This window comes from Astatotilapia calliptera, chromosome 6 (assembly GCF_900246225.1).
Source record: "Astatotilapia calliptera chromosome 6, fAstCal1.2, whole genome shotgun sequence".
Classification (NCBI taxonomy): domain Eukaryota; kingdom Metazoa; phylum Chordata; class Actinopteri; order Cichliformes; family Cichlidae; genus Astatotilapia; species Astatotilapia calliptera.
This window is the reverse complement of record NC_039307.1, coordinates 39,960,069-40,100,174: the sequence shown is the minus strand read 5'-3', so window position 1 is coordinate 40,100,174 and position 140,106 is coordinate 39,960,069. Positions and strand designations below refer to the sequence as shown.

General features: G+C 44.3%; 4 protein-coding genes and 1 long non-coding RNA gene across 12 annotated transcripts in view; 3 read left to right on the top strand and 2 right to left on the bottom strand.

Annotated features, from left to right (window-relative positions):
* The window catches only part of adisspa (adipose secreted signaling protein a), a 12,211-nt gene extending 7 nt beyond the window's left edge, over nucleotides 1-12,204 (top strand). Inside the window, exons 1-6 of one of the 3 annotated variants that reach the window (XM_026172132.1) lie at nucleotides 1-100; nucleotides 1,554-1,626; nucleotides 3,191-3,327; nucleotides 3,671-3,824; nucleotides 6,228-6,353; nucleotides 11,843-12,204. The exon at nucleotides 1-100 is cut by the window's left edge and continues 7 nt beyond it. In XM_026172132.1, coding sequence (XP_026027917.1) covers nucleotides 1,608-1,626; nucleotides 3,191-3,327; nucleotides 3,671-3,824; nucleotides 6,228-6,353; nucleotides 11,843-11,943 — 537 coding nt within the window. In that variant the 5' untranslated portion in view covers nucleotides 1-100; nucleotides 1,554-1,607 and the 3' untranslated portion in view covers nucleotides 11,944-12,204. The other 2 variants (XM_026172134.1, XM_026172133.1) reach the window with 2 other exon arrangements.
* A 13,823-nt stretch (nucleotides 12,205-26,027) lies between these two features.
* LOC113024793 (sialidase-like) lies at nucleotides 26,028-29,413 on the top strand. Of its 2 annotated transcripts, none has more exons than XR_003272710.1 (2): nucleotides 26,028-26,425; nucleotides 29,313-29,413. XR_003272710.1 is itself a non-coding variant. In XM_026172130.1 (2 exons), exons 1-2 carry the CDS (start codon nucleotides 26,286-26,288, stop codon nucleotides 29,087-29,089), a joined length of 639 nt encoding a protein of 212 aa, XP_026027915.1. In that variant the 5' UTR covers nucleotides 26,028-26,285; the 3' UTR covers nucleotides 29,090-29,187. The 2 variants fall into 2 exon arrangements, 1 of the variants encoding a protein (XP_026027915.1); XM_026172130.1 differs by lacking the exon at nucleotides 29,313-29,413 and adding an exon at nucleotides 28,591-29,187.
* A 22-nt stretch (nucleotides 29,414-29,435) lies between these two features.
* On the top strand, nucleotides 29,436-30,173 carry LOC113024792 (uncharacterized). The gene is made up of 2 exons (XR_003272709.1): nucleotides 29,436-29,524; nucleotides 29,612-30,173. It is a non-coding gene; the product is annotated as an uncharacterized LOC113024792 (long non-coding RNA).
* A 12,486-nt stretch (nucleotides 30,174-42,659) lies between these two features.
* btr01 (bloodthirsty-related gene family, member 1) lies at nucleotides 42,660-60,137 on the bottom strand. 2 transcript variants are annotated; one of them, XM_026172129.1, is made up of 11 exons: nucleotides 60,021-60,136; nucleotides 56,655-57,171; nucleotides 53,393-53,546; nucleotides 46,715-46,810; nucleotides 46,280-46,369; nucleotides 46,031-46,174; nucleotides 44,636-44,783; nucleotides 44,347-44,391; nucleotides 44,212-44,238; nucleotides 43,826-44,001; nucleotides 42,660-43,512 (listed from the first exon to the last, which is right to left on the bottom strand). In XM_026172129.1, the coding sequence occupies exons 2-11, from the start codon at nucleotides 57,158-57,160 to the stop codon at nucleotides 43,144-43,146; spliced, it is 1,755 nt and encodes a 584-aa protein (XP_026027914.1). In that variant the 5' UTR covers nucleotides 57,161-57,171; nucleotides 60,021-60,136; the 3' UTR covers nucleotides 42,660-43,143. The 2 variants fall into 2 exon arrangements, with proteins under 2 accessions (XP_026027914.1, XP_026027913.1); XM_026172128.1 differs by having other exon boundaries at nucleotides 43,826-44,238; nucleotides 60,021-60,137.
* Nucleotides 60,138-63,884: 3,747 nt separating this feature from the next.
* On the bottom strand, nucleotides 63,885-98,260 carry LOC113024789 (zinc finger protein 638-like). Of its 4 annotated transcripts, XM_026172126.1 has the most exons (26): nucleotides 98,021-98,258; nucleotides 89,348-89,443; nucleotides 87,542-89,231; nucleotides 85,431-85,492; nucleotides 84,447-84,476; nucleotides 83,656-83,846; nucleotides 81,153-81,260; nucleotides 79,751-79,929; nucleotides 74,679-74,894; nucleotides 74,407-74,505; nucleotides 74,119-74,153; nucleotides 73,635-73,681; nucleotides 72,571-72,608; nucleotides 72,337-72,456; nucleotides 71,473-71,604; nucleotides 71,299-71,340; nucleotides 70,381-70,515; nucleotides 69,875-70,039; nucleotides 69,347-69,739; nucleotides 68,762-69,262; nucleotides 68,533-68,673; nucleotides 65,536-65,710; nucleotides 65,225-65,455; nucleotides 64,913-65,038; nucleotides 64,630-64,751; nucleotides 63,885-64,327 (listed from the first exon to the last, which is right to left on the bottom strand). In XM_026172126.1, exons 3-26 carry the CDS (start codon nucleotides 88,871-88,873, stop codon nucleotides 64,271-64,273), a joined length of 4,677 nt encoding a protein of 1,558 aa, XP_026027911.1. In that variant the 5' UTR covers nucleotides 88,874-89,231; nucleotides 89,348-89,443; nucleotides 98,021-98,258; the 3' UTR covers nucleotides 63,885-64,270. The 4 variants fall into 4 exon arrangements, with proteins under 4 accessions (XP_026027911.1, XP_026027912.1, XP_026027909.1 ...); XM_026172127.1 differs by lacking the exon at nucleotides 89,348-89,443 and having other exon boundaries at nucleotides 65,225-65,392; nucleotides 98,021-98,260; XM_026172124.1 differs by lacking the exon at nucleotides 89,348-89,443.
* Between the last annotated feature and the right edge of the window lie 41,846 nt (nucleotides 98,261-140,106).

Below are 140,106 nucleotides of genomic sequence, written 5' to 3'. Positions count from 1 at the left end.
ACACGTGAGTGTGCATGTAGAGCACAGCAGCATCCTGCCAGCTGCCCAAAGACGGACGCCAGAGCGGGAAGCGCGCAGCTCGGATGATCTGAACTAAGCGGTACGTACTTCCTATGTGACTGCGTGCGTTTAGCTATACCAGCAGGTTGGTGCAGGATGCAGCCTGGATGGGTGTGGATCTGTGTTTGACGGGTTGACACAGTCCCTGTAAGTAGCACCCTGCTTTTATTATTATGCATCCCGAATGGTTATGTAGCGCATTATTGCCCAGTGTTACAAAGCCCTCAGGTGCCTGCGTCCCTCCGTACAGCTGAGCAGGATGGGTGTTGTCCTCTTTAAGCTCCCGTGACACTGAGACGTTTCAGCTCTCGATATTAAAGTGCTTCCAAAAGCTTTGTGACTTCTGGACACGCTGTGATAAAAACAGCACAGAGGATTTTCACCTTTTTGATTTCTGTGTGTAGCGCGGACACAGCAGCGCGCTGTACGGGATCCAGCTTCATTTGTAAAGCACTGCAGCAAAAAGCCATTTAAATGTATTGTAAGACAAATAATCGCTGGATTACTGTGTTGTAATTGTTACTGATAATCTTGGAATTAGAAGAAAGCCTCTAATAATTTAATGGGCAGGCTACAATATCGAGTAATCATCATTCAACTCATTTCAGTTGAATTTCTTGAATTTTACTAATTTTTTAAAAGAATATTTTCTCATTTATTTAATTTAAATAGGGAAGCTTTACATAGTAGAAGAGAGGAGATATCAGTGCTGGTAATCAGACCACACAACAGTGAAAACCTGTGGCAGCAAAGAGTTTTCATCATGTGCAATAAAAAACAAAAACTACCATAATAAAAACGCCTATGTGACAGTGAAATAGCAATAAATACATGGATCATATTTATTTTTTTACTAGCAGTGAAATAAGACAACCCATGACCTGTGATGCTGACAGCTCACCTGTCTGTGGGCCAGAACAGCACACAGTGTCATGTGCTGTGCATGTCTCCGTGTTGTGTGTTTATCTGACTCTGTAGAAAAACTACTGAAAGCAACAGCAAACTTTTGTGCGCGCTTGTTCTTGTTCCCCTCTCTGCCCATGGCTCCAGGGCTCGTCCTGTGGCTCTTTTCTGTCACCAGTTTTATCTCTGCACATACTTTTCCTTTACAAGGCTGTTGCTTTGTGCTGAAATTAGAAATTGATCAAAATGAACTTCGGCTCCTGCTCCTTAGTTCTCCAGATCAGACCAGCTGCAGGTCATAAAGGAGAGCCTGGTCAGTTTGCAGTGACTGAGCTTTAAAAATCAGAGTGGCAGTTGTACTCTATTCAAATAATCAATTTGTGGTCTCGGACTGATGAAAAAAAAATCAGTGACAGATTATATTTGACTGGTATTCATATCCAAGGGATATAATAGACTAAAGTAAAAATGGGACAACAGGACAAAGAAGGACGTGGAGGAAGAGACCATGTGATATCGGTCTGTACTGTCCATCTCCACCACAGAGCTGTGACACCGTGCTCTCTGTCTCCCTGTGCTCTCACACTCAGGTCAGTGATGACAGTACTCGGGTTTTGTCTAACCTAAATCCTAACCACATCACCATGGCAACAGGAAGAAAAGGTGAGTGTGATGCTGCTTGTGTGTTTATGAATGCTACTTGTGACTGGCCTTTATTTGAAACCACCAGGGGGCGCTGTATCCCGTTTCGTGATAAAGTGGCAAGTAGTACAGGTACAGGTGATTTGAATGAGCAGAGGGCCTGGCAAATGCAGAAAGCACATGATATTTTCTCACTGTGCTTTTAACGGCTCTGTTTGTGTTTGTTGTTTTTTTCCTGTATGTTTCTAAAAATATGTGTCTGCACTGAAAATGAGCACCAAAAACAATCCAGCTCATCAAAATGTTCTGACTGCGTTATGCCATGTAGTTTACATTCTCTCTGCTGTAACCCATCCAACACTGAAGTTTTGGCATCAGTGAATCACAATGACGGGGTCCTTTGGTCCGTCTGTCACTTGTGTTGTTTTGGTCACAGATTCTCATCAGCCTCGCACCTTCTGCTCGTCTTGCAATCTAAGAGCAGGAGAATCTAAATCACCTACCTTCTGATTTGTCGATGGTCTGCTGAGCCACAGCTGCTACCAGCTGTTCTCTGAGTGCTTAAGCAGAGTAGAAAAGTACCACATGACAATCGGTGTGTGTCCTACAACCAGTTTGGAAGCATTTTTCATATTGATTCACAAACTGTAGAGAAAGCTGTAATGTCTAACTGAGACACACATGGGAATATCACATTGTGTCTGTGCTGCATCGTTCTGCATCTGATGAGTTGCAGTTGGTGCTGTGCTGTAGGAAGCACTGGTCCAGCACATAGTCCATCCAGATGTTTCTTTGAAGCAGCTGTTGCTGTGAGTCGCCACTGTATAAAATGGAACTGAATTGTTTTACTACAATTTTTTAGGTTGTTTTGGCTCAACTGGCCCACAGCACAAAAGTCAGTAACACACCTCCTCACCCACATCAAACAATCTTATTGTCTTCACACACACCTTTGCTGTCTCTACACGTGCTTCACTACTAAAGATTTTCATTTGCTACTGTGTTGATGCACTTCTTACTTAAGCATTTTGTACTTTTGTCAGCCACAGCTCCAGATCGCTCACTTTCCTGAATACAGTCCAGCATTGCATTTATGCTTTCAATCAAATTCCTGCTCATCCAAATTTCCCTTTCATGCACATCCCAAGGATGCTGTGCTGGACTGAAATCTGGTGACTGTCGAGGCTGTTGGAGTCCGTCTCCTCTTGTCTAACCTTGGTGATAGCAGACATGATTATGCAGGATAAACCCAGCCCATCGACAATGTCTGAAATACTCACAGCAGCCCGCCTGACATCATGAACCATGCCACGTTCATCTTTCTTACTTTGATGCTCAGTTTGAGCTCCAGCAGGCCGTCCTGTCTAAATGCTTTAAATTCCTGCTGATGTCAAAGGCTGATTAGATGTTTGGATTGCTGTGATGAGCAGTGGAACAGGTGTACCTAATAATGTGACAGTACAGTAGTTGGTGTTATGCTCTCAGATTGTATCGGTTTGCTGTTCTCCATCTCAGCAAACACGTTGACAGCAGTTGTGTTCATTTCTACGGTTGCCGTGGTTTGATGTTACCTGTCTGTCCCCAGGCTCTACGTCCAAAGCAGGTGGGGTGCGTTTCCCTGACGATGACGAGCCCCCTGGCTCTCCAACACGGAGAGATGACCAGTCGAACGTCGCTACGCTCATTGCTGTCTCAGAGAAGGATGGCAGCTACTTGGTGAAGGTGTGTCTGCACACCGTCAAACGAACACAGTTGTTCGTCATGATTTCATCATTGTAAGCGATTTTTCAGGTGAAGTGTTGATAAAATGACCACAAGGTGTTTTCATGAATGAGCAGAGAAAGTCTCCTGGTTTACGATTTGATTGATTTCCATGTTCATGGATGTTTCATCCGGATACATTTGTAAAATGTAAAGTCCGGCTGAGGAATGGTGGAACAACAAAACAACATTAAACTGAGCCATGAAAATGTGACACCACGGGCTGTGTTAGCCCACATCCTCCTGAGCTATTTGATCCAATGTTTTCTACTCTTTGCCTCTAACACGTCGCTCCTCTGTCAAGGCTGGTTTCCTGAAGAGCCACCACTGTTATGAGATTGTCTTCACTGTCCCAGATGTCCCCACACTGGGCAAAGAGCTCTCATGTCTTCCCTCCTCTTCTCCATCTCGGAGGTCGCCCAGCCTGCGGGTCCAGCGTATTAACTCCACACTGGAGGGTAAGTATAGGTGTACAGGCATACTTCAGGACATGCTTGCACATATGTCTAACCTGCAGTGTTGTGGAGCAGACTGTTGCTGCACAGAGCAGGTGACCATGGTGGGTTAGGTTCTCTGCCCAGCAGTAAGTCTGTAGGTTCTCAGTAATCCAGGTCATGCTAGTCTAAGGAGCTCCTTAGACTCTGTCCACCAGCGTCCTCACTTGTGCTAAAGCATATAGTTAGGGCTGGACCAGGTGACCCTGAATCCTCCCTTAGTTATGCTGCAATAGACGTAGGCTGCCGGGGGATTCCCATGATGCATTGAGTTTTTCCTTTCCAGTCACCTTTCTCACTCACTATGTGTTAACAGACCTCTCTGCATTGAATCATATCTGTTATTAATCTCTGTCTCTCTTCCACAGCATGTCTTTATCCTGTCTTCCTTCTCTCACCCCAAACAGTCGCAGCAGATGGCCCCGCCCCTCCCTGAGCCTGGTTCTGCTGGAGGTTTCTTCCTGTTAAAAGGGAGTTTTTCCTTCCCACTGTCGCCAAAGTGCTTGCTCATAGGGGGTCATATGATTGTTGGGTTTTTCTCTGTATCTATGAAGCGCCTTGAGGCGACTTATGTTGTGATTTGGCGCTATATAAATAAAATAGAATTGAATTGAATTGAAGATTACTTTTTGGGACTAATGTTTCTGTGGAATCTTTTCACACGAGCACAACACAAGTCTGTAACCAAGAAATGTATTTTGAAATTCCAATTTATATATCACCAAATCATGACAGTCGCCTCAAGGTGCTTTATATTATAAGGTAAAGACCCCACAATAATCATATGACCCCCTATGAGCAAGCACTTTGGTGACAGTGGGAAGGAAAAACTCCCTTTTAACAGGAAGAAACCTCCGGCAGAACCAGGCTCAGGGAGGGGCGGGGCCATCTGCTGCGACTGATTGGGGTTAGGGGAGAAAGACATCCTAAGGAAAATGTATATGCATGGTCACATTTCCCAACACCAGGAAGTGAAAACCTAAAAACGAAACCAAAATATGGCGTTAGTGTCTACTGTCTGTGGCAGCGTCTGCGTCTCTGTGCTGAGAATATTGGTAACACCTTGCTATTTTTGAAAGTACGAACCTAAATTAAAACCCTGAGTAACTGAATGATTGTATTACATTACACTGATTAGCCCGTGTGAATAAACTGAGCATAAGCCATCTTGGGTTAAAAGCGATCCTGGAAGCCTACGTAGAACAAAACTCGAGTCTGCCTCGTGTCAGCAGGCCCAGTATTTGAGCTCTCGTCTGTAATAGTATGCCAAAGCTCAGCTCTCCATACAGCTGTGACACTGTCTCTGCCTGACCCAAGCATCTCAGTACCGCAATAACAGATCTCTGCTCTCGAGCAGGTTTGAGATCAAGAGTCAGCTGACTGCTGTTGCCAGTGTCTCAGCAGAAACAGCTGGATTCATCTCTCTAGCAGCTCAACACCTCCCAGGCTTGGTTTAGCACTAAGGAGCTAAACCAAACAAACCAGTCAGCGCTCCTTCATTGCAGCTGCATGGATCTAGTCTTCAAAGGAACAGCCACAAAAAAATAAATCAACCACATTCCTGAATTTCCCCGTCCAGGAACAGCTTCAATGTCCTGGATAAGCAAGAACTGGGTTGTAATTAGAGGGGAAGATACCAACACATGAGTTCACTGGAGTGTGGACGTTCAACCCACTGTCACAGCAAAGTGTGTAATAGACATGCCGGTCCACAGTGTCCAAAATGGCTACCCTGGATGAATAAAGACATTTTCAATCATAAAAGACAAGAGGGAGGGTAAGGAGAAGAGTGTTCAGCTACAATAACAAGAAATGAAAGCACTGATGGCTTTCAGTGAACAGACTGAGTCTCTGAGGACGAGCTTTAAAGATCTGTGGTGCAACGAAAACGTTCTTCAAGCTTTGGATGTCACTGTTTGTTTCTGCACTTACCAACTGTCTGTCCTCTGGCTGTGTCCCAGAATACTTCAGCTTTTGTGCAACCACACCTAAAAAAAACCAGACGGCCGTCGAGCTGAATACCAATCTCAAAGTTTCCTTTTATAGCAAAACGTTTGAAGAAGACTGTCTACAACTTATTTAAGCATTACATTAGAACATCGTCACTCAGGGTTAAGATGGCATCAGAGTTACTGAGTCTGTGCTTGTTAGAGTTAGGAGTGCTGAATGTTTTGTTCTTTGCTGCTTGAGGTAAATGCAGTCTTTGATACATTAGACATAGATATGCCGCAGCACAGGGTTGGTACACCTGGGGCTAAAGTATTCCTTTAACTGCATTGATGATGTTTCTAAAGTTCATTGGACTCAGCGTGGTGCAGACTGCGTATGAATAACTTGTCTCCTTCCTCACTCCCTCGTTCTCTTTAGGAGGTGTAAAGGTAACATGTGAATACAGAACTCACCAGGAGGGGGTGCAACAGGAGGAGATCACCATGGTAACCAGAGGGAGAAAAGACAGCAGTCTAAAGGTCAGACTCCAGGCCAGGGTCATTGGTAGGTGCTTGTGCACCGACAGATACACACACATACGCGCGCACAGACAGAGTAAACAGGTCCTAATCATACAGGACTGCATCTTTATTACCTTGTTGACTGTACACAGATCAAACACAGTTCAACAGGACACAGTGCAGCACAGTGAAACATTATAGTATGAGTATTATGCTTCAGTACATCTGGAACTGAGATTCTTGTTAAGGTGGAAGGAGTCCTGAAGAAAGGATATGTGGAGATTTTAACCCTTTAAAACCGGTCAGAGCAGCACGCTCCGTTTTGCATAACTATTTTTAAATCCCAGTAGCACTGCAACCACGTGAGCTAGCGCAAAAATTTTTTTTGCATATGAAACCGGAGGAGTTGTACTTACATCTTATGCCATCAGCTTGTCCTCGGTCACAGTTTCCTTCCACATAAAGCTTTGCAAAAACTGCATAAAAAGCACTTGCAGCAACAAAAACATAATATTCCAGAAACACGCTTTGCCGATCCGATCAGCTGTTCATAACACTTCCTCCGTCCATCAGCACGAACTATCGCATGTCCGCCATGTTCTGCCCGAAATTGGAAGTGACGTCATTTTCGCGGAAATGTAGTTTTTTACCACCAGTGACCGCTGCGAATGGGCAGCTGAGAATCAGGGAAAGACCAGATGACAGCCTGGAAAGACTGCTGACAGGAGGGAATAGACCCTAATGGGGCTGGTGTGGGTTAGTGCCTCATACCAGCAGGACCCAGCGTTTTTTAGCGTACCTGGGTACACCCATTATTGCTACAGAAGTCTCAAAAGAGAAGGGTCTGCGAGAGCAGGGGTGAAAGAAGACCCTTTCCGGACGGATTTAATGGCAACGAACCATGGAACGGTACCACCGATGAATAGATCAACCAGCATTGCAAATAATGGACCATCAATGATGGTAGGAAAGAAGCTGCAGGACTGCATTTGTGGCTGGCCAAAACTAACAACTGACATGGGCCTTGAAATATTAGATTCTAGCTCTAGCTTAATATCAGCCGCTAGCTTGGAGTTTAGCCACCAACAGCTAGCAACACATTTCCAAGCCAGCCACAATCAACACCATCAACCAGCCCAGAGCTCATTCAGAAACAGCTAACAGAGTCTTCCAACACTGAGTCTAGCCAACCACTACCAGCAAGGGAAAGGAAGATGGAAGGTAGGAAAGATCAGATTCTGTGGCCCAGATCCAGTGAGAAAAGAGAGTGGGTCTGGCTCTTATACTAGATCAACAAAAGGGTCCAGTTGAAAGGAAGCTGGAGAACCTGGGAACCATCATCTACAGCTATGGGGCTGAGCGATGTGGGGTAAAGAACAAGACTCAGAGCAGAAAGGCCATTTCAACCAGTTAAATTCCAGGAGACAGCAGGAAATTGATAGAGGCATGAACCAGTTATCATTCCGACTGATATGCCACCTATCCAGGCACCTGAACACCAAATGGACATAAGACCACCAACATGGAGTGAAGTGGAGAAGGTAGTGAAGCAGGCAAGAGCAGCATCGGCCCCAGGACCTAATGGCATCTCATATAGGCTCTACAAAAACACCCCACGAGTCCTCAAATACCTGTGGACGCTGATAAAGGTAGCGTGGCAGAAAGGAGTGATTCCAAAGGCTTGGAGAAGAGAAAGAGGTATTCTGATCCCTAAGGAGAAGAACTCCTCATCCATCAGACAGTTTCGCCAGATCAGCCTGCTGAACGTAGAGGGAAAAATCTCCTTCAGTGTCTTGGCCCAAAGACTATCTGCTTTCCTGCAAAGAAACAACTATATTGACACATCAGTGCAGAAGGCGGAGCTTCTCTGGATGTCTGGAGCATGCCAGCGTCGTCTGGCACCAGATTCAAACTGCTGAGAAAGAACAAAGAGACCATCACGTGGTCTTTTTAGACCTTGCCAACGCCTTTTGGTCAGTTCTGCATTAGATCTTGTGGATGGCCTTCAACTATTTCAGCGTACCAAACCACATCACAGGACTGGTCAAGACCCACTTTAAGGATTTACAGTTTTGTGTGACAGCTGAGAACACCACCACAGCCTGGCAACACCTGGGAATTGGAGTTATGGCAGGCTGCACGATTTCCCCTCTGGCATTTATCACGGCAATGGAGTTGGTCATGAGGGCATTCCAGTGGGTAGTGGGAGGTGAGAGACTCAAGAGTGGCCTTCGTCTTCCTCCCATTAGAGCCTACATGGATGGTCATCTAAATTACACCAGGGCCTGTGCTGCCGGCTTAGGCCATCCGCACCACACCAGTAACCCAAGAAACCCAAAGCAGGCTCGAGCACCAACAGAGAGGTCATTATTGGCTGCTTCTGTTTTTTTTTAAAGTTTATTATTGGTTGTTAATTTAAAAAGTGAGGTTAGAGGAACAGAAGACGCAGCCACACTATGACGAAAGAAGGAAAAACAGAAAGTAAGGCTGTAAACACGACTTCCTCCCGTCACCTAGCATTGGCTGATGGTTCGATTCCCCATCAAGTGTGGTGGCGTGGACCAAGAGAGAACACAGGATCACGAGGAGGTGGGGCTACCCGCATCAATGCTCCCAGTCGCCTGCTGCTACATCACCATCTCCCAGGAAACACAGGTGATCTGACTGTTCGTCACCACACCCAAGACCCCCGCCTTGTGCTGTGCCTCCTCAGTCAGTGGGGTCATCCCAGTGGGGCTGCTTATCAAAGAAGAAGCTGGACTACCAGGTGCTGCAGTCCTGGATGTGAGGGATGACTTCACCACATGAGCTGCTGCTGCACGTAGAGCTGATGCACCTTTGATAGTAGTTGGTGGCCGCCACGAGAGACCCTCCTGCTGGCAGCCCAACAATGGCAGCCATTGTTGGGCTGCTGGTCACTGCACACTGTGCTGATGGAACCCTTGTGTGGACCCAGACGTGCTTAATGTTCGGGAGTACTCACTTCGATCAGTTGGCGAGGCTGGGGGAGCGAACGTTAGGCAACGGGGCCCATTTGAAAAGAAGTTTTGGGTAAATGTGTGTCACAAAACAGCTGTGTGCAAGCAGGAGAAGGACCCAAACGCAAACTCACCAGAGCGGGAACTTAACTAAAAAATGCAGCTTTAATTGCTGAACAGAAATAAAGGTGATACAAAACCTTGCAAACTAAACTGGGAAAAACTAATACACGAGGAGACTCGGGGAGAATCACACACAGCTATGAGGGAGGACGTGACACTAACAAAGAGAAACACAAGGCTTAAATACACTGAAGGATAACGAGGGTAATGAGACACAGAAGGAGAGCACAGCTGGGAGTAATTAGGCTGAACTAGACAAGGGAAGCAAAACTAGAAACACTGACATGAGACACAGACCTTCAACGTGAAACAGGAAACACACTGACTGAACTCAAGACATGTAAACTTAACAGACTGGAGAGACAGAACATAGAGACCTGACACATGGGGCAGAAAGGCACAGTAGACACAACACGGAACATAGGGAAGCCATCACACAAAACCTAAGAACTAAACCCAAATTTCCCATGTGTGGGACTAATAAAGCTTATCTTATCTTATCTTATCTTATCTTATCTTATCTTATCTTATCTTGACAACCATAACTGAAACCTAGGGAAATGACAATAATCAAAACCGTACAACCAAGGACTTAGAACATAAACCATAATATAAAAATACAAGAACTCAAACTGGACCGTGACAATGTGACCCTCCAACGTTCGAGTGAGTTTCAGTGACGCTGTGGTATCTTTCTTTTTTCAGGCTGCACTCAACTTTATTTTGTTTGCAGTGAAGTGAGAGAGGTTAAGAAAAGCCAGTGGCAGCGCCACCTTCAGGCTTAATGGTGCAAACACGCATTACAAATGTTAAAAACATTGCTTCCTGGCGTTCACCTGATGTCAGCGGAGAATCCAGTGCTATTAGTTACCTGTCTGGTAGTTTCGGAAGGAGGACGTTACCAAGAAACTGATCAATTTTTTGATGGGTTTATCTGTGGAAAATACAGACTGTTTATTCTTTCAGGGTCATATATTATGTTCCCAGATAAATCTTTAACAGCACATATAGTTCTTTTTTCTTTCTTTCTTTTTTAACTGGTTAGCTAAGAATTGACCGGATTTGTTACCGTATTCAAAAGTTTGCAAGCCAAGTCTTTGTACTAAGATTTGAGTTTTTTTAATTAATAATTTCATTTAATTCTAGTTTTGTTTTGCGTATTTTGTTAATTATTTCCTGATCTTGCTGGGACACATAATCCTCTTATAAGGATTAGATTTTTTTTCCAAGTTCCTGAATATTTTTGTTTTCTTCTTCTACCCTCTGTGTCTATAACCATGTTGAGTACTATAAAATTAACATTTCTATGCGTTAAAATTGCTGCTCCCCTTTGTCTAGAGTTATAGCAGGCTGAGAACACGTGTGTGCAGCTGTGACCTTAGCGTGCCCATAGTCATGTGTGTATGGCTAATGTCGCTTACATGGGTGTGGAAATAGTTATGGCATCACCTTGAATCGACTAACTGATATTAATAAGTTAAACAGATGTTAACGCAAGAGGATGAGAAAGAAAAAAGGATTCTTATCTGGAGTGATGTTACAGTCCCGATCAAAAGTTTAAGACCACCTGAAAAATGACACAAAATCATATTTTTGCATGTTTGGATCTTAACAAGGTTCCCAGTAGCTTCAACATGGAACAAGGAGAAATGGGAGTGAGACAAAATCATTTTCTGATCATGCAGTTTAATGAAAACAACGTTTAAACTGAAACAGGCTGTTTTACAGCTGATCAAAAGTTTAAGACCACACCTCCAAAATAACCTGTAAACCCCAAAACAGAAATCAAAGTTCCAAACATGAACTCAGTGACGAACACCTCCACTGTTATTCTGCCTCTAAACATCATAATCCGTCCTTCATGCTGCTCAGTAACATTCAGTATTTATTATTTACTGTTACTGATGCTGATGTTGGCTGTTGCCGTGGTTTCCTGCTGTGTTGTTTTCTTTTGCTTGTTTTTTTTCAGCAGGTCTTTTCTCTCCGTCTCTCTTCTCATCTGTTTTTCTTTCCTTCTCCTTCTGTTGAGTCTCTTCACAACTTCTCTTGTCCTTGTCTTTCCCGTCCTGTGGTGCTGTCCGTTCTGATTGTAACAACTTAAAAATATAATAGATAAATAAGTAAAGATTGAATAAACCATCATAATCTATTGGACCCACATACCAAAAGCTCTAATGATCCATTTGGGAAAATAAATCTTTAGCATTGCTACAGCGCTGGACAGGACAGACAAAAAAAGAAAAAAGAAAGAGCTCATTAAGTTGTCATAAAGAAAAGAAACCATTTTTCTGCTACTAAGAGCTAAAGTTATTTCAGTAACTACAGCCTGCTTGGCTACGCTGTCTAAGCATTTCATGGAATGTCACATAGTTTTTCCCTGCCGGCATCTCTCCATCTACTCTGACATCTTCCCCTTTTTTCCTCTGTCCAGACCCACATCACGGCACCCCCATGCTGCTGGAGGGGGTGAGGTGTCTCGGTGCCAGGAAAGATGCCCACACAAAGCACAGCAGTGATCGTAAGAAGATATGAAGTGTGTAACTCCTGATCATACTCAGTGACTGGGTCAGGGTGCAGTAGAGAGAGAAACATGGATCCATACATAATAAGTAGAATTCATCTGAAGGACAAACAAACTGCCCTGAAAATCACATCACAGTCACAGTCATGCAATTACATTTACACGAGGCTGCCATAGAGCCATAATGCCTCTGCTGCTGGGGCCAGTCAAACCAGTGTTACAGCACACGCACACAGACACACACACACACACACACACACACACACACACACACACACACACACACACACACACACACAGACACACACACACACACACACACACAGACACACACACACAGACACACACACACACACACACAGACACACACACACACACACACACACACACACACACACACACACACACACACACACACACACACACACACGCACACACACAGACACACACACACACACACACACACACAGACACACACACACAGACACACACACACACACACACACACAGACACACACACACACACACACACACACACACACACACACACACACACACACAGGGTGTGAGTTTCACACTTGTGTAACAGTAATGACCACAGTAACCTTGCATGAGGTGTTGTGAGCTGTCACAAACACAAAGCCAGCTGGCCTGGTGTCACGTTCCCTGTATCTACTCTGAACCACCTGGAGGTAGAAAACCTGAAATTAGAGTGAAATTCCAAAATAGACGTTAAGTCTCTGAACGTTAATGCCACTAACAGGGTTTATGAAAGATAAGACAGACATTTTACCTGGTGACGCTGAGGTTGGACTCACCTGTTCCACACCGTTTACACTTTTACACCACATGTAGTTGCACAGCAGCTTAATTAACCGACTCACCTGTATACTCTTCTTGTATCATGACCAATGTTCCCTCTAATGTTTCATGTGTCTGAGCGAGCACACAAACTCCCTGAGCGTCCCTTGGACCACTGTGAGCAGCAGCAGACGTGTGCACTGTGGTCACGCCAGCATCCAATCCATCCAAGTTACATGTTTATTAAAATAATCAAATTACAGCATTTATGTTAGACGACTTTTAATTAACTGCTTTAGCCCACTTACAATGAAAATTTAAAAAATCCTGTTCATGACCTGCAGCATGTTAACACTATTGGAAAGAAAAATAACTTCAACTCGTCAAAGGAGCTTGCAAAGAAAAGCGTCTGGACTTCTTTAAGTTGCTTGAAGATGTTTCACCTTCATCCGAGAAGCTTCTTCAGTTCTAAGGTCAAATGGTGGAGAGTCCCAGATATAAACCTAGTGGGAGTTTCCCCCCACAGAGGGACAAAAGGACCCCCTGATGATCCTCTAATCAGCTGAGCCAAGGTGTGTAACTGGGTGTGAGTCCCAATCAGCCAGAGTTTCGGGTGTGTTCATTGTGAAACCTGGCCCCACCTTATCATGCGAATTCCTGAGGTCAGATGGCCCAGGATGTGAGTGGGCGTTAAGGCGTCTGGGGAGGATCTCCAAACTGGATTATAGATGGCAGAGAGTTGGTGTCGTAAACCCCGCCTCTGTCCCCTGCCCAGCAGCCACCTGTAGCACAGTTTCCAGTGTTTCCTGCTCAGCAGCCGCCTGTACCCCAGTCACCAACTCCACCACCACCACTTTCACCTCAAGTTCAGTCACCCATAGGGGAGAACCCAGCCAGCCTCAAGTTTTGTCAGCTGGAGGGTCCGAGGAGCTCGTCCAGGTTTCAAAGATGGTCGCTCACGATGACCTGGATGACTGAGAACCTTCACAGACATAACTTCAACTCCAATTTTGAAAACACAACTTTCTTTTTTTTTTTTATAAAGCTCTGACTTGTATTATGAGTCTGTGGTCTGGGAGAGAGTCTGTAACTCTGTCTGCAAAATACAGTAAATAATGACCAATGCTGGGCAGTTAATTATATACTTACTTCTTATATAAACAATAAACAATATAAACAACGACAGTATTCAGGAAGAAAACAAACATTGCAGATATTTTATCATAACTCTGGTTTTACGTGGCCGATCAACACAATTTAAAAACTGGTGTAAAGTCCACACTTTTCTCGTCAGTTGTTCCGTCTGTCCTGCTCACATCTCCAATGGTTGTACACGTTGTCATTAACGTGGCTTCACTCCACATCAGCAGCTTTGCTCGCTAAAACACCGGCACATAAGGACGCTGTCATAGCCTGTCAGCGACGTTGATTAGCTGCGTATATACGAATGTGAATCGCATCATTGGCTGGACTATGGGATAAGGTGGCATCGTTCTGATCCCATACAGGAGCAGCCAGTCACTGACTAACACTGCAAAACAGAATCGTTAAAGTATTAATTTTAATTTCAATTCAGGTTCAATTTTTTTTTGTGCGCAGAGATGTGCCAGCAGTGCGCAATTGCGCACGTGCACAGTTTAGAGGGAACATTGGTCATGACAGACTCTGAAGTTATCATGTAACCATACAGCTGTGTGTACTGTAGACCTTTTAAACCCCCAACATTACTGGCACCAAGCCTGACTCTGACATGTGTAATAGAAGTAGATCCTCACTGCCTTTTCCTTTGTGCTGACCTCTTTTTCTAATTGCTATAAACGTGTCTTGTGTAACCTTTTCCTGTGGCACTGTTGTGTTTTAATATGTTGAAAAAGTTCACTTGTGTGAAGCGATCCTGACCCCCAGTTTCAGTGTTTTTCTTTGTTGGATCAGTCAGCTTTCCTGCTGCGTTCCTGAAAAAGGGGAGACTGTGACTGCTGAGTGCCACAGACCACGCCCCTGCCACACTGTGAAATGTACTTTTTTCCCCAGTGGGCAGCGTGGGCACCCAAATTCCTGAACGCAGTAACTTGACAACAAGGCACCATAGAATTGTTAAAATGATGTAACGGAGCGGAAAGGCTGATTTTATTTCCAAGATGTTTTGTGTTTTTAAAAGGAAGGAAACCTTCCTAAAAACGGGCAGAGCAGTGGAGCCGCCAAGGGAAGCACACAATGTAAACTGTAAGATTAAAAATATAATTTATTATATTTAAATAGTTAAAAATGTAAAATGAATTAAAATAACCTTGGCCAAGGGATAACACAATAAAAATCAATAAAACACAACATTAAAAGTCCAGTGGGATCCACCACGGCATAAAAGTCACAAAAAAACTAAGAGGTCCAGCGTAGTAGTAAAAGAGGGAAACCCAGCGGAGTCCTCACCTTCCTCCCCGCATTCCACGTCCCGGTGCACTGAAGGAAGGGAGGGAGCGGCAGTCACTATTCCTTTCGACAGTTTTACTTTAATAAAAGGGATAAGTCAAAGACTTACCCCGGGTGGGCAGAGCTCTCAACTCCGCCCACCGCTTCTTTAAAACTGCAATCGGCACCAGCTGTCTCACTGCTTCTGCTCTCCCGCAGTGCACAAGCTGGCTCTTGTCGTTATTGCCGTCTGACTGCCCGCTGCGCGTCCCTAGTCGCTGGTGGTGGCGCGTCCCCAGTCGCTGGTCACCTCCTGTCAAACGCCAACTCCAACCCTCTTATGTGTCATTGAGCTCTCTGTAAATTACCTTGCCTTTCCTCTCAGGTGTGTCCAATTAGTAAAAACGGGGGAAAGGGCGGAGTCTCTCCAGGACAATTTGACGGTAACTAAAACATGCAACCTAAATAAAACACTGCACAAAATATAACCAATACATGCAATATAAAAAATAAATAAGTACACTTCACATTAAAATACAGCACAGCAAAACAACATCCGTCCTTCCCTGGATGACAATGACACCACAGCTGCATCTACTAAACATACTGAACAAGTTTGAATCTCAAGTTTGACGTTTTCTTCTCTGAACTCAAACGATCACAGAAAGAAATGAACAGTCTCTTCATTTTCATGGTAGTTTTATTTTAATGAAGAGTATCAACCAAAAATCCTTACATAAATGTTATAAATTGATTTGCATGTCATTGAGTGAAATAGTTTGATCCTTTGTAACCAAAGCACTAAGGTCCTAAATGAATGTTGTGCATACCGGCGGTCAAATGGGTGAATGATGCTTGTAGTGCTCAGCACGTGCTGTATAAAAAAGGCCATTTACCGTTTCATGGATTTCTCTGCTGAAGAAGCCATGTTTTTTAACGTTTCCAGTGAACAGTAATGATTCAGAGGTTTTTAGTTCAGATGAAACCAAACAACCCCACAGACACGGAGGTGGAAAATTTATTCTTTGGGCTGGTTTTCTGCTAAAGCAACTTCACCTGGACATTAAACCATCACATCTTGGGCAGGAGCCTCCTTCCATCAGCCTGAACACAGTTTGTGTTTGTGGGTGGATACTGTGACACAAAACATACCACCAAGGCCACAATCAAGTGGTTACAGAAGAAGCACATTGATGTCTTCAGGCCTCAGTATTCATACAGAACATTTGTGGCGTGAACTGGAGCTTCTAGTTTCCAGGTGGCAGCCAAGAAACCTGAAAGATTAAGAGAGTTTCTTTAAAGAGGAGAGCGATCTGTGCAAACCTGGGGACCAGCTACAGATGTCTAACTGCTGCTGTGTCAACAAGGTTTCTCCAGATATGCACTACGACATAATTTGCTCAAATACTTAATTCACGCAGTGACAAGCACGTCTATTTATAACTTTGATGTGATCTGTTTGTTTTGTTTGGGTGATATTCTGTCTCTCCATTTAATCATACTGTAAACTGAAATGCTGTGTTGAATGCTGGAGCAATGATTTATTAATGTAGGCTAACACTTGCTATTCCAGCTCAGTAATAATATGCTAATAATTGTGTAATAAGGTAGAAACAAGGTAATCATATGGAAGTGTGAGTTATTCCTACTCACAGAGTAACATTTCAATAACAGCCAAGTAATAAGCCTGTATGAACAGTGAATGTAGCTGCGTAACATTACACTGAAATTCATATAACTGAGTTCTAACAGACCAGAGATTGAGTGTAATAATGTGGAAATACATGTGACTGTGACACCAAGTGATGATAATATTATAGCAATATATTGGTTATATATTATAATTCAGTTCAATTCAATTCAGTTTTATTTTTATAGCATCAAATCACAACAACAGTGACGTCAAGGAGCTAATATTGTAAGGTAGACTCTACAAGTGAGAGAGGGCAACGTTCAATGCATCATGGGAATCCCCAGCAGCCTACACCTACTGCAGCATAACTAAGGGAGGATTCAGGGTCACCTGGTCCAGCCCTAACTATATGCTTTAGCAAAAAGGAAAGTTTGAAGCCTAATCTTGAAAGTAGAGATAGTGTCTGTCTCCTGAATCCAAACTGGAAGCTGGTTCCACAGAAGAGGGGCCTGAAAACTGAAGGCTCTGCCTCCCATTCTACTTTTAAATACTCTAGGAACAACAAGTAGGCCTGCAGAGCGAGAGCAAAGTGCTCTAATAGGGTGATATGGTACTACAAGGTCATTAAGATAAGATTGGGTCTGATTATTTAAGACCTTGTATGTGAGGAGCAGGATTTTGAATTCTGGATTTAACAGGAAGCCAAAACAGAAGAAATCTGCTCTCTCTTTCTAGTCCCTGTCAGGACTCTTGCTGCAGCATTTTGGATCAGCTGAAGGCTTTTCAGGGAGTTTTTAGGACTTCCTGATAATAATGAATTACAGTCGTCCAGCCTGGAAGTAATAAATGCATGAACTAGTTTTTCAGCGTCACTCTGAGACAGGATATTTCTAACTTTAGAGATGTTGCGCTAATGGAAGAAAGCAGTCTTACATATTTGTAACCTGTTAGCAAAAAAAAAATCTGTGCTGTGGACTTTTTTGTTTATTGACTTGTGGTGGTAACCTCATCATTATAAGGTCAATGCATTAACATTACTGTATTACAGTTACTGTATTTCAGTGCTGGAGCCCTGATTTGTGTCCCCAGGATTCTTCTTTGTGTGAAGGTAATAATCTAACTATTATGTTTAATGCTGTGGCTTATTAATTAAATTCAATTTCAATTCAATTCAATTTTATTTATATAGCGCCAAATCACAACAAAAGTCGCCTCAAGGCGCTTCACACGGGGTTCAAGGGAGCAACGGGGAGTTATTGTGTTTACAGCTTTTCACTGTAAATAAAGAGCACTGTTTGCATCGCTCGTCCTGGTCGCGGAACACTGGACCAGCTCTTTATCCTCTCGAGGATACTTGAGGGTGCATGGGAGTTTGCCCAACCAGTCTACATGTGTTTTGTGGACTTGGAGAAGGCATTCGACCGTGTCCCTCGGGGTGTCCTGTGGGAGGTGTTGCGGGAGTATGGGGTGTCTGGCCCATTGCTACGGGCCATTCGATCCCTATACAACTGTTGCAAGAGCTTGGTTCGCATTGCCGGCAATAAGTCGGACTCGTTCCCGGTGGGTGATGGGCTTCGCCAGGGCTGCCCTTTGTCTCCAGTTCTGTTCATCATTTTTATGGACAGGATTTCTAGTAGTGGCGGCCAAGTGGCGGAGGGTTTTCACTTTGGTGGCCTTAGAATCTCGTCTCTGATTTTTGCGGATGATGTGGTTCTGTTGGCTTCATCGGGTGAGGGCCTCCAGCTCGCACTGGAATGGTTCGCAGCCGAGTGTGAAGCAGCGGGAATGAGGATCAGCACCTCCAAATCTGAGGCCATGGTTCTCAGCCGGAAAAGGGTGGAGTGCCCACTCCGGGTCGGAGATGAGTTCCTGCCCCAAGTGGAGGAGTTCAAGTATCTCGGGGTCTTGTTCGCGAGTGATGGGAGAAGGGAGCCGGAGATCGACAGACGGATTGGGGCTGCAGCTGCAGTAATGCGGACGCTGCACCGGTCCGTCGTGGTGAAGAGGGAGCTGAGTGTAAAAGCAAAGCTCTCAATTTACCGGTCGATCTACGTCCCTACCCTCACCTATGGCCACGAGCTGTGGGTAGTGACCGAAAGAACGAGATCGTGGATACAAGCGGCAGAAATGAGCTTCCTCCGAAGGGTGGCTGGCCTCTCCCTTAGAGATAGGGTGAGTCAGCTCTTACTGGAACAGTGGCGCGGCTGCCCCTCTGTTGGTCTTCCATGGTCTCTTGTGTTCTGGGGGCCTCTGGATGTCTGGAGTTTTGATCTCCTCCATACCCGCTTCACACCCTGGAGGACGGGGCTGTGGCCCCCCCACACTCCCTAGCAGATCATTACATGGAGAAACCTTTGGAATGCAAGCATGCTGATCCACACAGGTATGCACACATGGGTATTCACAGACGCGGACTAAAGCTTTCTTGGCTGCTGCCTCAAAGCACACTGTGCGCTGTCTATCTTGCGTGCTGCACAATATCGTTTACTATTTAGTAAATATTGATATCTATGACTAGCTAGTTTATTGTGATGGTGCTTTGTTTTCTCTATTATTATGTTGCTCTTTGTTGTTTGCTGTCTCCTCTGTTTGTTTTTTTTGTTTGGTTTTTTTTTTTCTCCATACAGGTGACCCAGGAGTTCTTTTTTTTCTCTCTCTCTTCCCCCCCCCTTCTCACCGTCTCTTCTCCCCTTTGGTTTTCTTTCTTTCTCTCCCCCTCTTTCTCTCATTCATTCCCCCTGTCCTATTTATTAAAAAAAAAAAAAAAAAAAAGACAAAGGATGAACTGAAGCTCTGCCATCACGTAATGTCGCATACTGCTGTTTCTGATGTCATTTAAGAAAAAAAAAAAAAAAAAAAAAAAAAGAGATAGGGTGAGAAGTTCGGCCATCCGGGAGGGGCTCAGAGTAGAGCTGCTGCTGCTCCACATCGAAAGGAGCCAGCTGAGGTGGTTCGGGCATCTGACAAGGATGCCCCCTGGGCGCCTCCTGGGTGAGGTGTTCCAGGCATGTCCCACCGGGAGGAGACCCCGGGGCAGACCCAGGACACGGTGGAGAGATTACATCTCTCGGCTTGAGCTCCCCCTAACCCGCCCGTGCCGCCTGGCCCCCCACTCGGGTTACCCTATGTCCTCACATTGCAACAACTGAGAGGAAAAGAGGTCCAGTTCAGCCGATGCCCCTTACTGGGGACCCCTTTTCCTCTCAGTTGTTGCAATGTGAGGACATAGGGTGACCCGAGTGGGGGGCCAGGCGGCACGGGCGGGTTAGGGGGAGCTCAAGTTGGGAGGTTGGCCACCAAAGGTGGCCAAACTCCATGCACAGTCCATACCTGTTCCCATCCCGGGCCCCCACGTCACCCACAGATTGCTCTCCAGGAGGGAAGTGTCCTCTCTTATCCCAAATAAAGGGGTTTGAAAGTGGGCTTAGGGAACCCAGAGGTTAGGTTTAGGGCCGGAAGATAGGGGTTGAAGTTAGGGCCCAATGTTCAATCAGGGCTCTAGGCGGTTAGGTTTAGGTTCCCTGCATGGGGTTAAAAAAGGTTAAGGTTAGGGAAGGCTTCAGGGCCAGGAGTTTATAATGGGATGGCCATAAAAGGGCCTATACAAATAAAAAATGAAGAAACAAGGAGAAAAGTAAAGAGGAGGGGAAAATTCCCTTAAATGGAGTTACAGCACCCTCTAGTGGGTTATATTGGGGTTAAACTCTCACAAAATGGCATCTGAAGCCTCCCTCAAGCACAGAAGTACATAAAATCAGTCACTGAAATTGGTTTCATGGAGATGCTCCATTACCATGATCATTCCAATGATCCAACATGTGCTCTGCAGTCTTGTCCGTCCAGCGAAGATTGTCCGATTCTGTGCTGAACTTATCAGCAGGTAGAGCAGGTATGTGCTCCTTTAAACCTGCAATAAAATTGTTTATGTGTAATAATGTGTCTTGTTCTGTTTTGGGAAGGGCAGAAGAAAAGTTAATCACTGGAATATAAATGTCAGCTTGGGGGAATTTTTCTTGTGCCGACCTCAGCGTTCTTCTCAGCTCCCTTATTGGTACATTTTTATCCCTCTGACACCTGTTATTCAGGCTGAAGGAGAGAACCAGCTTCTCCACCGATGTGTCACTGTCTGCTTTATCCACAAGGATCTCTGCATGGCCCCATTTGGCTCCTGGGAAGCTGTCAATTTGGACTCCCTCCGCAACATTAGGAGGAATCAAGCTCACATTGGTGTCTCCAGTGATCACCGATGCTTCCTTTGTGTGCAGTCTCCACTCTCTGAGCTTTTTCTTTGTGCTTGGATGTCTCGTCGAGGTGCATACCTGTTGTCCAACTGAAGCTGTGTTGGTCTTCTTGGGGGTGGATTCCCCCTGTATGAGGTCCATCGCCTCCATGTTCTGTTGTAGCTGAATGGCGGGAGAAGATTTCCCCTCAGAAGAAGCCCCATGAAGTGCTGTAGGGATTCTCCTCACCCTCTGGTCTCTCGGTGCCACTTGATTGGGCCCTGGTTCCTGTAGATGCACAGGAGGAGTGGCAGGTCTCAGATCGCCGTCTCTTCCCTCCTCCGTCTTACTGGAGAGTGACAGTTCACCTCCAATCGGGTCAGACGTCGTAGCAGTCGTAGTTTTGGGTGCGGTGTTAGCTGTGGGTGGAGCCTGAACTTGTGCTGTGACAGAAACGATCCGGCCAGTAGTGGCCTGCAGTGCTGCGGGTTGTGTGTGCAGAGAAGCTGATTGTGATGCTTCAATCAGGGGTGCAATCATGTCCACCTCTCCATTTACTTGTGGCTGATGATCTGGTTCATTGATGGCGTTGCTCCGCTCCGTCGATCCAATAGTTGCCTACACGTCTGCCAGCTTCGCCACAATTACAGCCTCAGTTTGCTCCAAAGATTCAGGCTGAAGACGGCGGCCCAGATTCCTTTTGGCCCAGGATGCTGCTATCTCAAACGGGCCTCTCCAATCCTGTTCAGGAAACTCAAAAAGAGTCTTAACTGCCTCCTCCATGCATTCATTATAATGATCCCAAAGGATTATCATGGTTGTATGAGCCCAGTTCTTAGCATTGCCCTCAATTAGAGTCTGCACTTCTCTATTGGGGATAGCTGGCTTAATCACAGTCATTAGATTGTGAGCTATCTTGTTCAGAGAGGGAGGAGGAACGTCCCCCGAAACATTCTTTAAATGGTGCACTGTCTTAATGAGTTTATGAATGATGTGAACCTTTGCTGAGAAGTCAGGATCATCTGACTGTATTTTCTTCTGTTGTCACGGACCCGGCTCTGGAGGACTCGGGGGTCCTTGAGCAGTTTTGACTGTTGTTGTTGTTATTATTATTATTATTATTATTATTATTATCATTATTTGGTGATGTGTGTGTTTTTCTGCACAATGCTGTGTTAGTCTGTGTCCCACTCGTATGTATAGGCAGGGTGTGGGTGTGTACCTGTGTATGTCTGCGGGTGTGGCTGGAGGATGGAGTACAGCCACCTGCAGGCCTGATGGGTGTGGCCCTGCGGAAGGACTGGCCACACCTGAAGTTCCTGCCACACCTGTTGGTGATCTGGGCCCTATTTCAGGAAGCCAGTTTAGTGCAAAGTCTGACTAAGTATACCCTGAGTTAACGAAAACTCTGGGTTTTCGGTTTACACAAAGCGAGTTCAGCTGAAGCCTGAGTGAGTCACTATGACGACACACTCCGTGAAGCTAACCTGCCCCCTAGCAGGTTTACTACAACTAACCCTGACTGTCCCCGCCTCTTTGTCGGAAACCTGACAGTAGGAAGTTTCAGACATGGCGTGTCCCTTCCTTGAAGAGCCAGTAGATCTTGAAGCCCAAATACTCCGCAGAGCTCTCCGCCGGGAGAGAGTGATCAGAGCGCGTTTGGACATTTTATCATTACCTGATGATTTCCTGTGCGAACGTTACCGTTTCTCAGCACAATCAATAAGTTATTTGGATAACATCCTCAGGCCTAATATTGCGCATGTGACACATCGCGGACATGCGCTCAGTCCATTACATATTCTTTGTATTGCACTCCGTTTCTTTGCAAACGGGAGCTTTCTGTATAATATTGGTGACGCTGAGCACGTTTCCAAGGCTACCGTCTGTCGGGCAGTCAGGAATGTTACAGTTGCACTGAAACGTCTCCTGTACTCGTCTGTGGTGTTCCCCGGTCATAGACCCACAAGATTTATCAAAGAGGGATGCCACAAAATTGCAGGTAGCAGGATGAAGAAAACTCAATGCATGATGTGGTGATACGTGAACTACCACTCAAATGGTACAAAAATTTCCAGGGTTCCCAGGCGTGATTGGCTGTATAGATGGCACCCACATCCCAATCATTGCACCCTCAGCAAATGAAGGAGACTATGTGAACAGGAAGTCTTTCCACAGCATCAATGTACAGGTACATAATTCCCTGTAGCATTTCACACCAACAAGTGATGGCATCATGGTAATGGATGCCAATATGTGTTCTCTGCACTGTGTAGATCATATGTGATGCTGCCAACATCATCATAAATGTGGAAGCCAAGTGGCCAGGCTCTGTACATGACTCACGAATCTTCCGGGAATGTACACTGAGCACAAAATTTGGACATGGTGGGTCGAAGTAACTGTGAAATATACAGAGACCAATTGCCACAGGGACGTTTGCACTGACATGTATTCTTCTGTCCTAGGAGAGTTCACTGGCCACCTGCTTGGTGATAGGGGGTATCCATGTTTACCCTATTTGCTCACCCCTTACCCTGACCCTGAACCGGGCCCACAGCAGCGTTATAATCTGGCCCATTGCAGGACACGGGCCAGAGTTGAAATGACCATCGGAATGCTCAAGGCCCGGTTCCAGTGCCTTCGTAGACTCAGGGTCACCCCAGAAAGGGCATGTGACATCATTGTGGCATGTGTGATCCTACACAACATTGCCACGATTAGAGGTGAACACTGTCCAGCTGAACCAGACATCAGCAGTGATCCACACGATGAACATCCTGACCCACCCATGAACGTACAGGATGGAAGAGCAGTCAGAGAGACCATATGCCACAACCATTTCCTGTGACCCGTCAACCCAACATGTTACAAGACAAATACACAGATACTGTGGTCAACTGCCTTTATTGGTCACCCTGTATGTCCTGTACACAAAGTATAAATGCGTATATTAGTATGTTGTACAAACACTGACATGATTCGTCCATCTATGATCACTCCACCCACCCTTAACTGTTGTTCCAGCAGTACAATCTCCAGCTTCGACTTTTGGATCTGCAGCTGGAGGTGCACCATTTCCATATCGCACTTCTGTATCTTCCTGGCCAGATATGTCTTATACAGCTGCTTTACAGGGAGCTATTGCAACAAAGGACATAGCATTGGCATCCATAGTACATGCCTACTTAGGTTGGTTGTAAATCAGTGCTGGACAACCCACTGTGGTAAGGTTTGTTGTAGGAGTGGCTGGACCCTCTTCCTCTTCATTTCCAGCATCACTCTGCCAGGGACATAGTAGGTCCATGGTGTCATCATAGTACCACATTGTCGTCAGTTGTTATATTTTCCACTGTACACTGTATACCTCATAGTGTGGCTCTGTTGCGGCCTCCTCTGTAGCAGCTGTCACTGTTTCGTCATCATATGCCTGTGGTGGAGACATTTAACAACATTGCTGTTCTACTGTTGACACATGTAGTCTGTGGAGTATTACGAGTACTCACAACTGCATGTCAGTCTGGCTCAACAGGGGGCTGCACCAGATGCAGTACACCATCACCATCAACTGGAAGTATATGGGGTTCATACAGGTCACTCATGACTTATGTGGGCGCAAATGGCAATTACCAGACATACCAATCACCATACACCTCATTGTCAGTATGCTCGCAGAGACAACCGACACTGAGGGAAGGCAAAATCAGTAGGTGTCAGGGTGGAAACGCTTTTATGAGCTTTATGTTGCATTGAGGTATATGTTCATATGTTACTCTTATTGGGAAAGGTACGAAATGTACTACTCGCTCTGTCTCTGGGAACAGGGAGCTCACCCTGTGGGAGGTTAACACACACACACACATGTATGCAAAATTAAAGGACACTGCTATGCTCATAATAAAGACGTACCACTGCAGCTCGGTGTGTGTGAGTCTCTCCCTGGGCCCTCACCCGTGCAGCACGTTAACAGTTTCCAAGTGTCTCAGTGTTGTTTATTCACCTGACTGTTTGATAACTCTCATTCTCTGACAGTAGGACAATAACTTCACTACGACATAGTTCATTTTGGTCAAGGTGACTGTGCAGAATGGATGTATGCACGCCATGTATTGTTTTGAATTTACCCCTTATGTAGGCACTTGTGTCTTGTGGGGTTATTGCCACAGAGGATGTCCCCGCAGAGATGCCTTCGGCCACAGGGCGCCCACTGTTTTGGCTGAGGGCCAACTGCTCAGCCTCTGTGAGTGGTGGTGGTGGAGGACCCCCACCTGTTTGTCGGGCCTCCGCTTTTTTTCTGTTGGCTGTGACGGCACACATTTGGGCATACAGAGTAGGCAAATGTGTACTTGTGATGTGCTCAGATAATTTCAATATGTGCTTACAGGAGGTATATTACTGTAGCCTCTAACTGCAATTGATTTACATAGGACACACAGACCAAGCACTATGGCTCATAATACAATTACACCTTACCTGTTTGGACTATATTTTTATATGTCATTTTTACTTGCTGCCAGGCACGTTTGGGGCCTGTTGGGTTGCACCTGCGCTCACATCACATCACAAAATAAAATGTATGACATAGGCAATGAAATGACATATACTGAGATGACGTGTTAAATGGGTGGTGATCCCTAGATCAATGTTTAAATTAACACTCATGCATTGACTCTGTCGGCTATGTTTTGCCATGCATGCTCCCTTTCCTTTGCAGCTGCGGCTGTGTTATTTTTTTTCTGCATGATGTGCATGCTGTCGGCATATGCTGCCATCAGAATTTCGGCCTCAAGCGCTGTGAAATATGTCGACCGCGCCTTCTTTCCCTCCGTCTCCATGGTGACTCGCTTAATCTGTGCTCCACTAATCGGGGCTTTATGTATCCTCGTGCGCGCGCTTGACTTGGGGTTGTAGCAACTCCGCGTTGATTGAACTAATTGTTATCAGCCTTTCTGAAACCGAATATTCCGAGTTGGACAGTTCGGGGTTACTCAACCGTGAGTATCGTTTTTCACTCGGGGTTTTCTAAACTGGCTTCCTGAAATAGGGCCCAGGGCTCGTTGGGGGAGCTACTTAGGAGAGAGCTGGAGCTCCCACCGGCGCGGGATCATTGAGTTATCGTACCAAGTCAGTGTGTGTCAGCATATGTCTGTGCTGTTCGTATATGCCCGCTGAGGGTATATATGCCCAGTTTCAGCCCGGTCAGCTGGCAACAGACCAACAGCATTCATTACCGCAGTGAGTAAACCCGACTCATTTGTGTCTATTAATCCTGTCATTGAAAATCAAAACACAGATGAACAGCAGAGGACGGTTTCCTTACACCCGGCCCCGCCTTCACGGAGGAGAAGGCGTCCTCGCAAGCAGCGTTCAGCCACATCTACACTCACTCCTGTGCTGGTCGAAGACTCAGGACCAGCGGCTCTGGACACCACAGTGAGTAAAATGGACTCTGCCGGTGTCGTAAATTCCCTTCCTGTGAACATGGACATAGGTCGTGTCCAAATTCATGGGCTGCATTCTCCTGAGGACCCGGCCTTCGCGGTCTACGTGGGCCGGGTCCTCAGAAGATCGGGTAGGCCGGAAGTAAACGGCCGTGAAATTGGACGGTCTAGCCTTCTGATTAGCGTCACCGCTGTCTCGGTGGAGTTTAATAAACTCAGCCGTCTGCTCCTTGCTGTCTAAAATATAACAGGACACTGGAGTAAACTCTCGGCCATCTCACACTTCTGTTTAATCAGTTTTCTGTTTGACGTTTAGTCAGCTGTGTGAAAACCAAGGAGGAACCCACCCGGGGGATTAATAAAGTTTTATTTTATCTAATCTAATAACTTTAATCTCAGCCAAACCGATTTACTCACGAACAAACAAAACACTGAAAAAAGCCCAACAATAACATTTTTAGGTTGTCTAAGTGACTTATATATTACGTTTGTCACGGCCGGGCGGGTTACACACAGTAATTCGGCGTGCCCGTGTGGCGTGCTGGCTAGACCCAAGCGCGGCGAAGGCTAGCGGTGGGTTTGGAGCAGGCACGCAGTTATTCTAGTAACGATCAGTGCACGAAGCGTGGCTTCGGAACGGTCGTTACCGACAGAGAGCGAGCGGAGCCGGGAAGAGAAAAAGGATTGAAGGGATAATCACTCACGGTTGCTGAATCAGGCGGAGACTGACGTCGGCAGAGTTTCGGAGCTCCTGACACGAAGAGAATGATGTCTGAGCGGCGAACAGGTGGGTGGCGTCTCTGTTTTAACCCCGGCCCCGTGATCAGCTGATCACAGCTGATCACCGGCTGACAACGTTTAACCCGAGCAGCGAAAGTCCGCGGTGATCTGAAAATGATGTGCCGGGAGTTGTGCCATTCTCGGCCGCATCAGTAACCCTCGAGCTCCCGGCTAGCTGTCGAGCTGGTGGGTAGCAGACGTCTCCGAAAACGTCGAAGCACTTTAGCAAAGATGCGATATCTTGATAAACCGAGCAGATATTTGATGTTTACACAGCTACTTTCTCGCCTGAAAATATGTTAAAAGTTTATTTCGTGACCCAGAAAGATTAATAAGAGTAATTTTAAAACTTAGTAGCGGCCGCCATTAGCCGGAAACTGGAGCTTGGCTGGGCCGCGCTATGAATTCTGGGATATGGTGGGCCACGAAGGACACACCCGACCCATCCTTCAAATTCGGAAAAAGGAGCACGCATTTGTCGGCTGCATTCGGAGGGGTCTACGAATTTGGACAGCCTTCGGCGCGTCGCTGTGACGTAATCGGTCTACAAATGCGGCCTCAGGAGAATGCAGCCCATGAATTTGGACACGACAACAGAGACTATAGCCACTACGGCAATTAACAATGGAGAAACTGTAAGAGGTGTAACTGAACTCCCAGTGGGGATTTTTGGACCACCGACGGACGAATGTGGCCTGAGTGCAATTGCTGGGGCAGAATTTTGCCTAGACAGCCCTGAGGTAGTTAGCTCAGAGTTGGTGGGGTCAGAAACTGTTTGCTTTACCTCCAAAAACTCAGAAGATGTTCACTCTGAGACTGTGAGCTGGGAGCTAGGGAGTTCACAGCATACAGACCCAGATGACTTTTTGGCTCAGTCTGGCCATATGGAGACAGAGGTTCTCCCCAGGGCTTCCCCAGAGGCCGAACTGGAGGCCTCAGTTGCCTCTGGACCCCTGGAATTTGTTGAGCCAGCTGTAACATTCTCATCCTCTCCACCCTCCATCATAGCAATATCACCCTCAACTCAGTCCGCTGCCCAGCTAGTAACGGAGTCCACTGCCCAGCTAGTAACGGAGTCCACTGCCCAGCTAGTAACGGAGTCTGCTGCCCAGCTGGTAACTGAGTCTTCAGTCCAGTCAGCCTCTCACCTTCATCCTCAGTTGGAGGTTGATATGCCTGCTGGACCACCTCTGCCATCATTTCACCCGTCTGTCCCTGCATCGCTGTCCAGTCTACCGGGAGTAGCTGCCACACCATCATCACCTCCGCCCTCTGCAGCTACTTCTCCACCAGCGTCCCATCAGACTTCAGCAACCGCAGCACTCTCGGCTTCACCATCCGCATCACCTACTCTACCTTCACCTTCCCCACCTGCAGATACTGCATCACCATCTTCACCTCCGGATCGACCATCAGTAGCTGTAGCGCAGCCGGAGGCGCTGCCGGAGGAGCTCGGCGAGCCGGTGGAGCCAGCGCCGCTGCCGGAGGAGTGGCCACTATCGAGAGAGGGGCTCGGCAGGCCGGAGGGACCCGCTCGGCCAGAGCCGGAGGTCGGCGTGCAGGATGCATCTCCACGCCGTCCACGTCCAGTGCGCCCACCACGCCGTCCACGTCCAGCGCGTCCAGCGCGCCCACCACGCCGTCCGCGTCCAGCGCGCCCACCATGCCGTCCACGTCCAGCACGTCGGGGATCTTGGGCCGTTCAACTCTGCCGCCCGCCGGAGCTGCAACGCCGCTACCACCCAATCCGTGGCAGGCCACCAGAGATGCAGCACCGCCGCCACTGGATCAGTGGCAGGCCCCCAGAACTGTTTCGTTGCTGCTGCTGGACCCGTGGCCGCCCGTCGGAGATCCTGCGCTTCCACCAATGGACTAGAGGTAGGCCACCCGAACTGTTTTAGGGTCGTCGGGAGCCGACCCTTAGAGGGGGGGTACTGTCACGGACCCGGCTTTGGAGGACTTGGGGGTCCATGAGCAGTTTTGACTGTTGTTGTTGTTGTTATTATTATTATTATTATTATTATTATTATTATTATTTGGTGATGTGTGTGTTTTTCTGCACAATGCTGTGTTAGTCTGTGTCCCACTCGTATCTATAGGCAGGGTGTGGGTGTGTACCCGTGTATGTCTGCGGGTGTGGCTGGAGGATGGAGTACAGCCACCTGCAGGCCTGATGGGTGTGGCCCTGCGGAAGGACTGGCCACACCTGAAGTTCCTGCCACACCTGTTGGTGATCAGGGCTCGTCGGGGGAGCTACTTAGGAGAGAGCTGGAGCTCCCACCGGCGCGGGATCATTGAGTTATCGTACCAAGTCAGTGTGTGTCAGCATATGTCTGTGCTGTTCGTATATGCCCGCTGAGGGTTAGTGTTGATGGCTGCGTCTATGGTTTCCCTGCAGGAGGAAGAGTGGTCCAGAAAGGCAGCACGCACGGGGTGTGCGGAAGCGCAACAGCGGGGAGCACGAGCACAGACGTCGGAGGGAAGCGCCTGGAATTACCTGGAAATGTTCAGTAACTTCATTATTAAATCTAATTTCAGTTTAATAAGTTATTAAACCAGAGTTCAAGAAGTGTAATGATTACTTGGAAATATGTGTGGTAAAGTATGTGTAATAACTTTGAATCAGGTCTGCAAAATACAAAATTACTATTACTACATTTCATAGTAACATTGGACAATATTGGAAGCAGACGATGAGTAGGAATAGAAAGTGCTGCTGATATTATTTGACTGAACAGGTCGGTCTTCTTAACGTCTTAAATATGATGATACTCGTGGCTCACATACATGTGTGATCTGTATAAACATGTTGGTTGTGAATGTGTGGCCTCTGGTGTGCACACTATGATGCTCTGTGGTGTCACTAACATCATGTCTTTCTTTGCCTTGGTGACTTGATCATGTGTCTGTTTATGTGAATAAAGCACTGCTCACATGTCATTAAAATGACATTTCAATGATTTCTTCATTGTTACAGTCTGTTGTAGTGGGTGTAGTTCTGAAAACAAACATGAAATTCATATAAATGTTGGTAAGAATCACAGCAGGACATTTACATGCAGCAGGGGATTATGAGTGAATCACAGTAAAGGAATTTAAGAAGAAAGAATTGAACCACGGCCCTCATCCACATCGTGTAACGCTGCATATTCTGTCCAAACATTATTACTGATGGAAATGACTCCAGAAAAGGTTCATAATGTCCCAGAACTAAAATCCTCTGTCACGATCGGGCGAATTACACACAGTAGTTCGGCGTGCCCGTGTGGCGTGCTGGCTAGACCCAAACGCGGCGAAGGCTAGCGGTGGGTTGGAACAGACACGCAGTTATTCTAGTAACGATCAGTGCACGAAGCGTGGCTTCGGAACTGCCGTTACAGACAGAGAGCGAGCGAAGCCGGGATGAGAAAAAGGATCGAAGGGAAAAACACTCACGGTTGCTGAATCAGGTGGAGACTGACGTCTGCAAAGTTTCGGAGCTCCTGACATGAAGAGAACGATGTCTGAGCGGCGAACAGGTGGATGGCGTCTCTTTTAAACCCGGCCCCGTGATCAGCTGATCACCCCCCCCGAAGACCGGCACCCGACGGTCCAGGACGGCGGTGGCGGAAATCCGAGATGAGGGAAGGATCCAAGACGAAGCGGGACGGCACCCAGGAGCGCTCCTCAGGACCGTAGCCAGCCCAGTCCACCAAATACTGGACCCCCCGACCCTGGGGACGGGAGTCCAAAATCCGCCGGACAGTGTAGCCCATCGACGAACCTGGGCGGGGGCGGGGCCTGGGAGGGGGGCGCCAGCGAGGAAGTGACGCGCCGTTTAAGCTGCGAGACGAGTAATACCGGATGGACCTTCATGGCGGGTGGAAGCCGGAGACGATAAGTCACGGGGTCGAGCCGGACAGCAATCTCGTACGGGCCAACGAACCTGGGAGTGAGCTTCCTGGACTCGGTGCGGAGCCGCAGGTGCCTTGTGGAGAGCCAGACGCGATCCCCCGGCTGGAACGGATGACCCAGGCGGTGGCGGCGACGATGCTGCCGGGTGTACAGAGCGTTGGCTCGGGAAATGGCAGCCCGCGCCTTGATCCAGGCCTGACGACAGCGGCGGACCATCTGTTCAGCAGCAGGCACGTCGACCTCTGCCTCCTGATGGCTGAAGATAGGAGGATGAAAACCATGACAGACTTCAAAGGGCGAGAGACCGGTGGCAGAAGAGACGTGAAGGTTATGAGACAGCTCAGCCCACAACAGGTAACGAGGCTAAAGCGACGGTTGGGCGGAGACGAAGCACCTCAAGAAGCGCCCCAACTGTTGATTGGTCCGTTCAACCTGCCCATTGGTCTGAGGGTGATAGCCGGACGAGAGGCTGGGAGACGCTCCAATCAGGCGGCAAAAGGCTTTCCTGGCGGTGAACTGGGGCCCCCGATCGGAGACTATGTCCTTGGGGAACCCGTGAAGCTGGATGACATGGTCCAGGAGGAGCTCGGCCGTCCGTTTGGCGGAAGGGAGGCCGGCCAGAGCGACCAGGTGCACCGCCTTAGAAAACCGGTCTACAAAGGTGAGGATGGTGTCCAGACCATCCACGGATGGGAGGCCGGTAACAAAGTCAAGGCCGACATGGGACCAGGGACGTCCCGGCACAGGGAGAGGGCGAAGGTCGCCAGCGGGCGGCTGAGTGGAGGACTTGGCCCGAGCACAGGTGTCACAGGCGGAAACGAATTCACGGACGTCCCGAGTCATGGAGGGCCACCAGAAGGCACGACGGAGGAGTTGGAGGGTCCTGTCGGGTCCCGGGTGACCAGAGAGCGGGGAGGAATGAGCCCAGAGCAAGGCCTCCTGACGGCACCGGGATGGTACATAGAGCCTCCCAGCAGGGGTGTCAGGCGGAGGTGGTTCGGCGGTCAGGGCATCCCGGATAGAGTCCTCCAAGGGCCACCGAAGGGGGGCAGCGAAGCAATGAGAAGATAGGATAGGTGCAGGGTCTGACGTGAGGCCGCCCTGGGCGAACTGTCTGGAGAGAGCGTCTGCCTTAGCGTTCTTGGAACCAGGGCGGTAGGCGAGGTGGAAATTGTAAGGCTCAAAGAATAAGGCCCTACAGGCCTGCCTTGGGTTGAGCTTCTTGGCAGAACGAATATGGATCAGGTTCTGATGATCAGTCCAGATCAGAAAAGGGTCTTTCGCTCCCAGGAGCCAATGCCGCCACTCTTCTAAGGCCCACTTGATGGCCAGGAGTTCTCGGTCTCCGACACCGTACCGTCGCTGTGTGTCAGAGAATTTCCTCGAGAAATAGCAGCACGGGTGAAGTTTTCCATCCGGGCCGTGTTGAGAAAGGACGGCGCCAGCGCCAACATCGGAGGCATCCACCTCCACCACAAAATCTCTGGCAGGATCAGGGAGGAGCAGGACGGGGGCCGTAGTGAACCGGTGGATAAGGTCTCGGAATGCCTGTTTCGCGCCTGGGAAGAGGCAGAAGGGCTTAGGCAGGTTAGCTGGTTTGGTGAGGGATGTCAGTGGGGCAACAACGGTGCTGAAATTGCAGATAAAGCGCCGATAGAAATTGACAAAGCCCAGGAAGCTCTGTAGCTGCTTAAGGCTGGAGGGCTGAGGCCACTGGGTCACGGCTTTGACCTTTTGCGGGTCCATGGTCAGGCCATTGGAGGAGATGGTGAAGCCTAGGAAGGTGGTGGACCGCTGATGGAAAGCACACTTCTCCAGTTTGCAGAACAGCTGGTACTCGAGCAGCCTGCTCAGCACATGGCGAATATGGGTCCACTTCGGTGTGGGAGTAGATCAAGATGTCATCTAAATAAGCAAACACCCACCAGCCTAGCATATTCCGCAAGACATCGTTGATCAGATGTTGGAAGACAGCAGGGCTGTTGCAGAGGCCGAAGGGCATCACCAGGTACTCCCAGTGCCCGTTAGGGGTGATGAATACTGGGCTCCATATTAAACCCCGGTCATATGCTCAGGTGGTGACCGCTGACAGCAATGAGGAACCTGGAGAGCTTGACATTAGCTCCACGGAACAACAGGTGGCTGCTTTCCTGCGGTCCAAAGGGATTGCCCTGGACTGTAACTCTGTCGAAGCATGCCACCCTCTTCCCAGGAGGAACGGCAACACACCGGCTATTATATTAAGGTTTGTAAATCGAAAGCACAAGATTACGCTGCTGAAACAAGGAAGAAAATTAAAAGGATCTAATGTCTTTATCAATGAACATCTAACCAAACACAACGCTGAAATAGCCAAAAAAGCGCGACACCTTAAGAAACTGGGAAAAATCCAAAGCACTTGGACAACGAACTGTAAAATATTCATTAAACTAAACGGATCACCAGAGGAAGCCAAAGTTCTGACCATTAAAAATATGGCGGATCTCGAAAAATATCAGTGAGCAACACGATCTGGACGGCAAACAAGGTAACAGACAACCACACCCTCACTTATGACACACACTGGAAGGAAGAACTCAGATACATCTGGAAGAAACAGCTGCATCAGTCAGACAGTTGCAGAATATGATCAATTGGAACTGAAAACATTTAACTATATGGATCACAATACACATGACTTGGAATATGAAATAGATCCAGACAACAACTTTTTCTCATCTAACAATAACAATTGCTGCTACTATACAAATAAAGACTACAATCAGAGGATTAAAACTGAGAATAAATTATCAATTATCCACTTTAACTGTAGAAGTCTCTATGCTAATTTTAGTCATATCAAAGAATATCTTAACCAGTTTTCACATCCATTTAGTGTCATTGCCTTATCAGAAACTTGGATCAATATGGAAAAAGGAACAGACTTTGAACTGGAGGGTTATGAATTCACATTTATAACTAGGCCAAACAAAGGAGGAGGAGGAGTGGCCTTGTATGTGGACAAATCCTTGAAATTTAATGTGGTGGAAAAGATGACGATGGTGATTGATAATGTACTAGAATGTATTACAGTTGAAATTTGTAAAGAAAAAAGTAAAAATGTAATCATTAGCTGTATATACAGAGCTCCAGGTAGTAGTATTGAGACATTTAAAGACTGGATAGAAGAAACATTTATTGAAATAGCTCACAAAAAAGTTTTCATTTGTGGAGACTTCAATATTGATTTGCTAAACCCAAATAAACATATAACCACTGAGGAATTTATAAACACAATGCACTGTATGAATCTATTCCCTAAAATTACTAGACCTACCAGGATTACATCACATTGTGCAACTCTCATAGACAACCTTTTTACAAATGACATTGAAAATAAGACTGTAAGTGGACTCCTGATTAACGACACAAGTGACCATCTTCCAATTTTTACAATCTATGATAGGAATTACAAGATCAATAAAATGGACAGTAAAAAAGAGTAAGACGAGTAAGAACAGAAGAAAGAATGAATGCATTTAAAAAAGATTTATTGAAAGAGAACTGGGGTGAAGTATATCAGGAACAGGACGTTAATAGTGCTTATAATAAATTCCTTAGAATATTTACATTACTGTACAATACCAACTGTCCAATAAAGCAATATAGTAGAAACATAAATATATGGACTGTCCATGGATAACAAAAGGTTTGCAAAATGCTCTATACAGAGAGTTCTTAAGAACGAGAACTAAAGATGCTGAAATCAGATACAAAAGATATAAAAATAGGTTAACTAATATACTTAGATTTAGTAAAAAGGAATACTATAAGAAGCAATTAGATATAAATAGAAATAATATTAAAAGACTATGGGAAATCCTGAACAGTGTTATAAAATGTGGGACTGGACAAAAGAACTATCCCAAGTATTTCATTTGTAATGACCATGAAGAATACAATATGGATGTTGTGGCAAATAGTCTCAATGAATTCTTTGTAACTGCTGGACCAAATTTAGCAAGAACAATCACTCATCCTGGGAAAGCACAGGAAAAACCGGATACACTGATAGACAGAAATCCATATTCTATGTTTCTCACAGCCGTTGATGAAAATGAAGTTCTTGAAATTGTCAAAAAATGTAAAAATCACAAATCTTTGGATTGTAATGATATTGATATGATAGTGGTTAAAAGAGTCATTGAGGCTATTATAAAACCATTTACATACATCTGTAATTTATCATTTCAAACTGGTCGATTTCCAGACAGAATGAAAATAGCAAAAGTTATACCTCTATACAAATCTGGGAACAAACACCATTTCACAAACTACAGGCCTGTCTCTTTACTACCTCAATTCTCAAAAGTTCTTGAAAAACTGTTTAAAAACAGACTGGAAAAATTTATAGATAAACATAAACTACTCACTGAGAGTCAGTACGGATTCAGATCAAGCAGATCAACATCATCGGCACTATTAGATTCAATAGAATACATCACAAATTCCATAGACAAAAAGCAATATGTGGCTGGGTTATTCATAGACTTGACAAAGGCATTTGACACCATAGATCATGATATATTAATAAGAAAACTGGAACGTTATGGTGTCAGAGGGGTAGTTTTAGATTGGGTCCGGAGTTATTTAAGTTCTTCAACTTGTACATTAACGACATCTGTAAAGTGTCCAAAGTATTAAAAATGGTTCTCTTTGCTGACGATACAAACATTTTTTGCTCTGGTGATGATCTGCAGAATTTATTGGAGGATATGACTAATGAAATAAGTAAAGTGAAGTTCTGGCTTGATAAAAACAAATTATCATTAAATTTGAATAAATCTAAACTGATGTTATTTGGAAATAGTCGTTTAAATACAAATGCTGAGATTCAAATAAATGGTGTTGATATTGAAAGAGTCAGTGAAAATAAATTTCTGGGGGTAATAATAGATGAAAAACTTAACTGGAGAGCTCACGTAAGATATATTCATTCCAAAGTATCACGAAGCATTGCAGTACTAAACAAGGCAAAACAGGTATTCGACAGAACATCACTTCATATTCTCTACTGTTCACTGGTTTCACCATACTTAAGCTATTGTGCAGAGGTCTGGGGCAATAACTATAAAACCACATTACATTCACTTTTTACTCTTCAAAAAAAAGCAATTCGAATCATCCACAATGCAGGTTATAGGGAACATACAAACTCACTATTTTTGCAGTCTGAAATATTGAAAATTGACGATATAGTGAAATTCCAAACAGCACAAATTCTATTCAAAGCAAAAAATAAAGAACTGCCAGGTAATATTCAGAGTTGGTTTTTTTTGAAAGAAGGAAGTTATAATTTAAGGGGTTTTTGTAACTTCAAAACAATGAAGGTACGTACTACAAGAAAAGGCTTTTGTGTTTCGGTTCATGGAGTGAAACTATGGAACAAACTGAATATGGAATTAAAGCAACGTCCAAACATAAAACTGTTCAAAAAGAGTTATAAAAATATGATCTTCTCGATCTATAAAGAAAAGGAAAATATTTAAATTAAGTGAATGTCTCTATTTAAAAACAAACAAACAAACAAAAAATTCATGATGTGATATTATAGTATATAGTATATCAGAAATCTGTTCACTATTTTTATTACAAATTATATCAGTAAGGAAGCTGACTAAATATTCACTGATAATTTATGGCAAAGGGGTGGGATTAAATAAGTGTATACTTCTTCCCACTCCCTTTCAACATGTAAATTAATCAGAATGTTTTTTTTTGTATGTAATTTGTATAGTATTTTTTTTCTCTCTTATTTCTTTTCTAAATGTACTTGTATATTGTTCACATGTTGAAATAAATTACCAATCAATCAATCAATCAATGAAGGCCGTCTTCCATTCGTCCCCTTCCCTAATTCGCACCAAATTGTAGGCGCTGCGTAGGTCTAGTTTTTGTGAAGATGCAGGCCTGGGAGAGGGAATCGAGTGCGGTGGATAGCAGAGGAAGAGGATGGCGGTTCTTGACGGTGACTTTATTCAAGCCCCGATAATCTATACAGGGGCGGAGCCCGCCATCTTTCTTCTTGACAAAGAAGAATCCCGCAGCTGCAGGGGAGGTAGAAGGGCGAATAAAGCCCTGTTGGAGAGCCTCAGCAACGTACTCCTCCATGGCTTTGTTCTCTGCGGGTGACAGAGAGAACAGGCGACCACGAGGAGGGACCGCTCCCGGGAGGAGCTCGATGGCCATGTCGTAGGAGTGATGAGGAGGTAGAGTAGAGGCTCGCCTCTTACTGAAGACCTCAGATAGGTCGTGGTAAGACGGAGGGATCATATCCAGATCAATGGGCTCCGGGGGTGAAGCCTCTTCTGACTTTGGTCTGAGAGAGAAGGCAGCGGCGAGGACACTGGGGACCCCAGTCCAGGATCTGGCAGGAAGACCAGGAGATGTGGGGGTCACGTTGACGGAACCAGGGGTATCCAAGGATGAGAGGAGAGGACGTGGCTGAGACTACTAGAAACCGGACCTCCTCCTGATGATCCCCAATAGACATGCGAACCGGCTGGGTCTGGAACTGGATCGGGTAGGGTTGGAGGGGTCGCTCATCTACTGAGGTCACCGGGAGGAATCGATCAACGGAAGTTAACGGAATGCGAAGTCGAGAGGCTAGTTTTTGGTCTATGAAGTTCTCAGCGGCTCCGGTGTCCAGGAGGGCTTCAGATGAGAACTGTTGGTGTTTCAGGTGAAATATTACTGGTAACAGAAAACGAGAGGGGTCAGAGGAGTGGGAAGGGCCAGGTGGGACTCCCCCGCAGTCTACCTGGCGTCGTCGTTTCCCGGACGTAGCGGGCACTGGGGACAACGGTGTCGAGCTGATCCACAGTAGGCGCAGAGACCCTCACGCCAGCGTCTCTCTCTCTCCTCTTTGGAGAGTCTACCCAGCTGCATGGGCTCCTCGCTGGATGTGCTGCTTGGGCTAGCAGTGGCTCCGTCAGAGGGGGGAGGAGGCTGCGAAGACGTGGCCCTCTGAGGCTGGAAGGGTTTGAAGGCCCGAGGGGTGTGGTGAGGCCGCGACATCACTCGTTGGTCGATCTTCAGGGCGAGGTCCACGGCCTCATCCAGAGTTTTTGGGGCCTCACGGCCGGTCATCTCATCTCGGATGTAATCAGCCAGTCCCTCCAGAAAAATAGAGCACAGAGAAGCATCTCCCCACTTTAGCTTAGCGGCCAGGGTGCGGAATTGGGAGGCAAAGTGATAGACAGGTCGACTGCCCTGGCGTAAATGAAGCAGCTGTGACTCCACTTCCACTTCACTGCTAGGGGGAACAAACGTCTTTTTTAATTCCTCCACAAACAGGGCATAGTCATTGTAAGCTGCAGATTTATTGTTGTAGAGAGCCACGCCCCATTCCTGAGCCTGGCCAGACAATAGAGAGATGTTAACATTGCAACTTTTGCATGGGCGGTGGCGTATTTAGTGGGCTGACATTTAAACAGCATGTCTAAAGTGGCGAGCAAACCATCAGGCCGGCCATCAACTCCGTTCCACTTACCTGGTAGTCCGATCTGGGGCTCCGCGCTCACCGGCGCTGGCTGACATTGCAGCGAGGTAACGGAAGTGGAAAGTTGGAGGACAGTTTCGGTGAGAGACTCCATTTTTGTGCTCATCCGATCTACCACACCGCGAAGATATAGAACTTCGGCTTTCAGCCGTTCGAATTCCGCTGGGTCTATATGCGGCTCAGACATCCTGTCACGATCGGGCGAATTACACACAGTAGTTCGGCGTGCCCGTGTGGCGTGCTGGCTAGACCCAAACACGGCGAAGGCTCGCGGTGGGTTGGAACAGACACGCAGTTATTCTAGTAACGATCAGTGTACGAAGCGTGGCTTCCGAACTGCCGTTACAGACGGAGAGCGAGCGGAGCCGGGATGAGAAAAAGGATCGAAGGGAAAAACACTCACGGTTGCTGAATCAGGTGGAGACTGACGTCGGCAAAGTTTCGGAGCTCCTGACATGAAGAGAACAATGTCTGAGCGGCGAACAGGTGGGTGGCATCTCTTTTAAACCCGGCCCCGTGATCAGCTGATCACCGGCTGACATCCTCTGCCTATAAACTCAAATAACCAATCAGGAGTGGCCTTTTACAAAACCACAGCCTTGATCTTCCAGATGTATCAGTATCACATCACAAATGTTGCCATTTCTTATCATTACAGCATTTTCTCAGAAGCTTATTGTTCATCCATCTAAACACTCATTAGTTAATCATGTACATCATTGTTCTTTGTCTGCTGCTGCTAAATGTCCATCTTTGCATATTCGCAGACTCTCCCATTGGTTGATCTTTATCTATAAATCTCTCCTTGGGCTGGTTCCATCTTATTTATGTGTTTATATGTGTGAAAACCACAACCAATACAACCTTCGTTCGAACAAAATCATACAATTGATTGTCCCAAAAATCAGAACAGAATTGGGGAAAAAGGCCTTTAAATACGCTGCCCCTGCTTCCTGGAATAATCTGCAGAAGGAACTGAAATTATCAGAATTGGTTACCTTGGGAGAGTTTAAGTCTGTCTTAAAGGAACGAGAGAACAGCTCTTTTACTCAGTGTGATTGTTTTTAATGTACTCTTAATTTGATCTGTTATTGTATATTTTACACATGTTTGTATGGGATATTGTATTTGTTTTAAATGTTATATACCTATGTGGTATGTGACTTTTGTTGCTATGATGCCAGGTCTCTCTTGGAAATGAGATTTTTAATCTCAATGAGATTTTTACCTGGATAAATAAAGGATTAATAATTAGTACATTTTAAAGCTACACGTTACCTGTACTGTTATTATAAAATGATTTCTCTAATGCACCTTCTTGAGTTATTGATCATATTGCTCCTGTCAGAACAGAACATGGTCCACCTAAATCATCCTGGAGAAACTTTGAAAATATGGGAAGAAGAATCTGCTGAATACAAGAAGGAGCAATGAATTCATTTTGAAATCTATGAAACTAAGCTAAAGGCTTTTTTATTTCCATTCATCAATAAACGATTTAATCATTGTAATTATTCTATCAACTGTTTCAGTGATGAGTGTTTCTAAACAAAGTTTATAATATTAGAGGGAATATTTAGTCATTTCTCTGCCATACATACACATGACTGCCATAAGCATCACATCCACACGTTCACCTGTAAAATCTAAAAATCAGGAAGAATTTCACCAGCAGCTCCCTGCAGGCTGCTATCGCCCTCTACACTCTGCTCTAATCACATCACAACTCACATCCAGTGGTAATACATCACAGACCTACTGTACATCTGTGCTGAGATTCAAAAACTCGCATCCTTCTTCTCAGTATCTGTGTGTGTGTGCGTGTGTGTGTGTGTGTGTGTGTGTGTGTGTGTGTGTGTACGTGTGTAGCACCAAATTTAAGCACCTTAAAGTCTTTAACCTGAAACAACCTCTCTCTGTCTCAGATAGCATCAACATTTTGCTCTGTGACCGTCTAAAAGTCATCCATGGAAATAATTCCAAACATTCAAACCATGCTTGTCACATGTCACAGAAAGGAACAAGGAAATGACAAAGACATGTTTGAAGTCACTAAGATAACTACGACAGAGAGACCCACAGAGAGGGTGCATTCCCACAGTACATCGACCTCTGACCAGCGCCCCTGTACAGGAAGTCTGGACTGGATCTCTGTTCCCAGAGTCCTAATGCCTGATCCTACGAGTATTACCCAGCAGCCAGTGCAGAGTTCAGATGGAGCAGATGTGGGTGAGGGGACTCGCTCGGCTCTCACTGCCCCACTGTCCGAGTGCTTTTGTCTGATAAAAGAAAGCCGAGCCTCCGTCAGCCACATTCATTATGGCAGCTTTGTAATTGTAATTGTAATTAACCGGGTTCATTTTTGGGTTCTGGACAGTATGGGCCTGTAACCAGTAAGAGCTATTCACACTAAAACTGGTTAATGCTCAAATTCTTACCTTCACAAAGGGTTAAAAAGGGAATGTTCACAATTTAGTCTTTTAGTTGCTGGAGTTTTTTTTAAGTATTTTAAAGAAGAAAAGCAAAAGCAGAATCAAATTATATTCATAATCACATAATAATGATCAAATCACATCAAGTATACTTATTTAATTAATCTAAGAATTTATAAAGACAAAATAATAATCACGAACAGTGACAGAGGTGGCATCAGTGCTGCCGTGCTCCGAATCACATATGTGTAAAACCCTCATTCAAAAACTCCACTGATTCTACCTCTAGATGATTCATCAGTAGAACACAGAATAGGACATTAACACAGAGAACATACTGTCACGCCCCGCTCTGGGGGTACAGGAGCGCAACAAGGGTTAAAAAAAGGTGCCTTGGTCCCCAAAGTCAGAAACAGCCAAGTCACAGATGAAGGTGAGGTTTATTGCTACATCAGTCATACCAAAACTGAAAGCAGAAACTCCAGAGTGAACCAAAATCAGCTAAAGTAACAAAAGAAACAAGCTTTTCCAAAGAAGTGCTACTTAAACTAGACGAGGACAAGCGCTACCCCAAACTCCCAAATTTAATAAACAAGAGAAAACATACAAGAGGAAATGGGCTTCAGTGCTGTTTATAAGTGGACAAAGCTATTTACAGTACTATACACTGTCCTAGCTGTTGTCAGGACACACAGAGGGATTAAATACTAGGGCTGTATCCCAATTCAGGGTCTGCAGCCTTAAAGGCCACATTTTAAGGCCGATTACGTCACAGCGACGCAACGAAAGCTGTCCCAATTCAAAGGCTGCTCGAAATGCGGTCCTCAAATGCGTCCTTCATGTCCCTGAATTTTAAGGCTGTGGCAGTGTAGACTTCGTGGCCCAACATATCCCAGAATGCATAGCGCGGCGGTGGGTGTGGATAAATTTGCAGAAAAAAACAGCGGATGAGGGGCGCCCGAAGAGTAAACTTTTAAAAGTAAGTACTGAATATTATGTCACTTATTTATGTGCGAATGTTTAATAACAAAGAACATTAAAACATTCCTGTTGGCCACATGTCGGCAAAGTCATGTGACGTTAGTGACGTTTGCACTAACTTGGTTTTAAAGCCTTTACTTTAAAATATACGCCGTTCAATAGCTGAGCTTAATCTTACAGAGAATGATCAAAGCTCATGTAGAAACAAACAAATGAACAAAAGATTTTCTCCTTCATTTCTGTCAAACAAAGCTGTATGACACGTTTCCAGCTGTTAGTATCATGGTTGCTAGGCAACCTGGGCAGCGGGACGGAGGCTAGACTGTCCGATTTCACAAGCCTCGCACTTCTGGCCTTAGCGGTCTTTGAGTACGCGGCCCTTGTGGATCGTTAAGGCTGCGTACTTTAAGGCTGCAGACCCTGAATTGGGATACAGCCTATGACTTGGGCAGCTGAGGACAGGTCTGCCGGAGACAGCGGCAGCCAATCAGAAAAAGGAGAGACTGCAGAGACTCTTAAAGGCACAGAGCACACATAAAAAATGTAGTCCAGACATACCAACACACACTGATTCATGATCAAAATATGGCCACTGTAAATGTTTTAAGGAAAATATTTTCTCATTTTTAATGTGATGACAGCAACACAATGAAGTGTTTCTTTTTGAGGACGCAGCTTTCAGGATTCTCTGCAGCAGTCTCAAACGTCTGACGGCCAAGGAGAGCACTTTCTGAACAGTCCTGGCTCTTCTTTGGTGTCATTTTTGTTTCATGATGTAGTAAGTGTGCCTTTCCAGAAGTGTAAACTGCCAAATCCACATGCGACTCCATGCCATCGGTAATGCAGGCCGTTGAGCTGAGGCTCATCGCTCATCTTTAGTTTGACGGATGCAGAGTCCGTATTTTCCTGAAAGAATTTCACATTTTCTGCCAATATTAATCACAATGGCAGCTTTAGCATATGCTAACCAAAGGCCATATTCTTCTTTATTGTGCTGCAAAGAATAAAATGATCAGTTATTAGTTGCAGATGTTTCTGTATCCAAGTCTTGAAGCAGTACTTTAAAGCACTTGATATAGTTGATCATTCTGTCATTGCAACAGGACAGATGATTAGTGGAGCCTCATTCCGTCCCGATTTATTTGTACAGGGGCTGAAGAATGGATGGATGGTATCAGAAAAACTATCTGTGAATGTAAACATTAGCACTTTGGCATCTACGTTGTAGAAGGACAACAGTCCCTTGTCATAGTCAACATAGATTCCCACCCGAGATGGTCTGATGTGAACCGTCAAGTTGGTCGATGGTTCTGTTCTGAAGGCGAACTCGGACTGATCCCGAAGGCTGAGAAACCAGTATCCATGGGCGGGGCTCACGGTGATTTTACCCTTACGGTTGATGGACCGATTGGCCACACCGAGGTCCCAATCAGTCTTCCCCCCTACCTCCACCTGTAAGAGGACATTATGGTAATGATTAATTTAGACATTCGACACCGAATTTGCAGTGCGCTTTGATCTTTAATGTGGATGCCATAGTTTTTCCAGTTATGATGGGAGATCCCCCATATGTTAAAAAAAGAAATAAAAAACACTAATTAATCAGTAATTTAGCAAAAAGAAACACATAAAATCTTCTCACTAAACTCAAGATGTCATAAAGCTCCCCTCGCTCATGTCTCCACGTACCCATCAGATGGACTGCTTTGTTTGTACACAGAGACTGAGAGTTTAAACTAAAAGAGCTTGTTTCCATATTGCTTACCTCCCAGTAATGGCGCCCTGAGTTGAAGCCCTGGTTGGCCAGCAGACACACTACCCGGTCAAAGCGTTTCGGGTTGTCTGGTACCACCTGATGGCGATCTCCGCAGTAAACCCTCTTCCCATCTGCTGAGACGGTGAGACGTGGGTGGGCTGTGGTGGGATCCAAAGTGATGTCAACTGACAGATACAGTGATAGAGCAATGGTTAGTTCCTCCACCCTGTAACACTGCTGACTTGAGTTCGGGTTAAAGATGAATGATGTCCGGTACACAAGTTGGACAGAAAACTGTAAATGCCAAAACGTCTTTGAAATGGAGTTTCTAAAAACCCGCCAGTTTAGCTCGGGGCTCAAACAAAAGTAAACGCTAAAAGGATTTAAGTCCATACCTGCATATTCTTGAACCCTCTTAACCTCTGCAAAGAAAATGTGATAAATTGACTTCTCGACATTTTCTTCAAGTCATTTATTTGAAGAAGAATATTAACATGTAAAGAATTGTGTGCTGTCATTAAAACACTTACTCGGGTTGGGTCTAGATAAAGACTGGTTTGATGACGATTGCTGACCTACCAGTATGGAGAGACACATTTTTGTAATGTTGAGTTAATATTTGATGTTTGTTAATGAAAACACGATCATGCAGAGTTTGAACTTAGAATTACATAATGCTAGGATGGTCTGTTTTTGGCTACGTTGCTATTGTACAGACGTTCCATTGAGTTGCAAAGGTTTAGAGACACTATTTGCTCTTTTGAATTTTCAACGTGACTTTACTGCCCAGTTTAACTTGAGGTGGGAATGAAGACTTACAGATTTCTGGCAGTATTCGCAGCTCTTTGTGAAACTGCTCCATCATCTGATTGACAGACCTGAGAATCACACCTGACGTCAGCTGAGATGACACAGAGACTCCGGACCAGTTCTTAGCCTGCCAAGGTGCAGACAGGGAAGGGAACGTCTGCAGGGAGATAGGAATGTCATAAAGACATACAGTCTATGTTACATATCATGTTAATCATACTATATGCTCAAAGTAGCCAAATTCCAGTTACTTAGGGCCAAATAACAAATTCCAATAATCACCGATTTCATTTTCATCGGCGGTTTAGGAAAAGGTCTGGCTGCACTCTCTTCTGCACCTCTCTCATGCACTGTCCTTCAAACTCATCCATGTACTCCTTACATGTTCACCTGTCTCCCTCTCATTGAACTCTGTCCAGGTTCTACTAACCTTCATTCTCTCTTCTCTCCAGAACATATCTGCTTGTTTTCAGACTCTCGTCCATGCACTCCCTGCCCTCACTGCAGATTACATCTGGAAACATCAGTAGTTTCTGCTGGAAAGGTAGTTGGCAGTGGTTCCTGGAGTTTGCACCAAAAACCTCCCAGTAAATGCTTTGGTTGCTAGCAGATTGCTACTGACTACCTACTGGCTGAGCAGGAGTATAAGGTGTGGCACAAACCAGAAATGCCTACAAAGTAGAAGTCGTGCCTCAGCCACAGCCGATGTGTTTCAAAAGACACAGCATTTCGTTTAAGCCCAATCTTCTCTTTTTCTTGTTTCGCTTCAGCTCAGAGAATCTGTCGATTCCAGTAAACCACAGTGCTACAATATGCTGCTGACCAAATGAATCACAAACTTTTTGCCAGCTGGTTGGGGAAGGCTTCTTTTCTAATGACTGGTCCAAGGCTTGAGGAAGAAATTTCCCACTGACTAACAGCAACCTCTAGCAACTGAATGGGCGACACTCATCAGCTTCATTCACTTGTTCCTGTTGCCACCACGAGCACCTCTACAACCCTCTCCTCCCTGGTCACGTGTCTGCACCCTAACAAACGCTGCTTGTACCGAACTGTTCTGTGAGCGTGACTGGGGCGCCCCAGCTTTTAGTACTATAACCGTGGCTCTCACAATTCTCTGACAATCATTTGGTAGTTTTATGCAAACAATAACATAAAAGCATCAGGAGTAAAAAAAAGTGAGTGGAGAAGACATTTTCATGTCTCCCAGCAGCTAGTGCCTCTAGCAAGATGAGTAATCCTGATCCAGGGTTTCACATCTCTGCATCTCAATTCTCAGTATATTCCTTAACTGGACTTATAGCTACTTTCTGGATCTGTTACTGGGAGTAACTAGTGGAGCACTGCAAATGTATTACGTCTGTATTATTTTATCTGGTGCCTCATTTCATTATTTATTCATACCTTGAGAAAGAATATGTAGTCCTCAGACAGAGCCAGCTGACTCAGTGCTGAGCTCCTCCGTTTAAGCTCAGCTATTTCTTCTTCCAGCTCTCTCAGCACGCTCTGAGCTCTGCGCTCTGCCGCTCGAAGAGTCACCTCTATCACCTGGGTGCCACAGAAAGGGTGTGTTCATGAATATGCCGACAAATGTGTCGTCTACTTTGAGACAAAAATAGTGTGTGCAGTATGATTGTCTCTGTAGTTGGTCACCTCCAAGACTTCAGCTTGGCAGTGCTCCACGCTGGAGATCAGCTTGGAAAAAGCACAGACGGCTTCATCCGTCTCTCTCTCTGCACTATCCTGATTAAAGCACGAACAGCAACCAGCGGAAAAGTAGAAAAGAAGAATTCAGAGACAACCATAAATGCAAAATGTGACAAACTAAAGTGTGCTCACTTTTGGTATCTATTCTGTCATTTTCTTTTCTGAGATATTTCATTAGACATGAACAGCTCGGCCACATGAACAGTTTTTAAGGACAAGTGTCAGCTAAAGATCTCTGCTCTCTGATTGGCTCCTGGAACAATGTAGCATGCTATCTTAACAAAACAAACAAACAAACAAAGTGCACGTGTGAGAGAATAAATACATACGATCCATAAGCGAAGCTTCTTCCTGCAGTCGTGTTGACACCACATAACTCACCTTTATCTCTCGCAGGGAGCTGTGTACCTCCTCCACTTTTCTCTCTCTCTCACTGATGAGCTCCTTTAGCTCCGCCTCAGTAACACCTAACTTAGCCTGAATGAGACAGAAAACACACAGTGTGTCTAACAACCAACGCATTAAACATGCTCTGCTGCAGTTGCATGTTTATATACAATTAGATGCACAGTTTGTTTGTCAATGACAGTTGACTTTGATTTAAAATCAACTGTGTCAACTGACAAACACTGAAAATATGATTGAAGTGCAGATCTTCAGCTTTAATTCAGGTGTTTCACAAAAACGGTGGAGCCAGGTGTTACTGCTGATAGAAGTAGTATGAATTCTGATGAGTGAGAGCAAACATGATTGGATAATGGGCCAAAGCAAAAGCAACCCAAGAGCAGTGTTGGTCAAGTTACTTGAAAAAAAGTAATCAGTAACTAATTACCAATTACTTCCCCAAAAAATTAATCCTGTTACTTTACTGATTCCTTTTTTCAAAAGTAATTAATTACTTAGTTACTTAGTTACTTTTTAAAAACATGATTTACAACCTGAAGAGGTGATAAAGTGATCGATCTTTCAGCCCAATTCTACTTTTTCTGCATAATCCATCATACAAAATTTAATCAAATGGAAAAGTCTCTTTTTAAAACTTGTTTTATCAGTTTTAATCTTTTAACTTTATGCATCAAGCAAAAATGTAATTATATGCACCATTCTCTGACTTGAAGAAATTTGTTTAACATTTAAACCTATTTTCTGCACATTCCAGCACATAAATTTTTTTTTTTGTGTGTGTTTACACTCAGTCTTTCAAATAGATGCAAGTAAAACACAGCAGAAAATAAATAAAGTCAAAGACTCAGCGGTCCTGTTGCTCTAATTTCACCTGTTGTCACAGCGGGGCGAGCTACACACAGTAGGACGGTGTGCCCGTGTGGCGTGCTGGCTAGACCCAAACGCGGCTAGGCTAGCGGTGGGTTGGAACAGACACGCAGTTATTCTAGTAACGATCAGTGCACGAAGCGTGGCTTCGGAACTGTCGTTACAGACAGAGAGCAAGCGGAGCCGGGATGAAAAAGAGGATTGAAGGGAAAAACACTCACGGTTGCTGAATCAGGCGGAGACTGACGTCAGCAGAGTTTTGGAGCTTCTGACATGAAGAGAATGATGTCTGAGCGGCGAACAGGTGGGTGGTGTCTCTCTTTTAAACCCGACCCCGTGATCAGCTGATCACCGGCTGACAGGACCCCCCCCCCGAGGACCGGCACCCGACGGGCCAGGACGGCGACGACGGAAATCCGAGATCAGGGAAGGGTCCAAGATGAAGCGGGACGGCACCCAGGAGCGCTCATCAGGACCGTAGCCAGCCCAGTCCACCAAATACTGGACCCCCCGACCCCGGGGACGGGAGTCCAAAATCTGCCGGACAGTGTAGACAGGACCCCCATCGACGAACCTGGGCGGGGGCGGGGCCCGGGAGGTGGGCGCCAGCGAGGAAGTGACGCGCCGTTTAAGCTGCGAGACGTGGAAAACCGGATGGACCTTCATGGCGGGCGGAAGCCGGAGACGGGCTGGGAGAAGCTCCAATCAGGCGGCAAAAGGCTTTCCAGAACCTGGCGGTGAACTGGGGCCCCCGATCGGAGACTATGTCCTTGGGGAATCCGTGAAGCCGGACGACATGGTCCAGGAGGAGCTCGGCCGTCCATTTGGCGGAAGGGAGGCTGGCCAGAGCGACCAGGTGCACCGCCTTAGAAAACCGGTCCACAAAGGTGAGGATGGTGTCAAGACCGTCCACGGATGGGAGGCCGGTAACAAAGTCAAGGCCGACATGGGACCAGGGACGTCTCAGCACAGGGAGAGGGCGAAGGTCGCCAGCGGGCGGCTGAGTGGAGGACTTGGCCCGAGCACAGGTGTCGCAGGCGGAAACGAAGTCACGGACATCCCGGGTCATGGAGGGCCACCAGAAGGCACGACGGAGGAGTTGGAGGGTCCTGTCGGGCCCCGGGTGACCAGAGAGCGGGGAGGAGTGAGCCCAGAGCAAGGCCTCCTGACGGCACCGGGATGGTACGGAGAGCGTCCCAGCCGGGGTGTCAGGCGGAGGTGGTTCGGCGGTCAGGGCATCCCGGATAGAGTCCTCCAAGGGCCACCGAAGGGGGGCAGCGAAACAATGAGCTGGTAGGATAGGTGCAGGGTCCGACGTGAGGCCGCCCTGGGCGAACTGCCTGGAGAGAGCGTCTGCCTTGGTGTTCTTGGAACCAGGGCGGTAGGTTAAGCTGCTTGGCAGAACAAATATGGATCAGATTCTGATGATCAGTCCAGATCAGAAACGGTTCTTTCGCTCCCAGGAGCCACTGCCGCCACTCTTCTAAGGCCCACATGATGGCCAGGAGTTCTCGGTCTCCGACACCGTACCGTCGCTGCGTGTCAGAGAATTTCCTCGAGAAATAGCAGCACGGGTGAAGTTTTCCATCCGGGCCGTGTTGAGAAAGGACGGCGCCCGCGCCAACATTGGAGGCATCCACCTCCACCACAAAATCTCTGGCAGGATCAGGGTGGAGCAGGACGGGAGCCGTAGTGAACTGGCGGATAAGGTCTCTGAATGCCTGTTTCGCACCTGGGGAGAGGCAGAAGGGCTTGGGCAGGTTAGCTGGTTTGGTGAGGGATGTCAGTGGGGCGACAATGGTGCTGAAATTGCGGATAAAGCGCCGATAGAAATTGGCAAAGCCCAGGAAGCTCTGTAGCTGCTTAAGGCTGGAGGGCTGAGGCCACTGGGTCACAGCTTGGACCTTTTGCGGGTCCATGGTCAGGCCATTGGAGGAGATGGTGAAGCCCAGGAAGGTGGTGGACCGCTGATGGAAAGCACACTTCTCCAGTTTGCAGAACAGCTGGTACTCGAGCAGCCTGCTCAGCACGGTCCGCACGTGGCGAATATGGTCCACTTCGGTGCGGGAGTAGATCAAGATGTCATCCCGATAAGCAAACACCCACCGGCCTAGCATATCCCGCAAGACATCGTTGATCAGATGTTGGAAGACAGCAGGGCTGTTGCAGAGGCCGAAGGGCATCACCAGGTACTCCCAGTGCCTGTTGGGGATGATGAAGGCTGTCTTCCATTCGTCCCCTTCCCTAATCCGCACCAAATTGTAGGCGCTGCGTAGGTCTAGTTTGGTGAAGATGCAGGCCTGGGAGAGGGAATCGAGTGCGGTGGATAGCAGAGGGAGAGGATGGCGGTTCTTGACGGTGACTTTATTCAAGCCCCGATAGTCTATACAGGGGCGGAGCCCGCCGTCTTTCTTTTTGACAAAGAAGAATCCCGCAGCTGCAGGGGAGGTAGAAGGGCGAATGAAGCCCTGTTGGAGAGCCTCAGCAACGTACTCCTCCATGGCTTTGTTCTTTGCGGGTGACAGCGAGAACAGGCGACCACGAGGAGGGACCGCTCCCGGGAGGAGCTCGATGGCCATGTCGTAGGAACGATGTGGAGGGAGAGTAGAGACTCGCCTCTTACTGAAGACCTCAGCTAGGTCATGGTAAGCCGGAGGGATCTTATCCAGATCAATGGGCTCCGGGGGTGACGCCTCTTCTGACTTAGAGTCCTTTTCAGTCCGGAAGAGAAGGCAGCGGCGTGGACACCGGGGACCCCAGTCCAGGATCTGGCAGGAAGACCAGGAGACGTGGGGGTCATGTTGACGGAACCAGGGGTATCCGAGGATGAGAGGAGAGGAAGGGGCCGAGACTACTAGAAACCGGATCTCCTCCTGATGATCCCCAATAGACATGCGAACCGGCTGGGTCTGGAACTGGATCGGGTAGGGTTGGAGTGGTCACCCATCCACTGAGGTCACCGGGAGAAATCGATCGACGGAAGTTAACGGAATGCGAAGTCGAGTGGCTAGTTTTTGATCGATGAAGTTCTCAGCGGCTCCGGTGTCCAGGAGGGCTTCAGATGAGAACTGTTGGTGTGTCAGGAGAAATATTACTGGTAACAGGAAACGAGAGGGGTCAGAGGAGTGGGAAGGGCCAGGTGGGACTCCCCCGCAGTCTACCTGGCGTCGTCGTTTCCCGGACGTAGCAGGCACTGGGGACGACGGTGTCGAGCTGATCCACAGTAGGCGCAGAGACCCTCACACCAGCGTCTCTCTCTCTCCTCTTTGGGGAGTCCACCCAGCTGCATGCGCTCCTCGCTGGATGTGCTGCTTGGGCTAGCAGTGGCTCCATCAGAGGGGGGAGGTGACCGCAAAGACGTGGTCCTCTGAGGCTGGAAGGGTTTGAAGGCCCGAGGGGTGTGGTGAGGCCGCGACATCACTCGTTGGTCGATCTTCAGGGCGAGGTCCACGGCCTCGTCCAGGGTTTTAGGAGCCTCACGGCCGGTCATCTTCTCCCGGATGTAATCAGCCAGTCCCTCCAGAAAAATAGAGCACAGAGAAGCATCCCCCCACTGTAGCTTAGCGGCCAGGGTGCGGAATTGAGAAGCAAAGTGGCAGACGGGTCGACTGCCCTGGCGTAGATGAAGCAGCTGTGACTCCACTTCCACTTCGCTGCTAGGGGGAACAAACGTCTTTTTTAATTCCTCCACAAACAGGGCATAGTCATTGCAAGCTGCCGATTTATTGTTGTAGAGAGCCACGCCCCATTCCTGAGCCTGGCCAGACAAGAGAGAGGTTAGTAGTGCGACCTTTGCACGGGCGGTGGTGTATTTAGTGGGCTGACACTCGAACAGCATGTCTAAAGTGGTGAGCAAACCATCAGGCCGGCCATCAACTCCGTTCCACTTGTCTGGCAGTCCGATCCGGGGCTCCGCGCTCACCGGCACTGGCTGACGTTGCAGCGAAGTGACGGAAGTGGAAAGTTGGAGGACGGTTTCGGTGAGGGACTCCATTTTTGTGCACATCCGATCTACCACACCGCGAAGATATAGCACTTCGGCTTTCAGCCGTTCAAATTCCGCTGGGTCTATAGGAGGCTCAGACATCCTGTCACAGCGGGGCGAGCTACACACAGTAGGACGGTGTGCCCGTGTGGTGTGCTGGCTAGACCCAAACGCGGCGAAGGCTAGCGGTGGGTTGGAACAGACACGCAGTTATTCTAGTAACGATCAGTGCACGAAGCGTGGCTTCGGAACTGTCGTTACAGACGGAGAGCGAGCGGAGCCGGGATGAAAAAGAGGATCGAAGGGAAAAACACTCACGGTTGCTGAATCAGGCGGAGACTGACGTCGGCAGAGTTTCGGAGCTCCTGACATGAAGAGAATGATGTCTGAGCGGCGAACAGGTGGGTGGTGTCTCTCTTTTAAACCCGACCCCGTGATCAGCTGATCCCCGGCTGACACCTGTAAAGCAGGAGTGGGGTAGGCGGAGGTTTACCCTGGTGCAGGTGAGCCGCAGCAGTCAGTGGAAGAATCCGCGAGTTTCTCTGTGAGTTTCCCATTACGTCGTAGCTACTCGGTGCTTGCTCAGAAGTTTAGGGGTTTTTTCGCTGTAAAGAGAAGTTTTCTTCCCACGCACAGCGGACACTAATGTTTTTGTCACTTTTTATGGAATCAAACTCAAAGTAAGGTCAGTACTTCCACGCTTTAAACGCTGCACGCTCATACTCTCTCCCACAATCGATATATGATCCACTGTTGATCTGCACACAGCTGTTGTCACGAACGACACGCTCGCTTACGTCACTGTCGTGAGACATTCTCCCAAAAAAATCACGGTTTTAGTAACGCAGTAACGCAGCGTTCCTACGGGAAAGTAACGTAATCTAATTACCGTTTTTGCAATAGTAATCCCTTACTTTACTCGTTACTTGAAAAAAGTAATCAGATTACAGTAACGTGTTACTTGTAACGCGTTACTGCCCATCTCTGCCGAAGAGTTTATCAAGATAAAGAAATGGGATATTATAACAAAGTCAGTCACCCTAACTGAACTCTATAGAGCAGCTTATTGAATACAAAACTGAAGGCACAGAGACGCACGAACAAGCAGCAGCTGGAGATGGTTACAGTTTAGGGTTCGAAACATCAGGGAGCCGTTTTTCATTAAAATATTAAATACAAGTGTTATATTTAAATGTGTGTGTATTAATACATAATTCAACTTTTAAAAATTAAAATGTTGAAAATACTCTCGTTCACCTTGAGCCTCTGAAAAAGGGAGACTGTGTAGAAAAGCTTCTAATTCCTGAACAGTGAGTGCAGGAGTTTTGCTAAAGCTGCTGAATCAAAGCTGAAAGCCTGCAGTCACATCTGGATTCATCTCAATCCACTGTGGTTCTGCACAGACACAAACCTAGAGACATAGTTCTAACAGACTGTGCATGATAGCACAGCTGTGTGGTCCAGCCCAGAGTTTAGCAGTGAGGATGTTCACAGCTCCACCTGATACTCTGACCTTTGGACATGCCAGCCCAAACTGGAATCCATCGTTCCAGTTATTCTGTTGTGAAAATTAGAATCATGCCATGACAGCATATCAGGAGCCTGTGAGGAAAAAAACCTTCAACATTCTGAAAATTAAAGAAATACATATCAACATCACAATAACTGTAAGAATTCCCAACCCTACAACAAAGTTGCAACAAATCCCCGCAGCATGATGGTTTAATCTTCTCAAAGAGAACTTTTACTAAACCAGTCAGTGAGGCCCAGTTAGCTGTGAGCCAACCACCACATGCACAAACCTTCTTCAAGTGCCACTCTCGTTTGGCGGGGGTGATGTTGTGTCCTAGGTGATCTGACGTCCCCACACACGTGCTGCACACGCACACGTTATCAGTGCGACAGAAGAATTCCAGACCTCTCAGGTGGATGGGGCACGGCGGCAAATCCGAGTCACTGGACATGTCAACATTTGAATAAAGCCGTAACATGTAAGTGACTGATTAACCTGTCGTCTGGTTTCCAGGACATATTATTCAGTTGTTTACAGTTTGACACGTGTATGGTTACATTTAGCTGTTAACACAAAAGGTTTCCTTACTCTGCTTTTCTTATTTCCTGTCATATGTACACTGATACTACATGCAAACACTCCTCTAAACAATCTGTTTCACACAGTTTTTTTCCCGTCCGTTCATGATGTCATACTGACGAGATATCTTTGTGAACACAGCACAACCACTCACCTCCTGTTCAAACCTCCTGTTTGCAATGGCCAACCAGTCAAGAAACACTTGTTTTAGGCAGTGGGTGACCTGAGCAACACCCAGTATAAAACAAAAGATGCTTTTGAGCTGTGAGTAATGCAAAAATACTCCAGTGGCACCATACAAATGTTTCTGTTGTAAACATCAGTGCTAAAACCTTGTCTCACTTGAGGACTAATACCATTAGTAATGGTTAAGAAGTCTCAGTACTCCTTCCAAGAGGACAACCATTACTAGAGTCTGTTGTTTTAAAAGTGAAGAAGCCTCGTGGATGCCAGGCCGGATGTCTTCACAAACCTAAAGAAGCCCACTCGCCTTCTCTTCAATCGTTTGAAACTGCTGAGTTGGTTTAATAACATGTATATTTCAATAAGTGATGAAACATTTGAACCTTTTTCTTTTTTTCCAAAGAAGAGGAGTGGAGGGGCTCAGGTCATTCCAACGCAAATGACGGCTCGTGCTATTCATCGTAACAAAGGGAATCTCTGTGGCTTTGGACTGTTTATCAAACAGGCATAAACATAAAATGTGCTTAATACTGGAAAGTAGTTTTGTTGTAAAGTTCAACAGTCGGCGTGGTAAGGACTCCCTGAGAGCAGGGGTCGGAGACTATCTGAAGCATTTAAACTACCAAACAGCCACGAGGTGCTGATCTCTCCATACAGCAGAGCACAGAGCAGCCAAACGTCATATAACACTGTTATTAGTTTACAAACCCACGAGGAATGAAAAGTATTAGCAGGTTGTCTAGGCCTATATGTTTTTAAGACGTGTCTGTAGTTTAACTAATTGATTTGTGTGAGATGGATGTTTATTCACGTAAAATCTCTGAGCATGTATTTGATTGTTTTTTTCATTTTCCGATTTCTCGCTCCCTCATCGGGTCTGCTTGTCCACTGCTGCTGCTGAATCCTCCCATCAAAGCGTTTCTGCTGTTGTGGCATCAAGCTAATGTGTCCACTTAGTAAATCTGGTCCTCTCTGTGGGAGCCTTGTAGCATTTACAGTGGTATGCAAAAGTTTGGGCACCCTTGATCATTTTCATGATTTTCCTTCATAAATCACTGGTTGTTTGGATCAGCAGTTTCATTTCCCAGTACCTGCACTGGCCACACAGCCCCACAGCATGACGGAAGTGCCACCACATTTTACTGTGGGCAGCAAGTGTTCCTCTTGGAGTGCTGTGTTCTGTTTCCATACCACCTCTTGTTATGTCTAAATAACTCAGTTTTAGCTTCATCAGTCCACAGCACCTTATTCCAGAATGAAGCTGGCTTGTCCAAATGTGCTTTAGCAAACCTCAAGCGACTCTGTTTGTGGCAGGTGCACAGAAAGGCTTCCTCTGCATCACTCTCTCATACAGCATCTCTTTGTGTAAAGTGTGCAGAATAGTTGAACAATGGTAAATGGCCTGTATTTGTATAGCGCTTTACTAGTCCCTAAGGACCCCAAAGCGCTTTACACATCCAGTCATCCACCCATTCACACACTGGTGACGGTAAGCTACTGTGTAGCCACAGCCACCCTGGGGCGCACTGACAGAGGCGAGGCTGCCAGACACTGGCGCCGGTGGTGCTGGTGTGTGGGTCGACTCTAACTGTTCTCACCATCCTTCGTCTCTGCTTATCTAAGATTTTCCTCGACCTGTCACTTCCGGCCTTAACCAGGACTGTGTCTGTGGTTTTCCATTTCCTCACTATTTTCCTCACAGTGGAAACTGACAGCTGAAATCTCTGCGACAGCTTTTTGTATCCTTCCCTTAAACCATGATGTGAACAATCTTTGTTTTCAGGTCATTTGAGAGCTGTTTTGAGGCTCCCTTGTAGCCACTCTCGAGAGAAGATGCAAAGAGGAGAAAAACTTGCAATTGGCCACCTTAAATACCCGTTCTCATGATTGGATTCACCTGTGTATGTAGGTCAAGGGTCAATGAGCTTACCAAACACATTTTATGTTTCAATAATTAGTGCTAAAGGTATTCAAGTCAATAAAACAACAAGGGTGCCCGAATTTATGCACCTGCCTAATTTAGTTGAAGTAACTATTGCACACTTTCTGTAAATCCTATAAACTTCATTTCACTTCTCAAATATCATTGTGTGTGTCTCCTATATGACACATTGAAATGAAATTGCTGATCCAAACAAATAATGATTTATGAAGGAAAAATATGAGGATTATCAGGGGTGCCCAAACATTCACATGACTCTGTGTAGAGGATATGAAAATGTCCCCCCACATACCTCACCACTACAGGCATAGACCTGAAAAAAAAAATTTAATAATTTATGCTTTGTTGTGGCACTACTCTCACAAACATCCCGCTGACACACTAATGACAAACAATCATCCAGAGAAATCTGGATGATTGTTTGGTACTATTTGGTAACTTCGTGAACGTCTCTTTACAAATGTGAAGTCATTTACTGAGTCCAACTTTACAGACTTTTTGTGGCCCTCAGGTGACTGCTGCTGTGATTTGGAGATATATGAATAAAACTGAACAGTAGAGCAGGTCATCTACTAGCTACAGTGTTAGTGGTTTAATCCCTGGCTGCACCAGTCTGCGTGCCAAATGTCCTCAGTGAAGACAGTAACTCCAAGCTGCTGACGCATCCATCAGAGTGTGAATGTGTGACTGCTACATGGGAAGCACTGAAGTGTAGAAAAAGGTGGCTGCATGAACGGGTGAATGAGGCATGTATAAAGCACTTGGAAAACATAAGATCCAGTCCATTTACTATTAATGTGGTTCAGTCAAATATATTGTAATGCAATATTTCAGTATATTTCGGTACCTGGGGTAAGGTGGTGGGGGGTCGTGATGCTCCGTCCTGACAAAGGGAGCACCATCTCGACTCTGGCTTTGGGGGAGTGCAGCGTGAGGCAGCCCGGGGTCTGGCGGGCGCTGAAAACGTGACATCATTTCTGCAAAGATGTTCTCGGGCATCTCCCCCTGCCTCTGGAATCTGGGTGGCAGTGGTTGATTATGATGGGAAGGGGACCTGGAAGGCTCCGTTCCTCCAAGTCTGTCAACCACAGGAGAGCCGGCCATCTGCTTGAATTGTTCAGTTATTTCCTTCAGGGTCAGGTTGATATGGAGAGCTGGTCTCTTGAGGAAGGACTCTTTGCAGAGAGGGCACTGGTACATTTTTGTACTGTTTCCGTCCCAGTAGGAGGAAATGCAGGTTTGGCAGAAACTGTGTCCACATGGTGTTGTGACCGGTTTGGTAAATACTTCCAGACATATAGGGCAGGTGAACTGTTCTTCAGACAGGAAGGCAGCAGGTAGTGACATAGCCATTTAGTTTTAAGCTGCATATAGAGACAGACAGAAGATTAGAAAAATATTAAACCGTGTGCATCAGCAGACATGACTTTCAAAAGCTTTACTGTTCAGATCTCATCTAATTCTCGTTGCCACAGGAAAAGACTGAGTTTATACAGAACTGGTCTGGAGCTTGTTCATGGGAACTCCAAACTACGCTGAATCAGAACCAGAACTCTTTAATTATCCCTGAAAATATGTGTTCCCAGTTACTCGAGGCAGTGAGAACAGTAACCGACTAATTAATACAATATGTTACAAAGTTACAAAATAGAAACAAAATAGCTCTAAGAGATACTAATAGCAGAGAATATTAAATATATATACATGGATATGTATGGTTAAGATCCCGTACTTTGTTATTTTCTCTGTAGAGGATGCAGTAGTAATGCTGGAACTACTGCACTGTGTGCTGTGAATGAAATGGAGGAGTTGTACAGAGATATCCAGAGACAGGAATGATATCCTGTCATTTAGTGGTGCATTATGGGTAATCTCATTCTGCTCCTGTGATTGGCCAGTGAGTGATGGAGTGGATGGAGGTATTATCTTGGGCAACATCCACCTCTCCAATACAAGCTGAAGTGATAAACTTTGAATTATTAGATGTTTTTATCTATCCATCCACCTGTTCTTCAAGTGTCTGACACACCCAAGCCACGCCCTCTGACCAGCTTCCTTCATTTCCTGTCGAAGCACCTGTTGGTCACTGCTATGAAAGATGGGAGCCATATTCCATTCAGCAAGTCCTGGCCCAGCTAACGTACTCAAAATTCATGACCGCAGACGAGGAACAGTCACTGTTACACAATAATATACAGAACAGTGACAGTAGTGCTGCAAACACTCGCTTCATCCTGAAACCTGGACGAGCTGGACTGATAGGCTGGTTTCACTCGTCCAGCCTGGATATCTGCACTCTGATACAGCCTAACAGCCCCAGTCTTAGCTCATATATTACTATCATTAAAATGATCTCATTATCACTGGTCTAAAGCTCGACTTCAGCAATATCCATCAAGAACCAAAAGTGAAGGACAAACAGGTACCGAGAGGATTCATGCCCCTTTTTGCTGGGTAACATGTAACCTAAGTGTACTCTAAAACATTCATTGTTCGCCTAATCCATCAACTGATTCAGAAGCTCTTTGGAGCTGCTGGCAGCATGAGACTCTCAGTGTGAGTGTGCACTTCCTTAACTTAAACACACTAAAGCTAAAACACACAGTGAAAATATACAAAGGAGTAGTTGCGCAAGATCAAGAAATTCAGGCTCGGCTGGAATATTCTCGGCCAGGACGTCATCATTACCGAGTTAAACGAGGCAATGAGGAAAAAATACTGCAAGTCATTCGTGTTTCTTTAGTGTGTGCTATACTGAGATCAGCTGACTCTGACTGGCAGGATAATATGTATTTATGTCGTATAAGCACCTCGCTCCAGCATTCAACAATAAACTGTTATTTCATGAATAAGAGAAGTGAAAGGAAGCCTGCTTCTGTCACAGTGACCTCATGAGAGCGATCTTTCTGTTCGTTTCTTCATACCAGGCAGAAATGTGCTGTCGTGTGAAATTAGCAGAGTGGAAGCTTCACTAATCCAAACATCAGCTGCTTTTTGTACAGCACTGGAAAAAATGATGGAACACAATATATGAGTGCTTTAGGAAAGTAAAGAAGCAAAATAAAATAAATAACAGACAGATTTACTGGCTCATGAAAACGTGCGAGCAGCCACCGTACAGGAAGCACCACCAGCATTGTTGAGCCATTACTCAGTCATGTGGTAAGCAATCCGAAGACAGTGGTCATTACTGAAATATGCAAGACATCACAGAGCTGTCGTGTATCCGAAAGCTTCCTCAGAGAAGATGATAACATTTATGAAAAGTAATGTGTAAAATCTGTGTGTAACACTTTATACCAGTGCTTTATATTAACACTGGTGAACCTATGATGGAGGTGAGGTTTTGTGTTGTTCTCACAACCTCAGTGCTAAGAAAAAGTATAGGTCACAATTAAACGTGTGAGATTAATGATCACTTTTTTTATCAGACAAAGATGAACTGAATACAAAACGTGGTTTTTAAATAGTGATTTAGCCACGCCTACCCAGTCCTATGTGAAAAAGTGCCAAAATGGCCATCATGACAGAGAATCACTGTTGACCAATAAGAACACAAAGACCATGTGAAATTTGACCATTTTGACGAGACTTTGGGGGAAACACTGGTATAAAACCAAAAGGCTGAATTTGAACCTGATCAACAGTCAGTGTGACCGACAATGACCCATCACTCTCGTTGTGATTCTGTTAATGTTTTTGGTTTATAAATCCAGCTTTGGTAAAAGTATCGTGACGGCGCACACATGTCAACAACAGACTGTATAACTGTTGAGCACACTGGTGTCAAAGGCTTATATAAAGTTTCATGTGGCGTAGCGACCCACACCCACGGCTGCCTTTCTCTGCTGATTTCTTTCACGTCGTCATGAAACAGATTTGGAGTATCAGACCGTACAGGCACACAGCTCGATAACACCTGCCTGCACAACCATTTCCTGAAGTTACATCATTTAGCTTTGATATTAAAGCTGTAAAGCTGCAGTATAAACAGGTAGCGTGTGTTGTTGCATGTTTTTACACACTTTCACACACTGCATGATAACATTAAATATCAGTACTTGTGTTACATATAGGCATATACAGAGCTTCCTTTGACATAGTGCGCAGACAGATGACGCTCTACAGGCTGCTGGGTGAACTGATCCTATTCAGACACCAACTAACAACAGGAACAGAGTCCACAGTTCACATGTTAGTGAACATGTCTTACCTGCAGTTTCAGCAGAGAGGTTGTATTTGAGTGTTTGTACGAGATGTTCCCTGTAGCTCGTTCCTCTCCTTCTCTTGCTCCTGTCAGTCTGGATTTCACTTTTCTCATTCGTGTCATTTTTCCTTCATTGTTTTGTTGATCCCTCCTCTTAACCCCCCCACCCCACCCACGACATTTATCCAAACAGACCTGCTCGACAGGTGCAGCTGCAGAGGTATGCTGTTTTAGATCAACTCTGTCTCACAGCTCTTTAGCAAACACAGCTCTAATTAGATAATGCACATGCTTTTTATTTCAAGAAACTGTCGCGAAATCAATCAATGTAGAGCAGTGTCACAAACCACGGAGGCCCCAGAAAAGTGCAATCAAACGATGAGTTTGTAACAGCCCGGAGAAAACATCAACATATGTCTTCTGACCAACATACATGTTGTGGATACTTATAAAGCAGTGGGGTACACGCCCCCCCATGGCGTCAATGACAGATTAAAATAGGTTCCAGACATTAGTCACAGTCAATCGTACATCTTTAATAGCTATAAACAGACATAGAACTTCTCTTTTCTATAACACCTTCCATACAAGGTAATAAACTTCAAGCCCTCAGGGTCTCTGAGGCTAATTATTGACTCTGATCATCTGTTACCAAGTAGAATAAAATATAGTGAGACACCAAATGAGTTAAGGCCTCAGGTCTGACACATTCCTAGATTATATGTATTGTAAGCATGCATTGCAGTTATCCTTCTATGTTCTAGTTTCCCTCAGCATGGATCACCTGGACAGTCACGCCAGTGAAGCTTAAGACCCTTAATGAACCGAACATCAACTCAAAATAAGCACAGATAGGCAATGTGTATAAAATACTTCTAACCGTACCTGTAATAAAAGTTAACATAATGGAAGGATCCTCAAATGGACATCTTCAATAAACAGCTGTAATGCAGTATCAATACTGTGAGAAATATTATTAGATGGAATAATGCTGTAAAGAACATTATTAATGCAGTTATAATGATGCAGATTATATGGCAGCAATATAAGAATTTCTGTATCTCCACATTGTCTGTTAAATCATACAGGACACTTGATGCCCACATCAGAGTTTTGCACACTGTCATGATGCGTGTTTGTTCTGGGAGTTGAAGCAATAAAGAGATAAAGTCTGTTTGAGATGCTTCATTACATGCACCTGGGTGTAGCTAAGACTGATTAACTGAACTGTGTGATGAATTAGGATCTCTACTACCGTTCCACAAGTCCTGGTATGATTTCTTTCTCCAAGCCACCTTTTTTTAGCTTGCAGAGACTATAAGGAATGCCCATTTAGGCCTGCACGGTTCACTATGTTCTCCACCTCACACTGAAGTGCTTCAAGTTTTCTCCTTTCCATTTCTGATGCCTTCTTCCACTGTTTCTTAAACCTCCTAACTTTCACCAACCTGTCAATGTCTTGCTGCGCCCTGATGTAGCGCTTCCCATTTTTAAAAATGATTAGGGATGGACTTTATCGACACTCACTCACAGGAAGAGCACAACCAGTTATTGGTGCCAAAAAAGCCGTTAGTAAATCATTTCCCAGGTGGCTGATGGCAAATGTTCATCTACAACGCTTTCCTACTCTTCCTGAGCACTCAAAGTACTTGATACAATTGCCTTACTCACCCATTCATACAAGCAAGAAGGGGATGAGCACACTGTACTTTCTAATGAAGCTCATATCCTTTGATGATGGAGATCTTCTTCTGTGGTAGTGAGTACCATCTAGTTTGCTGCTGTCTGCTGGGGGGCAGCGTCAGTGCCAGAAATGCCAGCAGGATGAACAAACTACTCTGCGAGGCCGGAAGCATCATTGGTCAGAATTTGGGCCAGGAGGTCACTGAACCTACCCTCTCCATCACAGACAGCCCATCACACCCACTCCACACCTCTGAGGCAGCAGAGTGATTCAGCCTCGCTGCCATAAAGAACACTTTAGAAAACCTCTCTCTATAAAGCTGTACAATAACTTCATTCTGGGACAGGTTTACACGCCTGTCAGGCAAAAGACTTTAAAGCAATTTGCACTTCTCTCCTACACATCAGTCTTAATTTTACTGTTTTTAACCAACTTCATTTGAACTTTTATCACTTTTTTATATATTTACATTTCTGTATTATCTCAGAGTATAAGGCACTTTTATTTAACTGTGTTTATTGTAGACTGTACTGGTTTCACTCTTGCTGCTAGGGATGGGTATTGATAAGATTTTCACGATTCCGATTCCATTTTCGATTCTGTTTAACGATTCGATTCTTTATCGATTCTTTTTAAAAAAGGAGAACACTAAGGTCGATTAGCTTAGAACTTTGTTTTATATCTTCTCTTTGAACAAGATAGACATTTAGGAGTAACATGGCCTTACAAACCCAACAGCGAGATCTTAAGAGATCCAGCCTACGGCTCTTCAATGGGGTGTCACAGGGTCCCCAGGAAAAAAAATGTAAATGTAAAATAATAAAATAAATATTCTTCTGTAGCAATTACACAAGAATATCCAGTAATGTCCCTGCCTACAATTAAACACATTCACTTACTGAAAATCACCTGCTGTGGCAAATGGGTGCAAACCTTTGACCACAAACAGTCACTGCTCGGTGACATTCGTCTATCCTGGCCTGAAAGGAGACGCTGCCGGCAGCCTGCAGCGAGAACTGCCAGCATCTGAGCCAGACTCTGTCTCATCACGGTCACTAAACGCACAGTAATGGCAGGTTTGTAATAAAGCAGATCGCGCTAACATAATATGCACTGTTAGTTGATTATTTACCTGCCGCATTAACGGGAGAGGACGTGCAAACGTTACTGAATTAAAAACACGACATTCATTTAAGGTCATCGCGTGTTTTGTGAGGAAATGCTTTTGCATATTCGTAGTGTTTCCTCCCTTAAATGAAATATCTACTTTTCAAATATTGCAAGTTGCCCTGTTGTCATCCGTTCTCGTGAAGTATAACCAAACTTTTGAGTGTTTGAGCTGCCGTGTTTCCTGCCAGGTAAATGACGCTCCGCAACGTGGTGACGTCGTTCTGGAATCGATAATCGACTGGAATCAATAAGGGAATCGTTTGCAAACATGGCAAACAATTCCAAGGAGTTGAAACAGTGGGAACCGGTTCTCAACAAGAACCGGTTTTCGATACCCAGCCCTACTTGCTGCTGTAAATCAATTTCTCTTGTGGGATCAATAAAGTCTATCAGGGAGCCCACACCCCTGACGCTTGAGGCTGTTTCATTTCAGCTGGAAGATGTTCAAACAGGAACACTGGTACAGTCTGGAAAAAAAAAAAGTGTTTGGCAACCTGGTGGGCATTCGCCTCCCATTGGGTAATAATTGCTGGGAGGCCCGTTCAGCCTCTGTTGCCCTGCTGTAATGGCTCCACCGATGCCATCAAGCTGGAGACTCGTTGGATGGAAACATGTCGAGAGCCAAGTGCACGATAACAGTAATCGTTTTCTTACTGCAAACAAAACATCACTACCCTGCAAACACAGACTGTGTGTGATGCTAGGCTGTGTTATGGAAATCTCTGATCAGTAACAGCTGTACAGCCTGACCAACAAGTTTGTTTTGGTAACTGAGCTTCTAGTATTCCATGACTCTGTTACTCAGCACTGATCAGCAGCTGTACTGTGCATTTCCCCTTATTCTATAATGCGAGTTCTCCTTCTCTCTTCAGATGTACGTAGATGCTCCAAACGCTCGCCAGTCAGTGTGCAGAACATTTTTACACTTTTTACCCTGACTGTGAAACCTAAACGCTGCATGCTTATTGGATAACAGCTTGTGATGGACACATCTGGCCAATCAAATATTACAGATGTGGGTGCTCAGAATATTGATATCTTTATTTCACAACTGAAATGAGACTCAGGAGGAAAACAACAGTTCACTAAAAACATTTCGATTGTGTACGATTCCTGATGGAGTTCATCTTCAGCCGCACAGTTTCCATCATTAATGTTATCTATCAGATGCAATCAAAATTCAGCATCCCCCACCCATCAAGAACCAAAATAAACATCAGATTTGGATGTGGCGACCGCCGTGAAGCAAACAGCCACTGTCTTTAGAATTAGCTCGAGTAGTTAAAGTGATCAATGAAACCTCAAACATTACAAAAAAAACTTAACAGTTCAAGTTTAAAATGTGACACAAACTAAATCTACATCGACATGAGAATCTGGACCCAAAGTATCAGGAGCACATTCAGCTGGAGTCGGGCTTGGCAGTCTCGCTCGTTGTTTTGGACGTCTTCAAGTATTTCTAGGAGAACGTGGACAGAATCCATAAGAAACCGATTAGAGCAGAACAAGTTCTTTGTGATCAAACAAATGTGTGGACATGTAAAATGGTCTGTTACAATCAGAGCCTAAAGTATAAGATGAATCTAACCTACGCCAGGTGTGTTTTACCTGTAAGGCTTTTATTTTGGTCACGTTAGCAAACTTCTTGCCTACTTAAGTCCTACTTATTTAAAGGTGCACTCAGACTGGTAATAAGTAGGAAACAAAAACCAGACTGAGCTCCATCGTCATACATCCAGACTAATAACTGCGTGTTGCTACCTGCAGGGTCTCGTAGTGTTTGCGGGTTTTGCAGTGGCTGATTTCAGCCTCCTTGGAGCCGCTGAAGAACCGAGCGCACACCTTACAGAAAAAACCCGTCTTTGGGACCAGGAACTCCATACCTGTGGATGGACACACAGAATGACTCTTGGTCTAACTGTGGGGTGCATTTTAGCAGTAATGCATAAATCCTGCTGACTCAGAGTTTAAATTCAGATGTCAGGACATCCAAACAGCTGTGAATGAGCCATGCTAAACAAATACAGACAATACAGTTTCTTACCAACTGGGTTGCTGGGGTCAAAAGGAGGGAGGGAATGTTCTGTTTTTCTGGGAATTTCCATTTCTAATTTGGGCTTCTCGCTCTCCTCTTCAGCATTGGGGTTTCTTTCAGATTGCTCCTGTTTCCCTGCAACAGACCGGACAAAAACAGGGCTTAACTCAACCCCTCGATCTTATCCCAGGTGACCAGTGCTGTTTGTTCAAACAGAGTCCAGTGATTTCTTCGGGGGGCAAATCTGTGTATGGCACCATCAGCCAACCACTTCTTCTTCTTAAGGTGCTAAATGTAAGAGGCTAAATGAATCCACCTCACCAGTTTCTGCAGCTGTCTCTCTCCTGTCCTTGTTCTCCTGATCCTGCACCTTCAAGTGTTCCTCCTGCTTGACCAATCCCATCTTCTCTTCTTCAACAGACTCACGAGGTTTCAGAGGATTCTCCTCATCGCCATCTTGGCTTCTTTCTGCTGCTAAGGAGGAAGCTGCTGCAGGGACAGGGATGGGAACACTTTGGTCCTCTGGGGTGAACTCAGCAGTTAATGAGGTATCTGAAGGGCAATGACAGACTTCAGGTTCAAGTATGCCACATACAAAAGGGCTGAAAAAAAACATGGTTTATTCAGAGTACCTGGCTGAGGTGTGATGTCAGCCTCGGATGGTTTATGCACTGGGCTGTGTGCAGGCTTGGCTTGTGAAGCTGGCGGTGGGGACACAGCAGCACTGGGAAGCAGATCAGCTGTTACATCCCCCTCAGGTGTGAGCTCACACTTCGCTGGAGCTGCTGTGACATCAATGGCTGCGTCCTAGAAGTAGAAAACAAGAGGCGGCACATGCTGCTGTAAAGTTTCTCACTCACACTCAGGTCCACCTCATGTACCAATGACACAAGGATCAATAATGCACACACCAAACCCACATTAAAATCACTTTCTCAGTATCTCTAAAGTTAGAAATATCCTGTCTCAGAGTGACGCTGAAAAACTAGTTCCTGCATTTATAACTTCCAGGCTGGACGACTGTAATTCATTATTATCAGGACGTCCTAAAAACTCTCTTCAGCTGATCCAAAATACTGCAGCAGGAACTATTTCTCCCACAGTGGCAGTAAATCCAGAACTGAATTTAAAATCCTTCTCCTCACATACAAGTGAATCTTCAGGCTCCATTTCATCTTCTAGACGGTGCTGCATCAGCCCCACAGAGCTCTCACACTGCTGTTTACCTGCTGTTAGTAGACTGGGAGGCGGAGCCAGTTTCAGAGGCTTTTCCTGTTATAAAGGAGTTTTTGCTTCCCACTGTGGGGTTTCTCTGTATTATTGTCCCAGCCTATAATACAAAAATGCAGTGAGGCGACTGTCTCTGTAATTTAGTTCTGTAAAAATAAAACTCCTTCAGTGTTGAGAGCCTCTGAGTGGATTAGACATGCTGGCTCTCTGTGACTCTCTATAACACAACACTTGTGCTGCTACACAACAGGCTGCAGTCCAGAGACTAGCAGCTGTTGTTCTAAGACTCCCCAACAGATCTTTTTGATTTCTTCTTATCAAATATGTATGAATAATTAAAAAGTCATTAAGATCGCAATTACTGACCGAAAGAATGGCCTGCTTAATAATTCCCAGATTTGTAGCAGCCCTTACTCCAGCTTCATATCAGGCTTTTAAAGTCTTCTTTGAGCTCTGGTGTAGATTTAGTTTCAGTTTGACTAAAGAACTGAAACACAGGATCTTTGTTTTTACCACAAGCCTGCAGCATCCATTCTGGGGCGACCGTGGCTCAGGGGACGCACATCTGTAACCGGAAGGTCGCCGGTTCGATCCCTGGCCTCTCTGTCCTGGTCGTTGTGTCCTTGGACAAGACACTTTACCCTACTTGCCTACTGGTGTTGGCCAGAGGGGCCGATGGTGCGATATGGCAGCCTCGCTTCTGTCAGTCTGCCCCAGGGCAGCTGTGGCTACGACTGTAGCTGCCTCCACCAGTGTGTGAATGTGAGAGTGAATGAATAGTGGCATTGTAAAGCGCTTTGGGTGCCTTGAAAAGCGCTATATAAATCCAATCCATTATTATTATTGGATGTCTGTGGGTGCAGATGAAGCAGTGGAGTCATGAAGATTAGGAGACTTAAAGTGTAAACATGGATAGAGTGATGGAGACAGGCAACCAGCCTGTGGACAGCTAAAACCAGGAGGGTCTGTGGTGACAAGAAACCAAACAGACCCATAAATAAATAATGGCGGTGTTACCGGTCACCCTCCTAGTAGAAACACCCGTGGTATCTATTGGAAGCTCCTAAAGCTCGTTCTCTGGTTACTGCATTCACACTAGGGCTGCCACAAACGATTATTTTGATAGTCGACTAGTCACCGATTATTTTTGCGATTAGTCGACTAATCAGATCATCATCCATTGGACGTAAAACTACAGCTTATTGCACCAGCAGCATCTGCTCTTATATAACTATCATTAGCTTACAGCTTGAAGTGTTTAAGTTAAGTGCTAATTAAAAATAAAGACAAGATGATAGTTTATTACATTTTGATGAAGTTTGCAGATTGTTTCGGTGAAGTTTAATAAACTCCTTGCTATCTAAAATATAACAGGACACCGGAGTAAATTCTGGAGCATCTCACACTTCTGATAATCAGCTGTCTGCTTGACGTTTATTCAGCTGTGTGAAAACTATAACTTTAATCTCAGACAAACCGATTTACTCAGGAACAAATAAAATGCTAAAAAAAAGCCAAACAATAACATTTTAAGCTAAGTGACTGCGGTGGGTTTGAAAACGATTTGCGGGGAGTCCGGTGTTCTCACGGCTCTAGTGAGCCTAGCCTCCGGCTAGCTATCGAGCTAGTGGGTAACAGATGTCTCCGAAAACGTCGGAGCGCTTTTGAAAATATGCGGTGTCCTGATAAACTGAGCAGATATTTGAGGTTTACACAGCTACATTCTTGCCTGAAAATATGTTAAACGTTTATTTTGTGACCCGGAAAGAATAATAAGAGTAATATAAAAACTAACTAGCTGCCGCCATTGTTGACAACTAAGCTGGGCTGCGCTATGAATTCTGGGACACAGCTTCTTCTTCTTCTTCGGGGTTTAACGGCAGCTGGCATCCTCGTACATGCAGTGCTGCCATCTTCTGTTTCAGTGCGTTATTACACTCTTAAATCCTGCTACTTATTCCTGCGTCTTTTGTGATCTTACAAAGCTTCAAACGACGCGTCGACTATTAAATCAGTCGTCGATGATTTTGATAGTCGACGTAATCGTGACTAGTCGACAAATCGTGGCAGCCCTAATTCACACAGGTGTCCGTGCCACCCGCCTGGCAGGGTGATGGAAGCACCCCATCAGCCTTTACAGCTGAGGGGTAAAAACATATTCTGGGTATTTCTTCTTTATAATCCCCGAGAGCCTCCATGTCATTTCAAGGTTAAATGAACTGCCACACCTAGTGACAGGTTGGACTTCAGAATTCACCGAGTATAAAAACACCAGTGGCTAATAGGAGAACAGAGCATCGGCTGAAACGTCCTTAATCACAAGTAATAACCGCAGGAGAATAAAAAGTCCCTACCTGTCGATTTCAAGCTCTATGTGCACACAGCCACGGTGAAGCTACCTGTGGAGTGTCCTGTGGGACACATGTGGGCGGGGTCTCCCCTTCTTCTGATCTTTCGAGTGGAAGCTCGGCCACATCTCCGACTTCGTCCACTGTGACAAAGTCACTCATGTCGAACGGGAACTCATCCAGCTCCTCCTCCTACGTTCAGGGAAGGACAAAGAAACAGAATTGCGAATAAAACGATGCCCTCCACACGCTTTAAACTTCAGCCTTTGCATCTCCTCACCGCTTTGGTTTCAGCCTCCATACTGTGGCGCTCATCCCTCCCGTAGCTTTGCCTGGATCCCTCCGACCTGGAGGACAACCTCGACCCCGATAAACCGTTGCCGTGGGCCCTCTTCCTCTCCCTTCTTTCCCTTTCCTTCCTCTCCCACTCCCTTCGTTCCTCCTCCCTCCTCTCCCTCCTGGATTTTTCAGTCCACTCCCTCTTAGCTCTCTCCTCCTTCTCCCAGCCCCTTCTGTCCCTCTCCCGCTGCCTCTTCATTCTCTCCCTCACCTCCTTCTCCTTTCTTGCGTCCTTTTTCTCCTTCTCCTGCCTTTTCACCTCACCTTCCACACCCATCTGTTTTTTGGTCATCTCTTTAGTCTCTGTTGTTTTTTGGCCCAGCTTAGTCTCTGTCTGGTTTTCCCCCTTTTCTCCACTGGGGGGTGCTGCTCTGCTGCTGGAGTGGCCGGTGGGTCCTGTTCTGCACTCCACAAGCAGCGCATTAACCATGGCTTGAGTTACCTGGTGACGTTACAGCAGAAACACTGTTTTAATTGTCAAAGATCATTTTGTATGCATGTAATCACAAGTTTTGTGCGTACACACCTTGGGCAGCTCGGCTGCTTCCTCAGAATCTGCTTTGCCTTCCAGGCGAGGTGGCTGTGACTCTTCTGCAGGAGTTTGTTCACGTTCTGCTTCAGATGCACTGACTTTACTCTCCTCTGTCGTCTTGATGTCAATGCCTGACGTTCCCATTGTGTCTGCTTCTAATTGATTCTCCGGTGCAGAGTCACAAACCGTGAGCTCGTCTTTTTCCACGTTACCGTCTTTGCACGCTTCTAAAACCTCTTCAACTGTTTCCTCCCTGCCCGTCATCTTATTAGCATCTCCATCACAGTGTTTTTCAATCCTCTCCTCGGGAGACTCTGAACTGTCTTGGTGTGCTGCTTCCTCTCTGTCTGCAGACGTCTGCTTTGCTTGGCCATTCGCAGGTGTATCCTGCAGATGCGCGCACGCACACACACACACACACACACACACACACACACAAGCATTTAAGAAAAGCTGAATCTCCAGAAATGAGTAAATGTACATGGACCCTCTTAACTATAACCAAATATCAGTGGTAGTGACCTCAGGTGAATCGTGAGGGGCAGTGATGGCTTTGGTCTGCGTGCTGGCTTTGGGGTCAGGCTTGCGGGAGAAGAACAGCGGGTTGTTCTGGATTATACACGGAAACGCCTGAAAGCGCTTGTACACGGACAGGGCCATGGCTGCAGTGGCCATCTCACAAATCACCTGAGCAGGAAAAGAAAACGTGACGTTAAGCACATGAGATTTCTTTGTTTTGCAAAATATTTGTCGGGACTGTGAGGGGTTCATGTGGACGTCACCCACTGCATTTTAAATGCTTACTCTCAACCACAAAGACAAACAAGCTTGTTAGCAAACTGCATCCATAAAGTGTATGTCTGCAACACACAGGCAAACACCTGTTTAATGCTATAAAGTTGAGTCCTATGTCAGTCTTTACAACATTCCTCGAGGTGAATGGACTCGCAGGTTTTTAAAGCCGAGCAGCTGAGTGCGAGTCCTGGAGAACAAAGTGGTGCACAGCTGCACAGACGCATAGCTCTCACCATGCTGCTGAGCACGAGGGTCTTGATGACTGTTCCAAAGCGTCGCACCAATTTCTCGACTTCAGAGGACCCGCTTGGTGTGTCGGGAACATTCCCAATAACCAGCAGGCTGTTCCAGGCGACTGGAGCTCGACTCTGTAACACACAGCAACATTTAATGACTTGCAAACTAGCACCGGATATGGTTGTTGCTTCATTTCCTTCAACTGTATTTTTGTCATTAGATTTTATTTAGGTCGAGTAAATAATGAATAAATATATGGAACATGGAAAAAAATGTGTTCAAAATTTCAAAATCCACCTTCGCCTTTTTCTCAACTTCCTGCATTCACACAATGTTCAGAAACATGACCTGTCACTCAGCGGGGATCTACAGGGGTGCCCCCCCTACAGCTACTCCAGTGCAGACAGTGCAGTTTATTAAAGCAAGCTGACAGTAACACTTTTAGCATGGCTACAACAAACCTTAAATATACCACATAGGCACCAAAGATATGGGCTACAGAAAATGAAGCTATAGACTATATGTATATGAACGTGTGTACTTACTGCATTTGAACCACACTGAATGCACATTACAGAGCTAACACCTGCATATGAGTGTAAAATAAATGGCTCTGATTTGGTCTCTAGATGCGCCCCTGCTCTGACCTTGAAGTCAAGGTCACTGAGATTCAAAATGGTCCTTTTTACAGTACACAGAGCTCTGGTGTTAACAGGTGACTTTCGGGAAGCCTGACCTTTGCTCTGGAGGTCACTGTGATTTTTGTAGACACACTTCTGGTATTAATTTAAACTCCTACGTCACTTCGCTCTCGAGCTATCTGATTTACAAACCACCACCAGCCTTTCATGACTCAGGGGGAAAACTCAAAAGACCTCATAATGTTGGAATGAAGGACATGAAGATGTACTCACTAATGGATCCACTGGTCCCATCAGAAGATTGTAGAGCGCCACCTGCGTGAAGAGTGTTGTGTTTAAATCAATCGTTGTTTAAGGAAACCAGATCACTTCTTTCAAACTTAAGATGCATGACACAGAAAACTAGAAGTAACAGAGGAGTAAAGACAATCCACAGCACAGTCGTACCGGTGTGTTGAAGCTGATGTGTTGTTTCAGGGGGGTCAATTTAACCTCACAGTCTTTCACCTTGGCAGGCACAAACGTGTGGACCTTTACCATCTCCTGAACAACGTCCATGTCTGGCACTGACACAAGTGCCTAACACACCAAAGGAAAGTCATTTGTTACACAAACAGCATCATCATTTTCCACTTTCAACATTTCTGAACAAGGACACTGAACAATATAAAAGGAATCTATACAGGAAACAGTCTGCAGACATATTGCTTATGGACACTATTAAAAGTGAAAACACACTCTTACGAAATGTGTTTACTAATGCAAAAAGACGAAGGGGGAAATCCCACTGATCCAGTTCCAGGTACTGGCTTTAACCATCCTAGTGCGAGCTGATCCGCAGCCAGGCAGAAATATCATTTTGTATTTATGACATTTATTGAGAAACTAACCACAGAGACAGTTGAGGCTAGTCTAAGAGTTAACCTACAGAAGCCAAACCCATGTATGTGTAACATTAGCCTGGAAGAGTTGGTTTAGTCAACAAAGGTAAAAAAAGAACCTGAAACTGTCAGCTCTGCTTTCAGTTGGTTGAAATCTGTGCATGCATGGTCACTAATAAGAGCAGGTCACATGACTCACTGCTGCTAGCTGCATAAAACAAACTTGTGAGTTGCTGCTTGGTGATGAAACGTGACATCCTCGACGTCATCAGTCATATGCACAGATGTAATATCTAAAGCAAACTGATGGGAGAGACGACACTTCTCTTAACCTGAGACTTTTCAGGTGAGGATGTCTGTCTCACGTTGCTGTGCAGCTGTGTCAAAGCACTTCCTCATCTATTAGAAACAACAAAGTTTAATTACTAACCTTTCCCATTTGTGTTGCCAGGATGATGTCAGAGGGAGTCCCAAAGGGCTGGATCAAGTTAATGATGTCACATTCTGACCAGCCGCTCTCAGGAAGTCCTGTGATCAGCAGCCTGCCTTTCTGTATGAGACAGGCTTGTTTGTATTAACCGATGTCTTTCTCGTTACTACTTTTCCCAGACAGACATAGTGGAATATGTTACACTAACTAAGCTTCAGTATACAGATTATGTACCTCACTAGATGTCTTCTGGTCAGTGTTGCCTTCTGCAGCTGAGGTGAGAGGGCGACAACATGAGTTAAACAGAGCTTCCAGATACAAAGGCAGCAGCCATGAAATACACATCTGCACATCAGCTGGGTGTTTAATTCATCTAAGACAGACAGTGGAAGTCATGATGTTTGGATTTTGTTGAAGTGGGGTATTTGGATCATGTAGTGATGACTGAGTCTTATCTTCTGTTACTATGACTACATTAAAAGTTTGCCAAAACAATGTGGATGGAGCAGCTCTCATTTCTAGAAATATGGACGAATTTATTAAACCCCCCAAAATATGACCAGAGTTGGGACCAGGAAGCAGAGTTGCAGTCTTACACGCCTCTCTGCAGCTTCTCTCCTAAGAAAGAACAACACAGTATCCACATCTGAACCAAAGAGTAAAACAGTGAAATGTGGATTATTAAATATTAGGTCTCTCTCCTCCAGTTTGGATTCAGGAGACAGACACTATCTCTACTTTCAAGATTAGGCTTAAAACTTTCCTTTTTGCTAAAGCATATAGTTAGGGCTGGACCAGGTGACCCTGAATCCTCCCTTAGTTATGCTGCAATAGACGTAGGCTGCCGGGGGATTCCCATGATGCATTGAGTTTTTCCTTTCCAGTCACCTTTCTCACTCACTATGTGTTAACAGACCTCTCTGCATTGAATCATATCTGTTATTAACCTCTGTCTGTCTTCCACAGCATGTCTTTTATCCTGTCTTCCTTCTCTCACCCCAACCAATCACAGCAGATGGCCCCGCCCCTCCCTGAGCCTGGTTCAGCTGGAGGTTTCTTCCTGTTAAAAGGGAGTTTTTCCTTCCCACTGTCGCCAAAGTGCTTGTTCATAGGGGGTCACATGATTTGTAGGGCCTACCTTACAATATAAAGTGCCTGCTGTGATTTGGGTCTGTATAAATAAAAATGTAAATAAACTGAATTGAATTTTTAAAAACACAAACTAACATTTATGGCAATAGCTGGTAGTTAAGTAAACCATGACTCATGTCTCTGGCGGTACTGCAGATGTTTCCTACCTGTGTCCGTTCCAGCTGCATCTTTGTTCTGTTCTACGGACGGTTTGCTGTGAATGAAAGCAGCGACCAATGATATGAAGATTAAAGAAAAACAGGATTTCAAAAGAACCATCAGGAGGGGTCATTCTGACCCTGTCCAGTCACGTTTTTCATTTTTTAATCATATTCTTCTTTACATTTTAATTAAGACAAAACAAGTATTTAGGTACATGTTTGGAGGGTTTTTTTTTTACCTCTCATAAAGGTAAAATAGAGATTAGAAGAAACTAATAAAGGGTTCAATAAATAAGAGATTTAAATAATGTCATTATTACAGAGGAAGAACACTGAAGTTTTGGACAACGTGTGGCATTCGTTATAAAGATGAGACAGACTGAACAGCTGACTGGCTACATTCTAACACCGGGCCTACAGCTGACTGCAAACAGAAACACATTACATGAAGTTTGGTAGTTCTAGTGTTGAGCCAATAACTGTGACAAACCTGTTAGCATCAGCAGACTGTTCTCCTTCAGGTTTCTGTAAGAAAGAGGGCGGAGCAGTGAAAAACAGGTGTGTATTAACACTTCTTCATCTTTGCATCAGCAGGCTACAGGAGGGAGGCACAGAACACCTTCTGTAGCTGTCACAACACTTGTTTTCCAGCTTTAAGCCTCACTGAGGAAAGTTCTAGATTATCATCTTGCTCTGGAACCATCTCAAGGCCAGAAAGCCGGCATTGTCTGGATTATTACACGGACATGATTCAAAACAGGAAAAACATTTCTCACACCTTAGCTACTGAAGCTGTGATGTGCTGCTCTCTGATGGAGAGGTTTGTGGAGGTGGCCAGAGCCTGGGCGTCTTCAGCCTTCACCATACATACAGAGGCCTGAAACACCAGCAAAGAGATTAGACGAGCCAGAAAGAAGGAACACATGCAGCAAACTAACAGATTACCACATTTACAGAAAGGATAGATGACACAAAAACCAACCGCACTTTTTATTTTTACTTATCAGAAACACCCCGCCCACTGACCCACATCTGACACTTCAACCGCACCTTCTGTCCTTGGCCCTTCTCGCTCTCCTCTGAACACGGCATGAGGATGACATTATTGATCTTTCCAAAGGCCCCGACCAAATCGGTGACCTCCTGTTCAGAGGCGTCCTCTGGGATGCCCGTCAGATACACCAGACGATTGGCAACAGACTGAGAGTCCTGTGAGGCTGGAGTCACAGTTTTCTTCTTCTTCTTGGCCGGTGGAGGCTTGGCAGACTTGCCAAAGAGAAAGCAACAGCACATGTTTAACCTCAGTTTGTGATAAACATGAGCATGACAGTCAATATGGGTTAAAGAACACAGGTTTAAGTTGGAAATATAGTTGCCAGTTGAACAAGATCTGGATGAAATTACACAGGTGAGGAGAGAAACCTGTAGCACACCTTTACTGCCTTAGTTACCTTTTTTGCCAAGGTAACTTTTTTTATTGTGTTGTCTCAAATTAAATAATCTAGTCCTTGCTCTTCCAGCGGCTGCCACTGTCCGGTTGTTCAGTGATGACGCGACGAATCCTACTTCCGGGTCTAAAGTAGTCTGCGTTCAATATGGCTTTTGTGTTGTTAACATGTTTAATGTTATGTATTTTCTTCTATTTGATCTCAAAAAGCTCCTAAAACAGTCAGTGATCACTGTTGACCTCCCTCGGCTTTTATTACCGCTAATCATTTATTTAAGCTCAGTTTTTAAAACCTTAGGATGTAACTACAGCCCAGCCCATGCAGCAGTATATGAATGACTAACCTCGTATTGTGGATGGATTATCTCAGTTGTTCTCCTGGCTGAAGTTTGGTCCTTTTACAGCATCCTGCCATGCGATTACATTTGTTCCTGACCACCGACAACACTCACGTTAACTTTTATCGAGTGGAAAAAAAGGTAGTTTGTTTATATTATGCTAACATAGCTGTGTCGCTAGCGGTCACGTAGCACATCATTATATACCAGCTAGCCCAACTTCAGTAACCCTACAAACGTCACTGCTGTTTAGTTTTCTGTCTTCATTTATGCTGGAAGTGATAACAGAGCTGTACGTTTGAATTTGTTTCCAAAACCCCGCAGTCAGGACATGCTATATTGTATTTAGATAGAAGCTAGCGAGCTAACTCCCTGCTAACTTCTAACTCCGTTAAATGTCATAAATTCCGTTTTCATGGATGCCTGGATGTTAAACTCAATTGTTATACCTGGTAGAGCAGAACGCTGATCATTGTAAATCAAATCAAATTCAAATCAAATTCAAATTTTATTTGTCACGTACACAGTCATACACAGTACGATATGTAGTGAAATGCTTGGACAACTGCTCGTGACCTAAAGAGAACAAAAAAGGAAAAGGCTATGAATAAGATAGGAAATAAATATGAAAAATTAAAAAGGGTAAATTTAACTAGGAAGGAATAAAATATAAATTAAGGTTAAAAATGAAATAACTGTACAACACAAATTAGAATGAAGGGTAAATTTAACTGGGAAGAATAAGATAAAATATATAAATTAAAGTTGAAAATAAAATAACTGTACAACAAAATACACAATATAGAACTATATAAGAATGTATGAAGAAATCTAAATATAAATAAATATATACACAATAACAGCAGCTGTACAAGTATTAACTGGAAATGAAGAATATAGTGACCAGTGTTGTGCAAAACCAAAGTCCAGAATGTCCAGTGTGTGTGTAAGAACCATATGTGTGGGTCAGTACTGTGTGGTGGTGTGATTGAGAGACCGTATCGCCTGCGGGAAGAAGCTCCTCCTCAGTCTCTCTGTGTTGGTCTTCAGGGAGCGGAATCGCTTTCCTGACCTCAGCAGAGAGAACAGTCTGTTGTTGGGATGGCTGAGGTCCTTCACCATCTTCCTGGCCTTGGTCCAGCACCGCCTGCTGTAGATTGAGTGCAGGTCAGGGAGCTCGGAGCGGATGGTGCGCTCAGCTGACCGCACAACCCTCTGTAGAGCTCGTCTGTCCTGCATGGTGCTGTTCCCGAACCAGGTTAAGATGTTTCCCGCCAGGATGCTCTCTATGGTGCAGGAGTAAAAGTTCCTGAGCACCTTGGAGGGCAGTTGGAAGTCTCTCAAGCGTCTGAGGTGGTAGAGACGCTGTCGGGCCTTTTTCACCACGGTGTTGATGTGACAGGACCATGACAGGTCCTGCGTGATGTGAACTCCGAGGTATTTGAAGCTGTCCACTCTCTCCACTGGGCACTCGTTGATGACGGGGGTCTGGTAGTTCCTCTCCTGCTTAGTGCTGAAGTCCACTATCAGCTCCTTTGTCTTACTAACGTTTAGAAGGAGGTTGTTCCTCTGGCACCAGTTCTCCAGATTCCTAATCTCCTTCAGGTAGGCCGTCTCGTTGTTATCAGAGATCAGGCCCACCACGACGGTGTCGTCAGCAAACGTGATGATGGTGGTGGAGCTGGTAGTGGCCACACAGTCATATGTGTACAAAGAGTACAGCAGGGGGCTCAGGACACACCCCTGGGGGGCTCCAGTGCTGAGAGTGGTGGAGGCTGAGACATGTCCGCCCATCCTTACTGCCTGCGGTCTGCCAGTTAGGAAGTTGGAGATCCACTGACACATAGATGAGCTGAGTCCCAGATGCTCCAGCTTGGTGGTGAGTGTGGAGGGAATTATGGTGTTAAATGCAGAGCTGTAGTCTATGAAGAGCATTTTAACATAATTCCCCCTTCTAGTGTCCAAGTGAGTGAGTGATGTGTGGAGGAGATGAGAGATGGCATCGTCTGTGGAACGATTTGGACGGTAAGCGAACTGTAGTGGGTCCAGTGTGTCTGGTAGTGAAGAAATGATGAAGTCTCTGACCAGGCGTTCAAAGCACTTCATCACTACTGAGGTGAGGGCTACAGGGCGATAGTCATTGAGAGAAGCAGGGTGGGGTTTCTTCGGGACAGGAACAATGATGGACTCTTTGAAGCATGTGGGGATCACCGACTGAGATAAAGAGATGTTGAATATCTCAGTGAACACAGGAGCTAGCTGGTATGTGCAGTCTCTGAGGATACGACCTGGGATGCCGTCTGGTCCTGCTGCTTTCCTGGTGTTCACTCTCTTGAAGGCTCTCCTTACTTCATGCTCGGAGATGACGAGCACGTTTCCGGTGCTGGCAGTATCTTCCTGTCTGCAGCCGTTAGCGCCGCTAACACTAGCATTGTTGGAGACCTTAGCTGCAGCCTCGAAGCGAGCATAGAAAGTGTTCAGCTCGTCTGCCAAAGTCACGGCCGCGTTCGTCATACCGGTTGTTGGTGTTTTATAGTCCGTTATTGTCCTTAGTCCCCGCCACAGGCTCCTAGAGTCACTCTGTTGGAGTTGTGACTCTAGTTTCCTCCCGTAGCGCTGCTTCGCCTCTTTCACCGCCCTCCGCACGTTATATGACGCGGCTTTGTACGGGTCCATGTCCCCCGTCGTGAGTCCCGTGTTGTAGGCAGTGGTGCGGGATCTCAGAGCATCGCGGATGGTTTTATCCACCCACGGCTTCTGGTTGGGAAACGTTGTGATAGTCTTTGTCTCCACGGTATCATCCGCTAGTTTCCCGATGAATCCCACAACCGCTTCCGTAAACACGTTGACGTCATCGTCGGAGCTGTTTCTGAACATGCCCCAGTCTGCGTCATCGAGTGCGTCCTGTAACGCGGCCACCGATTGATCCGTCCAGCGCGCGACCTTCCTCTGAACCGGAACTTCCTGTTTCAGCCTTTGTTTGTATTTTGGCATGAGGAAGATGGCGGCGTGATCAGATTTGCCAAACGGGGGGCGGGATTGTGCCTTGTAGCCGTCCTTGACCGTAGTGTAGCAGTGGTCCAGTGTCCTTTCACCTCTGGTGGGGCAGGTGATGTGTTGATAAAAGTTCGGCGCTGCGCGTTTGAGGTTGGCGCTATTAAAGTCCCCCGTCACAATAAGCGCAGCGTCCCGGTGTTGTGTCTGGTGCTGTGTGAGTGCCTCATGCAGCTCGCATAAGGCGGTGACCGTGTCTGCTTGTGGTGGAATATAAACGGCACTTACAATGACCGATGTAAATTCCCGAGGTAGATAAAAAGGACGACACATGATGGACAGTAGTTCCAGATTTGGTGTGCAGGAGCGTGTGAGAGGAACAACGTTCGCACTGTTGCACCAGTTGTTGTTCACCATTAAACACACGCCGCCTCCCCTTGACTTCCCCGAGTCCCGTGTCCTGTCCATGCGGTGAACCGAGAAGAACTCGGCCGGCTGGATGGCGTGGTCCGGCACCGCTGGGTTCAGCCATGTCTCGGTGCAGCAGAGGAGATTGCAGTCCCGAATGTCTCTCTGGAACTTTATCCTGGCCCTGAGGTCGTCAAGCTTGTTCTCCAGTGACTGGACGTTGGCGAGCAGGATGCTAGGCAGAGGTGTGCGGTGTGCACGAGCTCTCAGCCTGTTCCTGACGCCGGCTCGCTTCCCTCTAGGCCGCCGCCACTTCCCTTTGTTCTCCCTCGAGATCTCACTCGGCCAGCTCGGATCCGGAGTTAAAAACTTCGAATTGTGAGTACATTGTATACCAATAGAAACAAGAGTGTCACTGTCATACCTAATGTACCCAATGGTGATGATTTTGCCGATTTAGAAACGCTGAAAACTAACTTAAAAAACAAAGACAAAGAAAAAGTGGTCGGAGCCGTCGTGACGGCAGCCGACCTCACCGGCGCCATCTTAAATCAAAAATCAAATTTTATTAAAGATGAAAGACTTTAGACAGTTTTTCAACTCTCAGTAATGCCACAGTGATCGTTTGATATATGGACCTGCAGCGGAGTTTAGGCCCAGACACGGCTAGTGACGTCAGACTGAACAACCGGGTAGGCAGCACCGCATGCCTGACACTACATTACGCTACAGAGATGCAGTGTAAGCGTAAGGATTACATGACCTAAATGTTTTCTAGAACATCTCCATCTGTTCTGCTTTTTATCAGTTAAACATTTACCCAGCAAGTGTTACCAAGTTAAAACTGAAAATGTGGACTGAGGTGTGTCTGAACTGTGGCTTTTGTCAAGACTAAAATAAACTATATTAAAGGTGATGTTAGTTTTGTCACTTACTATCTTAGCCGTCTTAGGTCCATGCTTGCTCAGAGCCTTAAGGCCTTTGGTGGAGGGCTGTGATGACCCATGCTTGGAGCCGTGACCCCCCAAGCGTGAGGCTCGATCTCGGCTAGTGTCAGTGTAGTGCTTGGTTGAGTCACCGCGTGGACGCTTCACAGCAACGCGAGAGAAACTCGCTGAAACGGATATGCCGGGAAAACAAAAGGACAGCATGTTGTACCGTGTATTTGTTTCATTACTACAAGCTAGTGCATGTATAATAATATCAAACTGTTCTGTCAGGATCTGTAAATGTAGAAAACGTGGGACGGACACCAGAACCAAACCAGGATGTTTCTCATGTGCAAACACACACAGTTACACCAGTGTATATATTAGAGATGCACATTTCGGTGCTTTATTTTCCTGAGATGTCACACACTTTGGATTCCAGCCAATCATTTTACCTTTGCAAGCGTAGTAGGCGGGTCCAGGTACGTACGTTCTTTTAGAGCAGAGCTACAGATTAAAAATGCCCAAGGCGAAGCGGTCAAAGTCTGGCTGTACTTCACAGCAAAAGATGCAAACTCAGCAGCAACAAGTGCTTTAAGCTGATACTGTGATACTGTCAAAGGAGGCAACACCTCGAATCTGATGAAACACCTGGTGATGCATAGCGTTTTTTTAAAAGCCGAGAAATGCGCCGTATTTGACAGCTTGCTGCGAGACCTCACACCGAGCGCATCTACTGCGGGTGTGGTGCCTGTTATCGGACCTGGAGTTAGCAACATCCCCCAAAAACCCGAAGAGGAGAGTCCTGGCCCCTAGCCCTGCCAGTGTAGCAGAAATGATGAGGATGATGATGCAGCAGCAGCCGTTCTTCTCTGCGTGAGTAGCTTAATGTTGTTTGTGTATAATTTACGTTGAGTAGGCTAACCACGTTATTACATTAATGCATGTAAGGTGAACTAGCAAACATCATCATAGCTACATGCGGCTGTCTTCTTGTTTGATGGCAGATACTCCCTTCACCCTGGCCAAAAAGGCTAAAATGACCAAAGAAAAAGTGGAAAACAGCTAAACATGAGAGGTTTTTGGACAAAGTTTGTGTTTTTTCCATTGATTAAGCACTGCTTCCAGCCAAGAGTGATGCCATATATGCCCCATAGCTGCAGAAAAGGCTAACATTGTTATCTTTTTAAAAAAAAAACAGCTGAACATGAGAGGTTTTTGGACCAATTTTATGTTCTCCATTCTTTAAGCACCGGTTCAAGCACCGGTTCGAGCACCAGCACCATTTCAAGAGTACCAGTTTGGTACTGGTATTGGATAAAACCTAAATGATACCCATCCCTATATATCATATGTTGGGTGTTTTCTGACCAAAACAAACAAAAACCCACCACACAGGGGTACTAACCTGTTGAAACCCTGTCCCTCCTGGCGCTCCAGTACTGTCTGAATGTTCGGTTCATATTAGAAGGACTGCGTGAGCCAGTGTGGCGGTACTTCAACCGATCCCTGTGTTCTAAATGCAAAAAATGAAGATGAGTGAAGTCAGTGGTTTTCCAGCACAGCACCTCATACATAACAAAAGCATAGTGCACACCTTATTTAAAAGCCACAGGTTGCATCATATCTGATCTATGTAAATGGATTTCATTAGGCTACTGGTCCTGTTAACTGTTACCAGAAAGTTAAAAAGTGATTAAAGATTTGACTTGTTTAACTATGCGGCTAACAAGTCCAAATATATCCACTAATTAAGACAGACTACACCTCTCTTCATTTGGCCATGCTTCAGTGGTCTCATGATAAATAAAAAGCTGCCTGTTAGTGGGAAATAAACACCCCAAGCCTCCATACAATATAATTAGAGCCTATGCATTTAAACTACGGCTCAATGCAACAAAAGTCATCTTTAAAACCAAACCTAAAAACTGATTAGTGAACAGCTGAACTCAGTTTGGGAGCTGTTAAAAGGTGACTGCTGTTGTGATTTTGGGCTATATAACCAGTGTTGGGTAAGTTACTTTAAAATAGTAACTTAGTTACATTACTAGTTACTTCTCTCAAAAGTAACTCAGTTACTTCAAGTTACTCGTTACTTTCAAAGTAACTAGTTACTAGGGAAAGTAACTTTGGTTTTACTCAGAATTCTCTTGTTAATGTGTTGCTTCCATAACGTTGCCAGTCTTCTAGCTTGCTTACTTGCCACAGTGCACTGTGCCACCGACCAATAGAAAGAAAAAGATAATGTGCACATTTCCACGAGAGAAATCCCACGCCTGGACCGTCATTGACTGCTGCCATGATTCTAGCCTACGTCACAGAGTCATGTGCGCCTTTTACATCCAACACAAAAACTGCAGTCGTGGTGCTTTCGATTGTACTCAGAACTCAGAAATTCTGCCTTCTGAATAGGAAGATGTAGGTAACACCAGACTGCAGATGAGCTGCATACAGGGCTGGACTGGGACAAAAAATTGGCCCGGACATTTTGACTAGAGACCGGCCCACCATTATAGGAAAAATCATAAAGCCTTTGAATGAAAATAAACACTGTTGTGACAGTGATGTTCACTGTTTTGATGGTATATATGCATCAATCTATCAATCGTTTGTTGTAAGATTCAGATAATTATTTTTTAAAAGCGAGACATTTTAAATGAGAATAAGAAAGAAAAGTATTTCTTTGTGCCCCCCTTTCCCTGTTAATGCCCTACATGCCCCCCTGGCAACACTTTGCTAGATCCGCACCTGCACAGTTACCAGCTGTCAGCTGCTTAGAAAAGGATGCTGGTGTTATTTGTCTCTCAGAAACAGTTCATAACTTCCCTTCAACTCATTCATGTCACCTAAAAGGTAAACCTGTTTCTCCATCACCTGTTCAGCTCTGATGATTCAGTAAGGACATCTCCTGGTTTCATCTTCATGTTTCCCTCTCACCACATAACCAAACCGACATCATGACCAGCAGCTTTACAGCTGTGGCTCCAGCAAACATCAGCTGATACTAGAAATTAATATTAAATAAATTCTAACAACAGCTGATCAAGCTTAAACGTGCTGCTGTTGTTTAGCGCGACATCCGCTGGTTTCCTCTTTCGGAGCAAAGTGAGCAATAAACAAACAAGAGAGACGATCAGCTGATCATTGATCAGTTTCATGATTGTAGAAGTAGAAACGGGAGAGGGAGGGGGGAGAATGAAAGAAGAGGCAGCTGTGCAGCGTAAACACAGAATAACTCCAGCTTTGTGTCTTTTTCATTGTAGCTGAATTACGGGACAAACTGTTCCTTTTCACCTCAATAAGAAACGCTAATACTTCTCTGAATACCAGACGGGACGGTTGGCAACTCTAATAACTTATGAACAAAATAAAGTTCAACATCATTAACTTCATAGCACCACCCAGCTGTATAGAAACTCCGTCATGCTAGCTAGCACGCAGTACGGAAAAAGTCAGAATAACGAAAATAAACTCCACCTAAACTTGGTTCATATCTGACCCAGAGAGACTGCAGGTCATAACTTCTTACCTGAGGTTCAGTTCACACTTGGATCGGCGGCCGCCTCGGGTCCCCTTTCCTTCATCCACCTGCTGGCCTCCACCACTTGCTAATGTTACTGAATCTGTGGAAGCTCCGCGATAGCCACCACTCGAAGTAACGAGTAACGACCCTATCTAAATCCCAGTAACGAGTAACGCGTTCCTGATTTTGGCATAATAACTAGTTACCGTGCTCGTTACCACAATAATAACGTAGTTACTGTAACGCGTTACTTAATAACGCGTTAGTCCCAACACTGTATATAACAAAAACTGAATTGAAATGGCACAAAATTATATTTCAGAGGAGTGCAGCGTGGTTACACATTGTGAACTGTGTACATCATGTTCCCTTCTGGTATGAGATGTACCTGTGTCATGCGTCTGCTGTGGGTAACGCTGAGGGGAATTACGCCTCCTCTGTGGCCTGAATGGGTGGCTGTCCACCCGACGTTTTTTTGAAGGAGGACTTGGAGAACGAGACAGGGAGTGAGACATGGAACGGGATGGAGAGCCATCCTTGGGATCCCACAGAGCACGGCTGCCATATCGTCCACTCCGACTAGAAACAGAAAGAAAAAAAAGACATTAAGTTGTAATGACCCTTCGTTTTAGCCAGGTCTCACACTATGGAGAGACCCAATCAAAGGTCAGGCTCCTGTTTCTGACTGCAGGGGGCTTTGGCTCTATGATGGGACACATATCTGGATCAGGAGAGCGATGCAGGAGGAGCTTCATGAAATTCTGTTTGCTGTTTCTTTCTATTTGTCCTCAATTTCTTAACAGCAGCCAATACTGCACAGACATGTGATTTTTTATAACTGGTTCCACTGTTGTGTATAGTTAACCCTACAGAGTGTTCAAGTGCCCATACTGAACAATAACAATTTGATAAAGCTGTTAATACCAATAAAGCACATTCTATGCAAGGAAGCAAACTGTAGTGAAGATTACTTTTACTCATCCATCACATATGGACTCATTTATGGAACAAGACAATTCAGAACCACCTTCAAATGTATAAGCAACACGATTTCTAAGTAATTTCTCCTTTTTTAAACACTAGCAAGTTATGTGAAACCTTTTCAAGCCATCTGATTAAAGTGACTTCCACCGGTTGTGCAGCTAAAAACAGAACCATTAGAGGACAGGTCTGACTGACCTTGGCAGATTTGGTTTCCAGCCAGGGTACCTTTAGAGAAAAACAAGAAGATGAGATTATCAAGAGAGTCAGGAACCTATCAAATACAAGACTCTAGGTCTTTTTCCTTGGTATATGATGAGACGATCATATCCTGAGGAAAAATACCTTCAATAGCCTGGAAGGTATTTGTTTAAAAGGTCATTGTCCTGATCGTGGCTCAGGGGGTTGGGAATCGCATCTGTAACCGGAAGGTCGCCGGTTCGATCCCTGGCCTCTCTGTCCTGGTCATTGTGTCCTTGGGCAAGACAATTTACCCTACTTGCCTACTGGTGTTGGCCAGAGGGGCCGATGGTGTGATATGGCAGCCTCGCTTCTGTCAGTCTGCCCCAGGGCAGCTGTGGCTACAACTGTAGCTGCCTCCACCAGTGTGTGAATGTGAGAATGACTGAATAGTGGCATTGTGAAGCGCTTTGGGTGCCTTGAAAAGTGCTATATAAATCCAATCCATTATTATCATTATTATTATTTTGACAGCTGAATCATTGTTGGCCTCATCCCTTCCCCTCTCTAACTGTATTCTCCCCTGAAAGGTCACTACTGGTGCTCACCCCAACTGATCGCTGCACATGGCCCCGCCCCTCCCGGAGCCTAGTTCCGTCAGAGGTTACTTCCTGTTAAAAGGGAGTTTTCCTTCCTGCTGTTGCCACATGCTCTGTCATAGGGGAGCGTCTGATTGTTGGCCTTTCCTTTCTAATAGTATCAGCTCTTTTTGTCCTGACCACCAGCACCAATAGAGCTGGAGTCCACTTACATGACAGAGCATTTAACTTATTGGCCCGGTATTCATCTGTCACAAAGTAATTCACAAACAATATGTGTGTAACTTTGCATGCATTTCTTACTTTCTGACACCTAAAAAAGCACAACAGAGAGCCAGTCATCACTGTTTATCCTGCTACACTGCAGGTAGAAGGTTTCAGGAACACATTAAAGATTCCTCACTTGTTGCGCAGATCTCTGCAGGCAGCTGTGTGGTTGACAGTGTTAACATGTTTAACCCAGTCCTGGAAAAGAAAAAAAAAAAATCATCAAATCTTCATCAAAGACAGAAAGTCAAAGAAATTTAATGTAAATTCTGCGTAATGGATCTTTGTGTCAGCTGGCAGCATGGTGTGCAAAGGCCCGTGTCTGTGATTTGGTCTTTCTGCTCACATCATGTTACAGATGCTGGCAGAAGTGACATCATTTGTTTATCTGGTTGCACTCTTCTATTTCCATCATCTGAAGTGTAGTTACTCATCTTCAAACTAACAGAAGTTTCCTCGCTGCCAGAGAAAAAGGCAAATGCTGTTCAGACCAATCCAATGTCTTTTTCGGACACTGGATTGGTCTGAACAGCATTATTTATGTACCAATCACTTTCCTATGCTGTGGAATCCCTGTTAGATCCTGGGATGTATGAAAATGAATATATTCAACCATTTAAAAAGGTCATTATGCCAAGTGATTAGATGGTCTCCACCTTACTTATTCTGTCTTTTTGTGTGTTTTTTTTAAGAAAAGCTAAACCAACTGTCAAATATGGGAAATGTTTTTGTGTCTCGCAACTATACAGGTTCTTAAAGTTATATTAATTATAAGCCTAAACATAGGTGATTACAGACAATTCAACTTTATTTATATAGCGCCAAATCATGTCAACAGTTGCCTCGAGGTGCTTGAAAGACAGAGTACAAACAATTTTCAAACTTTGATGTCTCAATGAAAACACAATCTACAGGGATACCCACCACAAAACCAAAAACTAAAGCACTGAGTAAAAGAGTTTATTTAACAGTAGTAATTTTAAGAATTATTTCATTATCCTTGATTTTCCTGAGTTTTAACAACTTTTTAAAAGGATTTATTCAGTACACATGCTTATTACTACAGCTATTAAAAAACCAAGAAGTAGTATCCTGTTTAAGCAATAACTCGATGGAGTTTTATATAAAACAGCTAATCGGGAGAGTACTTTTTGAAAAAGCAGTTCCAGGTTTAACCTTTTGATAAGTTTGCGGAGTAACATGTTTCACAGTTAAGAAACAGCCGATTTCTCCTGCCATAGTGGCAACGCTTTCAAATCATTTAACTTCACCAGACAGTTGCCTCTTCTCTTGAAGAAAACCTGGTAGTGACAAGACCCTGAGGTTTCTGAAGAGGAAAAACCAAACGTCTGACTCTTCTGTTTGTGGAAGCACCTCCTAATTTGGGCGAGGATACGCAGATGCTGTCGGATGACTACACATCAACCCCCACCTCTAATGGTTGTTCTAAAGTATCAATGAAATCATTACGAGACAAAAGGAAGTAAAGAAAAATAGGTCTTTAAGTTGTTGCCATCTTAGCAAGTTGATTTCCCAAACAGTCAAAGAACCAAACAAGCAAAAAACAAAAAAAACAAACAAACCTCGATTTAATTACTATTGTGATTTAGCATCATGGATTCTCCATGAGGCTTTGCCATCACCAATGTTTTTTTTTTTACCTGTCCCCAAATAGTTGACTAAAAGTTGGTCAGTGAGAGGCATCTTAGTCAAAGTTCACAGGATGTGACAACATTTAGAATACTTTAATCATCCCTAAGGAAGGAAATTATGTTTTCAAATAACCATTTACTGCACTCCATTGATATTTAAGAGTAATTAAATATAACGGAGTAATTTGAAAGTGTGGGATTGCTTTCTTTAAAGTGGGGAAACACATGAAGTCCCAATGAATTTTATTTAAAGCTTGTTAAGTCCTACCTACTGATGCTTGTACCTCCACAGTTCTCTTTTTATCCCTGTGGTAGGGTATGTTAGCAACACTTAAGGGAACTTCAGCTGTGACAACAGCTTATATCCAAGACGGTGACGGCCACGTGTAGCTGTCAGAAGTACAAATATCTGGCTTAATTATTGATGATTTCTGCCTTTTTTGTGTATAGGAAACATCATCCATGCAAAAATATATAAAAGACAACATCTCGACAATTGTCTGGTGAAGATTGCGGACTACAATTTATTACTCAGAGGTACTCTTTTAGGAAAACTGTTGGACATTGTTAAATGGGCATTCACGAGGGCACTCACCTTTTCCTGGTCACACACTATGTGGCATAGGGAGCAGGTATGGGGATACACCTTTGGAGACACAGCTGAGAAATCACTTATCATGGTGGGTGTAGGTAACTTCTTGCCGCTGCTGTGTGGTTTTGACCCACACGAAGAGGACAGGGACCTTTTCGAAGAAACGTCACTCCTCGTTTCGGATGGCAGTCTTTGTTTGGTTCCATCACGCCTGTAGTCTCTGTCTAGATCACGGGATCTAGGAGATAGAGAAAGTTCTTTCCCTGGTGAATGACTGCTCTCGCGCTGGAGGCTGCTCGTCCTGCGATAGTCACTGTCTCCATGCTTGCTTGGTTCAGTGTGTTCCAAATGAACCTGCCGTCTTTCACTTTTATCTACTTTTGTAGCTGATGAAGAGGACAAGGCTGGGAACATTTTAACTGTCCGTTCACTAGACAGTAGTTCTCTTTTGAAGTTCCCCATGTTAGTGCTTTCGTCCTTGGTGCGACTGGCATGCCCATAGTCAATGACTTTACCAGCTGTCTGTGTAACAGTAAGGAGGCTGGGCACTTCTGGAGAATGAGAACATGCCAATGCAGACGAGTGGGAAGGAGGCAATGGCATGTCATGGGCGCTGTGTGAAAATGAGGATGAGCTAGTGGAAGCCGAAGTCTTCTGTTTCCCTGACTTGTTGATTTGGATATCACGGAGTATGAACGGCAAGGTGTCTGGGGTTAACTGATCATCAGGGTAGTGACTCAGGACTTCCAAGTCCTCATTTGAAAGTCCAAAGCTAGCCAAGATACTTCCTGCGCTCTCTGGTGTGTATAAACTCGGACCCTCCCCACTGGCACCATGGACATGCCGAACTTGGTTCGAAAGAGATTCACATACAGATGGAGTCCAAATTGAGAGTCTTGGTCCTGCTTGGGTGTTCTGAGGCTGTTGGGCCCCTTGTTGTGACTGATGACTTGAAGAAGGTGGAGGAGCAGCAAACAGTTTAGCTGGAGGTTGGTAGCTTGACCAATCTACTCTCTGGTGGTGTTCAGACTGACTGTCAGTGGGGAGGGATACTGGGTTAGAGCCAAAGTTTCCATGCTGACTGGTCCCAGAACCTTGGTTCTGGTGTGGATCTGGTTGGGTCATGTGATCAATCTGGCGGTGGTCCATGTCCCTGGCACCCCGGATTGCCAGTGCAGACTCAAGCTCATCAGGTAGTTGGGTCGGACGAGGAAACTGGAAACCCATCACCTGCATATTAGAGCGAGTCTGATGTTGATTCGGAGGTGGCTGACGAGGTGGTGGTCTGCCCCCATTAGAAAATGGCTGTGAGCCCTGTGGGTGTTGGTGATACATGGCAGCAGACAGACAAGGCCGTGTGGTTCTGTAGGTTTTATAGCTTGTGTACCCCACAGCCTGAGGTCGATTGAAAAGAGTCAGGAGGGCCAGGTGAGGAGGTAGCGCTGCTGTAAACCAGTTGCTGTGACACTGGCTGCCGAAAGTGATGGTGGCTAAAGCAGCAAGCTGCCGAAGAGCAATCTGTGCCTCGGTCTCAACCTGCGCCAATCGGAGAGCTATCACTCCAGCAAGACCAGCCGTAGGCCCAAATATGAAATGGGTCCCTCTGGTAGTGTCGGCGATGGTGAATGTTGCACTGGGCTCCAAATTAAGGACAGGAGTAAGATGTGAATTACTGTCTGTACGGACAGCGAGGCTGAGGTGAAAAGCAGAAATATACTATTACAAATAAACGAGAGTTCATTTTTCATTTCAACAGCAGCTTTTAAATAAAGTCTCTGTTTTATCTTCCAGGCACTTGAAAAAGTTTACCAGTCCTCGCTGTGTTTGCGGTGCCTTCTTGAAAACTTTAAGAAATTTGGTCAGCTTTAAGTCTAGTAGTGGAGCGTGTCGCCCATCCTGCTTTTCCTTTGTCATGGAAAAGCAAAGCAACATTATGCACAAACAACTAACAGTGAGAATGATGACCCCAAACAGCAAATACTAACGAAACAACCAAATTAAACACTACACATGTTAATCTAACCTGACAGGTAAAAACCTGAACATTTCATCCAAAGCACCAATCATTACCCTCCTATATATATATATATTAAACACAATGCAATGTGGCTATAATGACAGTCATCTCCTGGGTAAAATGTACAGAACAAAATCACCCTACAAGTGCATAATGCAGTTTTACCTCCCACCATTCTAATATTTAGAAATTAGGATTAACACTTACCATTTGCTGAAAGAGTCAACATGATCAAGCAGAAACAACAACGTACTTGTATAGCATTTTGATTAGTCTGTATGATTAGAAAAAGCACTATAGAAATCCAAACACGATATATTAAAGCTAATAAACTAAATATGCTTCCTTTAACAAGATGGACTAGTCGGGTTGAATGGATTTTTAAACAGCATGAGTAAGCATTGCGTTCTTTAATGATCCTTATAGTAAATAGCATGACCAAATTTTCAAGGTCAATGTTTTTGAATGAATCTTAAAAACCTTTAACCAAATTGTGTGTGTGAGAGAGGGACAGAGAGAGCATTTGTTATTTAAAAGCAATGCAGTTTTTAAACTAAAAGGTAATCTAGGCTAGGGCTGTGCGATATGACCAAAATCTCTTATCCCGATATAAGACATCTATCGTCCCGATAACGATATAAATCACAAACATTTAACATTTTCCGTAAATCCTGTGAATCTTGGGTAGCTGAAGTGTTTCCAGCTGGGCGTCGTGTAGCTGGAGTCGAGTGTTTTAACCGATGCATGAAACGATACATTTTTAGACGTACAATGTAACGGCGCCGTTTTCTTTGTGAGTATTTATTACACGGCGTGCTGCGGGGAAAAGCCTGATCTAACGTTTGAGTCTAAGGTTTATTTTTTAGCACCTGACGGCTCTTTTTTGCTTCTCATCCATAAACACTCTGCATACTTTTTCACTTGATTCAGTTTATTTTGAAAAGTCTCAACAGGATCTTGAGCTTTATTGTGAAAGGTTTATGTGGAACATAAACAAGCGGACACACGATGGTTTTACCATCGTTGTTGCTAACGACAACGCATAAAAACAGGTGCTTGTCCGTCTGTAGTGTGGTTATATTAAATATAAGAGAAAGAGAGAACTTGAAGAAATTAATATAGACAGTTTATTTTGCGACACCACGAAACAAACAACAGCGTAAAATGGAACGATAGACATTTTTATATCGTCATCCGATATATATCGTTATATCGAACAGCCCTAATCTAGGCTCTTCAAACGCAACATTTTTCCATCTCTAACAGAAACTTGAGTTGTCAAAACAAACAAACAAAACAAAATGGATACACCGATATCAAGTGACAGTAAAGCTTACTGCTGGATTGGACACATTTGCAACATCACTGACACCCTGACACAAAACATGACACAGCATGGATGCAGACTTATTTTGAAAAGTCTCAACAGGATCTTGAGTTTTATTGTGAAAGTTTATGTGGAACATAAACAAGCGGACACGCGATGGTGTTACCGCCGTTGTTGCTAACTAGGGCTGCTCAATTAATCGAATTTTAATCACGATTACGATCTGGGCTTTCAACGATCATTAAAAATGACTGAGCCGATTATTAGCCCCTCCCTCATTTATCCGCGACACCTTAAAGGCCGGTCCGTGAAAATATTGTCGGGCATAAACCGGTCCGTGGCGCAAAAAAGGTTGGAGACCGCTGATTAAGAGGACCCGAGGGAAGCTCGGAAAGCTAAGCAGAAGTTATTTGGAGAGTGACTGCCGTTGGTTGAAAAGAGAGGTAAAAAAAAAAAAACTTCAGTGGTGTTGCACACTATGTTATATTATTTTTTTAAAGTCATTGTTAACCCTTTAAAGCCGGTCAGAGCAGCACGCTCCGTTTTGCGTAACTATTTTTAAATCCCTGTAGAACCTGAACCGTGTAAGCTAGCGCAATAATTTGTTTTGCATATGAAACCGGAGGAGTTGTACTTACATCTGATGCCATCAGCTTGTCCTCGGTCACGGTTTCGTTCCACATTTAGCTTTGCAAAAACTGCATAAAAAGCGCTTGCAGGAACAAAAACATAATATTCCAGAAACACGCTTTGCCGTTCCTATCAGCTGTTCGTAACACTTCCCACAGTGAAATGAGGCACATGCTGTTTTCTTTGCAAATTTGCATCATAGGATTGTTTTTTGTTTTTCCTGCAGTATATAAAAATTGCTGTATCTCCAAAATAAAACTATGAAGACACTCAAAATAAATTTCCTGTGGTGGGAAACTATTTTTTGCAACTTTTTTGTATTTAAAGTTTTGAGGGATAAACCTCTTAAACTTCTCCAAGTAGAAATATATGTAAACAAAACAAACGCGATTTTCAATTTTTTTTGTAGTTTATTGCACTTTTTTGCAATTTATGTAATTACTATGCACTTAATGCATACATATTATTAAAATATGGGCTATAACAGTTGTATTGATGTATAGCAACTTGAAATGCTCCCACAAATGGCACTACAGCATGTAAAAAAAATAAATAAAAATAATATAACCTCTGGTGGACTTGGTTCTATAGTAGGTCTTAAAGGGTTAAATAAATATCGTCAAATAATCGTGATCTCAATTTCAGTGAAAATAATCGTGATTATCATTTTTGCCATAATCGAGCAGCCCTATTGCTAACGACAACGCATAAAAACAGGCGCTTGTCCGTCCGTAGTGTGGTTATATTAAATATAAGAGAAAGAGAGAACTTTAAGAAATTAATGTAGCCACTGCAGTGACCATCAAAACCATGAAAAAATATTGCTGTAAACAGTTTATTTTACGACACCACGAAGCAAACGATAGCATAAAATGAAACGATAGATGTTTTTATATCGTCATCCGATATATATCGTTATATCGAACAGCCCTACTGACTACCTTGACGTCGGTCTTTCAAAGTCCTTCTTTGGACACTGGCTGCTTTTTCATTTATTTTCAGTCCAATTCTTGTACCTGACTATTTTCAGAGAAATGTTATCTTCTTTGTTAATCCACGTGATGCTGACATGAATCACACAAATATAAAAAAAGGCTCTTAACTAGTGGAACAAACCAGTGTTGTGCCTACATATAAACAACAAAGAACCTAATTTTAATTTACTGCACTTTTTTACTAGAACGCTGCCACAAAACCCATAACTTGGTTCCATTTTCTCAAATTGAATCTATAAAAATGCTAAATGTAACATAGTTTAATAGGCATAAAATAAGTTTTACACAACAAGGTGTATCTCGGCTGATGTGCAGCATATTTTGAAATAGTCAAAAAAAGTAAATAACAAAAAAAAAATTGGGAGCCTACAACCCTTTAGCCAGTGGTATTGGGGATCTCATCAAAACTGATGGAATTATGAAAGAAGAAAAGTGCCATTAGATCTATCTGGAACAAGACTCCATTTTTCAGTATGACATTAGACCAAATACAGACCCTTTCCAAAAAGATAGAGTATCATGGAAAAGTTGATTTATTTCTCTAATTCCATTCAATATGTTAAACTTTCATAGATTATAGATTCAGGGCCCACAACTTAAACAATTTCAAGTACTTGTTGTTTATTTGTACATGATTTGGGCTTCCAGCTTATAAAACCCACGAAAACAGGAATTCAAAAAATTAGAACACTGTGAAGACATCAACGCAAATTTTACAGGGCATGAATGTTTTAATTCAAACAGAGAAGATTCATGAATCTGGCAGAGATCCAGAGAGAGGGGAACGAGGCTGGAGTCACAGCTTCGAAAACCACCACATTCAGACGCATGCAGGAGATGGGCTACAACTGTTGGGTTCCTCGGGTAAAGTGTGCTTTTCATTCGGGAATCAAGGTCCAAGGGTTTGGAGGAAGACGGGTGAGGATTACAACCCAAGCTGCTTGAGGTCCAGTGTGAAATATCCACAGTCAGTCTTGATTTGGGGTGTAATGTCCGGTACAGGTGTTGGTAAAGTCTGCTTTCTTAAATCCAAGGTCACCACAACAGTCTACCAGAGTGTTTTAGATGACTTCATGATTCCGTCTGCTGAGGATCTGTATGGAGATGCAGATTTTATCTTCCAGCAGGACCCGGCCCCTGCCCATAACACCAGAAGCACCAAAACCTGGTTTGATGGCCATGCCATCACAGTGCTTGACTGGCCAGCAAACTCAACGGAATTTTTTTTTAATTCTGTTTTCGTGGGTTTTATGACCTGGAAGCCCAAATTATGTACCAATAAACAACCAAGTACTTAAAATCATTTAAGTTGTGGGCCCTAAATCTATAATCTATGAAAGTTTAACATTTTGAATGGAATTACAGAAATAAATGAATGTTTCCATGATACTCTAATTTTTGTAACGGGTCTGTATTTTCTCATATTTGCATGGAAATATTCTTACCCTGCACAAAAAAATTAGTTTGCACACAAAGTTACCGTTAGATTTATGAAACATGCCCTAAAGCTAGAAGAGGTGCAGTAATCCAAGGCGTTTCCGTGGAATTGATGACTGCTTAAAATAAAATGTAAAAAGCATCAAACCGACCCTGAGATACTCAAGTTAAAAAATAAAATTATGGAATCAAAGTTGATATGTACCATATGTATCAAGCCTGCACCAGTGCAAGAGAAATCATGTGACCGATACAGCTGCTGTGTCATGTAGTCACTGTTAAGCAGCACACCAACACAGTGTCTGTCTAACAGTGCCGACACAATAAAGTGCTACACACTCCATGAAGCACACTATTAGCTGCTGTTATCCAGCATTAGTGGCATCATGGACTTGGGCACTTAGGAAATAAACTCAACGTGAGAATGTAATCAAACTGTTTATCAGAGCAAAATGTGGGTTTTAGGACCCTCAAGCCTAACATTAGCTGACATAATATCGGCTGTTGTTGTTTAGCCAGCTTGTTGTCCACTGTCTGGAGACGGGAGGGTCTGTATTATCTGCTGACAGTAACTACAACAATACTGTAAATAAATCAGCCTTTTAAGCCCATTTTGTGTGTTAGAGCCCTGACTTAAGGAGGAAAAGGATGACATCCAGATACAGGTAGCACTGTCTCTTTCCTTTGTGTTTTCACGCCTTTGGTGAAGGGGACCCCTTCTCACATGAAAAACACAGATATGATGTGTTGTACCTTACTGAAGCCAATGAGTGAAACACAAACTGTGTATCACATTCTCCAGGAAATATCTGTGCATTAACTTGTGTAGCAATTGATAAAGTATTGTTCTACTTGACTCCAGTCTGCCGATGAGTGTTTTTCACACAGGATGAAATACACCTGTTCAATCCATCAAATAGGGCTGGGCCATATTATACCGTTCACGGTAATACCGGTATAATGTTAGGCAACGATAGGAAAATTAAATATCGCGATAGAATGGGAGTAAAACGCGCATGCGCAGTGCCTTTGTTTTCATACGCACATGGCCGATTGTTGAGTGAAACAGATGAACCAGAATTGGTTTGTAAAAATGGTGCAACTTCAGTGATGTGGAACTGGTTTGGTGTTTGTCCGTCAGATACACAACAAAGCACATTTTTTTGCAGAACATGCAAGCGGCCGTCGTTATTGTCGTATTTGTCGGACTAAGATGCTCTTAAATCTGGGAGTAATCTGGGTCCTAAACGCTGTATTCCTCAGTTCAAACGAACACTGCAGCATCACTGAGCGTTAAAAACTGTCTAAATTCTTTCATCTTTAATAAAACGATCAGCATTGCTGCTTTACCAGGTGTAACTATGAAGTTTAACTTCCAGGCATCCATGAAAACAAAAGTTATTACATTTAACGGAGTTAGAAGTTAGCAGGAAGCTAGCGGAAGTTAGCTCGCTAGTTTCGCTAGTTACCTAAACATGATATAGCATGTTCTGACGGAGAGATTTCTGAAAAAAATCAAACGTACAGCTCTGCTATCACTTCCAACATAAATGAAGACAGGAAACTAAACAGCAGTGACGTTTGTAGGGTTACTGAAGTTGGGCTAGCTGGTATATAATGATGTGCTACGTGATCGCTAGCGACACAGCTATGTTAGCATAACATAAACAGTGAAGCTGGAGGACGAACACTAACACTTTTCCACTTATAAAAGTTAACGTGAAGGTTCTTCATGGTTAGAGACAAATGCAATCGCATGGCAGGATGCTGTAAACGGACCAAACTTCAGTCAGGAGAACAACTGAGATAATCCATCCACTATACGAGGTTAGTCATTAATATACTGCAACAACATGGGAATAGAGCAGCTGCCAGAGAATTCAACATTAATGAATCAATGGTACAGAAGTGGAGGAAGCAAGAAGAATGAGTTTAATAAAGTTTGATTTATCTGACTGCTTTGTTTCGCTTAATGTGACTTATAATCCCGTGCACCTTATGGTCCGAAAAATGCGTACTGCACACTGCAGTTTAATGTTGCAAAGCACCTCTTTTTAACTTCAGTGGATATTATACATGGTTATGCTCAGGATATGTCAGCCCATTTCTACTGGAAATGCCTTTTGGTTAAACTTTCAGCAAGGAATTTGCATTTGCACTGTTACATTTTTATGAAGCTTTAATGTACATAAAAACCAGCTTCTTGTTTAAGTGAAAATAAATGGAAGGTTGTCTTTTTGCGCTAGTAATGTTGTGGAGTTGTATTTTGTCTCGCATCAATTATATCGTCGGTTATATCGTTATCACAAATTTTCAAATATATATCGTGATAAATATTTTTGGCCATATCGCCCTGCTCTACCATCAAATCTTTTCACTTTGCTGGGAGCCAACCGGCTGCAGCAGAGTCTGCCTGAGCCTGGTTCTGCCAGAGGCTTGTTCCTGTATAAAGAGTTTTTCCTTCCCACTATTGCCAACGCACTTGCTCATAGGGGGATATCTGACTGTTGGGGTTGTCTCTGTTTTCTCTCAGTTACTGTATGGTCTTACTTTACACATATAACTACAAGTTGTGATTCGGCACAATATGAATAAAACTCAATTGAAGTCTTTACAGACTTCTCATCAACCTTTGATATTGTCTCTGAAGTAGATATGACCAATCTTCTGTGGAAGAAGAGTCATGTGATCTATGAAACACCCAGATTGGTTAGATGTGCCTGGAGCACTTCATTCATGTGATCAACATTGTCAGTGTAAATGAATCCAGATAATGAAAAGGTACCCTCTGTGCTACAGGGTGCTGTCCGTGGAGAGAACGAGCCACACATTTCATCCTGAGCCTGGTTCTGCTGGAGGCTTCTTCCTGTTAAAATAATTTTTTCCTTCCCACTATTGCTAAAGCACTTGCTCACAGGGGGTCATATGATTATTATATTCTACTGTTTTTACATCCATCCATTTGCTTCCGCTTATCCTTTTCAGGGTCGCGGGGGGCGCTGGAGCCTATCCCAGCTGTCATAGGGCGAGAGGCAGGGTACTGCTTTTACATATTTTAGTGTTTTTACTGTGTTTATTATTTTATCGTATTTATTATTCTTATTGCATCTCTGATACTTCCATTGTTCAGCACTTTGGTCTTGTGTGTTTTTTAAGTGCTATATAAATAAATTATGATGATTGTTGGGATTTCTATACTTTCTTTGCATTATTGTAGGGTGTTCATCCTTTATAACAGCAGGGTGCAAGATGCTAGCATGCAGGACATACATGGAAAGCCATAACCAAGTGGTTGTCATAGTATACAGAAACACCTGTGCCGAGTACGGAGACACCACCACCGAGCTAAGATCCTGTGGGACCCACAGCAGATATGTTATAAGGATTTTTACAGCTGCTGCTGATTCCACAAATGTAGATTTTGGGAGAAATCGACATCTCAGCTTGATATTTCGGACAGGAGCCACGCCTCGTCATTTCACGCAGCACTCTTTTCTGACCATCTAAAAGTGAAACTATCCGCAATTTCAGGTGCAGATGGACTGAAAGCGCACAATCCTCCGGACACGTCCAGTCAGAGCTTCAAGTGCGACAATGTGGCCTTTGCACTGCGCACATGCAGAATGCACAGGGCGAGCATATTTTCTTATGTCTGTCTTGTAGTCTAATGTTTCTGGTTTTCACAACCCCACAGAGACTTCGTGAATTTTCTGCACGGTGCGCAGAAATCCGCTCGCGCTGCAGGGCCTACACAGGGAGGTGCTGGTGTTCTGAACCGGGAACAGCTACCTTATTTACCCTTAGCGTTACCGCTTACACACCGGTGCAGACGTACAATCAATCGAGTCCCTAAATGGAATACAACAGGCTGCGCTGGAGTAAACGGAATACTATATTTGTGCTAACGAAAATCGGGAAAACACTGAGTCTCGCTACATACCAGCCATTTTGGCTTTAACTGGTTTTTAGCTAGCAGACCTGCTAACGTCTGCTACTGGAAAGCATGCTAGCAGTTCCGTCACACGAACAACCACCGATACAATTTCCAGAACACGCCCCTGCATCTGAATAAATACCTTTCACTGTGAGTTGACGTTAGTCTTTGTTTTTGTCGAAAACCGTGAATCCTCTTTAGCCAGTTGGTGTTTGCCCGTGTTCCGCCATCGGCTGCAACGGGAAACGCTTCCGCCGTAGTTTTTCAAAATAAAAGCAACCTGACCCTTACCTCTAACCATATTTCAAAAAATATTCATAATAGTAATTTGGGTGCATTGTGTTAAATCTGTATCTCACCAAAAGCAACAAAACCGAGTGTGTTTCTCAAAAATATTGTTGCTGATAAACTGCAATGCCGCATTCAGACCAGTAGGGACAGTAAAGTCCCCCCACACACACATCTGTTAAAGCACTCTTTGCTTTCAGCTGGTGTGATGAAAGAGGTGTGAGAAACATTTGTCAGTCATAAACTGGACTCCATTTACTTTTCTTCTTCATAAACACAAACCGGACAGCCTCTTTCATACTGCAGTTTGAATTACGTGTTTTTTAATTAATTGAGGCAAAGACGGAGCACCTGTCACAGGTACTTGCCTGTTGGCCTTACACAAGAAAACAGAAACCTACAGAATGGCTGGATGGAAATAACAACTAGCACAGTCTAGGTATGTGAAAAGTGTGAGACGACAGTTCCTGGGTTGTTGCCACTGGAGAACGTGAATCTAAATACGTTATCATGCAAAATGCACGAGGCTGTGGAAATGCACTAAGCTCAGATAGGACATACATTCTGTTATCATTTTCTTCTACGTGCCCTGAACAAGCAGCTATATTTTCATCATTTATAGAGGAAAACAATCCCAGGTTACTTTTCAGTCCTGTAAACACTGTACAGCGTAGTGTCGAGCCTCGTATTCATTTAATTCTCAGCACTAATGACTTCATGAACCTCTGTACAAATCAGCTTTGCAATTTATGTTTTGACTGTTGTAAACCCAATGATCTCTTTCGTGTGGGACAGTTAAGTAACTGCAGAAGATAACCTGCTCAGCAGTGTCTTCATTTACACTTCTTTTTAAAGTCTGATTAGTTTGCCTTAATAGCACAGCCTTTTTGTTTAATAGCTTTAACTCATGACAGAAAGGGTTACTGTGAGGAATATGGCCGTACACTTTCTACGTAGTATGTCTATTAACTTTAAATGTTCTTGTCACATGATGCTCGTGAAATATGAAAGTCCTCATAGTATAATATCCCAGTGAAGCACTTCACTCTCACAGTGCACATTTGGTTCCTATAGTTTCTAAGAGTAGGGCGGCAGACCCTCCGTGTTTGGGTTCAGACTCCTTGTCTGGTTTCGAGATGACCTTTCTGTAGCTACACCCTTCTTATTATTTGTTGTTGTTCCTCAGGACTCACTAATGTGTGTTTTTACTGTTGTAACTATAATCATTAGTATTATATTGTCAAACTGATATTAGTATGTGCACTTAGTACCATCCTTTATTTAACTTAAGCACAACAGTCAAAAACAGTAAATGAAAGAACCAGTCCTGGTAACTGTTGGAGCGAGACGGTCAGCACAGTTTTAAATGTCTGAATCATAGATGTTGACAGCAACACAAGTCATGCTCGTCCCGTAATGTGACAGATGCAGTGATATAGCTCGGGATTTCTTACTTTACACAGCGGAGTTTATGTTGAAAAGATTTTTTTTTAACTTTCTAATGTAGTAAATGTATGCTTCTCATGATCAGGGAAACACAGTTAATGTACAATAATTTACTGTGTTTGAATTTACACTGTTACCACTGTTTGAGCATTGAAGGAAAAAGGCTTTCAGTCGTCACATCAAAGTTCAGCATCAGTTTGATGAATGCAGCAACTGCATCTACGTTTTCCTTCTTAAAAACGACCGACAGAGTGGGCCTGTCCCCCTGGATACTCTGTGACATTTCAATTTAGCACGAATAGAAAATAATAATTGAGGTTTCATTTACATAGGCTGCTCCTTGGGACTCCAGAACAGTTGTATTTTTTAAAAATTACTAGAAAATGTTCAGACATCATTAAACACACTGAAAGACGCCGATCCAATTTACTAAGTTAACCTTAATTTAGTAAATCTGCTTCACCAAGTTAATCCTTATAGATAATAATCTCTACCTCACAACTGATCCTAATACATTTATACTGCTGCCACAATTTTGTGGGAGGATTTCAACTTGACATGGTAGAAAAATATTAAACTACATCTATTTACATTGTTATCTGGCTACTCATTACAATATGTTGGTAGCTACACTGTTCCAAAAAATAGTAATGTCACAGCATCTTACTGTATATTTTACAGTTTTGTCTTTCTAGAATATCATTACATTTACATAAGTAGACTGTGACTTTACATGTCAAAGGTAAAATAGCATCACTGTAAATATAGTAAAACACAATTTACTTGTTTTTTAAATATATTTTTTGTACATGTGCATATTTAGATTGTAAAGATACATTCAGAAATGTATCATAATCTCACAAATATTTGTCTGTTATGTGAGAGAATGATCTGTTAAATTCAAATGTAATACTATGGAAAAATATATAAAATGATCGGAAATTAATGAGAATAATCAATAATTAAAGGAGCATTTGAATTGTAAGTTTGCTGAAAAGTTCATGTCATCCAGGTCTGATTCAATAATTCAGAGGTAACAAGTGAAAATATAATTAATAGGAATAAAAACATAAAACATTGCACGGCCACGCTGTGCTAATTATATATTTTAAAAAATAAATGTAGAGGTAGGAATTGCAATTAATATAAATCTCAAAGTATTCCCAACATTCCTGAACAGAAAGAGGCCTCTGCACCTGGGGTGAGGGTGTGGCCATGAAAACAATGTGACATGCCATTGGATGTTGGGACACATAATAACATGACACTAAGCATCGGCCAATGAATGTGAACTAACAACCACAAGGTTGCGGGTATGGCTGCGCTGTAGGAAAATCCTAATGTGAAAGTATTTTACTGCATTTCACAGTTTTGTAAATAAATAAACCACAATAAAGAGGCCTCGCCTCTGTCGGTCTGTCCCAGGGCATGCAATCCATTATTATTTACGTTAACTGTATATTTCTGTACATTTACGTATTATGATTCATATTGCCACATTCAGTGACCTTGTTTACAGGTAATTTCATTGTTTGATCACGTTAAAATGTTCCTAATTTAATGTCTAAAAGCACTTGGAAAAGGCAGAATCCCATGTAAAATTAGCACAACAAACCCTATTTACATTACTGAAAATAACCGCATTTTCATGAGGAAGTTATTTTCTGTTAGTTTACGGTAGTATTTTGGCGCCCTGCTGGAATATGACCGTTTTTCAAAGATTTTTTTTAACAGCACGCCGGTGCAGCCCCCTCTAGCCTCTGCTCGGTGGCTACTGGGTGATCCCTCGTCTGGGGATCCTCAGCCCTTCCCATGAGGGTGGCACGGATGCCCCTCCGGTGGTCCTCCTTGAGCTCTCGCACTCTGGGGCCTCTGGATGTCTGGGTCCTGGATCTCCTCCATGCCTGCTTCGTGCCCTGGGGGATGGGGCTATGGCTCTCTAGACCCTCTAGCAGACCATTACACGGGGAAACCTTTTGAATACAAGCGCGCTGACCCACACAGGTGTGCACACGCGTGTTCACTGTTCATAGACTTAAATTACACCTTTCTTGGCTGCTACTTCAAAGCACATTGTGCGCTGTCTGTCCTGCGTGCTGCACAACAACATTCAATATTTAGTATTTACTGCTCTTTACACTTAGCTAGATTAATGCGATGGTGTTGTGTTTAGTATGTTGCTCTGTTTTTTTTTGCTTGTTTTCTATTCTTTTTCTCTCAACAGGTGATCCAGGAGATTTTTTTCCCCTTTCTCACTGTCCCTCTCCCCTTCTGTTTTTCTTTTCCTTCCTCTTTCTCTCTCCCTTTGCTATCCCTCACTCATATCTGTCCCGTCTGTAACAACTGAAAATAAAATAAAATAAATAATAAAAACAAAGGTTGATCAAATGGACCAATACGGCAATGCCACGATGATCCATTTGGCAAAATATCAAGTAAATCCATTGGGTATCCTTGTTGGTCTTCAGACAACAATTCTGATGGCTAAAGAACCAAATGGGACAGGCAGAAAAAAAAACAGTGTACTTTAATGACTAGATGCAATTTGCAGCTACTGAGAGGCAAAGTGTGCACTTTAATAATAATAATGGATTGGATTTATATAGCGCTTTTCAAGGCACCCAAAGTGCTTTACAATCCCACTATTCATTCACTCTCACATTCATACACTGGTGGAGGCAAGATACGGTTGTAGCCACAGGTGCCCTGGGGCAGACTGACAGAGGCGAGGCTGCCATATCGCGCCATCAGCCCCTCTGGCCAACACCAGTAGGCGGTAGGGTAAAGTGTCTTGCCCAAGGACACAACAAGCCCGGGATCGAACCGGCCACCTTCTGGTTACAGATGTGCTTCCCAACCCCCTGAGCCATGGTCGCCCCCAAGCTTTAGTGGAACTTTAATGAACAAAGCTTCATCAAAAAAAGTCTAAGGAGCTTGGAAATAAAGCGATTTAAATTCTTTAAGTTTCTTAAAGACGTTTCAGCTCTAATCCGAGAGGTTTCCTTAGTTTTAAAACCAAGTGGTAGAGATTTCCAGGTATTTAAACCCTAGTGGGAGTTGTCCCAGTCTCAGTCATCTCCCTCGTGCACGAGATCACACGAAGAGCTCTGGTGACTTGTGTCTTGCTTTTGCCATTGTAGTAAAATTGACTCGGCTGTTCCAGCAATAGGTTTGTGCCAACATAAACCTAACACCATAGTTCACATTTTGGACAGACATGACGGTTTGAGAGAGGTCCTTTATGTACGCCGTAAACGACCATCTTTGAATATAGGGTGTGGCTTGCGACAACTGTCTGCAACTTATGATGCAGTTTTGAGATGACTTCCCAGGTGCCACAGCCTCCCACGCACATCTTGGGTCAGGTGACCTCACTAGGTCACATGACTGGGTTAGGCAAGCTCTCACAGGAGGTGTCACACGAAACCTCTGCTGATTTTCACACCTTGGCTCATGTGGTGCGGTTGATGATCAATAGCGGGTCAATGAACCTAGTCGATCCGAGTAGATACTAATGGAACTCCCACTAGGGTTTAAATACCTGGGAATCTCCAGCATTCGGTTTTAGACCTGAAGAAGCCTCTCGGATTAGAGGTGAAACGTCTTCAAGCAACTTAAAAAAGTCCAGTCGCTTTCTTTCCAAGCTCCTTAGACTACCATGACCTGGATGACTGCGGACCGACACACACACTTCTTCAGAAAAGAAAACACTATCCCATTTCCTGTGGTGGAACTCGTTACTCAGTTGAGGAGGGCCACCGTGTAGATAATGGTTAATTGAGCTTTTGAGAGGGATCGAACAGCGAGGGAGAAAACAAGCAACAGGTCGGAGAGCACCTGAAACAGGAGGCATGATAACAGATCAAGAGCAAATGAAAATCTAGATTACAAAGAATGAAAAAGTCCAAACTCAAAGACCTAGTGTCAAGGCTCTGTGTGCGGGCGGGCAGGCAGAGATGAGGATCCAAATGCAGGACTCGGAAAATGGAATGTAACTCAAAAAACCTCAGCTTTATTGCTGGCAGGAAAACAAACATAAAGTGAGGACAGAACACTGAGACCAAGAACACACAGGCATAAACTGATGGTACGACGCGACACTGAGAATGGGAAAACACAGGGCTTATATACACAGGGTAGTAACGGGGAAATCGGCAACAGGAGGGAGACACAGCTGGGAGAGATCAGGGCTAACGAGACAGGGGGAACAAAGCTGCACATACTAACATCAGACAGGAACAAGAACCTTCAAAGTAAAACAGGAAACAAAACACACTTTACTAAGACACAGACTAGACAGAGACAGACTTGACACTGACCAAAGGCTACTAAATGATAATCATAATCACAACAGTATCAGATCATAAATCATAATATAGAAAAACACCAAGATAACTGAAACACCAAGTACCAGAGAAACATAAAGGAAAATCCATGATGCAAAAGTACCAAAACATAATGAACTCAAAATACTGGGTCCAACGGACCCAGAACCGTGACACCTAGTGTTAAGAAGTTCTATTTCTTTCTTACTTCAAATTCTGAGGCGCAGTTTGAAGTTGTAAACTAGAGCGTCCAGCACACCTCTGGATAATATTTGACTCAAATGTCAGAGTAGCAAACTCCCCTCTAGCTACATTTCATAGATGACTTGTTGGTTAGTGCCACTATGATTAATAGGCCTTCTTGCTGATTTAGAATCTTACCACTATAGAGTATATAGACTGCAGTCTTTGTCGAGCAGTCAGACATTAAAAATAAAGCAAAACAACTCTCTCAAGTTCAATTATGCAACGTATGTGTTATGTGAGAGACTCAAGTCTAATGGCTGCAATGTGGTCATCTGTTTCTGCAATGAGTTTGCACTGCTGGCTCATTTTAAACTGAATGTCAGGGGTTGAACTTTATCAGCAACTGTTCACTGAGTGTGTGTGTGTTTTAGCCTTGAGCGATGCGTTATGGCTTCTTGTCTGCTGTGACTGAGGTTTCTGTCTGTCATGTCTCTCACACTTTGTTTTGAGGTTGAATCGAGCTCGTCAGGGCTCTGTCTATTTTACTATAGCTTTCAACATAACTCCCATTAGTTTGATGAATTTGAGTTGCTGACTTAAATAACACTACCACTGAGAATACTTGGACACATGGAGTCTTGTTCAGGATGAGCCACATGCTGTGGAGTTAGACCTCATGTTCCCACTCAACTCGATACCTGTATCTACACCCAGATACGATTCCTGCCTTGAGTCATCCAGATGACTTAATTAGCGCATCCATATCGAGTGTTTGCGTAGAGAGTAGATTAATATGCTGTCAGGAATAACAACCACTGTTTAGGTCACCTGAATGGAGCAGAACAGGCTGGAAGCGTGGTGCAGTTTCTCTGAGTTGGTGGTACCACAGAGTCTTTTCCCCACAGTCACAACATGCATGTAAGCGTGTTTATCTAAGCTGATTGTAGCAGTGAATGTGAGCAAGAAGGGTTGTCACTCTGTCTCTGCAATATTCAGGATATTCCCAGCTTTTCCTCTAGTCACAGTATTTACACACATCCACTATCTCACAGCAGTAGCTGCTTAACTTTGGGAAAGCAACATGGCTCAGTTGTGGTCTGACATAGTGACTGATTCTAGCTGCAGTCAGTTGGTTCTGACGATAATCTGCAGCTTCCATGTCCACAGAACATTCAGTCCATTTTAAATGGGCTTTGGTGCAGAGACGCAGACGGCAATGTTCACATGTGGCTTCTTCTTTTCACACTGCAGCTTTAACCTTTAGCTTTGAGGGCTCTTCCTCAACTTCCTCCGACCACAGGTACAACATGCCCAGGACCCACTACAGTTTGCATACAAGGCGGGTGTCGGAGTGGAGGATGCCATCCTGTACCTCCTACACAGAGCCCACTCACACCTGGATGGGGGAAAAGGCACGGTCAGGATACTGTTTCTTGACTTTTCCAGTGCCTTTAATACCATCCGGCCCTGTATGCTTCAGGAAAAACTGAACAGGATGGAGGTGGACCCCTGCCTGGTGGCTTGGATCTCCGACTACCTCACCAACAGACCACAGTACGTCAGGCTGAAGGACATCACTTCTGACACTGTGGTCAGCAGCACAGGAGCACCACAGGGAACTGTGCTGTCCCCTCTTCTCTTCACCCTGTACACCTCTGACTTCTGCTACAACTCTGAATTATGCCATATTCAGAAGTTTGCAGACGACACGGCCATCATGGGGTGTATCTGGGATGATCAGGAAGAGGAGTACAGAAGTCTGGTGAGGAACTTTGTCACATGGAGTCACACAAACCACCTGCAACTCAACACCTCAAAGACTAAGGAACTGGTTGTGGACTTCGGGAGGTCTAGAGCAGGTCCACTGCCGGTTCAGATAGAGGGGGAGGAGGTGGAGGTGGTCAACAAGTACAAGTACCTCGGGCTGTGGGTGGACAATAAACTGGACTGGTCATGCAACACAGAGCACCTGTATAAAAAAGCCCAAAGCCGACTGTACTTCCTCAGGAGGCTGAGGTCTTTTAACATCTGCAGGAAGCTCCTGAGGATGTTTTACCAGTCGGTGGTTGCTGGAGTACTTTTCTATGCTGTGGTGTGCTGGGGGAGCAGCACAGCAAAGAGGGACTCATGCAGGCTGGAGAAACTGATCAGGAAGGCTAGCTCTGTGGTCGGCATGAAGCTGGACACTCTGGTGACAGTGGCAGAGAAAAGGACATTAAAGAAACTGATGGACACATTATGGACAATGCTGGGCATCCTCTGCACACGGCCATAAACAACCAGAAGAGTCTGTTCAGTGACAGGTTGCTTCTCCCCAAGACAAGAACTAACAGACTTAAAAACTCCTTTGTCCCACACGCCATCAGACTGTTTAACTCCTCTCTGGAGGGGAGAGGGAGGGGAGACAGGAGGACAAAGGAGGGGGGAACAACTAAGCTGTAGTGCCTCTGCACCTCACTGTGCAATACTTTTTGTAAATAGTCAACAGTGCAATAGACTCAATACTTGAAATGTGCAATTCACTTGTATTTTTATTTTTTATTCCTATTTATTCTATTTATCCCCTTTGTATATTTTATTTATATTTGTCTCTGTATTTATATATGTGTGTGTGTGTGTGTGTGTGTGTATATATATATATATATATATATATATATATATATATATATATATATATATATATATAACAATTCTGTAACTGTAACTTCGGTCGTTGCTGTGCTTTTTGGAAGTCGAATTTCCCAGAGGAACCCACCCGAGGGATTAATAAAGTTCTATCTTATCTTATCTTATCTTAACCTGCAGGAAGGCACAGTACTGTATTCACAGGCAATGATTTGTGGAGCTGTTCCTGAGCCCATGCAGTGGTTCCCACGACAGAATCATGCTTGTTTCTAAATGCAGAGCCTGAAGATCACGGAGGCCCACTGTTGATTTTCAGCCTTGAGATTCCTCCAGATTCTTGGAATCTTTTTTAAAGTGATCTTCAAAGTCTTTGTAATTTTATATTATAGTTTTTTACATTATAGTGAAGGGTTAGGGTTTCCCTTTTTGGACTGCAGTTAACGGTGGGTTTATCTGAATTTAACTGAATCATTGGTGTTGTGTTTGCTCTCATTTGTTCATATAAAGTATTTATAAAAAGTGTGTGTGTTTAAAAGAGCCTAATTAGAAAGTCTATACACCACAACAAACAGTGGTCACTAAATTTTTTAAATGAGTGAGTCTTTAATAAGACAAGCTGGCTGTAGTTAAACCTTTACTCAAAAAGCATCTCTAGACCCAGCAGTCTTAGCTAATTATAGGCCAATCTCCAACCTTCCTTTCATGTCAAACATCCTTGAAAGAGTAGTTGTCAAACAGCTAACAGATCATCTGCAGAGGAATGGTTTATTTGAAGAGTTTCAGTCAGGTTTCAGAGCTCATCACAGCACAGAAACAGCTTTAGTGAAGGTTACAAATGATCTTCTTATGGCCTCTGACAGTGGACTCATCTCTGTGCTTGTCCTGCTAGACCTCAGTGCAGCGTTCGATACTGTCGACCATAATATCCTATTAGAGCGATTAGGACATGCTGTAGGTATTACAGGTACTGTGCTGCAGTGGGGCCTGTTTTATCTCAATGACCTTGTAGTACCATATCACCCTATTAGAGCACTTCGCTCTCGCTCTGCAGGCCTACTTGTTGTTCCTAGAGTATTTAAAAGTAGAATGGGAGGCAGAGCCTTCAGTTTTCAGGCCCCTCTTCTGTGGAACCAGCTTCCAGTTTGGATTCAGGAGACAGACACTATCTCTACTTTTAAGATTAGGCTTCAAACTTTCCTTTTTGCTAAAGCATATAGTTAGGGCTGGACCAGGTGACCCTGAATCCTCCCTTAGTTATGCTGCAGTAGGTGTAGGCTGCTGGGGATTCCCATGATGCACTGGGTGTTATTTTTTCTATCACCTTTTTCTATGTGTTTATACACCCATCTGCATTTAATTAATAGTTATTATTAACCTCTAGCTCCCTTCCCCAGCATGTCTTTCTGTCTTCCTCCCATCATCCCCAACCAGTTGGCCCCGCCCCTCCCTTTTTTGTTGTGATTTGGTGCTATATAGATAAAATTGAATTGAATTGAACTGAATTCATGAATTTACTGCAAGTTTGACTTTGGCTGGTATGTTCCACTCTGTATTGACTTTACAGTGACAGCTGTGAGTCTAGTACAACTATTTTAAGAGTCTGTCTAAACAAGAACAAAGTTGTGGACCACATGAGCTGGACAGCAGAACCATGACTCTCTACTTTAAATGGTTGTCAGTTTCCTTGATGTCTGAAGGTCAAATAGTGTCTGTCTGTGTGTCTTTAACTTTTATGACTTATGTAGTCACGGTGAGGATTAGGGATAATTCAACTCGACCATCTATCCAGACCTGTGTGGGCCTCAGGTGCCGTTTCACTGTAGAGACTCACAGGAATGGATCATTTTGATAAGCCCATTCAGCTGTTATGGTTCCACTGATTGTTAAATTGATTAGACATGACTTCAAAGCATGCTTAAATGGCACAAGTTATGTAACAATGGGCCCAAAGCAATGACAGCAGTCACTTTCTGATGGTCTTTAGACAGAATGCAGGTGTGGATTGTCTTTTGGCTGCTTCTAGTTTGGTATTAGTTATGTTTCTCTTAGATCTTCTGTGTTAGTCTGTCATGTTTCTTATCTTCTTGTCCAGGTCGTGAAGTTGTGTTGTCATGTCTCCTGATTTATTTTGAAGGTCTTTGTCCTATGTCAGTGTAGTCAGCTTTGCTTCCTTTGTCTCGTTATGTCAGATTAGTGTCAGCTGTTTCCCCATTTGTTTCCATTTCCCCTAACCACCCTTGTGTGAATTTAGTCTGTTCATTCATTGTCAGGTCGTCAGCTTTTCTTCGTCATGTTTCCATGTTTCCAGGATTTTCCATGTTTATGGTTTTGCTCTTTGTATTTTTTGATCAGCATTCAGTTTTCCAAGTTTAGTTCGAGTTAGTTTCCCCCCGGTGTCCGTGTGCCTTTTGGTTTGCAATGTTTTTATTTTTTATTTTTTCAGCCTTATTAAACGGCTCGCTTTTTGTTAACATTCAAGTTTTGTTCCACGTTCCTTGGTGTGTGCGTTTAGAGTCCTCTTTGTCACCCCATTCAGTCTGCCTCTGCCAGACTGTGACAGCAGGTTTATGATGCTTTTGCGCTGGCTTCACATTTCAGAACTGGAAGCTGTGCATGTCCACTGTTTAGATACGGTTGATGATCACGGACAAATCATTTTTGATATGGGTGGTGTGAGTCTGTCTGTCTGTAAAAATTAGATTAAGCAGTTAGTCAGAGATGGCGAAGCTTCAAACGCCATCACTAAAATAACTGTAATTCAAAAAAGGCTGAGACTGGATGTGATTGTCTCCATGTACGTGACCGTCCAAGAAACCGTGAAAGGATGTGCTCAAGTGCTCCCTCCCTCCCTGTCTGTGTGTCCAGGGAAATGGCTCCCATATTGTCTGTCTTGTGACCGGCGTCCGAGAGCTGTCTGGACAGGACGGACCAAAGCGGCTGCTCGTCGTAAAGCTGTCTGTGATTGCAGCAGCAGGGGGATCACAAGGTGCCCGCTCCTCTCTTGTGGACTCTAAATGCCAAACTGCGTCTGCTGTAGCCTTTGACTTTTATATAAGACGCAACAAGCAGCAGGAAACTTTACCGATGCCTGATTATTTGATAGTGCCAAGAACATTTGTTTTTAAAGTTAAATAAAAGTGCTACACACACGTGTCTGATCTCACACGATGCATGTCTCAGGTGGTGTTGACAGCAGCATTACTGTCTTAAGACCTGCGAGAAGTAACAACATTGGCTTCATCAGACAGTGAAAGTGATGGCACTTTGAACAACGTCCACTGTGTTTGTGTAATATATAGGACGAGTCAGATTTATTATTGTTATCGGGGGCGACCGTGGCTCAGGGGGTTGGGAATCGCATCTGTAACCGGAAGGTCGCCGGTTCGATCCCTGGGCTCTCTGTCCTGGTCGTTGTGTCCCTGGGCAAGACACTTTACCCTACTTGCCTACTGGTGTTGGCCAGAGGGGCCGATGGCGCGATATGGCAGCCTCGCCTCTGTCAGTCTGCCCCAGGGCAGCTGTGGCTACAACTGTAGCTCCCTCCACCAGTGTGTGAGAGTGACTGAATAGTGGTATTGTAAAGCGCTTTGGGTGCCTTGAAAAGCGCTATATAAATCCAATCCATTATTATGGGCCATAGGCTTTTTGGACATCTACACCCATGAATGCAGCCATACGCGTTTACTATTGTGTTACTTTAAAAAAGTGTTTAACCCTCTGGGGTCCAGGGTATAATCGGCCATTTTTAACTACTTCTGATGTTTCCTCTACATTTCACCTTCACTAGTTACTTTGCCTTGTTTGGTGTCATTCTTTTCAGCACAACCTCACGTGTCTGAATTTACAGTTATGTTTTCATTTTGACTACTGTGTTAACACAATTGATCTAAAATCAGACAAAATTCAATAAGATGCCACACAAATTATTTGTGTCACTTCAAAAACATAATTTCTGTCCACTATAAAGGAAACATCACAGCCTGATACCTGCAGGTCTGACAGCAGCAGGTGTGTCACTGCTGTTTCTACCTGGAGACAGCAGTCGCCTCATTGTTCTGACACACAACACAACACTATCCACAACACTACACACTAACTACACAAGACAACACATTAAATACACACTCCAAACATCTCTCACATCTCAAAACTCTCTCTCTCTCTCGCCGTCACTCCTAAATCTTCCTAAACAACCAAATGTCATGTTGCCATATCAACATGGTGCATTTTTGCCATACCATATGGGCATTACTCTGATAATAAAAGTGTTCAGCAGCATTGCAAAAGACAGGGAAGTTACATGTTACATGCACAAACTATCACATAAAGTGTCTCTGGAAAAAAGAGTGTAGAAAGGCTGCATTCACCATATCGTAGCCAGTGTATCCCAGTACAAATGCACATGCCCGACCCAAAAATAGAAATGATGGCAGCGATGAAGTAAAAGATATGTAACACTAGACCGTGTCATCACTGCGAGCCAGTGAAGGGGTTGGATCACACATCGTGTTTCACACATGTCTGAAATATAATTACAGAAGTCGTGGGATGACAGCTAACAGAAAAACATTAGAGACGTGTACCTTTTATCTCTTGGATTATCGTGCTTTAGTAGTTGTGAAATATACATACCGATCAGTCGTAGTTTTTTTAGGCATGCTATTCAAAAGTGGACACCAACACAAAGCCTATGTCTTTACGAAACAGGAGTAATGCAGCTTATTTAAGATTACAGAACCACGAAACAATCTAGTATAAGATTAGTAAGTATGTATAATAAACCTTTCTCCATATTTCATAATAATGTGAAGCAAATTCAAAAGATGGATTCTGTTCATCTGGACGTTTTCAGTGGGAGAACTGAAAAGACCACGAGTGGCTGCGATCACTGCGATAGCTTCAGTCATTGTGCAGATGTACTGTTTAGAAGTCAGCTGAGACTAAGGAAGTCACCTGGATGAGTGATGAAACATTTCTCCCACTGAAAACGTCCAGATGAACAGGATCAGCTTTTGGGATTTCCTTACCCGGATGACTGAACATGCATCATGACATGAAGCAAAGTCTTGTGCTGAAATCTGGTGTTCCTTCAAGAGGATCAAGTCCAAATACAAACCCAACATATCCACAAGTTCGCCAGCAGTTAGTTACACCCTCACACCTGAAACATATTCCTTTAGTTATCATCCATTTCATGTGCAGATGTTGTTCAAATCTCGGCCACTAATCGAAGCAAACATAAAGTGAGCCAGTCTTGTCTGAATACAGCATTTTTATCACAGTTTAAGAAATCTCACCAACAATGGCAGAAAGAGCAGAGACTCTGTTTTCTAACAACATTTCAAAGTTTCGACATCTTTTCTTGTTGGCTCATGTTATTCATCCATTTACATTTTAAACAGCATCACTAGGAGAGCGTGCTGTCAACTTCCTTCCTCACCTTAACGTGAGCGTACCAGTTTATTTATCTCCAGCTAACAATGAGCTTTATCTTTATATGAAGTTAAAACTGATGCATATGTCTAACTGATGCTGGTATCAAAACACATCCAGAGACAGGGGTGAATTCTTACAGCAAAAATAAACTCATGAAGGCGCTGCTCTGACACTTCGGTCTTTATATACCAACATCTTTGTCTTCTTTTCTTTATAAGATGTTGTTAGTGGACAGAACAGCTTATGATCCAATAATTACGCGTGGTTCTTCCTATGGTCAAAGGAAAACAGAGAAAAATCCTAATGCGTTAGTAGTGCCTCTTACTTAATGTTTAAATCAACAGTTTTCTTGTGGTAAGGTAATATTGCTGTACAACAAAAACAAAGTAGCGTAAGTCAACTACTGCAGTAATCCATATGACAAAACGTCCCCAGCTAAATAAAGAGAAATCTCACTTTCTCATGTACACAGGATGATGTCAGAGCCTCACAATCTGAAATGAGGTCTGAAACAACTACTGATGGAAAGTAAGAAAAACGAGGAACAGACATTAGGACAGTGAAGCTCTGACTTTGGTCTGATGCCAAATGTAATTTTTTTGTTTTAAGCCCCAAAAAAGGCCCCAAAATGTTTTTTGTTCACACCATGACACATGTAGACAAGCATTCATTCAGAAGACACATTTTAACCACAACATTGTTCTCTGACGTAACATCCTGTTTGATTTGAACATAGCAGGACAAAAAGACAGAACAGGCCCTATAAACTGACCAACAAGCAGAGGGAGGAAGTGCTCTGATGCTGAACTAAACCCGACTGAGATGCATATGAGACATATGTGTGTATATGATCAGGCAGAATCACTAGTACACTACCATCTTGGAAGGTATGAGTTTCCTATTATCACATTATCACTTACAAAAAAATAACAATAATATAAATATAATAGGCATACATGCTTACATGCGTGTAGTATTGAGTAAAAAAGGGAAATAACCTTCTACACAGTCTACACAACGCTAGGTATTTCACCAGATGGAAACATTTTGTAAATAAAGAATAAATCACCCAACGCTGTTAAACCAGATTCCCCTCTTAAGTTTAAGTTTATTTTACTAATAAGAATATCCCTGAGTATCCATGCTACTCTTGTCTGTTACTCACTGAGGAGCTGATTTTGTGAGGTTGCTGCTGGTCCTTGGAACTCGCTTCTTCCCGCCGGTCTTCTGCATCTCCTGAGCACTCTGTCTGAGTCACAGTCTGGTAAAGAGTCTTAGAGGTGTTTAAAGTAAGGGAAGACAGACCAAAGCTAAAGTGTAGAAGAGCTAATAAGTCCAAAACATTTAACCTTGAAACATTTCACAGCAAGGGAGTTAAACTGTGAATAGTGAACACTCTTCCCTTCGCAGGCAGCACAGTTTGAAGTGTTATGACCCTGCTCTGTCTCCTTTTCACTCCCTCCCACCTAAGCATTACACACACACACACACACACACACACACACACACACACACACACACACACACACACACACACACACACACACACACACACACAACATTAACTTTTATTACCTCACTCAGACATCCATACCCAGAGGACCAAATATATTCCTCCCTCGTTTCTCCCACTAAGGTAAAAAGGGTTACAAAAAAATCATGACACAGAACTAACAGGATAAAACTGAGACATATGCCTCAGCTTTCCAATGACGGTAAATAAAACATCTGGCATTCCCAGTTTTCATGTCTGCATAATTTAACTGGTATTTAACTATCTGGAAAATTTCTTTGTAGACAGTCAGTGTGGCAGCTTCCAGGGATATCCCTCTCTTGCAGGATGGCAGGAAGTACTGGGTCACAAGTCAAAGCTTGAGTCTCCAGTTACACCGAAGCGCTGATTCAGAGGAGGAAAATGCAGGAGGACGGTGAGAAGACAGACGACCTGGAACGATGAAAACAGAGCGACACATGAGAAGAAAGCAAAAGTAGTGTGTATACTGGGAGTGAGCAGGAGGGAACACCCTGAGAATATGAGCATTAGCAATAAATAAATATAGTCAGTCGGCTGACTGCCAGGGTGGAAATGGACCCAGGAAGAAACCTCCTGCAGAGCCAGGCTCAGGGAGGGGCAGCCAGCTGCTGTGGCCGGGTGGGGGTGAGGGGAAAGAGAGCAGAGGGAGACAGGACACACTCTGATAGAGAGGGCCAAAGATTAATCATTACACACTTATTAGTGATTAATGAATTATTATTTGTCTAATTATTTAATAATTAATTACATAATTAAACACCAGTGTCAAAATAGTGGTGTCCAAGTCCCCAGCAGCGGGTTCCACAGGAGAGCAGCAGGAAATTATTCAACTCTTCATCTCTTTAATACATATATTTATTTTAACTAGTTTGTGTCATCTGACTTCTTGAATGAATACAGCTGGGTTTAAAGCTGGGCTTTGTCTTTAAAATGTTTAAATTTAAAATCATTCTCCCCCCATTCTTATTCCTGTCTCTCTGTAAATAGTTATATTTGATATATTTATGTTTAATGTTTGAGAAGTTTAATATTATTTCAAATACATTTTTGTAATGACTAATGTCTCAGTTCTACTACACCGCAAATACTGGCACACAACTTGACATGTAGAATTGATTTCATATTATACTAATGAAAAAATATACTAGGAACACAGTGAAGGCCAGTTATTTAAGAGAATAAAGAGAGGTTAGGTTATTTTGGAGGCAAGCTCCATTTATTAAGAATTTTTTTAAAAAGGCAGGAAAGCTCTTCAGAGGTTTGTGGGTGGCTCAGAGCTGTTGTGGGGAAGTCGCTGGGACTTCAAATGGGCTGCTCTTTTGGCTGCCAAGACGCTGCTCCCTCCGCTGAGAAGTGGGCCATCGCCCTCACCAGGACAGCCTCTGTGGAGTTGTTGGCTTCTACACGACCCAGGCCTGTTTTGAAAATGAACCTGTGATAAGACAGCATATCAAGATAGAATTGTTATTATCATATAACTAAAGATGAACCAGACTGTTCACAGATCTAGCTCTCAGTTTTAAAAAGCCTGGTGACTGTTATAGAGTCAGCTGCAGGGATTATATACAAATATTCAACTGGTTCTATACCAGAATTAAACCAGGTCTAAATAAAACAAAAGAAGGACTTTATAAGATAAACCTTCTGAGTATCACTACAAAGATTACCTACAGTGGTCCTCATACCACCGTTTGATATCAGCAAACATCGAGAGCATACACTGATATGACACCACAGCCATGCTATCATTCAAACACTGATAACAGCATACATCGAATATGGACTTGATGAGACCTTTTGAGTATGACTATAAATTTTATAAACAGTTGTCTCTAGAGCAGGGCGATATGACCAAAAATATTTATCACGATGTACATTTGAAAATTTGCGATAAAGATATAACTGACACGAGACAAAATACTTTACAACTCCTCAACTTTATTAGTGCAAAAACCCATCAATGTATTTTCACTTAAACAAGCAGCTGTTGTTTATCTGCATTAAAGTTGTATAAAAACGTAACAGTGCAAACTCCTCGCAGGCAGTTTAACCAAAAGGCATTTCCAGTGGAAACTGGCCGACACATCCTCAGCATAACCATGTATAATAGCCACAAAACTTAAAAAGAGGTTATACACACACAATACGGTAACATTATGTTGAAGCTCAGTACGTATCACTCCGCGAGGCTCCGCCTACGACAGCCGTAACGCTCCCACAATCCATCAAGCGGTGCGGCTTCGTAGCTCAGCAAAGTCGTACTGAAACATTTGACAGATTTTCGAGCGCCGTGCACATAAAATCGTTGCAAATTGTCCCTTAATCATCACAAAGTATGGCAATGTGAACACTGCATCCATGTGACCAACGATTTTGATCAGTGTTGTCACAAGTTGTTCTAGTGTAAAATCTTCTGTGGATTGAATTGCTGGAGTCTCCCATGAAAGCCGTTTCCTCCTCCACAGAGTCGACGACCTTGCGTTACTGCTCAGCTCAGCTCAGCTAACTGCAGGCAGTCAGTCAATTTTTCTCCTCGCACCAAGGAGGCTTATGCCAGCCCACATCAGGTGCCTGATTAGCAGCACAGTGAGCATGGACCCAGCTATAGTGCATTACCATGTCCAGACTGAAGGCCAAGTTTACAAATGCTGCACCATTTAAGGGAAAATAAACAGGCTTTGCAGTGATATAAGATTTATTTTCAAGGATCATTGTTACGTATTCCATAAAGTATTTTCTCATCTGCCTCCACAAGCACATGAACTTTAGTGCAATCCCATTAATAATTGATAGGGTTTAATATGATGTCGACATTCCCTATAACAGCTTCAACTCTTTTGGGAAGGTTTGAGTTGAGGAGTATGTTTATGGGATTTTTTTTTTTACCATTCTTCCAGATCAGCGTTTGTGAGATCACATACTGGTATTGGATGAGGTCTGCTCACAGAAGTTCATCCCAAAGCTGTTCTACCGGGTTAGGATCAGGAATATGCACAGTTAGGGGCCATCCCCACAAACATCTTCATCTTCTACAAGCTTAGTTGGCTATAGCCATTTCACCACAGATGAAACATCTGCAGATAATTGGGCTACACAAAGACCCTGGCACAGAGTCGTCACATGTCACTGTGAGGGTGGTGACCAAAATCTTGCCACAAAGTCGGAAGCATGTCTTTGCATGTTAAATCATGAAATGTTCTTTTCATGGAACCAAGGGACAGAGCCCAACTCTTGAAACAACCTCACACCATAATTCACCAGACGTTATACTTGGCACAATAAGTGCCATTCTCTTGGCAACCATCATACCCAGACAGACACATGTGAGCCAGCACTCCAGAGAGCACGTCTCCACGGTTATCAAATCCATTGGCAATGCTTTGCATTGTGCTTGGTGATGTGAGAATTGGATGCAGCTGCTCGGCCTTAGAAACTCATTCCATGAATGTCTCTACGCACTATTCTTGAGTTAATGTGAAGGCCACATGAAGTTTGGGGTCTGTACCGTTTGACTCTGCAGAAAGAAAGACCTCTGCACACTATGCACCTTAGCACCTGCTGACCGAACTCTTTGATTTTACATGGCTGAAAACGTCATCGTTGAGTTGCTCTTCCCATTTGTTTCTACGTTGTTTTAATACCACTAACATTTGACTGTGGAATATTTAGTAGTGGGAAAATGTTATGACTGGACTTGTTTCAAAAGTGTCCTCCTATCACAGTGCCATGCTGGAATTCACTTCTACACAATGTTTGTGCAGAAGCAGTCTAATGCTTGATTTTAAACAACATGGAAGTGACTGGAACACCTCAAATAAATGATTTGGATGGTGAGTGAATACTTTTGGGAATATAGTGTCTGCATTTGCTATTACAGTGATGTTTATTCCCTGTTCATTTGGAAAAATTCCACATTTATTTTATGGCATAACATTTTACCACTGTGTTGTTTTCACTTATGTGATGATGGTGTTAACTAGTAGTAATATTAGTGTTCGTAGAAGATCATTTAAAGCACACACAGAAAGTGCATCAGAGCCATTCTCTATGAGCTTAATGAAGCATGTGAATTTTAATTGAAAATGGTTTTGATGACACTTTTATCTGAGCGCTAGTGCTGACTTATTACAAACTACCCAGTAACCAGTGTTGAAGGCTGTGGACACAGGACTCATCATACAAGTAAGTGCAGCCTATTTGCTGTCAAAATTTGAAAGAGTTTTGATATAAACCCTTAAATATAAACGTTGTATATTAGAAAAATATACTTTCAAAACATTTACTTTCTAAGTTAAATCTAAACCTTCCTTTTCAAAGTAATAATAGTAAATGTAACTATAACAATTATAATTAATTCAATTATTATAATTATCAATATATAACTATAATAATTGGTCCATTATTGCCATAAAGGTAACCAGTTGCTTGCTTGAGACAAAACAACCACAAAAGAAAACAAAAGAAAACAAAAGGTAAACTTGACTTTTTCCTGCAAAAGCACGAATGTTATAACAAACTCTGCTGTATTGTGTATTTCTTGTGTGACAGTGACTGGGTTGCTTAATGGGACTGCATTCATTGACTCTCCATGGTCAAATCCAGAAAAGTGGGTTCTGGTGACTGTGTTGGGCTTGGAGATGACCATGGGTGTTATGGGAAACAGTTTAGCTCTGCTTGTCAAAGTTCTGGTAAGGAGGTTTGATTGTTCCTCACACTGATGTTTCATCTTAGATATCTTTGTGTGTAGAAAACCAAACCACTAGAGGAAGTTTTATCAATGTTATTCTTATAGAAATCAATATTTACCATTAACTGACAATTACCAGTGGTTTAATTGTTATTCAATTGTGTTATTATATCAAAAGCAATGCCTCATTATGAAAACACCCTTCTGCTAGTAAAACCTTGTCTATTATTAGCAGATTTTAATTTAAATATTTTAAATTAAGTTCTTAATCAACAAGAAATGTTTTCCTGTTCCAGAAATCTTGAGGTTTGTTAAGATGAAACTTTGCAAAGCTAATACCTGCTGCCATGCTCTTTTAAAGAGGAGAGGCTTTCTTCTGACAAACAAGTCATACTAGTTCTGTCTTTTTCTAATAGAACTGTCTGTCAGGGTTTCTGGGTCTTTGACCCAGTATTCTTAGTTCATGTTCACTGTTTATATTCTGTCTGCTTCACCTCCTGTTTTATTGTGTTAGCCTTGGTCCATGTGCATTATGTTCCGTCCTCTTCCCGTTTATCATTAGTTCATTATGTTCAGCTGTGTACTCACCAGGTTCTAATCTCTCCTCACTCAGCCTGTGTATTTATGTCCCTCAGTTCAACCAGTCCAATGTCGTGTCATTGATGTTATTGTGATGTTGTTCTCGCCGCTGTTAGGTTGTCCTCTGTTCAGTTCCGTCAGGTCAGCCGGTCAGTTGTCAGTCAGTCTTTCATTCATCCATTCAGTCAGTCGTCCAGCCGGCCAGCCGTTTCCTACTTCTGTTCTGTTTGTTCACTCCGTTGACAATAAAACACCAATCTTCACCTACCTGTGAGTCCAGCGTTTGGGTCCTCCTTCTTTCGTCCACGACCTCATCCTGACAGAATGACACGACCCGTGCCACGAAGACACGATGTGGACCCAGCGGACTCGGACCTCTTCGAGCGGCAGGACGCAGCGCTCTCCATTTGGGCGGAGAAGCTCAGGTGGAAACAGCGGCTCTTCTCAGAGAGGGAGCACGTCTGGCTCTGGGCGGGCCTCGGAGACGCCGCGGTCCTCCACCTGCTGCCTCACCTGCAGCGGAGCATTCGCCGCGGAGAGTGGGCGTCACAGGCCAAGCTTCGGCCGCTCGCTCTCCCGCTGCTCCGCTCCTCGCTCGCCCGCCAGCCGTTCTACTCACCGGACCTTCAACCTCGCCATGGCACAGCGGCTCCGCCTACCACCTCGGCTCAATGGAGGCTCCCGTGTCAGAGGCTCATCTGTTTACCCCGCCCGCTTCCTCTACCCGGAGAAAGCGGCACACACGCCACCGTAACATGGATTATTTCCAGCCACTCCCGGCGGTGAGTCCCAGTGACTGTTTGCCACCTTCCTCAGTTGACTCTTCACATAAGATAAATAATAGACGCCTCTCCGATTCATGGGGAACGTCCCTCTTGGACGACAATGTGGACTGGGTAGACTTTTTCTGCTCTGTTTCCCCAAAGACAGCTCAGTTAAAGACTGTAAATAGCGGTGGCAGGAAGACCAGAACACTCCCCAATAAACCCGTCAGTATCACTCACCCAGTCGTTATTTCCACACCCATTATTCAGCCATTTCCCACCAGCATGGGGGCCCAGCCTGCGCCCACACCAGTGCCAGCCCCCAGGAGGAGGGCAGCTGTGACCCGGTCTGCCTCCACACCTGCTTCTGTTTCTCAGGTGGGGGTGACTGGTGTCCAGCCACCTTCCGTGCCCGTCCCAGCGCCCAGGTTGAGGGCAACCAGAACCCAGCTTGACCCCCCTGGAGGCTTGGAAGAGCTAACCGGTCCACCTGCCACTTCACCTCTTCATCCACCTCCTGATCCAGCTTTTCATGCCCTCGCACTATCACTGGTTAGGCTAGCTGAGGTGTCCCCTGCTCAGGCCCCAGCTTTATTAGCCCAGGCTGCACTGTTGTCCCCTTCACTAGCTCACTCTTTAGCTCAGCCATTAGCCTCACCGGCCTCTGTTTATCCATCAGTCTCCTTAGTCCAATCAGTTCACTCACCTGCTGTTCAGCTTCCAGTCCAGTCAGTTCAGTCACCTGCTGTCCAGTCTCCTGCTGCCCTCCAGTCAGGCCAGTCACCTGTAGCTCAGTCTCCACCTGTCCTCCAGTCACCTGTAGCTCAGTCTCCACCTGTCCTCCACTCTTCTGTAGTCCAGTCTGCCGCCCAGTGCCCTGTAGTCCAGTTGCCTCCTGTTTCCCAGTCGCCTGTCCACCATCCCGTCCAGTTCCCGGACCTGCAGCCACAGCACCCAGAGCCAGCTGTGAGCTCTCCTGCTCCTCAGCCAGGGGTTTCCGCACCTGCTGGCCTGGCCGCTCCTCAGCCAGAGGCGTCCGCGCCTACTGGCCCTGCCTGTCTCCAGCCAGAGGCCTCAGCTGCACCCACGCCCGGCCCGGCCTCTGCCTCAGCTGCACCCACGCCCGGCCCGGCCTCTGCCTCAGCTGCACCCACGCCCGGTCTGGTGTCGGCCTCTGCTTCTGCTCCGCCTGGTCCGGCTCCAGCCTCAGAGCCTTCAGCCTCAGAGCCTTCAGCCTCAGTGCCTTCAGCCTCGCCTGGCCCAGCCTCGTTTGGGTCTGGAGCTAAACGGCCATTTTCTAGACCGCTGGCTAGGCCACTGGCCGGGCGCCATCGCCGTCGTGGGCGGCCCACAGACCCTCTTTGCCTGAGTGGCCGCCGTCGCCTTCCGCACGGCCGGCCCCCGGACCGCCTTCGCCTGGGTGGCCGCCGTCGCCTTCCGCACGGCCGGCCCCCGCACCCTATTCGAACTGCGTCCACGTCGCCGCCGTCGCCTTCCGCACGGCCGGCCCCCCGAACTGCTGTCGCCGTCGCCGTCCGCACGGTCGGCCCCCGGACCAGCGCTGTCATCGTCGCCGTCGCCGTCCGCACGGTCGGCCTCCCGAACTGTGTTCACGTCGCCGCCGTTGCCGTCCGCGCGGTCGGCCCCCTGAACTGTCTCGTCTCGACCGCCGCAGCCGCCCACCGGACCGGCTCAGTGGTCACTGCTGCCTTCCACGTGGCCGCCCTCCTGAACTGTCTCTGTGTGGACTCCGTCGCTCCGTCCTGGGCCCCCTCCGCCCGCCCTGTTCTGGTTTTTCGTTCTTTTGGCCGTCGGGTGCCGGCCTTTGCGGGGGGGGTACTGTCAGGGTTTCTGGGTCTTTGACCCAGTATTCTTAGTTCATGTTCACTGTTTATATTCTGTCTGCTTCACCTCCTGTTTTATTGTGTTAGCCTTGGTCCATGTGCATTATGTTCCGTCCTCTTCCCGTTTATCATTAGTTCATTATGTTCAGCTGTGTACTCACCAGGTTCTAATCTCTCATCACTCAGCCTGTGTATTTATGTCCCTCAGTTCAACCAGTCCAATGTCGTGTCATTGATGTTATTGTGATGTTGTTCTCGCCGCTGTTAGGTTGTCCTCTGTTCAGTTCCGTCAGGTCAGCCGGTCAGTTGTCAGTCAGTCTTTCATTCATCCATTCAGTCAGTCGTCCAGCCGGCCAGCCGTTTCCTACTTCTGTTCTGTTTGTTCACTCCGTTGACAATAAAACACCAATCTTCACCTACCTGTGAGTCCAGCGTTTGGGTCCTCCTTCTTTCGTCCACGACCTCATCCTGACACTGTCATTAACTTTTACATTTAACATGCTAACTAAGGTCTGTAGAGTTGTAACTCTTCAGTTCAATTCAGTGAGCTAGGCCCTTACTTTTATGCACCTGTGGCAATGGGACTAAAAAACATTTCAATGTACAAATGAAGAGGCAGCATAATCCTTTTAAATCAAATCAAATCAAATCAAATCACTTTTATTGTCACATCACATGTGCAGGTACATTGGTACAGCACATGTGAGTGAAATTCTTGTGTGCGAGCTTCACAAGCAACAGAGTTGTGCAAAATACAATAATGTAAACAAGCAAAATACAAGAATGGCTACATCTGAAACTAATAAATATATGTACAATATATAATAGTATATGCATTTCTGGATGTGTATACTAAATATTTTTCTACGTGTGTGTGTGTGTGTGTACATATTTTACAAATTAAATAGAGTAAACAATAAATAAGATATATAAAATATACAGAGTTGAATATGTGCAAAACAGTGGCATTTATATACAGTATGGAGTGCATAATGTTGAAGTTCCAGTAGTGAAGCTGAGGTGTCTATGACGTGTTCAGCAGTCTGATGGCCTGATGGAAGAAGCTGTCTCTCAGTCTGCTGGTACGGGACCGGATGCTGCAGAACCTCCTTCCTGATGGAAGTAGTCTGAACAGTTTATGGCTGGGGTGACTGGAGTCCTTGATGATCCTCCTCGCTTTCCTCAGGCAGCGCTTCCTGTAGATGTCTTGGAGGGAGGGAAGCTCACCTCCAATTATCCGTTCAGAGCACCGCACTACTCGCTGGAGAGCTTTGCGGTTGTAGGCGGTGCTGTTGCATAATCAGGGTGTTTGTCAGCTGAATAAATGTCCATGTCCACAGCTCGTTTAAAAATATTGATATAAAATCAAGGTGGTTTATGCATCACAACAACTGGTTTAACTTACATGTCAACCAGTGTGTTTTTCTTTAATAAGCTTCTAATTTGGTAAGCACTTTTTTAAAGATGACTGTATGTTCACTCCTCCTCTTGTGTCATTGATTCTAAGTGCCGAGGAAAGTTCTGCTGTCGTTGCTGGTTTCCTTTTATGAGTCTAACCCTCTCAGACTTGGGTAAAAATGCACCAACACCAATGGCTATCCATTATTTCATTTGTTCATTTATTGTATGCTGGCTTTGGCCGTTTTTAAAGGGTGTTCTAAATAAATATAAATAATACTACTGATTAATTAATAATAATAATAATAATAATAATAATAATAATATTTATAATCATTTTTATACTTTTCTTTGTTTGTTGGTTTCTCAGTGTCATGATAACTAACTCATTTCTGATAATGAACTGTGTTGTCAAGGCTCCTGCCTCCTCCTCATCTCGTCCTCCATGCTGACCATACTCACAGGAGGTCAAAAGTCCCCGTGGTGTGAGGTGGTCACCCTGCTAAAGTTTGTGCTTGTCAGCTCATCTATAGGGAGTACAGGTACTACACAGCTTCATACACATAGGACAACAGGGCTCTGTTCTGTGTTTAAACCCTTGAAAATGGAGCTTGGCTAAACATAATGGGCACTGAGTTTAATGTAAGGTAGATGTTCCATTCAAATGTTATGAGGTAAATAACTGAACCAGACAACTACTTAACTGAAAACTTTTACTGAGTTTTATTTCATGCTTTATTTCATTCAGTGCTGTGTACAAATGTCTACCCTTTTAAGACTAAACCAGTAAAAAAAAAAAATTTAATTTAATAAAAAATAACGTTTGTCCTTTGAAATCAATACACAGTACCTATTTGTAGGTAGTAATAATAATAAATAAATCTAAATGAGGTTTTTTAAAGAGAAACAAGAAGAAAAGGTAAAAAATAAAATGACAGAGCAGAAGCAAAATAAAACAGGTCAGCAACCTGTAACCACACACACATGAAAAGCAAACAAACAAAAAAACAAAACAAAACATACACAAACGAACATGCAAGCTTGCTGTATTGTGTGTGAACGTCTTGTGAAAACCAAACTTTTCCATAACTTTATGAAGAAATTCCCATCCAACTGAATCAAATGCTGCTTTTCTACAGCCAGACTCAAACATAGCCCCCACTTCTTCTCTGTTTACACATTCAGTGGGATGAAAAGCTCTTCCTATATTATCATGAGTCTTCCTATACTGGGTGATTCCAGACTGGTCATTGATTAAAAAATACATCACTTCCAGTCTTTTTGCCAAATGGTAGTATACATTTTATAGTCCCGGTCCAATACAGTGATTGGTCTATGTGCCCCCCATTCTATTATGTCCTTACCAGTAGTTGACTTACACTACTCATTGGACCCTTGTGATTTTGAAGAGAAAGGAACAGCATCACTAACAGCGTCAGCTGTGTTTGTGCTACACGTATGCCGATCTCACAGTGTATATTGACTTGACACAACACAGGGATCCAACAGGCTGTGGTGCATTGCTCCAGCTTTTAGCTCAAGCTCCAGACTTTACCAGCCCACACTCAAGTCTCACTGACTCTGCTCCCAGACCTTCCTCTCCAGCGCCCTCCTGCCCTTTCAATCTCTGACACACCCTGCACGTTTCGTACAGGCCTTGCTAGTTGAAGCTCCTGCCACACACCACATCACACCATGACGGCCAGTTGGCCCTATACAGCCTTTTGTCAGGATACTTAATTAGGTCAATTAGTCAATCTTTTGGTTTGGGAAACATAATCTGGCAGAATATTCTGAAACTCGTGAAGCTAAAACAGTTCTGAATTTACACAAGCTTTAATACAAATAAACCAGAGCTAGCAAAACATTTAAAACACAATAAGAATGACTTTGTATTGTTTTATTTCATGAATCTAGGTTGTTTTTCATGTTTGGGCCATTGTAACAACATTTTAAGGTAAATTAAGATATACTTTATTTATCTTACAGCAGTCCTATGTGTGCAGAGATCAATTGGCATCAATTCGATAGATGGCGCCATCTTTGTTGTCATGGTGACAGCATGTTTGGCTTCTTGGGTTACAGGGGTAGTTTTTGGGAGCATCCCTGTTGTCTATGCTTGGATCAGGTATGTAGCTAACTGAAAGCCTTCACATGTGCTTTGCAGTTCTCTGTTCTTATATCCATGTCAGTCTTACCGTCTTTGATTTCCAGGTACGATCCTGCTGAGACTCTCTGTACTGTGTTCTGGGAGAGCAGCTCCTCAGACATGCTGGTCTACAATCTCTGTGCTTTCTCCATTTGCATCTTCTTCCCCTTACTGCTCATCTTTGGCTGCTCTGTAATAATGGCTACTGGCTGCCACTTCAGTGACAGGTAAACCAGCTGAAAGAAGTGCAAAAACAGTTTGAGGCAATGTTGAATAGTAGCAACTGCTTATCAGACGTTGATGACTGTCAGTTATACTGTTATACTATTCTTTCAAAGCCTAGTTTATTAATTGTCTGACAGAAATCAAGCAAGGGTTAAATGACATCCTCCTCCAGTTAGATACAAATAAAACAGAACGTTTGATTATTGCTCCTGGCCATATAATCTCAGGAATTAATCAGCTTCTTAGACTCTTCTGTTCAATAAAGTCTCAGAAATTTGGGCGTCATATTTGACAGGTAAGGTCGTTTTGCGAACCACCACAAACAACTTGTTCTGAATAGTTTTGATGACCTAAGAAATTTCTAAACTCAGACTACTGGTGTCACAGGTGGAACTTCAGATGATTATTCGTGCTTTTACTGCTTCTTTTGTGGTTTACTGTAACAGTCTTTGGTAACACTTTCTATTACAACTTGGTAATAAAAAGGTAACAGTAGGGTAAAAAGGCAGAAAATAGAAACATGATATGTGGTAATTTCTAAGATATTACCTCAGATATAACCTCATGCTTCTTCTACAGCTCTTGGGTCTTCAGGTCAGGGATTGCTGTTGGCCCCATGTACTAGGATCCAAACATGTGGGGATTCTCTTCCATTGTCTTTACGCTGTACATTCTCCACTGACTCTTTTGAAAAGCAGCTGAAGATATTTCTACACAGACAAGTTTTTAATCCATTTGTTGTTTTATGTTTTCAATTTATTGTTTTATATTATTATTCTAGGCAGCACGGTGGCACGGTGGTTAGCACTGTTGCCGCACAGCAAGAAGGTCCTGAGTTCAATTCCAACATCAGGCCGGGGTCTTTCTGTGTGGAGTTTGCATGTTCTCCTCGTGTTTGCGTGGGTTCCCTCCGGGTACTCCGGCTTCCTCCCACCGTCCAAAGACATGCAGCTTGTGGGGATAGGTTAATTGGATAATCCAAATTGTCACTAGCTGTGAATGTGCGAGTGAATGTGAGTGTGAATGGTTGTCTGTCCCTGTGTGTTGGCCCTGCGACAGACTGGCGACCTGTCCAGGGTGTACCCTGCCTCTTGCCCTATGACTGCTGGGATAGGCTCCAGCGCCCCCCGCGACCCTGAAAAGGATAAGCGGAAGCGAATGGATGGATGGATATTATTGTTTTATTTTTATTTCTGGTTTTATTGTAAAGCACTTTGTGATTTTTATCTGTGAAAAGTGCTAAATAAATAAATAAATAAATAAATAAATAAATAAGCTTGCTTACAGTCAACAGCCACATTCATTAATTCCTTAATGATCTATAGCACTTGGAAATTTGCTAGGATTTACTTTAGTGGCCTGGAAAGTAGGAATCTGTTTATTTTAAAGGTTAATGTAACCTATAAGAACTTCAAAAGAGGGGATGTTAATACCCATACAAACAGCTCAGTCAGTAATAAATAATCACAGAATCAAATTCTTAAAAAATTTAGGAAAAAACTAAAAGCTTAAGATAATCAAATCTAAACTGTTGCTATTTATCTACTACCAGTTTTGCTTGCTTATTTTTGTGGACGTGGAGAACACCCTGGTCATAGCTTAATTCTTCTCCCATGCAGGATATAATCCATTTTGAGGAGGCAAACCTCCTTACAAAGTTCCCAAAAATTCATCTAAGTTCCGATCCAATGGCAGTGAGCAAAACTAGGAAATTTTATTTGTGATCTACAGTGAGTTGGGAACAATAAATCCTCTGGGTTTCATGCTGTGAAATCCTCAAATAGCCACAAGTTATTTTATTTTTTCATTATGTTGCACATTTAACTTATTTGTTCATTCTTACCATTGTTTCTTTGTTCTGAGTCTCCATGTAGCTCAGGTGTTGGAAAGGGCCTGCCCAGCATTTCCTGACTTTTAAAGTGCTGATGATGTCATGTCTGACATCACCAGGCTAAACTAAGAGAAGGGTTTTTTCAATAGGAATGTTTTCTTTTGTTTGTTTCAGGACTATGTAATGATTTGTTGAGAATATCTTTCTTATGTAGAGACATTTAGCTGTGTAAATGAGTTAATCAGGAGGGTTCTGAGGTTTATGTGATTCTTAGCTATCTGTGTTGAGTTTAAGATTTCATCTTAAGCTAGTGGTACTGGCTAGACCAGGGGTCAGCAACCTTTAACACCCAAAGAGCCACTTGGACCCGGTTTCCATGCAAGAGAAAACACTGGGAGCCGCAAATACTTTTTGAAATCTAAAATGAAGATAACACTGTACATATTGTTTTTTACCTTTATACTTTGTGTGAACAACTAAAGTAAGTAAAGTTTATTTATTAAGCGCTTTTCACAGACAGGCAGTCACAAAGCGCTGTACACAAATATTAAAATAAACAATACAATCAATAGACATTATACAGAATGTAAAAGATCAAATGTAAAGAATGTAAAGAATATAAAATACGTGGATCAACAAAAGGCTTGTTTGAACAGAAAAGTTTTTAACTGCTTTTTAAAAGAATCCACAGAGCAACTAAGGTGTGTTGCTTAAATCCATGAAGTTGCAGAGAAAATTACATTTTATTTATGTAATTAACACATTTTGAACCCTTAAAGAAATATAACAAAAGGAAAGACACCCAGCTGAACTAAAATGATCCAGCAAACAAAAACTGTTGTGAGCCATCCTCATATCGCCTTTGGGCTTTTGGAGCCTTGACCTGACTTTTAAAAAGTAATTGGAAAAAAAGCTCTATGCTGCTGAAAAAAAAATAGATATTTGCAAAATTCTGCCTAAATATGTATTTTGCCTGGTTAATGTGTGTGGCGGGGCGTGGTCTGCAGCGCCGCTGAAGGGGAGGCGGACGCACCTTGGTTGTGTTGGTGTGTGTCGGGCTGTGAGCTGCAAAGCTACAGCCGGCTGTATGTGCACAGCAACCGTGTGTGAAAAGTGGTCAATAAAGAGATGCTGAAAAGCGTGTTCGTGGAAACATCGTCAGGTCTGCCGTGATATGTTTACAATGAGACTTATGGTCCCGAACCTCTGCGCACAGCGTCTGCAAATTGGGGCTTTCATCTTTACGCAGGACTGTAAGCTGTCATCTGTGAGGCGTGAGCGGTGTTTATTTTTAACATAGTTCACGGTGGAGAACAGCTGCCGACATAATGTGGATCCGAAGATCCACGATTGGCCTACCTGGGGTCGAAAGTCTCGATAAATGCATGGCGTTTCGACGGGTACACCGGCTTCTGCGAGTGTGACGCTTATTTTGACGATGAAAAAATAATAAGATATAATTTTATTTTTATATTTCAAAATCACAATAATCTTCCAATTTAGAACTACAAGTCAAAAAACAGAACTAAACACAAATAAAATACACTTCAGCTCAATACTTCTAATTTATTTTCCCAAACCACCCAGAGCCGCAGTATAAGGACAAAAGAGCCACATGCGGCTCCAGAGCCACAGGTTGCCGACCCCTGGGCTAGACTAAGTTAAGGTGAACTGACAGTCAGCTGAGACTGACTATATACAGTGGCTTACAAAAGTATTGGGCCCCCTTGAACTTTTCCACATTTTGTCACATTACAGCCACGAACATGAATAAATTTTATTGGACTTCCACATGAAAGACCAACACAAAGTGGTGCACACGTGAGAAGTGAAACGAAAATCATACATGATTCCAAACATTTTTTACACATAAATAACTGTAAAGTGGGGTGTGCGTAATTATTCAGCCCCCTGAGTCAATACTTTGTAGAACCACCTTTTGCTGCAGTTCCAGCTGCCAGTCTTTTAGGGTCTGTCTCTACCAGCTTTGCACATCTACAGCCTGAAATCTTTGCTCATTCTTCTTTGCAAAACAGCTCCAGCTCAGTCAGATCAGATGGGCAGCGTTTGTGAACAGCAGTTGTCAGATCTTGCCACAGATTCTCGATTGGATTTAGATCTGGACTTTGACTGGGCCGTTCTAACACATGGATATGTACAAACTGGAGCAGTTATCACCGGACTCTCCCAAGTTCATCCTGGGTGATTTCAACCACTGTTCCCCTGACAAGTCGCTTAAAGGATACCAACAGTATGTTACATGCAGCACACATCAGGGGAAGACTCTGGATAAATGCTACGGCTCTGTACCAGATGCATTTAAAGCCCCACTCCTCCGCCCTCTCGGCTCAGCAGACCACCACACCGTGCTGCTGGCCCCTGCTTACACCCCAGTCATCAAGAGGATTAAAAAGGTCACCAAAAACATCAAGCAGTGGACAGCGGAAAGTATCCTCATCGTACAAGGATGTTTCGAAGCCACTGACTGGGACAGCCTTCTTTCTCCCTCTGATGACATCAACGAACAAGTCATGGAGTACAAAAACACTGTTGAAAAACAAATTCCCCACATGGGACCTCTGCTCAGCCTGGCAGGGCCTCAAAACCATGGCCTCTGTGGATACTGTGGTCACCACCCCCAGAACCATCCAGGTGGAGGGCAGCAACCCCTCCTCCCTCCCTGATGACCTCAACGCTTTCTACACTAGGTTTGAGATGGACAATATCACCGAGCTTGAGGAGTCCAGATCCTCAGTCAAACCTGGCAGCTCTGCACTCACCTTCAGCACTGAGGACGTGGTGAGAGCCCTCAGAAGGACCAGGGAGAGGAGCTCACCCGGCCCTGACAACATCAGCAGTCGAGCTCTGAGCCACTGTGCAGGGCACCTAGGAAGTGTGTTCTGGACTCTATTTCAACCCTCAGTCGACAGTCACACCGTCCCCCAGCTGTGGAAACACTCCACAGTCATCCTCATCCCCAAAAGAAACAACACAAAGTCTCTGAATGATCTTCGTCCCGTGGCCCTCACCTCCCTGGTGATGAAGGCCATGGAGAAGATCATAAAACAGCACATTGTAAGAGCAACTGACCCCCTGATGGACCCACTCCAGTGTGCTTACCGTGCACGCAGAGGTGTCGATGATGCAAAAATCTTCATCTTGGACTCCATCCACAAACATCTGGAGCTCCCTGATCGCTCCGCCAGACTTCTGTTTGCTGATTTCTCATCAGCGTGCATCACTCTGCAGCCTTATATCCTGCCCACTAAACTTTCCTCCCGATTTTTCCTGGATGATCAGCTAATCCTGTGGATATTGGACTTTTTGACCAACAGGACTGCGGGTCAACAGCTCTCTTTCCGGTCTCCGATCCACCTCCACTGGCTCCCCCCAGGGCTGTATGCTCTCCCCCCTGCTCTTCATCCTCTACACCGATGACTGCAGATCCACACAGCCCGACTGTCACCTGGTGAAATATGCTGACGACACAGTTCTCCTGTCACTGCTGTCAGGCCCCTCACAACACCACGGACCCGCTCTGCAGGAGTTTGTAGAGTGGTGTGACAGCTCCAAACTTGAACTGAACATGAGGAAAACCAAAGAGATGGTGGTGACCTTCTCCAGTAGGCAGAGGGATCTGGCTGCTTCAGTCACCACCACCATCCACGGGAAGCCAGTGGAGGTAGCTGAGGAGTACAAATACCTGGGAACCATCTTTGACAACCTGAAATTCTCTGCCAACACAGAGGAGATTCTCAGGAGGTGCCACCAACGGCTACACCTCCTTATAACTCAACTGCTTTGGAGTCAGCACACCCATCATGATGACTTTTTACTATGCCTTCCTGGAAAGCATCATGACCTCCATCACCTGCTGGTTCCACTCCCTCAGCCTTCATACAGGAACAGACTGCAGCGCACTGCATCAGTGTGCTCTAAAATCATTGGTCAATGCTCAGTCCTGCAGGAAATGCAGGACCGAGAGGAGAAGAGCCACCTTTATCGCCAAAGCCACTCTGCTTTTTAACTCCAGACCATTTCCCACATCCATAAACATAAACTACTCTATACTCTTTTTTTAAACTGCTGACGCTTTATTCACTTTATTCACTTACAGTTACTTATTCACTTATTCAGTCACTTTAATTTTAAAACTGTATATACTGGATTATCTGTGTATTTATTATCTCACTCTTATTGCCTGTTCTTGTTGTCCTTATCTTTAACATCATGCGGCTGTGTGTTATCTTAATTGCCCCTTGGAGATAAATAAAGTCTCTCTGATTCTGATTCTGAGAACTAAAGAGTGGTGTATCTATAAGCACATAAATAGTGAAATCAAGACCTTTTATGTGAATGGAAGGATTTACCCATTTGATTCTAGATTTACCAATGTGGAAAAATGCTGTCTTTTTCTAGTCCCTGTCAGTACTCTCACGGCTGCGTTTTGGATTAACTGAAGGCTTTTCAGGGAGTTCTTTGGACAGCCAGATAATAATGAATTACAGTAGCCCAGCCTAGATTAATAAATTCATTCAACCAGTCCAACTCTGCTGCTGGCCCTTTGCAAACCACAGTAAACACTCAGTGAGTATTAACACATAGCAAAAGCCAACAACAACAACAAAAAACACATTACATAAAAGTATTCATGTGATGAAGGCACCTTTACAACTTTCCTTGGGTTCAGGTAAATTAACATAGCGGGACAACTAGCAAATAGTAGCTGTGCTCCTTCTTGCATTACTTTGCAGGTGCGCTGCTAACAAGCAGAAATGTAGCCCAAAATTGTGGCAGATATTTCCAAACGAAACATAAACACAAACTCCTCACACTCTAATCGGAAAGTGCATGAACCTCTTAATAAACACATTATATGCTTAGTTTAATTAAAAAATGCTATGTCATACAGTAGAACACTACAAAACCAATGTGGTATGCCACTGGCAGTGCTTACCTTTGCAAACCACAGTGAACGCTGAACCAAGATGGCACCGGCGGAAATGAGAAACCTGAACTACGGTGTCCTGCAGAGGATGCAGCTCAACAGCGACACCCTGTGACTTATTCCAGTCACTGCCTTACATATGTCTTCAAGTGATATTGAAGGCATACAATATAGGCATACATCTCTATGATATATAGAGACGAAACAGTTCTGGATGGCGGCAGCATGCCCAGCAGTCATGCAGGAGCTGAGGTGGAGAGAAAGGTTCTGGCATGTTCACAGGAAGAGAGAAGTGATTGAAGATGTAAATGTCCTTGGTGATACACTCAGAGGGCAAAACAGTTCTTTAGGTTGTTCATAAACAGTCGTTAGCTATTTAGCAGCGCGAACAGGAGCCGTTGACCTATGGTGATAGAGAGGAAAAAAGTCTGTCTCACTCACCACCGGGTACTGCTCCGCACGAGAAGAGCAGCAGTGACAGCAGGAGCCTCGTGGAGAGAGAAGAGATGCTGAGTTATGGAGCATCCGTTATGCCAAGACAGGAGGCAGAGTTGCTGAGCCATGTCAAGGTGAAAGACCTTGTTGATGAGGAGGCAGTGGGGCAGCCAAAGATTGGCGAGCGACACCCACTTTCCACTACTGAGGCTCAGGTGCAGGTGGGGCGGCAGGGGTGGAGTGCAGCTTTTGAGGGACCCCAGAGCCAGACAAGTCCTGTTGAAAATGTGCTTCTACTCGGGTTTGAGCAACGGTTTCTACCTCAGCTTCCCCTCCAGAAGGGAAACCGCTGCTTGCTCCTGCTTGTATAGTTTGAGGTCCACTGGGTCCATTATAGCGGCACAGGTCCGGTCTTTCTGTCACATCAGGTCTGTGGAAAAATGGAGAGAGGACCCAAATGGACTTACGCATTTATTATAGACAATAAAATAGGAATGGGATGGGAAATTAAGATGGACTGACAGCTGGGTCAGGGGATGACTTTTTAAGTAATAGTCTAATTACTGCCACCTTAAAAGCCTGAGTTATATAGCTAATTAATAGAGACAGATTGATCTTTAAGATAGATAGATATTTAATATTGAAGCATTAACTAATTGTAGGACTTCTTTGAACAGTCTTCTATGAATGCAGTGACCTTGAACCTGCAGGTAAACCCCTTAACTCACCACAGTCGGCACACGATCTGTGATGGAGGACACAACTGTCCTGGTTCTTCTTCTATTTGCTCTTCTTAAAACGTTTTCTTCACACCTTAAGATAAAAATCAAGCTGCATTATTACATCATTACCAAAAAATATTGTACGGATATAAATAATAATACAATTGTCCATCCACCCATCCATTGTCTTCCACTTATTCACGGCTGGGTTGCGGGGGCAGCAGCCTAAGCCGAGAAACCCAGACCCCCCTTTTCCCTAGCCACATCCTCCAGCTTACTCTTTGAGTCACAACCCATAGCTTAAGACCATAGATGAAGGTAGGGACATGGATTGAATGGTAAATTGAGAGCTTCACTTTTACACTTAGCTCTCTCGTCACCCCAATGGACTGGTACACTATCCGCATAACTGCAGCTGTGGCCACCATTTCATCTATCAAGGTTTTATTTAATCTCTCCCCTAACTCGTGAACAAGAATCTGAGATACCTCCACTTCTCCACTTGTGGTAACAACTCTTCTCTGACCGAGGGTGGCACTCCACCCTTTGCTGGTTGACAATCATGGCCACAGATTTGGAGGTGCTGATTTTCATTCCTGCCACTTCACACTCTGCTGTTAACTGCTCTAATGCGAGCTGGAGGCCACCACGTGATGAAGCCAAGAAAATCACATCATCTGCAAAAAAGCACAGATAAAATTCTGAGGCCAGCAAAGTAGGAGCTTGCTGCCACCTGGCTAATCCCAGTAATTCTGTCCACAAAAATGATGAACATAATCAGTGAGAAAGGGCAGTCCTGGTGAAATCCAAAACCCAACGAAAATGGGACACCAGACACTCTACACTTCTGAAGCACCCCTCCATAGGGCACTCCGAGGGATGCTGTTTAATGCAAAACAGATGTAGATTGGTCGGTCAAACTCCCACACTCCCTCAAATATATTTGAGAGGATAAAGATCAGATCCAGTGTTCCACGACCAGGACAGAAACCCCATTGCTCCTCTGTGTCCGAAGTTTAACAACCAGTACTGTGGAATAGACCTACCTACCCAGGTAGACTGAGGAGTGTAATCCTCTTGTGTACATCCACCTCTCTCCCTTCTTAAAGATGGGAACCACCACCTCAGTCTGCCGGTCCAGAGGCACTGCCCCAGATCTCCATGCAATGTTGCAGAGATGTGTCATTCAAGATAGCCCTACAACATCTAAAGCCTTTAGGAACTCAGGGAAAACTTCGCTTACCCCAGGGCTCCAGCCAACAAGAAGCTGTTTAGCTACCTCAGTGGCATTACCCTAGTGATGGGCCAGTTATTCCTCGTCCCCCAGACTGCTTCTTGTGCAGAAGGCATCTCAGCGGGATGCAGCTGTTACGGTTTGGAGGAGGACTCAAGCACAGGACTCCGGTTCTGATGCTCACAAGAAGGATTTATTTACAATTCACCAGGTGTATATACAAGAAGGTGCGGGGGGGGGGGGGGGGGGGGGGGTGCTATATACAGCTGAGTGAGGGAAGAAGGGGTCTCCAGGGAAGTCCATGGGGACACTGCCACACGGGAATCACACGGGGGAAAATCCAGGAAGCTCTGTAGACAGGGTTAAGTACGACGCACAAAGGAAAATACTCTTAACTAGACTTGCTGTAGCTTGACTTCACTAACGCGCGGTAGACAACGATCCAGTGATGAACAGCAGTCGCCTCCTGGTTTAAATGCTGATCGTCTTAATGAGACCCAGGTGTCTCATCTGTCGAGGGCGTGAACCCACAATGAGTTCCACCCCGGCGAGAGAAAGAGCTGATCAGCGTGCAGCTGATCCGCCTGGCCGTGACAGCAGCTTTCCCCTGCAGAGGACAAATGGTCAAAATAGCTTAAATCTACAATGTATATGCAGCTCAACAGCGACACCCTGTGATTTATTCCAGTCAATGCCTTACATATGTCTTCAAATGATATTGAAGGCATGCAATATAGGCATACATCTCTATGATATATAGAGCTGCATGATGGTTTGCCAGTCATGGTCACACCAAAGTCCTCCCACACTTGAGGCTTTGTTTCAGCTACTGCATGAGTCATGTTCTGCTTGCCAGTGTGCATCAGCTGCCTCTGGAGTCCTACATGCTAACGAAGCCCTACAGTGCTAAGCCTTTGTTTGGCTTGTTTGTTTGGCTCAGCGCTCTGTGGAGGGCGATGGTGATCCTTCATGGACCAATTTGCTCTGGGAGGGGGGTAGACAGTCTCTGATATGCTGAGGCACTCAAAACACTTGATGACTACAGACCTCAGTGTAGCAAGTATAAGATTTACAGCCATGCCAACAATAAACCACGTAAGCTGAAGTGTTCTCCAGCTGCTCCAAGGTTTGCTTACACATTCCAGAAAGACCCATACGTGCCATGGACAGTACATGTGGATTGAGCTGTGTGAGAGAGGAGGGAAGCAGTGGCATGGCTTTTTCAAATAACTGTTACGGCTTATGACCCAGAAACAAGAAGTGGACCCAGGAGCAGATTCAAGCGGAGGCTCAAAGTGAAGTGAACAGAACTTTATTTACATGCACAAGGTAAATACAGAGGAGGCAAAAGCTAAAACTAAGAACAAGGCTGGAATGCATGGATATGAACTATGAGTCCTCTGACTAGGAGCTTAAAGCTATGAACATAAACTACGGTAGCAAAATGCTATGAACATGGACTATGGTATTTCACACTAGAGGGGATGGAACATGAACCGTGGCTGGCAGAGCTTGGCAGTGGTGCAAGACTGGATGATGGTGAGTAATGACAGAGGAAATCCACAGTGGCAGTCTGAACAGTCTCACTTGTTTGAGAGCTGTAGCGCTGGCCAAGCAGGGTCGCTGGATGAATTGGGAGAGTGTGGAAAAGAGGAAACCTCAGAAACCTCATGGAGAGAAATCTGGGGAATGGAGTCTAATAGACTAAGTTTCATAATCCGAGTGACATACAATGTGCTACCTACCCCAATAAATCTGCAGCTGTGGTTTTGAAAGGACCCATCCTGCCCCCTGTGTACAGTCCCAGCCACACTCAAACACATCTTGGTTGGTTGTAGGACTAGCCTTACTCAGGGCAGATACACATGGAGACACAGCCAGGTCCTCAGGTGTCTAGCTGAGAAAGTTGAGTGCAAAAGAAAATCCACACAACAATGTGTGCTGCTGGTAAAGTTTCTGGGCTGCCTTTTCACATAACAACCATCCCCCAAGATTATCTCCTTTTAAAGCAATGCACTATCAGGGACTGTAACATCTGGTCCTTTTACTGAGTGCAGGTGGAGTAATGCAGGAAGGGGGAAGCGAGGAAACAAGGCCTGGGTGAGTCTAGTGGAGTAATGATCCTTGATTTCAGACCGTGAAGGCAGGGAGGCAGGCAGGTGAGACTGGAGAAAACAGACTGAGGCTACGTCCACACTAATGTGTTTTCATCATTGACCGTGGCTCCGTTGTGTCCTTGGGCAAGACACTTCACCTACCGCCTACTGGTGTTGGCCAGAAGGGCCGATGGCGCGATATGGCAGCCTCGCTTCTGTCAGTCTGCCCCAGCTGTGGCTACAACTGTAGCTGCCTGCACCAGTGTGTGAATAGGTGGATGACTGTGCGTTGGGGTCCCTAGGCGGGACTAGTAAAAGCGCTATACAAATACAGGCCATTTACCATTCATTTGAAAACGCATCGTTTTCTCTCCGTTTCGGCCTCCCGTCCACACTGAGATGGCGTTTTCCCCAAGGAAAAATGCAGCGTTTTGAAAACGCTCTCGAAAACACAGACATTTCAAAACGGAGCTGTCCCGTCGCAGTGTGGACACTTGAAAACGATGACGCATTTTAGTCATGTGACCAATTAAACAGAGATAGCGGAGGGCATTATGCAGCAGTTGTTTTGTTTGCTCTCAATTCTGACAGCCCTATTAAAGGTTAATATCAGTCTGTACATGCTCCAGATAGCTTTTCTTCAAATTATTTAATTCTCACTTGCTTTGGCAACTTTGTACTTTTGTGTTACTCGCAGCAACAACCCCACCTCATTGTTAGTCCATTTAAAAAATGCTTTTCTTCAACATTTTGCCGCAACATTTCAACGACCCGGAAAGTAAATAAATGGCTGACAGAAATGAGGCAGGGCGAATCTTCTTGCGCTTCACGCATGCGCAGTACTGAAACGTAAGCGTTTTCGGCCGTTTCAATCTGGACGCACAACTCTGTGAAAACGACTGAAAACGCTAGTGTGGACGGGGGTGTATCCCGGCTACCATAGGGCAATATACCCTGGACAGGTCTGTCGCACGGCTAACACAGACAGACATACAATCATTCACTCTCACATTCAGACCTAGGCCCACTAACTGCATGTCTTTGGACTGTAGAGGGAAGCCCGGATATCCAGAGAGAACACACCCAGACATGGGAAGAACAAGAAAACTCCACACAGGCACACAGAAAGGCCTGGCCCAAATGATGGCTTTGAACCCAAGACCGTCCTGCTGTGAGGCCACAGTATTGCCCACTCATTACTGCCATTGCTGCATCAAAAGACAAGGAAAACTTCACAGTGCTGATATGCTGACTATTTCTCACTGCAGCCACTGCATGGTCCTTTAAAGGCTTACAGACACACATGTTCACTCAGTCAGAAACACACCTGTCAGATACACATGAACAAACATCAAATCTATCTCATACAGGAAGTACAGTACTGACAGAACCCATTTTTGGCCTCTGACTAATATAAAAATGCTTTTATTTAATTTTATACTTTATACTTTAAATTGTAAATATAGCTTATTTTATTTGATATTCATGTACTTGTCATAATCTATTCCGTTTTGCATTTAAGCATGAAACTTGTTAATGTATATTGAAGGGGGGTTTTTTTTGCTACAAAATTACAAAGCTTAAAATCCAAGGATAAAATTTACATTTTACTTACTGAATTTTTCCACAGATTGTTTAGCACATTAACAAAACAAGTGCTACTATTTCTTTATGTTGTTGCTTCTCAGCTAAGATTAGGCCTTGGTACACATTTGGTTTTTGTTATGGTTTTTGGGGGGTATACCCATGGTATGGGTTAACCATTTTTCACTCTCCATTTTATTTTTCTCTTCGTGTCAGTAATGAAGCAGAAGATCTGTCTAAAGTTACTCCTCTGTTGGGGTCCTGTTGTATGATCTGCTACACTCCCTTCTTTGTGTCTGAGGTACAGTGGCAATTCTTTGTTTTTTTTTAAATATGATGATGAGATTCTGCTGGTACACAAGCTTTACCTTGATAATGTGTACATGGGTACATCATTGTCCATAATAAAATTTGTGGATTTAAAGTTGCCCTGTCAGCCAGTGATTACCCAGTGGACTTCCCTGAGATAAAAAAGTTTCCTAAAGCTTTCCTGACATGTGTGATTACTTAGGGCCAAAAAAGTTGTGGAACCAGAAGGAAAAGTGAACCACTTTCTAAGTGACCTCTGCGATCCGCTATTAAATAAAAGTGATGTGCAATCTGTTGATAGGAGTAAAACCTGTGAGGATGTACTTCGGAGACATGCAGCCGCCATCTTTATTGGCCTAGCATGCAGAAGGATGTGAAATTATTTTGCTGTCATACATGTCAGGTTTGCCAGAGGTAACACATGGGCCAGCAAAGGACCTCTAGTGTGTCTGCAACTGGCCTTGTGCTGGCCCATGTGCGGGCTACCTCAGGGAAACCAGGTCTGGGCCACCAAAGGGCCGTCATTCACACTGTGTGAAAGCACACTGTGTGGGCCAGATCCAGGCCATATGAATTTTGAAATTTGGGACCTATAGCTGTTCACATACAGATTACATAGTTTTAGTATTCCTAAAGTATAACACTTTAGGAATAAAATAGGGTCTGGAAATATCTACTGAAAAAAAGAGATTTATGATGGGGTTTAATTAACGGAGTAAGCATTCATGTACACGTGTTCTGCTGCATCATCTGAATCACAGAATCCTAACTAACCATACATTGTGAACGGCTGCAGCAGCACGGGGAATCCAGTAAATTTTAAATTAAAAGACAAGTGTAGACTAAATGCCCGATTTTGTGTAGTCTTTCCGAATGTGGTTTCAAGCCATGAGAAAGACTATACAAAATCGTATCAGAGATACCAGCTCAATTATATGCACCTGGTGTATTCCCAGGTTAAGACTGTCTTATCTAATTCCAGTTCTTACAAAACAACTTTAAGTGACTTTATTTTCATTTTCTTTGTGGAAAACATTTTTTTTCACAGCAGTTGTTCTTGAAATCAACACTGACAGAATATTTCTTCTGCTTCAGTTGATCCTGCTGGCTAAGATGGACCTGTCACCGGCACCAGATTTTTTAAGGACATTGTCCACAATTTTGTCATATCTAGACTGTGGTCTGAATCCTCTTATCTACTTTTCACATGAAGATTTTCGTGAAGCAGGACTGACCCTGCTGTGGAACAAAAGAAAACCAATGTCTGCAGTGCCTGTTCTCACTGCTATCACTAAATATAAGCTGTAAAATATAAGCTGTCCAAAATAAAATTTTAGAGGGGAACCAAACAAAAGCTGGCAAGTTTTTTTTTTACATGTTGGAACAAAAGCTCTGTTTGCCCTATGTGAAATCCTTGGTTTAGTTAGGTGGAATATTGCTTCTCTCTTTGTTTCTTTGCCTGAAGCTTTATATTGGCCCTTACTGCAACGTCATACTGAAGCAAACTCACTCGCTCACTGTGGAAGTGCAAAAACACCCCAAACCTTACAGCAGTAATCAGTGATATACATAACATCATTCTA

Coding starts and splice junctions, on each gene's coding strand:
- btr01 (XM_026172128.1), bottom strand. CDS start 57,160: ATGGCTATGTCACTACCTGCTGCCTTCCTGTCTGAAGAACAGTTCACC. Junction 46,175..46,279: donor GCCAAGCTGAAGTCTTGGAG/GTGACCAACTAC, acceptor TGTGGCACCCAG/GTGATAGAGGTGACTCTTCG. Junction 43,513..43,825: donor CAGGGCGCCATTACTGGGAG/GTAAGCAATATG, acceptor GTCCTCTTACAG/GTGGAGGTAGGGGGGAAGAC.
- LOC113024789 (XM_026172126.1), bottom strand. CDS start 88,873: ATGTATCACCAACACCCACAGGGCTCACAGCCATTTTCTAATGGGGGC. Junction 71,605..72,336: donor TGGCAACACAAATGGGAAAG/GTTAGTAATTAA, acceptor TTGGTGTGTTAG/GCACTTGTGTCAGTGCCAGA. Junction 64,752..64,912: donor TGACCCCAGCAACCCAGTTG/GTAAGAAACTGT, acceptor GTCCATCCACAG/GTATGGAGTTCCTGGTCCCA.
- LOC113024793 (XM_026172130.1), top strand. CDS start 26,286: ATGAACAGCAGAGGACGGTTTCCTTACACCCGGCCCCGCCTTCACGGA. Junction 26,426..28,590: donor CAGCGGCTCTGGACACCACA/GTGAGTAAAATG, acceptor CCCCACCTGCAG/ATACTGCATCACCATCTTCA.